This window comes from Rhinichthys klamathensis, unplaced genomic scaffold (assembly GCF_029890125.1).
Source record: "Rhinichthys klamathensis goyatoka isolate OS25496 unplaced genomic scaffold, OSU_Roscu_1.1 h1tg000147l_1, whole genome shotgun sequence".
Classification (NCBI taxonomy): Eukaryota; Metazoa; Chordata; class Actinopteri; order Cypriniformes; family Leuciscidae; genus Rhinichthys; species Rhinichthys klamathensis.
The window spans coordinates 2,609,283-2,753,461 of NW_026606682.1; the positions used below are offsets into that span (position 1 = coordinate 2,609,283).

The 144,179-nt window shown below is 39.1% G+C and overlaps 7 protein-coding genes and 1 long non-coding RNA gene across 10 annotated transcripts in view; 4 read left to right on the plus strand and 4 right to left on the minus strand.

Annotated features, from left to right (window-relative positions):
- Positions 1 to 13,554: 13,554 nt before the first annotated feature.
- Positions 13,555 to 15,547, plus strand: LOC130090587 (uracil nucleotide/cysteinyl leukotriene receptor). Of its 2 annotated transcripts, none has more exons than XM_056258028.1 (2): positions 13,555 to 13,660; positions 14,313 to 15,547. In XM_056258028.1, exon 2 carries the CDS (start codon positions 14,471 to 14,473, stop codon positions 15,383 to 15,385), a length of 915 nt encoding a protein of 304 aa, XP_056114003.1. In that variant the 5' UTR covers positions 13,555 to 13,660; positions 14,313 to 14,470; the 3' UTR covers positions 15,386 to 15,547. The 2 variants fall into 2 exon arrangements, with proteins under 2 accessions (XP_056114003.1, XP_056114004.1); XM_056258029.1 differs by having other exon boundaries at positions 13,564 to 13,655.
- A 251-nt stretch (positions 15,548 to 15,798) lies between these two features.
- On the minus strand, positions 15,799 to 26,109 carry ints11 (integrator complex subunit 11). Its single transcript, XM_056258027.1, has 17 exons — positions 25,827 to 26,109; positions 25,292 to 25,389; positions 25,126 to 25,199; positions 24,808 to 25,036; positions 24,461 to 24,559; positions 24,333 to 24,367; positions 23,291 to 23,429; positions 23,104 to 23,168; positions 22,785 to 22,974; positions 21,811 to 21,894; positions 21,605 to 21,694; positions 20,621 to 20,783; positions 18,810 to 18,920; positions 18,565 to 18,626; positions 18,306 to 18,448; positions 16,848 to 16,977; positions 15,799 to 15,885 (listed from the first exon to the last, which is right to left on the minus strand). Exons 1-17 carry the CDS (start codon positions 25,852 to 25,854, stop codon positions 15,829 to 15,831), a joined length of 1,797 nt encoding a protein of 598 aa, XP_056114002.1. The 5' UTR covers positions 25,855 to 26,109; the 3' UTR covers positions 15,799 to 15,828.
- A 648-nt stretch (positions 26,110 to 26,757) lies between these two features.
- cptp (ceramide-1-phosphate transfer protein) lies at positions 26,758 to 28,069 on the plus strand. The gene is made up of 2 exons (XM_056257879.1): positions 26,758 to 27,033; positions 27,317 to 28,069. Exons 1-2 carry the CDS (start codon positions 26,921 to 26,923, stop codon positions 27,837 to 27,839), a joined length of 636 nt encoding a protein of 211 aa, XP_056113854.1. The 5' UTR covers positions 26,758 to 26,920; the 3' UTR covers positions 27,840 to 28,069.
- A 1,586-nt stretch (positions 28,070 to 29,655) lies between these two features.
- On the plus strand, positions 29,656 to 31,414 carry ubxn10 (UBX domain protein 10). Of its 2 annotated transcripts, none has more exons than XM_056257880.1 (2): positions 29,656 to 29,796; positions 30,669 to 31,414. In XM_056257880.1, the coding sequence occupies exon 2, from the start codon at positions 30,675 to 30,677 to the stop codon at positions 31,335 to 31,337; it is 663 nt and encodes a 220-aa protein (XP_056113855.1). In that variant the 5' UTR covers positions 29,656 to 29,796; positions 30,669 to 30,674; the 3' UTR covers positions 31,338 to 31,414. The 2 variants fall into 2 exon arrangements, with proteins under 2 accessions (XP_056113855.1, XP_056113856.1); XM_056257881.1 differs by having other exon boundaries at positions 30,692 to 31,414.
- Positions 31,415 to 32,783: 1,369 nt separating this feature from the next.
- On the minus strand, positions 32,784 to 45,861 carry ddx19a (DEAD-box helicase 19a). Its single transcript, XM_056258030.1, has 12 exons — positions 45,758 to 45,861; positions 45,207 to 45,270; positions 44,395 to 44,427; positions 44,017 to 44,152; positions 43,356 to 43,448; positions 42,824 to 42,926; positions 40,064 to 40,178; positions 39,798 to 39,975; positions 38,598 to 38,835; positions 38,352 to 38,514; positions 35,210 to 35,401; positions 32,784 to 33,062 (listed from the first exon to the last, which is right to left on the minus strand). The coding sequence occupies exons 1-12, from the start codon at positions 45,812 to 45,814 to the stop codon at positions 33,001 to 33,003; spliced, it is 1,434 nt and encodes a 477-aa protein (XP_056114005.1). The 5' UTR covers positions 45,815 to 45,861; the 3' UTR covers positions 32,784 to 33,000.
- A 6,520-nt stretch (positions 45,862 to 52,381) lies between these two features.
- On the plus strand, positions 52,382 to 111,371 carry vwa5b1 (von Willebrand factor A domain containing 5B1). The gene is made up of 21 exons (XM_056258031.1): positions 52,382 to 52,537; positions 54,747 to 54,905; positions 55,077 to 55,296; positions 56,291 to 56,439; positions 57,462 to 57,593; positions 58,903 to 59,027; positions 64,396 to 64,572; positions 71,047 to 71,157; positions 71,756 to 71,958; positions 95,576 to 95,690; positions 96,008 to 96,193; positions 97,277 to 97,478; positions 97,671 to 97,870; positions 102,065 to 102,269; positions 104,372 to 104,662; positions 104,779 to 104,916; positions 105,099 to 105,230; positions 108,237 to 108,311; positions 108,555 to 108,624; positions 109,697 to 109,823; positions 110,353 to 111,371. Exons 1-21 carry the CDS (start codon positions 52,399 to 52,401, stop codon positions 111,034 to 111,036), a joined length of 3,840 nt encoding a protein of 1,279 aa, XP_056114006.1. The 5' UTR covers positions 52,382 to 52,398; the 3' UTR covers positions 111,037 to 111,371.
- Positions 91,942 to 92,788, minus strand: LOC130090605 (uncharacterized). The gene is made up of 3 exons (XR_008807715.1): positions 92,686 to 92,788; positions 92,386 to 92,541; positions 91,942 to 92,003 (listed from the first exon to the last, which is right to left on the minus strand). It is a non-coding gene; the product is annotated as an uncharacterized LOC130090605 (long non-coding RNA).
- Positions 111,372 to 143,281: 31,910 nt separating the features above from the next.
- camk2n1b (calcium/calmodulin-dependent protein kinase II inhibitor 1b) overlaps positions 143,282 to 144,179 on the minus strand; it is a 2,041-nt gene continuing 1,143 nt past the window's right edge. The window contains exon 2 of the mRNA XM_056258054.1: positions 143,282 to 143,691. Within this exon, the coding sequence (XP_056114029.1) occupies positions 143,621 to 143,691 (71 nt within the window). The 3' untranslated portion in view covers positions 143,282 to 143,620. The remainder of the gene's footprint in view (positions 143,692 to 144,179) is intronic.

Below are 144,179 nucleotides of genomic sequence, written 5' to 3' on the forward strand. Positions count from 1 at the left end.
GCCACTGCGTCTTCAGCGGTTCGGATTTAGGAACATTAAAATGACTGCTGTGTTCATTATTACACCCAAGAACAGAACACCACAATCGCTTAGACGCCATTCTGCTCATAGACAGCTCCAGCATATCAACAATGACCGCGCCGGTCCGCGCAGACTATGATTGACAGCTCCCTCACGAGCGAGGGCGGGTCTGTGTTGAAACGCTGCTGTCAATCAACAATCGTGGGAGGGGCTTCCGACCGTGTGACGTCACAAGGTCGAACGGCTTGATTTGAGGCAGGGGAAAACATATAAGGAGATTAAAACAAAAACACTGGATGGATTTTTATCATTTTATGATGGTTGTGTACAGGCACTGCCAACACACATTTCAGTATAATTAACTTGTAAAAGTGCATGTACCATTATATGACCCCTTTAAAAGAGAAAAAGACTGTTAACTGTTAATGTTATTAATGTTAACTGGCATATTTTCCATGCACTCTTCATAATTATGTCTACTGTTCTTTGTAATCCATGGTCATTCATGAGTAGACGGCCAGTATTTAGATATATGAACATGTCAATTGTTCTAATGGCATTTTTACAGCAAGAACCAAATTAGAGCATTTCAACAGCCTGCATTTCCTATTTGAAGCCAAAAATAGAGGGCATTATTAATTCACAGGAAATGGGACCGCCTGGGGGAGGGACGGGCACGCGGATTTTACTCCAGGCTTTTATTGAATGCTATTGTTCAGTCTTGTTGCACACAGGGAAAGCTGTTCCCATAAATCCGAATGATGTCATTCCTCCTTTTCGGCACTTGAGACGTCAGGACAGCCCATGGACTCTCTGTGACAGTTTGTTTCGGGTGGGCTAGGAAGTTAGGTCACATCGCTATTGCTCATACTTGGAGTTAGAGCAAATGCCTGACTCAAAGTCTTAATCTTTAGACCATAATTCATCTCTGAGTGTTTGTGCTATACAGACATAAATAATGCTTCAAATAATGCAGCTTGTTGTTGAGGAGAGGTGTGCTACTTTGATTGGACTAATGATTTTTGCCCAGAGGATGATACAACCGGTGAAAAAATTTCACAGACTTACACTGGAGGAGGAAACAGCCATAAGCAGTTAACAAACACCTAGAAATGCCCTAGCAACCAAAAAAACACCCTAGCCCTATTATGTTGTGACACCCTACAAATCAAGTTTTTTTTACAAGACAGATATTAATTCATTATAAAAGTTATTTGTAATTTCACTTTTACTTAAAAACAAACAAATAAATAAATAAAAAGGCTAATGTTAATTAAATGTATTTTATTTTATTTTTGGCACACTTGAATGTCAGGATAATATATATAAAACCAAGAAAAATGATATAAAAGCTAAACTGCATAAAGGACCTATCAAGGTTTTCTTGTTTTAAGCACGCATATCTAACACAATTTTGTAAGGTGTATCATTAAACTGATAAACAAGCAAACAAATAAATAAAGCAAGCTGCTATAGGGTAAATTTGATTGCAGCAAAATCACATAATCATCCATAGATTCACTTAATGCAACAATAAAGAAGATTAGATCATTTACTAAATCTGATTCAAATGTATAGACCTATATTCTCAAAATCATTTTCCATTAATAAAGCTTACACAAATTGCCCGGTAAGGCTATTGTGTTGTCATTTTTCCTTTATTTTTACACAAGTAGAGATGGGGAAACGACAGCAATGGAAAGAGGGGAACGTGATCGGGAAAAGCACTTCAAGCAAGTCAGGGTAACATGGCGTCATGATTTGAGTGTCACAGGCCGCCTTCAGTCAAAACCTTCATTTGACCAAACAGCAAATATTGTCTCTATTTCATAAATGCTGGATTTGTCCTCAGGACACCAGCAGTCACGGAGTCAGTGGCTGTGAGATCATGAGGACATACATGTGTCTGTATCTGCTCCAGCTGCGTCTCGCATGCGAAACCTCCTCTGCTCTGTTACGGGTGTTAAAATTAGAGCTTTTTCAAATCCAGTGAGACTTCCCATTCTCCTGTGTCTCCTCCTATGCAGAACTTTCTCCCCATCTTACACAGATCAAAGCTGCATTTTTTTTTTCTTGGTGGCTGTTGAGTCAGCAGTCTAAATTAGAAATGAAGAAAGGCGGAGAAGAAAAAAAGAGAGATTTACAGGAAATATTCCATCTTTTCAATTGAAGTTGTGCCATACTTTTAGCTGGCATTCCATTAAGAATTCTATAAAGAACGGGACCTTAAAATCTCATTAATGGAGTATGATCTGCAAGACTGCTCAGAAGGAAGGAAATGCTCAAAATTTCTTATACCTGTGCATTTGATAGATAGACAGAGAGATGGATGGATGGATGTGCGGGCAGACAGACAGACAGACAGACAGACAGACAGACAGACAGACAGACAGACAGACAGACAGACAGACAGACAGACAGACAGACAGACAGACAGACAGACAGACAGACAGACAGACAGACAGACAGACAGACAGACAGACAGACAGACAGACAGACAGACAGACAGACAGACAGACAGACAGACAGACAGACAGACAGACAGACAGACAGACAGACAGACAGACAGACAGACAGACAGACAGACAGACAGACAGACAGACAGACAGACAGACAGACAGACAGACAGACAGACAGACAGACAGACAGACAGACAGACAGACAGACAGACAGACAGACAGACAGACAGACAGACAGACAGACAGACAGACAGACAGACAGACAGACAGACAGACAGACAGACAGACAGACAGACAGATAGACAGACAGACAGACAGACAGATAGATAGATAGATAGATAGACAGACAGTGTCACGACACACACACGGGAAACAGGGGTTAGATCCAATCGCAGTATTTTAATGGGGTAATCCGTACTCACAACAGTCCAGGCAAGGGTCAAAATCCATATAAGCAATCCAAAACACAAGAAACAGGCAAGAACACAGAACTCGGAAGTGGTGTAACATAATACAAGGACTCCGTAACAAACACTAAACAAGCAGGGTATATATACACAGAACAAGACAATCATGATGATGGGGAATAGGCTGAGTGCAATGATCAGTGATAAGGAACAGCTGAGTGCAATGATGAGACAAAGGATCGTGGGGAATGTAGTTCATAATGTGAATGACACCGTGAGAACGAGGACCTCTAGTGGACACCAGGAACATAACCAGACACTGTGACATAACCTCCCCTCTACGGAGCGGCTACCAGACGCTCCAAGACCATACAAACAAACAAGAGTCCAGGTGGGAGGTGAAGCGGTGGAGGATCAGGGGGAGGGATGGGGGGCCAGGTCCATGAAGGGGAACCAGAACAGGAGGTGATGGCTCAACCGGCGGCCAAGGCAAGACAGACAGTCTATCAGGCGGCCAGGGCGGAGACGATCCCTCGGGCGGCCAGGGCGGAGACGATCCCTCGGGCGGCCAGGGCGGAGACGATCCCTCGGGCGGCCAGGGCGGAGACGATCCCTCGGGCGGCCAGGGCGGAGACGATCCCTCGGGCGGCCAGGTCGGTGAAGACCCTTCGGGCGGCCAGGGCGGTGAAGACCCCTCGGGCGGCCAGGGCGGAGACGATCCCTCGGGCGGCCAGGGCGGTGAAGACCCTTCGGGCGGCCAGGGCGGTGAAGACCCCTCGGGCGGCCAGGGCGGTGAAGACCCCTCGGGCGGCCAGGGCGGTGAAGACCCTTCGGGCGGCCAGGGCGGTGAAGACCCCTCGGGCGGCCAGGGCGGCGAAGACCCTTCGGGCGGCCAGGCCGGCGAAGACCCCTCGGGCGGCCAGGGCGGCGAAGACCCTTCGGGCGGCCGTGGCGGGGACACCGGCTCAGGAACTGCAGCAGGCACCGGCTCAAGAACTGCAGCAGGCACCGGCTCAAGAACTGCAGCAGGCACCGGCTCAAGAACTGCAGCAGGCACCGGCTCAAGAACTGCAGCAGGCACCGGCTCAAGAACTGCAGCAGGCACCGGCTCGGGAGCAGCAGCAGGCACCGGCTCGGGAGCAGCAGCAGGCACCGGCTCGGGAGCAGCAGCAGGCACCGGCTCGGGAGCAGACACCGGCTCGGGAACAGACACCGGCTCGGGAACAGACACCGGCTCGGGAACAGACACCGGCTCGGGAACAGACACCGGCTCGGGAACAGACACTAGAACAAAAACAGTCACAAACACAGACACAAACACAGACACAAAAACTGGGTCCGGAACCGACATGAACTCCGGCTCCGGAACAGTCACTGGCTCTGCCTCCGGCTCAGGAACGGGCACCGGCTCTGCCTCCGGCTCAGGAACGGGCACCGGCTCAAGAACAGGCTCCGATCCTGGAACGGCAGACCCTGGCATGTCCAGGATCCGAGCCAGACGCTCTAGGTAATCCATCATAGCCTTGGCGGCCACACAAATGGGCATATCCTGATCAATCCCTGGCTGGGCAGACGTGACGTGAACAGTCTCTGGCTGGGCAGACGTGACGTGAACAGTCTCTGGCTGGGCAGACGTGACGTGAACAGTCTCTCGCTGGGCAGACGGGACGTGAACAGTCTCTCGCTGGGCAGACGGGACGTGAACAGTCTCTCGCTGGGCAGACGGGACGTGAACAGTCTCTCGCTGGGCAGACGTGACGTGAACAGTCTCTGGCTGGGCAGACGTGACGTGAACAGTCTCTCGCTGGGCAGACGGGACGTGAACAGTCTCTCGCTGGGCAGACGGGGCGTGAACAGTCTCTCGCTGGGCAGACGGGGCGTGAACAGTCTCTCGCTGGGCAGACGGGGCGTGAACAGTCTCTCGCTGGGCAGACGGGGCGTGAACAGTCTCTCGCTGGGCAGACGGGACGTGAACAGTCTCTCGCTGGGCAGACGGGACGTGAACGGTCTCTCGCTGGGCAGACGGGAGGTGAAACATCTCTCTATCTCCTCCTCTATGACGACCTCCACGGGTCCCGCGGAACTTTACCAACCGGGTCCCCTTAAACAACTCCCTTCTCTCCCGCTCGGTGGCTGGGGAAGAGATGTTGCAAAACATACTGCTGGATCTAGTTGTGACGGAGTCCTTCTGTCACGACACACACACGGGAAACAGGGGTTAGATCCAATCGCAGTATTTTAATGGGGTAATCCGTACTCACAACAGTCCAGGCAAGGGTCAAAATCCATATAAGCAATCCAAAACACAAGAAACAGGCAAGAACACAGAACTCGGAAGTGGTGTAACATAATACAAGGACTCCGTAACAAACACTAAACAAGCAGGGTATATATACACAGAACAAGACAATCATGATGATGGGGAATAGGCTGAGTGCAATGATCAGTGATAAGGAACAGCTGAGTGCAATGATGAGACAAAGGATCGTGGGGAATGTAGTTCATAATGTGAATGACACCGTGAGAACGAGGACCTCTAGTGGACACCAGGAACATAACCAGACACTGTGACAGACAGACACAGACAGACAGACAGACACAGACACAGACAGACAGATAGACAGACAGACAGACAGACAGACAGACACAAACAGACAGACAGACAGACAGATAGATAGATAGATAGATAGATAGATAGATAGATAGATAGACAGACAGACAGACAGACACACAGACACAGACAGACAGACAGACAGACACAGACAGACAGACAGACAGACAGACAGATAGATAGATAGACAGACAGACAGACAGAGACAGACAGACAGACAGACAGACAGACAGATAGATAGATAGATAGACAGACAGACACAGACAGACAGAAAGACAGACAGATAGATAGATAGATAGATAGACAGACAGACAGACAGACAGACAGACAGATAGATAGACAGACAGACAGACAGACAGACACAGACAGACAGACACAGACAGACAGACAGACAGACAGACAGACAGACAGATAGATAGACAGACAGACAGACAGACAGACAGATAGATAGACAGACAGACACAGACAGACAGACAGATAGATAGACAGACAGACAGACACAAACAGACAGACAGATAGACAGACAGACAGACAGACAGACAGACAGATAGATAGATAGATAGATAGATAGATAGATAGATAGATAGATAGACAGACAGACAGACAGACAGACAGACAGATAGATAGACAGACAGACAGACAGACAGACAGACACAGACAGACAGACACAGACAGACAGACAGACAGACAGACAGATAGATAGACAGACAGACAGACAGATAGATAGACAGACAGACACAGACAGACAGATAGATAGACAGACAGACAGACACAAACAGACAGACAGACAGACAGACAGACAGACAGACAGACAGACAGATAGATAGATAGATAGATAGATAGATAGATAGATAGATAGATAGATAGATAGATAGATAGATAGATAGATAGATAGATAGATAGATAGATAGATAGATAGATAGATAGAAAAATGCTGGGTTGTTTTAACCCAACTTTGGGTCAAATATGGACAAACCCAAACGTTGGGTTAAAAATGTAATGTAAAGATTTAACCCAACGGCTGGGTTTGTCCATATTTGACCCAAAGTTGGGTTGAAACAACCAAGCATTTTTTATAGATAAAAGTGACCAAATGAACACCTACATGTCTTTAAATGTGAATTTACATATGCATATCTTACATTTTATTTTATTATCGGACGGACGGACAGATTGAGATGTAAAAGCAGAACAATAGAGCCGTTCTTCAGCCGCTGTGTCCTGTCAGCTCAGATCCTTCTCTCATCTCAGGCACATGTGCTGCAGCAGTGTGTGGATTGGTGTGTTTGCTGGGAGAGATGCGAGTCACAGGGAGGATGACCTACTTTTGATCCCAGCACTTCCCAATGCTCTCTCTTTCTCTAGATGGAAGAAGCAAACCCTCCACTGAACACACACTGTATGTAACAGTGTCATTTCTGACTGCAGGTGCTACAACTGAGAGCCACTGGAGTGATTCAGACTCTTTCCTGCTAGTATGCATGCTCTCTCTCTCTCTCTCTCTCTCTCTCTCTCTCTCTCTCTCTCTCTCTCTCTCTCTCTCTCTGTGCAATTTGGTCTGTTTCTGATTCATTATTCATCCTCAGCATGTTTGCTTTTTTTCAGTACATCTGGCCTTTCCTTGTACTGGGGGACGTGTTTTAGTCTCTACAGTCTAACTCTAGTTTTCTCTGCCATGAGATGAGAATTCTTCCAACCAGAAACACAAGCTGCAAACAATTCATCATCATCTCAGTAAATCGACAGATACACAGACAGACTTTCAAAACTGATTACCAGGAGTCTTGCAACACATGCTACTTAATTCTACTAAATTTCCCTTTAAGCTCCTCTAAAACAGATTCTGCATCTCAGTCCAAGTCGCCAGAACATACGCAGACAATAGCAGACCCATATGCCAACATCTTAAAATGGGTCTCAAGTGCATTTTCAAATGGCAAGTTATAAAAGTAAATAAACAACCTCATATAACTAGTTTTTAGACCATCTGGGAGCATTTAAACATTTAGTGGGTCTGAAAAAATAAAATAGCAATGAGAAACAAATGACAAATATGATGTCAGTTGGATTATTTGACCAGACTAGAGCTTGTTGGAAGGATCTGGGCAATACCAACAAGATTCAAGATGTTGCATTACTGGTTGTGTGCCTTACCCGTTGAAAATGAGCACAAAAAATCATTCAGGTTCATCCGTGCATGTTGTAAAATCAGATTTTTACAGAATATTCTGTAAAATGTTGTGTCCATGAGTGAATTATGTTGTGACACTGTAAAAAAAAAAAAAAAGGTTTCTGTCTTAAATTTTTAAGTACAATCAACTTGGATGTTTAAGTCATTTCAACTTAAATTACACTTAATTGACTTTAATAAAATGAGTTTAATGAGTTGAAATCTAACTTATTTTGATGAGTTAAAGCAATGTCATAACTTATTGATCATGTAATTTTTTTACATTTCCAAGTATTTAACTTGCCTTTTGGTTGTACCTTAGCAAAGTTCACTAAAGCTCTACTTGAAGTGATTAGAAAAACACACTGAACTGAAGAAATCTGCTCTTGCATTGCTGGGACTGCTATGATAGAATCATGCACTCTAAACAATGCTGGGTTGTTTTAACCCAAATTTGGGTCAAATATGGACAAACCCAAATGTTGGGTTAAAAATGTAATTTAAAATGTTAACCCAACTTCAACTTTCACTTTCAACTGTACATTTTTTAATTACATTTTAACCCAACATTTGGGTTTGTCCATATTTGACCCAAATTTGGGTTGAAACAACCCAGCATTTTTTAGAGTGTGGGTTTTTTTTGTCATCTTTATTATGTTCTAAGTTTTATGAGAAAAAAAAAGAATTATAAAAAAGTGCATTATAAAGGGGATAGATTTAGTTGGCAACCTGGTCTCACTGGAAAAATATGTGACTTTAATGTGGGCCTAAGCAGACTTTATAACTCACAATCTCACAAATCCGAGACAACAATTCAGAATTGTGAGTTTTTAAATCGTTATTCTAATATAAACTTGCAAGAAAAAAGTCAGAATTGTGAAAATGGTGAAAATGTAAGAATTGTTGCACACTGTCATGTGTACTGTCAATGCGAGATTTGAACTTGCAATTCTGATAGAAAAAAAAATCTGAATTGTGAGATAGACTTGCGAGAAAAAAGTCAGAACTGTGAGTTTATATCTCACAATTTCAATTCAAAATGTCAGAATTGTGGAGATAAACTTACGAAAAAAAGTCAGAATTGTGAGTTTATCTCACAATACTGAGAAAGAAATGTCAGAATTTGCGAGAATTATACTGTGTAACGCTTTATGATTGACGCTGTCTATTTCTATAAGACAAGCTCAAACAAACTACACTACACTAAAGCAATTTGTTGCTACTAGTGTTTGAATGGATCTTTACAAGCATGTTGACTCTCTACATGCCAAATAAACATCTGACCTCACATGGTTTCCATCAAACTCTAAGCTTCTCTTGAGCAGGTGGTGAGGGTGGGAAACACCATCTGCTCCTATTTAATAGGTCAGATCCCCAATCCCACATTCAATGAACTCTCCATTAAACATTCTACTCACATTCATCAAGCAGTTAGATGAGAGATCACACGTAGGGAAGGATGTTATGGAAAATGATGGCTCTGCTTACTTTCAATTTCAACTGAGTTTCCTGCGATCCAACAATTATGCTCTCCTGAATTCATTTGTCCTTGAGATGCTGAAAGAGGACAGTGGATTTGTCCAAAGGACAAGGTGAAAGGTCAAAGCATGTTGCACATCCTTACAGCACATTACAGATGAATGCATCAGAACAAAGATCATCCATGTGTTTTAGTTTTGCATGATTTTGTGCAGTTCAATGCAAACATCCTGGCTCAACATTTTCTGCTGGCAGCATGACTTTGAAAAGCTGTTATTTCCTAAATAACCCTAATAACGACTGACAAATCTCAAAAATATTATGTTTGCTACAAGGATCATTTTTTTTATTGCTAAAGTGCGTGTTGTATTTAAAACCAAGATCTGATATAATTTACATTTGGCTATTTTTTACAAAATGACATTGCATTGATGCACATGACATTTTTTTGCAACACTTTAAAAAGTAAAGTAATGTATGTTGTAATGCATTATATATTTTTATTAAAACTTAAATGCATTACAATATTTTCTGAAATTGGTTGTTTGTCATGTGCTTTAATGCATTATACTTTCTAAAGTAACAATAAATATAGATAAGTAATTTAATGTATTATAACTGTGGTTTCAATTATTTACAAGATCATACAATGCATTATAACGTGCATTACAAGGATAATGCATTAAAAATACTTTTATTATGCATTATATATAAAGGCTTCAAGTGTTACTTATATTTCTTTCCCAACTACTGTAGCCTATATTTTAACGTAAATAGTCATTTCAAACAATTCAATAATACATTTGCCAAAGTCAAAGTGAAGAAAGCCTATTCATTGGAGATAATTCCAAACCATGTTATTTCATTGTAGGTCAACAACGCATAGTTTCCTGGCTAACTTGATTCACATACTTTTTATCCTGTAATATCAAATAATCAAATGCTGAAATGCAAACCAATTCTGTGCTTTTCAGACTCCGGTTTACGTATTCCACAATGGCAAAGTCATTTTCCGAAATGAATGCCACAGGAAGTGAGGAATGTGATGGGCTTGTAGTCAGTGAATGCATCTATCACTACATAAAGGCCATCGGACACAACGCCGCCCTTCAACCAAAACACAAATCTCATTCTTGTCCTCTCTGATTCAAACTTCAGTGCAGCAAACTCAGCCAATTCAGTTCCATTCAGTCAGATGATATTTACAGAATCCTACATAAGATTTATTGTCCTCATGAGTTTGTACATGGCTACTAAATAACAATTTTTATGTTAACCCTATTAAGCCACCTGTATCATATTTCATACACATATTTCTAAGGCCTATAAATGATCAACATGATCCAAACTTTATGAAAAACCTGATCTACTACATGCCTTCTGTTGTCTGATTTATTAGGCTATACTGTTTTAGTAAAAGTAAAAGGTATTTTATTTGTAAAAACGTCCACCTTCAGGTCGTGGAAGGCTACATATGTATTTTTGCTGTAAAATCTTGACTAATTTTTATAAAGTAAATGTACTGTAAGAATAACTTTTATATTGTTATTCATATTTCAAGATGAACACTTACTGGGCTGAAGTTGAAGTTCAAGTTAAAATGATTTGTTCAACTGCAATAGTAATACTTGCCTTGGAAATAAAATATAAAATAAAAATATAAGCCTTTAACATGATAAGGGTTTATGCGCCATCTTGTGTCCAAATGCAAAATAGGACATCCGAAACTGAAACAGACAGATTTAGATTAGCGAAACTCAACTAAAGAGGAACAAAAACACAAAAGCAGTATAAATACAACCAAGCTGACTAACTACTGAGATCTGCTGGTCAAAAGGAGCTCTCACTCACTGTACATTTAGAGATAGATATGCAGTATTTCAGATAACGTAAGCTACTTAAAATAGCCCAACTTTCATGCACGTGAGCTGCAGCTGTATGACTCCATCTCTAGAATTTTCTGCATCAATAAGGAATAAGATATGCTGAGGTTGTCATGGTCGATTCTACTTGTTGATTAAGGTTAAAACGGAACATCATTCAGATTTACATTAAGTTAACATTAAAGGTAGCCTGGCATGCCAGACCTACATCAAGATGTTAAATAATTTTCGCTGCCGCTAGGGTGCGTCTAGATTTCTAGGCTACATTAAAGGTGCTCTATGTAACTTTTAGCGGCCTCTAGTGGTGATGTTTCAGATTGCAACCAAATTTTACAAGAGCGCTCGTGCTCGAACTCATAGACAATACCGTCTATTACACAAATATCTCGGCGAATACTAGACGGATTCGGCGAGCACCGAGCTCGTTGGGACCATCTAGTCGAGCTGAAAATAACCATATAAGGTCCATAGTTTTTGGTGGTGTTTTCGCGGAGATATTAGCAGAAAACCATCGGGCGCGCTGCAAAATTGCGGACGCCGGTGACGTAACGATCTCAGAAGAAAATCGCTGGTATCTCTGGAACGCAAAGACCCAGAGAGCTCAAATTCGGGGGAGGAGGTCCCAGGGGAACCCTTGCCCGAACGCTAGAGTGGCGGGCCTCGGGGATGCCCCCTACCGGATCGCCGTTCGCTGGGACCCCCGATTTCGAACGGCTATAACTCGGGGAGCCGGGCGAGTTGGACCTCGGGGGTGGGCTCGTTCGAAAGGCCCCGTCCAGCACTACGAATGATTAGAGTCTTGGGAATATTTATCAAAGATTGACTGAGATATAAGCCGAAAAACGTGCGCCTTTAACCGGACGTAACTCCCTGACCGTCTACAATAGACTGTATATAAGGAGAGAGGCTCGGGAGCGCGCATGCACGTCACATCCGTTGGATTTCGCAGTAAATCCGACCCGGAGACTTCACATAGAAATAGGAATACTGGCCTTCAGAGGTAATATCAAAACTCGACAAGTGGATCATTTTAATGTGTGATTACAACCCCTTCACACACAGGCAATAAAAAAAGGATTCATTTTAGTAGAAAAGTTACATAGAGCACCTTTAAGGAATAAAAGAGCACTGGCAAAGGGGGAAATTACCGTTGAGAAGTCAGTCTTAATAGTGAATCGGTTGTTGGATTAAATGTGTTTAAAGATAGTTCACCCAAAAATGAAAAACTAAGACCTCCGTTCATCTTCGGAACACAAATCAAGATATTGTTAATTAAAATCAGATTTTATTTTTAAAATAAAATCCCTATTGACATCTACACAACGGACCCTTTGACGCTTCAAAAAGTTCATAAAGAGATCGTAAAACTAATCCATATGAAGTCTTTTCTAAAGAGACACAATCGCGTTAAATGATGAAAAGATTGAATTTTATTCACATAAACATTCATCAACTCACACATCAATTATGGTAAACACAGGATGTTCGCTTGACGTGCGAGAACCAGAGGTCCATTCTCGTATTTTACGCAGCACTTTTGAGTTTCAACAAGAACCAACGGGATTTGTTCTTGCACGTCAAGCAGGTTTGGTTTAGCTTCTGTTAATGTTCACCGATCAAGATTAAAACAATCTACATTATATAAAGTGATCATGTCTATTCAGAAAATTTTGACTAAATTGCTCAATTCATATAGGCTAGATATAGGCCTCTTTATGAACTTTTTGAAGCATCAAAGTGGTAGTTGCGTAGCTGTCAATGGAGGGACACAAATCTCTCAATTTCATAAAAATATCTTCATTTGAGTTCCAAAGATGAATGAAAGTCTTAAAAGTTTGGAATGACATGAGGGTGAGAAATTAATGACAGATTTAACATTTTTGGGTGAACTATAAATATTACTGTTTGCTAGGACTGTATATGATATGATAAAGTGTGAATCATTAAACTTTTTCTATATCGTGTACTTGCGTTATGCAAATATATCCATGCCGCTTTTAGTGGGTATGAAGTTTTTACACTTCAGAGTGATAAAGGAACATGGAATGAGTAGCCTAATAAAGAGCGGGACATACTGTACGTGCTTGATGTTAAAATGAGTTTTTCAAAGTGCAATATGCCATGAAAAAGAACTCATATTCACTTTGCACACTGACACATTCTTCACAGCTAAACTGTCAAATAAAGAGTATTTGGTATTTTATTTTGATAAATTTGATTGTTTTTTTTTGTATTTTTATTTTAAATACATTTTCACGTATATTTCTGCTCATCTCTGTGTACATTAACTCTGTTAGACCCCCCTTCAATGTCAAAAGTGACTAATTTAATTCAACACAGGAACCTCAGAAATATCTAGACACTCAGATACAGTAGCCTACGGGTGGAACAATGAATGCATAATTTCCACATAGTAAAATGTTTGCATGTACCCCACGTCGCCCTCAAAACAGCGGGGGAAGATTGCACTTTCTGGATTTCCTGTCTGTCTATACTCATCACTGCATCAAACCACATTCAGAATAAGTTTCCACCAGCGACAGAGCAACAGCTTTCACTCTTCGCTTCATATAAAAACAATGTGCTTTTCTCTGTAATTCAAAGTCTTCTTCAAGGAAACTCCAAGTCTTGTAAGTACATGTCAAAACATATTTTTTTGTGTGTGCGTGGTATATGCCTATTTGCATTTCTGCCTAATTTAATATTTTTTAAATTAGCATACAAATTTTAGTGAAAAGTTGAATTGAGAAATGAACTTGGATTTAAGAACAGATTTTCTATTTCTAAGTTAAATATTCCATGTTTAGTGCAAGTTAAGCTCAATCAACAGCACTAGCATAATGTTTACCTCAAAATGTTAAACTCTTAAAACGTGAGTCACTTAACGTTACTGGAAATCAAAAGTATAGCCACAAAACGTGAACGATATGTGTGTTAAGATAATGAAAGTAGCACTTAAACAGAAATGAAGTAAATCTGGTTGCGTAAACTTCTTAAACTAGGCTTAAAAGTTCGTCATCTAAATTTTTCTTCAAGACTGGTCCTAACTTTTTAATGTCAGTAGTTCAGTACCATTAAAAGGTAGATCAGTCTAATTTGAAATGGAAAAGTACAACTCGTGCCCCTTGGTTTTCTGCTAGTTATTCAAACTAGCTCTTAAGACACAGTTGCTAAGTTTATGCAATGGGTCCTAATGTTCTTCTAGATGTTTCAAAGAGCTTCAACAAGTCAGATGATCAATGTCACTAATTTACTTTTTCAATGATTTCTTTTTCACAACAGAAACTCACAGACATTTACCTTCCTCCTGATGGGGAAATGAAAATCAGACCAGTTCCCAAAACAATGAGCAGTAAATCATTTATTTAAATTCTAGTAAGTCATATTAAGAGTTGATGTGAGCAAATCTCTAAATCCAACAATCCAAGGAACACGACATCATGGAAAACGACACCTTAAAGTTTTTGCCTTTCCAGCGCTACCTCTTCACGCCGGTGTACAGCCTGGTCTTGTTTTTTGGACTGATAGGAAATCTCGGAGCTTTGTACTACTTCATCTTTAAAATCAAACAGAAATCTCCATCAAACATATACATCATTAACCTGGCGGTGGCCGACACGCTTTTCCTTTTCGCCTTGCCGTTTCGCATCCACTATCATCTGACCGACAGCAACTGGATATTTGGCGTCGCCATGTGTCGCATCACCGGCACGGTCTTCTTCGCCAACATCTACATCAGCATCACCTTCATGACCTGCATCTGTGTGGACCGCTACATCGCCACCGTCCACCCTCACACCTACCTGAGGCTCCGCAACACCAGTGTCCCCGCACTGGTGAGCGCTGCCGTGTGGTTGGTCTCTGGGACGGCCATTTTGGCCTTCATGCTAACGTGCCCATTGTCATCTACAGAGAACATGTGCTTTGAGGGCTTCACTTCAGAAGACTGGGACGACTTGGCACCCTACAGCATATGCAGTCTCATTTTTGGGTCCCTTGTGCCTTCTGTGGTTATCCTGGTGTGTTACCCCATCGTGGCCCGCCGCATCGCCCGGATCAACAACTCCACCGCCCGCGGGGCACAGAGGGTCATCTACGCCATCCTGGCCATCACCGTTCTGTGTTTCCTGCCTTATCATGTCATGCATCTAGTGTACCTCCTGTCCCGCTTGAGACATGACAAACATAATGACTGCATATTCGTCCTCCGTAGGGTGACCATGGCTCTGGTCAGTCTAAACAGCCTCCTGGACCCGATATTGTACTACTTTGCAACCGGACACTACAAGTGGACGTTCAAAAGGCTGAGACTGAGGAAGAAAAAGGGCGTTTATTCCATTTCCAAGGGGTTTTAAGCTTCTGAAGGCTTCATTGTGACTGAGGCTATTTGTTTTAAGGGCAAGACAAGGTGACTAATGTGACTTGATGTAACTGGAGTCAGGTTTTGTACTGATACAATGCAAAAACAAACAATGACTGTATTTTTTTATTATATAACAGCAAAATAACTGATAAATTTGCCAGTCAGTGGTTTATGCAGTTTTGGTGTTTAGTAATATTGTGTGTAAATATCTGAGTCTCATTTCATATCATTGAACTTTTGCATTTATATCAGTAGATGTAGATATCAGTATCACCACTGGAAAAGCACATACGAATGAAAAGACTGTATTTTTGTTTCAAATTCAAGAAATAAATATATTTTTCACAAATGACAGCCTTCTGAATTTTACTCCAAAAAAAATAATGTTTTATTATTTTTTTCAAACAAAGACAAACGTCAAATCAGTATCACCAGTCAGGAAGGCAGACCTTTCTTTAACAGTGTAGACAAGAAACTGCCCAATTCTTCATCCTGAGGAAGACAAAGATAGTTTTAATATAACAAACAGGTTAAAAGGATACATTTCAAAACCTAACATGTAAAATCTTAATAACTATCAAAAAATATTTATTGTGTGAATAACAGTATATAAATTAGAATAAGAGTTAAACTAATCAATAACTTAGACAGTGGTATATTACTACTATTATGCGATAACATCTAACATAAAAGTTTGTAAATATATGCATGTGTATACTTATACACACACACACACACACACTTATGTTAGATGCGATTAATCGTGATTTATAATGATTTATCGATTTGACAGCACTAATTAATATGTGTTCAAAGGTTTGGTTTTTTAAAAAGAAGTCTTGTGTGTGCACTAAGAAAATATATTACACTTCATAGTAACCACTTCCTATTTTAAAATAGTATACAATGTAATTTATTCCTGTGATGCAAAGTTGATTTTTCAGCAGCATTACTCCTGAATAAAATCATATGAATAAAAAAAACAGGTCTATATAAGCACTAAGCGTTTGTTGCGGTTGGAGGAGTTTCTATCAGACGCGATATCGGAGAAGATGAAGTGAACCATGCGAGAAGATGACACCGCAAATTCACTTTCTCTCCAGCATTTGTAGCCGTTTCAATCACAATCCAATTGTGATGAACTGCAGCATAATAGATGGCGACATTTATTGTGATATGTTTGTGTTGTGAGCTGGCGATACCCGGCCCTGAATGCAACCCATGTTTGTTTGGAAACATTAGGGCAAACATTTTCCCTCGTGGCGGCGAGATGCTGTGAATTCCACTAGACCAACTGTGACCACACGCAGAGAAAACAACTGAAGTTTTCCACAAATGCAAACCCGAAAACATTATTATATTATTCCTCACCTTTAAAAATAAGTAGTTAAATTTGAACACAGAATATAACCCCTATTAAATTAGGAAGGGCATCAGTGGAGATGATTGTTCACCTGATAGCTCCAAGAAAGCAGAATGGCTTTGAGGTTGGGCTCCTCGGCCGAGGACGTCACTTTAATAACGATGGATTCCACTATGACGGTGCCGTCTGGGACGTGCTGGATGCTGTAACTTTTCAATACGCTGAAAGAGATTATGGAAAAATAGACTTGACTTTTAATGAAACCTTTTGGAAAGCACAAACCTCATTCAGTATCTGTCCACATGCGCTGACATTTACACTGTGGCTAGAGTGGTAACAGCCTTGTTTACTGTGGGCAAGCGTTTGGGTGCAATGGCCCACCTGTATGTGATGAACCAAGGATCAAGACTACAAATATAGTAATATAGTATAAAACTATCTATCTATCTATCTATCTATCTATCTATCTATCTATCTATCTATCTATCTATCTATCTATCTATCTATCTATCTATCTATCTATCTATCTATCTATCTATCTATCTATCTATCTATCTATCTGTCTGTCTGTCTGTCTGTCTGTCTGTCTGTCTGTCTGTCTGTCTGTCTGTCTGTCTGTCTGTCTGTCTGTCTGTCTGTCTGTCTGTCTGTCTGTCTGTCTGTCTGTCCGTCCGTCCGTCCGTCCGTCCGTCCGTCCGTCCGTCCGTCCGTCCGTCCGTCCGTCCGTCCGTCCGTCCGTCCGTCCGTCCGTCCGTCCGTCCGTCCGTCCGTCCGTCCGTCCGTCCGTCCGTCCGTCCGTCCGTCTTCTATCTATCTATCTATCTATCTATCTATCTATCTATCTATCTATCTATCTATCTATCTATCTATCTATCTATCTATCTATCTATCTATCTATCTATCTTTGGGCATAACTGAAAAAATAACTAATTGTTTTGTTGCATTTGCGACCAATTTAGCTGCAGTTTGAAGCCCCGTTTACATGAATCTCTTTTGTCTTCGTTTTTTAAATCACATCACAAATGACTCAGTGATGTCACACCGACTGCAGACTTGGAAAAACGTGACCTTCAAGACGGAATTTTTCTGAGTTTGAAAGTTTTTCATTACAGAATTTACATAGCAGTGTTATTTTAGTATTATTTATATATTATAGTCATATTAATATTTTGAAATATCATAGTCGTATTAATATTTTGAAATAGCTTTCATTTTTACATTTTCAGGTTACTTTTTAAAATTCAAATTTAGTTTAGTTTTTAGTAATTTTGTTATGCCCTTTTTAATTTTATTACATTTTTACATTACTATTTATTTAGGTTTAATTTATTTTTATTTCAATTTTACTTCAGTATTAGTTTTTATTTATTATTTATTTGATTGATTTTTGACTTATTTCACCTTATTTTTAATTTAATATTTATATTTTACTTTATTTCAATTCGCAATTAAAAAAAATAAGTTTTCGTTTTATTTAACAATAATAACCCTGTTGCATATGGGTGAGGGCAAAAGGAAAGTATGTGTGTGTGTGGTATTGTTTGCTGACCTCTTGAGGTGTGTGTAGATTCGGCTGAGTGTGTCGGTGTCACTGTGGGGGTCATGGAGCTGCACGCGGCAGGTGAAGCGCAGCTGATGTTCACTGAGGCCCAGCTCTTTGAGAGCCTGCTCTGGAGAAACCAGCCGCAGACTCTACACACACACACACACACACACACACATTCAGAAAAAAGGGAATTATTGACATCCAAAACCTCATATCGTCAAATAAATGATTGAAACCAACCTAAAAAGCTATGTTGACTTACATTGTCCTTCATTATTAATGTCCCGTGCATGGTGCGAGGTCTTTTAGGATCAGGCAATGGACCTGTGAGAAAGTTTCATATATACTGTATATATATATATATATATATATATATATTTATATTTATATCTATAGATAGAAAAGCAGAAACTACAAGACCCCCTAACCACAGGACAGAAAAGTCATGATGGCGTGTCTGTACACAGGTCAAATAAAGCATTCAGTGGTGTACGTGTCAAAGATCACCTCCGAGAGCCATTTCTCTCTTCAGCAGGTTGAGCGAGATGTCCACGGGGACGCTGGGGTTCGTCACTATGGTCGTCGTCTCTCCATTGGCCGGCATATAGCAACTAACACCTGCATTGGGTAAAACAAAAGCGGTTTATTTCAGAAGAGAATATATATCAAACACTGAAAAGTAAACTATTTTACTGATCGTATGCTACAATATTGCGTTACTCCCTAAAAAAGTAACAGGTTGTGTTACTTACTATAGTTACTTTTTATGGAAAGTTTTATTTAAATTCCTTTTTTGTTACTTTTTCTCACCTGGGCTGGGCTTGCTTTTTTTAATAATAAAAAAAAAAAAAGTTATATTATTGGCAAATGTAAAGGCCCTTTCTCACCATAAGTAAAATGAATAAACCATAGGCTGAAGGAAATGCAAATTCATGCCTGTTCACTAGAGGGCGAATTAAAGTTATTTTTGCTTATTTGTATGGTTGAATTGGATCATCGAAGGTCAGCAGCAAAAAAAATTGGTTCATAAAGTGAGATTAAGTACATAAAGTATATTTTTGTGTTTTTAACATTTAATTATTGCAGGTTTGTGTAATATTTTGAGTTGGCATTTCACTATTTATTCATTTTGAGGGAACACTGAATCTGTTTTTGTGCAAGTGAGTAAATGAATGTTGACGATCCAGATCCAACTCCTCCCACCATACATATACCTAAACCTACCCATCTCCGCCCCCTGATCCCTAACCCCACCCCTAAACCTACCCATCTCCGCCCCTGATCCCTAACCCCACCCCTAATCCTACCCATCTCCGCCCCCTGATCCCTAACCCCACCCCTAATCCTACCCATCTCCGCCCCCTGATCCCTAACCCCACCCCTAAACCTACCCATCTCCGCCCCTGATCCCTAACCCCACCCCTAATCCTACCCATCTCCGCCCCCGGATCCCTAACCCCACCCCTAATCCTACCCATCTCCGCCCCCTGATCCCTAACCCCACCCCTAATCCTACCCATCTCCGCCCCCTGATCCCTAACCCCACCCCTAATCCTACCCATCTCCGCCCCCTGATCCCTAACCCCACCCCTAATCCTACCCATCTCCGCCCCCTGATCTCTAACCCCACCCCTAATCCTACCCATCTCCACCCCTTAGATCTGGATCCAACTCCGCCCCCTGGATCTCATGTACTGCAACTTACAGCAGAAAAAAAAAAAAACGTTTACAGCCTGGTACAAAAAGTGTACCACTTGAGTGACAGGTGGATTGCCCCCGTTGTCACTACTAGCCGTTTGTCTGCTGTCTGTTAGCGGTCACGTCACCTCAGCTAATCCCGCTTCTCTGCCCATTTTCGGTTGATCACAACACCATAAAATGACACACGGTGTTGAGGTGCTGCCAAGATGGCGACGACTGGTTCCGCACACTTTGGGCTTCAAAAATGCTCTTCAGAAACCTTCGGGTGACGTCACGGACACAACATCCATATTTTTTTTTACAGTCTCTATGGTTTAAACTTTACACACAGCACTTACTCCTGATTTCTCTCAAAATGGGGACAGGAGAGCTGTCAGTCAATTAATGGGAAAACATTTTACTTATTTGAAAAAGTAACTCAGATATTTTGTTGTAAGTTTTAAAGTAATGAGTTACTTTGCTAGTTACATGGAAAAAGTAATCTGATTCCTCACGTTACTTGTAATGCATTACCCCCAAAACTGCCCATGAATAAATCACAGAACTGGAAATAAGTGATAGTAAAGCAGTCTGCAGTTAAAAACAATGCAATACATTTTGAGAAGTTGTAGACGTACTGAACTCCTGTTCGATCTTGTCTTTGAGGAACTCCATTTTCTTGGCCTCTCCGTGCACCAGCAGTATGTTCCTGGGTTCTGCCATGCGGATCAACTGCATGATGCCTTTGGCGTCGGCGTGAGCACTGAAGGACATGTACTCCACCTGCAGCTTCACCTCCAACTAAACACACACACACACCACATATGAGACTAGGGCTTGCATAGACTAGCTGGGTAGTCGAATACTTCAACCACTATGCACTGATAGATTGATAGACAGATAGATAGCGCTGTCAGAAGCCATTAAGTACTCGAGCGTGCAATGTCGACGCACTCGTTTTGTTTTTTTAACCCAAACTAGCAAGCCATGACTGAGCAAAGAAGAGTATGTCTTATTCTATATAATAAACTATTTTGAAACGGTTGAGTGAAGATCCAAGTGATCCAGATCCATTATTGTTTTTTTTGAAGATCTCTGAAATGTTAAAAGAGGAGGCTAATGTTGTACAATACCCCTAGCCTAACTGTTCAAATGAATTTTATCACATATTTCGTGACGTCAAAGATATGGATATTAAGGTTTTAATATTGCGTGTCAATTAACATGTTAAATATAAAATGAAACCCGTTACTTTAATGTTTTTACAATACAAGTAAGAGACTTGTTTGCTAACACTGGGCTGACAATTAATAAAGACTTGTTGACACAAACTATTCTTTTCAATGCCTTTTTTTACACTTACATAAACCACGAGTACTTGAGTTACTTGGGTATTGTTTTGACAAGTAACCGAACAGAGATTCAGACGTGAAATACAGAGGTTTGACATAAGAATAAACTTTTGGTTTGGTCAAGGAAGGTAAAAATGGCTGATTTTTAAGAAATTAAGGGAAACGGTGGACAATATAGAGACTACAGTTCTACAGTTAGAGTACTACTAAAGTTCTCTGATGCCATCTAGTGAAGGTCAATTAAAATCTGTGTTTGCTGCTAGTAATTACCGTTTGTCTTCCCTCTATCTCCAGTTTCTTCTGTCCATTCAGGATCTTGTGTCCCACAGTGCCTTGCACACAGTATCCTGGCATGATGACCTAAGAAACAAATACATTAAACTCATATATTAAGCTGGAACAGGGATTGAATGAGCTGAAGTGGTACGTAAGTGTTTAGCAGTTAACATCTTCTGCTGTTTCATAAGGTTTCTTACCATGTTCTTTTCATTCCCGGCCCATTTCTTGAATATCTGTAAAGACTGCCCAGCATGCAACATTCCAGGGGTGGCGAACACAACCTGATGGAACAGATATCAAAGTCTCTGGCTGCTTTCTATAATATCATGCACTCATTTGATTCATTTCACAACAATCTATCAAGTCTTTTTGACTGCTATAACAACAGAAATGGTCTTAATGTCTTCGTAAAAAGAATCAGTTCTTGGGAATCGAGAATCGAATCGAATCTCAAATCTTTTGATTCTGATCACCAAAAAGACTCGAGTTCAGATTTGTTCACTGATTTTTTTCTGTGATAGATGTGGAAAATATTTTAAAATATTCCACAGTTATACAAACATATTTAATATTACTTTTAAAATGTAATTATTGTATTAAATAAAGGAAAATAGGATTTAAAGAAATAAGATTTAAAATTTTCATGTTAAATATTCTCAAAGGTTTCTGCATGTATCAGTTTATAATTATAACAATAATAATGCAAAAAGCAGAAGTCATAATAATAATAGTATATAAATTATCAAAGTATATCAATGATCAGATAAAAAAAAACCTTTTGATTATTATTAATTTAAGAATATTAACTAATTAATTAATATCCTAAAAGGTTTCTACATGTGTCATTTAATAATAAGAAATAATAATAGATAACAAAATATGTTGCATAATATAATAATATTATTATTAATTTAACAATAAAGAAACCCAAGAATATGCCACATAAAATTGCAATTATATTTTCAGATTTAAAGAAATATGATTTAAAAATGTAATGATATTATTTTTAGAACACTCATTAATATTCTAAAAGGTTTCTATATGTATAATTAAATAATTGATGTGATATATATTTTGCACAATAATAATAATTATAAAAAATGCATACCTGCAAGTCCTTATAGACTTGCAGATTATATGAATGACTTCATTGTTTTTGTAGCGGCCTCACCATTGGTCCAGGGTTATCAGCATATGAGCGATCAAAGGCTTTGATGTGCTTGAACTCAAACATGTTTCTCTGTACAAAGGTCTTGCGGATCTTCTGATTGGTCCAGGTGATGAAGAGTTTGTAGTAGTGATTGGCTTTCTCCGTCAGCCCGGTGGAGAAATAAATGGGTGCTTTCAGATTCATTCTCTCCCTGTTAAAGTGAACAACCACCAATTAGACACTGTTCTGTGCCAATATACAGTTTCCATTAGCATCCTTACAGAATATATCATGCTTATCAAGGTGATCAAGGTGAGCAGCAGCAATTTTACAAGCTCACCAGAATGTTTCCAACAAAATACAGAGTTCCTGTGCTCTTCCCAGAGCAAACACTGGAATCAAGACCTAAAACATAGAGACACCAAAATTAACAGGACATAAACACACGTCTGAGAACGTATGATTGAACTGACATTAAAAAATGGATAGTTAGCGCTCTAAAATCTGATTGGATGAGTCTCGTCTACCTTGCCTCCTCTTTCCACTGTTTCGTGAACCTTCTTCAGGAAATCTCTTTCCCTGCAGCGTTTGGAGTCTCTGATCGTAGTGGCATACGTGGATTCTGATATCAAAATATCTGGCCGGCATTTGTCAATCCAAGCAGCTCTGAGTATATAAAGTCAGAGAATTTAATGGGTTAGTTCAGCAAGAAATTAAAATTTAAAACACGTTTGAGCTTCAGCAATGTACGGAACAAGCGAATGTCTTTTATTTATTCCACACGTTTTGACGCGTATCTTCTTGTCTTGTATTCACACTCGAAGTCCATAAAGTTCCTTTATCACCGTTTATTCTTCCAAGTCAATAAAGATTCACATTTCTTACATACAGCATAATCCTCTTGCGCAGCGATGTCTTCTCAACAACTTATTTGTAGAGATACTATACTTGTGAGGCAATTTATGCTATATTATAATAAACGGTCAAAAGCTTTGTGTTCTCCCACAAAATAGGTCTTGCAACAAAATAGACGTCACTGAACATGCGCGGTAAGAACAAATATAAACCAAAGAAATATATTCAACAGTAAATGACTAATTAACTAAAATAATTATATCAAATTTACGCAATAAAAATATGAAAATATACATTTTTAAATATGAAATGTGGCTCTTACAAGCAAGAACCAATGAGGTTTGTTCTTGTGCGTCAAGCATGTTCGGTTGAGCTTCTGTTTATGTTCGCTGATCAATGTTTAAATGTGAATAAAAGTCTAAATTCAATCTGCTCATCATATAAAGCGATTGAGTCTCCTCAGAAAATTTGGACTAAACCGCTCAATTCATATGGATTAGTTTTACCATCTCTTTATGAACTTTTTGAAGCGTCAAAGTGGTAGTAGCGTAGCTGTCAATGGAGGGACAGAACTAGCTCAGGTTTTATTAGAAATATCTTAATTTGTGTTCAGAAGATGACAGAATTTACATTTTTGAGTGAACTATCCCTTTAAACATGACGTATACTTGAAGAGTTACATAAAATATGTGACAAAAAAGAGATTTCACTCACCCCAAATGTCTGTCTGGTGTCATGTTGTAATCACCCTACACAAATTGATTTAGATATAATTAGCAAATTAAGTCAATAGCTGGAACATTATACATTTGAGAGTATGCGATAGGTAATGTGACACTCACCGTGTAGACAACAGACTCCGAGCCAACTTTGATTTGAACCATGGCGGCTCCCAGCACATGACCTGCATAGTACGCCTTGATCTCAAGCTCTTCATCTACCTTGATGGGGCAAAAAAACAACAACAACAACAAATAAATAAGTCAGATAAAATTATCCAAAACATAAACGCATATATTTTAAGCTTAAATTACATTTTATTTAAAACATTTCCAATAGGGAAAAATGTACAATAAAAAAATACATTAAATTACTAAAATTGTTTATATCAATTAGTTTACTAAACCAGTTTAAATGAATGAATTAACTAAAATCATTTTAATGAATTAATTTAGACAATGAATTTTACCTGAACTGTTTGGTGGAGGTTGAGTGGCACAACTTTCTTCATACAGTCTTTGATCATCTGCGAAGTGAAGAAGTTGGTCTCTCCCTTTTTGTCGACTGTGATCTTTCTGAAGTCCTCCAGCAGGATGGGACAGATGGCTTTGGTGGGATGGGTCATGTAGATGGGCCCGTCGTAACCCACCATCTCGCTCATGTAGGGAAGAGCACCGCAGTGATCCAGATGGAAATGACTGAGAGGAACATAAAGGAGGAAAAATCACAATGAAGAAGAGGAAAACTCACACAACCGTCACATGATACAAATCAAGTATAAACTAACCTTATAATGACACAGTCCAAGAACTCAGTGAGGCGACCGTTCTGGGTAATGTAACTAAAATCTGGGAAACGTCTCTGAAATGAAACACAGAAAGTTAAGGGACTAGTAGATTACATAATTATACCTCAAAATACACGTGAACGTAGCAAGAACTGTTGAAACGCACATCATCGTTGTAGCCCATGTGCATCCCGCAGTCAAGCATAATGTTTTTGCCTCCGATGGAGACCAGAATACAGCTGCGGCCGACGTCCTGACCAGCCCCTGCCAGAAAACACATTCAGAAGAACTTGCTTTAGAACTACACCGATTCATATTATCAAATTATAAAGTCAAAATAATATATCATCACTTATATATATATAGTTATTTTAATGTAGTTCTAATGTAGTTATTCATAATAATATTAAACGTGACCTCATATATATATATATGTGTGTGTGTGTATACAATATATAGGCCTATGCACGCAATATGGTATTATTATATGGTATATATGAAGTATAATACACAATACATATGTTAAATAAATTTTTTAAGGTATAATAAGCACATTAACAAACACTTGAACACATAAACACGCTGATTAATATATAATAATATTTATATTACCGGATTTGTTAAGTATCACATGTTTGACAATGGCTTATTTATACAAGTTTTTCAGAAATGTTACCTACAAAATTAAGCAAACGTCTTACCTAAAGGCGTGATTTTGATTTCAGGCATCCTGACAGCTTTAAAAAGATCAGAAATCAATGTTATATGTTTAACGTTACAGACTGACAGTCAAACTCTAAGTTAACTGTAGATTAGCTGGATATGAACACTTGGTGGGTGCATGTTAGTCAGCTTGCACACTTTCATGGGATGTAAACCAACGGTGAAGATTGTATAAGCGTGTGGATATGTTCAAATAGTAAAACAGGTTAGCACACCAGCTAAACAACTTTAGCCATGACGCCACAGCATAGAACAACAAATGAGAAGCATATCGTGTGTGGGCGTGGCTTAGTGGCCCATTCGTTGTCTATAATTCTAAATAATAATTCTCTTATTTTAACTATTCACTGTGTATTTTCATTTTAATGGTTATTAAAGTCATTTACGGTAATTATTCAGGAGTAAATTAATATCTATACCGCTACTAAGAAGCGAAGCAAAGACAGACAGTTCACAGTGGTAACTGTTACTTTTCACAGCGCTGGTGAGGTTGGACCAATCATGTTCGTTTGTGATTTCTAGACAGGACTTTTTAAAAGTAATTTTCATTCAGATTTCAGGGGCGTATTTATGTTTTGTTATCAGGTAAAGATCTGTGGAGTTCATAAATTGAAAGCTTATAGTGTTCAGTGCATAAATGTCTCCAATAAGACCAACAACCTACAGATATTTGAATGCGGCTCAATGAGACTATTGTGCATCATAAAAAAAGCTAGAAAGAATTGACGTCAAATGTCACGTCGTTGCGTGAATGCGTCATCAAATTCCCCCAAACAACCGTAGACGGCCAAGAACCAACGTCCAATCACATGGCCATTGTATACCATGTGACATAAAAAATGTGATTTGATTGGCCTAATGTTGCCTACGTTGCTTAAAGAATGCAGGAAATCGCAGAAGAGAGGATCAAAGGGAGAGCAAAGCCTTTTAATGATATGATCCCAAAGAAGAGCATATACGATACTTTTTACTTGCTAATTAATAAATAAGGACTTTTATTCCCTGTTATAAGGATTAGTCAACAAAAAAATCTTTCGTTTATTTCGTGGTAGTTGAATAAGAAATTACAAAAATGGCAGATACATTCAGTCTTCAGAGGGTTTTAGAAACATTCAGATCAAGCCTAACTGAGAATAAGGAGGTTTACATTAAATATTATATTGCAGGATGGAAAGAGCTGGTCAGGTGGGTGCATGTTTTATTATTGTTTTACATAATGGTCTTATAGGGATACTTTGAAAAGGTTTGCCACGACTCTTGAAATATGAAATGATTTCAAGACCTGTACAATTTATCTCAATTCAAAAGTCATATTGCCCATTTAAAAGTGTCTAATGCTCAGACATAGAAATATCTAATAGCAAATGTCTGGAAAAGTAATGAAAGAATTAATTAGTACAAAAATGTATAAATACTGTCTAAATATGGATTGCCTGATAATGGAGTGCCTGCTCTTTTTCCATACCAGCTTCATGAACAGTTTAGGGAATGTGTTTTCCTTCATCTCCAAGGATGTGATCTGCAAAATCCAGATCCTAGAGAACTTCCTTTCAGGAGAAAATGGATCCCACTATGTCACCATCCAGTCCATGGTGAAGTATGAGCTGGAAAATGAGCTGGTGGACCTCACCAAAAGAGGCAGCCACCCAGAATCCGGTTGCCGGACTCTTCTGAGGCTCCATCGTGCTCTGCGCTGGCTGGAGCTCTTCCTCGAGAGACTGCGGACCAGCGCCGAGGACGGCAAGACCTCCGTCATGTGTTCGGATGCCTATAACGAGTCTCTGGCTCAGCACCACCCCTGGCTCATCCGGAAAGCTGTCGGCGTGGCCTTCTGTGCACTTCCAGGGCGAGACACCTTCTTTAATGTGATGAATGCGGGAGATCAGGTGCAGGTGGTTGCTCTGTTAGGAGAGTCTTTGCCCCTCATCTCTGAAGTATACCAGATCACAGAAGACTTATATGCCAAGAACAACCTCCTGGAGTTACCATAGATTCCTTCCACTAATTAATACATAGTTCTAGTGGCACATACTCACTTATTCACTATAAACATGGACTTATTTTACTGTCTGGCTGTAAAAAGTTCATTCATTTGGTTTGCCGAAGGCACATGCAATATGCAGATTTAATGCACATTTTAAGCAGGGATCTGCTCGTTTTACACTACTTTGTTGGCCGAGTGGACATTAAACGCTGGGTATATTTGAATATATTTGAGCATAGGGAACAATATAAATGTTTATTTAAAGCTACAAGATGTTTATGATATATATTTTAATTTAAATTTAAAGTGCTGTATATTTGAATATAGCCTATAGGTCATTTACCTTTTCCTCGAATGTTAATTATCTTATTGGTGATAATGTTATTTCACTTGAATTCATGTTGAATGTGTGTCTTTGCTGAAACTACAAGATTTGGTTGATATAATATGCAATGCATGCAATAATTAAATATAATAAAATCTGTGTTTTTGTCATGGTTATTCTTATATTATATCTTGCATTTAGAGGAATACAAACATTGTGTTTTAAACTTAAGCAACTTTAAAAAAAAACTTTCCAGAAGATGAAATGCAATACTTTTTACATTTACAATTTCATTTACAGTTTGACAAACAGCACACCTCTTAATAAGCCATTTATGAAGTGCATTTTTGGATATTATTCATATTTAGCACAAAGCTTCCATCCAAAATACATTTGAGATTTGCAAACTTTAGTTTACCAGCATAGATACTTAATCATTCTGACACATTAATGCCAACATCCGGCTGCAATATGTTAACTTTAGAGGTAATCATTGTTGAACTTTTGTTCACACCTTTTAAACTGCAATTATTAATGCCTCTATAGTAAAATTTGCACCAAGATGCACAATTATCTGGTCAAAAAGTCCCACATAATTTCATGAGTAATGATATGAATAGAGCAGACTTTTCCACAGCAGCACCAGTGGACTCAAATGAGAAGCATATTGAAAAGAAAACTAAAAAACAAATAAATTAATTCTTGAAACAGCACTGCATTGAAATACAAAAAAAGGTAACACTTTACAATAAGGTTCATTAGTTAACATTAGTGAACTACCTTAGTTAACATGAACTAAGAATGAACAATACTTCTTTAGCGGTTTTTAATCTTAGTTAATGTTAATTTCAACATTTACTAAAACGTTATTACAATCAAAAGTTGTATTTGTTAACATTAGTTAATGCACTGTGAACTAACATGAACAAACAATGAACAGCTGGATTTTTATTAACTAACATTGAACAAATATTAATAAATACTGTAACAAATGTTTTGCTCATGGTTAGTTCATGTTAGTTAACTAATGTTAACTAATGAACCTTATTGTAAAGTGTTACCAAAAAAACAAAAACAATAGAAGAAAGGAAAGGGGGAAATTAAACAGGTAATGGATGCCCAATAAGAAAGGTAAGAACATAATTCTTAAGAAATTCGTTAGTCTTATTATTTATGTATGAAAAATCTGAACAAGAAAGACTTATCTAGGCAGTATTAAGAAATTTGTTCTTGTGAATAATAATACAAAAAGTTTAACGGCATGGTTACTGCCAGAGAAATAAATAAATATATTTCAGAAAAAAGTAAATCGCATTTTTAGAAGGAGATAAGTTAGATAACAACCTGAAGGAGATGTATCTGACTGCAGTGGTAAAATGAATGTTTACAGAATACATATAAGTTGGAAAAATCTGCAAACGTGACCGTTTGGGACCTAGTTGGATATTGTTTCTTTCCAGTGAATACTGTCAAAAACGTTGTGCCAGTAGGTAATTGTTTACAAAAAAGCTCGCACTTCCGCTTCAGACGCGTTGCCACGGAGACGCCAGCGCGTCGCAACACTAGCGCCTGAGGAGAAAATGCCTCCTCGCTTGATCTCTTCAACAACGACTGAAAGAAGCAAAACAACAATATAAAGGTACGACATATCTAAGATTTTACAATATAACGATTATTTATTGAATATTTGACCAACTTTAACCTATAAACAGAACCCTATTGAAGTTATTTGCATTGCATAAGGTAACGTTAGTTGGTCTGTCTGTCTGACTAGCAGCTATCTATTTATCTAACGTTATCTGTCTGTCTATCTATCTATCTATCTATCTATCTATCTATCTATCTATCTATCTATCTATCTATCTATCTATCTATCTATCTATCTATCTATCTATCTATCTTGTCTTATCTGTCTATCTATCTGTCTGTCTGTCTGTCTGATCTATCTGTCTATCTATATATCTATCTATCTATCTATCTATCTGTCTGTCTATCTATCTATCTATGTCTGTCATCTATCTATCTATCTATCTATCTATCTATCTATCTATCTATCTATCTATCTATCTATCTATCTATCTATCTATCTATCTCTGTCTTCTATCTATCTATCTATCTATCTATCTATCTATCTATCTATCTATCTATCTATCTATCTATCTATACATATGTCTGTCATCTATCTATCTATCTATCTATCTATCTATCTATCTATCTATCTATCTATCTATCTATCTATCTATTTATACATATGTCTGTCATCTATCTATCTATCTGTCTGTTTGTCTTCTATCTATCTATCTATCTATCTATCTATCTATCTATCTATCTATCTATCTATCGATCTGTCTGTTTGTCTTCTATCTACCTATCTATGTCTATCTATCTATCTATGTCTATCTATCTATCTATCTATCTATCTATCTATCTATCTATCTATCTATCTATCTATCTATCTATCTATCTATCTATCTGTCTGTCTGTCTGTCTTCTATCTATCTATCTGATCAGAATTCAATGTCCTCTGGAGACAGGATGCATGTGACCAGACCCAAGTCTTCTAAGGGGCGCAGCAGACCCATGATGGCTCAAACTTTGAGTGTGGATCCACCTTCTCAGCCCTCGTCTCTTTCACCCCAACCTCCAGCTGCCAAGTCCAATGACAGGTCAAACCAGAGCCTTCGATCCCGAGCCATTCTGAGATGCGGCAGTCAAACAAGTACAGACGTACTCACTGACAGACTCCCGGATGAGCCTGTCTCACTCAACAAATACAGAGTTCTGCCATCCATAGAGAAAAAAACAGCTACTGACCGGAAGTTCAGTCAAGGTGACAGCAGCCACACGATATGTCAACACACGTCACATGTCCACACAAAGGCCCGGCAGGATGTGATGTCAGAGGGGACAGGAAGTGAGACAGAGGACTCAGGTCTGCTGCTTGCTATCAGAACTCCATGCGGTCAGAGATTCAAGTGCAATTTCCGGCCAACAGACCAGCTCCGGGGGGTCCTATCAGCCGCAGAGGAGGAATTCGGGGAGAGGTTTGACAACTGTGTGATTGAGACTATGGATGTACCACGCAGGACTTTTACAAACCTTACAATGAGCTTGGCTCAATGTGGTGTCCTAAACAAATCAGTTTTATGCATTTCCCAAGAAGACACAGATTTAACTTGAAACATTAATGTAGGGCAACTTTCTATGGACACTCGAATAAAACACAAAAATACAGATTTGCTGTCCGATAAACATTTCAAATTATGAATTACATACCTCATGATTAAATATGTGATTGTAAAATTTGTATATATCTAATCAGTTTAAGTTAAAAGAGTTAGAGAATGACATTACAAATAACATTAGATTGAACTGAAGGCAAAACAAATTTTTTTTGGGGTCATATTCATGCCAAAGTCAACTGGGAAAAATGAGTTATTACAGTTATCTAGATAAAAGTTTATATATTATAGATAAAAAGTTGTTTAGAGAAAATTAAACTTATTTCTGAGACCATTAAGACTTTTTGAACTGATATTATTTTCTTGATGATTAAAAACATTTCCCCAATATGAAAGTTGTTTTCTTTATGCAAAATAATGACAATGAATAATTCTGACACAAACTGCACGCCGGATGCATGTTCAAACATCTGCAAACTTGTTAAAAGTGCTCAAAGTGTTTCTCACAATAAATGCAAGGAGTTGGAAAGACCAAAAAAAAGCAACAACAACATAATAAAGTATGAATTCACGCTAAGATTATGACACGTGTTGGGCATTTAATGCTTGCAAAGAAGTGAAAATGATTGATAACAGCACACAGAAATGAGCCATCTGGTAGTTTTATTAATATAAGAATATAGAGGAAACAACTATAAAACCCTAAATGCAGCAAAAGTACAAAAAAAACTGAAACGCTAAATGCAATCGCAAATGGGTTTCAGTCAAACAAAGTGCATTACTTTGAGCCGCAAAAATGTAAACAAACTAAAATAATTTTGCTTTTCGCAAACAAGAGTAGAGCAGCCATTCCTAACAATATAGCTACAAAACAACAATCACTCTTCAGTAGCTCTTTGTAAAAGTGCTGCATTTCCTGCAACGGAACAGAACATGCTAGCAAATGTTCCAACAATTCAGTGCAACTTAAAACTCAAACTAATATTTGGTCTTTCTGAACAGAACAAAACAAACTCTTTCTTCCTCCACAAGGTTTTTGCAGTTCAAGTATAATGGCATCTTTATCACAATAATACTCTTAATAAGTCTCATTACAAAATGTCTATTTATTCTGAAGTGCTCTTGAGGAATGTTAGTTTTTTGAGTTGGTCTTAAGGGACCGTGTCATTTGTGCGCTTTATAATTTGGTGCGAATTAGTAGGCAAGCTGAAGTCTATGAAATCCCAATGGTTAATTATATGTACCCGCGATTCTCTTCCTCGCTGACTTTTCTCTTCTCAGATACTGTGATAGAATAAATACTGAAGTCTGTTATGATTCTATTCACACGTAAGACCAAAAGGTATTGCAACACTGCAAGATATGCTTCATTAGTCAAGTAGATAACAGACAAAATGCCTGCGTTAAACTGTCTTCAGTAAACAAGATTAAATGTAGGAATTAGTATTGCAATTCACTTCTAAATCAAAACACACTCTGTCAAATGCAAACTGACTCAAAAGGTCCTGTAATAACTAGAAGGTTAGAATCAAAACTATTTGGCATTAAGCTTTAGTCGAAGCGCATTCTTTTGATTATGCACCGATAATCGATGTAAACATCATAAGGTAACAGCAGAACTGATTTTTATGCAAATTATGTGGATTTCGCTCTTCATCACTTCAGTTGGCGATTCTTTCAATTTCGTCGAGATCATCCGTGTCCAGCCTCACAATTTTCTTATCTGTTGGGAAAAACAAACAAATAAATAAAACAATCCAATATTCATTTGATAATTATTCATTATATTGTCATTTATATACATTAATATCCATTAATTAATTATTCAATAAAAATGTGCATTATATATGTAAGGGATAATCCACGGCTAGCCATGCATTAAAGGATTTTAATGCACGACGTAGAGGCGCGCGTCGGGTGGTTGCCTCTACGTCGTGCATTAAAATCCTTTAATGCATGGCTAGCCGTGGATTATCCCGCTTATACCTCGATTGTTTGCCAAGTTAAAAAGAAGTTAAAGCAGTAACTGATGTTTACAATGTAATTTTTTTAACAGACGTGTAAAAATGACAGTTATTTTCTTAAGTTACGGCTCGTTAGTTCTAGCACTCCGTCCGCTTTAAATAAAGTGGAGCCATCGGATTGCTTTTATTTGAATGAATTATCACATTTATTTAAATTCATTATTAAAAGAGAGAGACAGAGAACTGAAAGAGAAGGAAGAGAGAGAGAGAGAGAGAGATATGCGTGCGCGAGTTACCTGTGAGCGTCTCTTCTTTAAAGTCTACAGTCCCCTCGTTGCTTAAGCATAGCTAACTTAATGATTCATGGATTTATTAAAATTATTTATGAATGACAGGCAACACTGACAGTGACAAGGCAATCTTTATTTGAACTAATAATGTCATTTATTTAAATGAATTAGCTGTATGTCAAACCAAACTTTTACACGGATGATGAACACTGGTGTCTTTTCCATTTTTCCTGTAGCGCTTTAAAACTGATTTAAAGACGGCATTGCTTGACTTGAAGTATTGAAGCCCATATGATGTTGTATTTTGTAATGTTACGGTTTATACCTGCTCTGAGACGCATCAAACTTGCAACACTGTATTCGCGTCCAGCGGTAGACTGAACAGAGGCATAAAACCCCCAGCAATGTCCCATTTAAAAGAGGCGCAGAGTAGGTCTCGAAATCACAATTGTTCTGTCTTTGACGCAAAAAGTCACTGAAAGTGTTAACTGCCCATTTAGTTGTCTTTTTCGTATTGACCTCATCTTTGTCGTCTTCGATCTTATCTAGCTCTGTCTTTTCCCTCAAAAAAAGCCTAAAACTTAAGTAGCCTAATATACAGTATTTCGTTGTCACCCTGCCTCTCCAAATGCAAAACTGACATTAACAAACTGCAATAATGCAGTAACAGCTGAAAAAGTACTTGGGTGTGTGTTTTATTTTATATTTACCGGTCAATAATGCAATCGCTGCTGTCTGTCCCATAGAAGAACAATGACAGCCAGGGTATGTTTTGGAACTATTTGGGCTTACATGAACCACGTGACAGCCGTCGCGGCGACATCAAAGAGCGTCGTAACTCTTTCTCTCTATGGCTCTGAGCCTACCTAAATAAACGTTTTCATATGTCTCGCTCTCTCACTCTTTTGCAAGTGTAACTCTGTTACTACGGTTACCAATGTTTATAGTAGCGGAATAATTTCGAACTGTAATCGAACTGACTGGAACTACCTGTGCATTAAACGGTTTTACTGCACACCTTCCAGCCAATCAGAATCGAGTATTTAAACACCCCGTGGTATAAATATATATATATATACACACATACACACTATATTATAATTAATAATAACATGTGTAACAATTATGTATATAACTCAGGGTTATTATAGTTCACTAAAACTAGAACAGAAACCATAAGCAGGTTTGTTTCTTGAAATAAAATAAACATTACAAATAAAATATACAAATAAACAGAGCAATTCCAAGAGGGTCCTCACACCATCGGTGCTTGGGCCCTAAAAAGGCAACATTTCTAATTTTCATTTAGTTTAAAACAGTTGAAAATAAAAATGAATAAACTAAAATCAACCAAAAACTATTAAAAATGACAAAAACACAACAAAATGACTAAAACTTAAAATGAAAAATATAAAAATAAACACGGATTCAAATTATTAATAAACACAATAATAGTATTTCAATGATACAACAATAACACTGATATAAATTATATAAAAAAAAGAATAATTATAAAAATTAATTACAATTTATAATTACTCACTATTTCTGTAATTCATTAAAAATAACAATTATTGGGTGAACTATTCTTTTAAGAGATAAACTAATAGACTTACTAAAATGCCTCTCGTATGTCTTGAGAATCTCCATGTTGCGCTGACTGTCCACCATGTTGACAGCGAGTCCTCTCTTGCCAAAGCGTCCGGTCCTACCGATCCGGTGGAGGTACGTTTCGTTGTCTGGATTGCCATCTTTGTCCAGTGGAAGGTCAAAGTTGATCACCACTGACACTTGCTCAACATCAATACCTGTGGATGGACCGCTTGATTATTTGAAGATGGCAGAATTTACACAGTAGCCCTGTTTACACCTGGTATTAAGATAAGTTGTGGCCGATCGGATCACAAGTGGATGACGCTAAATACAGGTAAACGGGGTCTAAACCGGTTTGATCTTGTCCACTTTTGACCACTTCCAGAGGTAGTTGAAAACTCATTCGACCAGATGGATTGCTTTCGTAGTGTGCAACAGCACATGTGGTCATACAGCCACTAAAGACGCCAACTCTCCGCCTACTGGGCTAATGGGTAAACATTATGGGAAGTGCGCTAGTCAGACAGGATTTAATCTTTGTCGGCTGAAGACCCAAGTTTGGTTTGAAGATGAAAAACGTACCAAGTACAATGTCTCACCATTCCTGATTTCTGACACTCACTCACAGCGTTCAGCTGGTCTTGTGGCTGTCAGAGCAGAAATTAAAGCTGATGCTCTCTGTATGTTCATATGCGCGCTCATATGTAAATTGCGAGAGCTTATTTTGTTGATTTAGATTGAAAGAGCTGGAAAAAAAACCCTATACATTTACCCGCCCGTAGACCCTTCCCTCGAAGAAATCAGGACAGAAGTGGTTGAAAGTGGTCAAAAGAGGCAGATCAAAACACCAGGGCCCGTATTCATAAAGATTCTAAGAATCCTCTCAGAAAACTCTTAATTTAGCTTAAAAACTTTTACCTAGGAGTCTTAACTTAAGAGCGATTCGGGAACGATCTGAGAGCAACTCTGAGTAAGGAAAAGACAAAAACTTTCATCTTAGTGAGGAGGCGGGGCTGACCCCGTTGCTATGTATGACACAATCTTTTGAAGACTGTGATTGGTTGGTTGTCCAAGAAGGGAAAAAAAAAGAGCCATTTTACTCACACACACACACGCACATTATATTTATGTATATAAATCCTTTTTTTTACCTTGCTGTTAATTTCCTAAGGTATTTGATTGGCTTAGAATGATAAAAATTGTCCCACTCTTTCCAATTACACTGATTGCTGTCTATTTAAGTGGTGGTTTAAATGTTTGTTTTAATATAGCAAACATGAATTAAAAAACAAGAAAGACGAGAAAGCCCGTTTGGTCAGAAGAACCGTGTTTACTGTTAGCCCAGTTAGTGGATGAACACTAGGCCACCATTAAAGGAAAATTCGGGCCGGGTGTCACAGCATGGAGCGAGAAGCGGACGTGGGAGCTTATAGCGCAAATTATTAACGGTTCATTGCCCTGCTTGTGCGCACCAGGGAAGCCTGCTATTCATAACTGCAGTTTTTTGAGCCTGCAAGGTGGGAATGAATGTCCAGAGGAAACTAAATGAAATACGACACAATAAGAGGTTCTGAAAGTGCTGTAATGTTTGTGATCACTGCTTACAGAAGGTTGTGACAGACCCAAATCACTGCTGCTTTATTGCATTTTCCCATTTGCCAAATATCTTAATGTAGTGATTACTTTCATTTCTGGCGTTATGGCATTCCTGCGCTGTGTCGGAGATATTAGCGTGTCTCTAATAAGATCAGTAACAAACATGATCCCTGCACGATCTCATCTATAGCGTCTTATTAACTCACTGTCATCCATTGTCTGCATCACATTTCTTCTCCCTCTTCATCGTTCTGCCATCTCGCCTCTGCTAAAGAAACTCTTAAAAGTCCTCATCCGTGCTCCTAACAATTTTGACCTTAAGACCTCTTTTAACCCTCTAGGCGCCACGGTCGAGTTTACTCGACAAGATGCGACACTGAATAAAACGGCCGATTTTGTCAAATTGGGTGTCAAATTTCGTTCGACCTCCCCTCCACTGGATGGCAGACATGTCATACTTCATCCCCGAATCAAAAAAACGTCATGTTTCTATACAAAATGTTCGAGTTAGAGCGCATTGAATCAGTGCGATCAAAAGCGGAGCTAGTGTGCGAGTGAGCCATTTTATCAGAGCCTCTCCGCGATCGCGGCGACAGTATTGTGGTGGAGACTTTGTCTAATACCACTGGGTATGTTAGACGAGGTCGAAGTATTCATAGGACAGTTAGGAGACAACGTGGAGGCAGGGTGAGGAGTCGCAATGACAATGACAGTAGTTCGAGCTGTGCACACTCGGCGCGCGCGCGAGGCAGATCTGGCCGCGCTGCTCGTATCATCTCACTCATGATCTGTGCGAGTGAGCGTTTGAACTAAACAGGTCTTGTCTACTTGTGTTTGTATGTCATATGAATAATATATATGTGCCCCATACATGGAATCAGAGTGCCTACTGTATTTAGTAAATGGAAAATCTCTACAGCAAAAGGCCAACCACTACATGCATTCGGTTTGTTTCTAACATTTATTAGTAATGATTTACACAGTTTGTTTACTACTTACTATATACCTGAGCATTCAGCATTGTGCAATATAGCATACAGAAGGTGATGGACATTTTTTGGGGAAAGAAGTGCTGCATTTTATAATTTAAACATTTGACTTTTTAATGAAAATTCTATAATCCAAGATTGCCACCACCATATGACGTCATAATATGCCAATTAGATGGGAAAATGTAATCCCTACATAAACTTTGGGTCATCCTTAATATTTCTCTAATTTACAGAAAGTCTCTATCTTTTATCACTTTTAAGATATAGCCTTTTGAAATCAAGATGTCGAAATCGAGCGTTTTAGGAAAAAACCTCTGGCGCCTAAAGGGTTAAGGGTTAAGATGCTTTCTGAATTACTTTTTTCTTTACTTGGGATTTTTTCTATAATTTTAAGAGTAAACGCCCACAGTTCTAAGAATTTTGTCACTAGGAGCTACTCTTTGCATTAAGATTCTTTATGAATACGGGCCCTGGTGTAAATGGGGCCATAGAGTAGTTATATTACAAATAATTAGAATAGCATATTCTATCAAGGATGTAAAAATCTGATTATATGTATATGAGGTAGTGTACTTGCCTCTTGCACAGACATTAGTAGTGATGAGAACTTTCTCCTTGCCATCTCTGAAACGTTCAATAACCGCTGCTCTCTGCTCAACCACCATTTCCCCGCTGAGGAGCGCCACCTGGTGGCCCTCTTTAGACAGCTGGCCGGAAAGCCAGTTGGCCATTTTTCGAGTCTGAGAAAAGACGATAACATAAGATGATTGAGTGAAAGAAACAAATAAACACAGAAATATCAACCAGAGGCAAACAGGCTCACATGACAGAAGATCATAGCTTGTGCGATAGTGATGGCTCCATAGATGTTGCAGAGCGCGCTGAACTTGTCCTCCTTGCAATTGCAGAGCACATAATACTGCTTGATAGTGTCCAGCGTCTCCTCTTCACGTTTTAGCTTGATGATGTTGGGATCCGGCACGACCCGCTCGGCAAACTTCCACACAGAGTCCTCAAAGGTAGCAGAGAAAAGTAACATCTGACAGCCTTTGGATAGCATTCTGTAAGAGACAGGAAATAAAAACCGTTTATACTCAATCTAATGCTAAACCATGTTGCCAATTTTTACATTTTAAGTTAGTTTTAAAAGTCTTGAACCAAAAAGCCAGAGAAGCTTAAGGATAAATGTGTTGTTATTTTTGTGGAAAATATGCAAAACGATTAGTGGGAAATAAGAATGTCAAGAAATGTTATCTTTGTCTTCATATAAAAAAAAAAAAAAAAAAGCTCAGATTTAATGACTAATTTAATTTAAAACAAAAATAAAAGTTGTGTAAGAAGGAAAATATTTTCCTAGCACCTCGAAAACAAGTGTCCACGGAATCAATTAAAAATTTTAAAATAATTTAAGACTATAAAAAAGTATTTATTTTACAAATATAATTTTAATCATGACTATTGTGATGTTTTCTTGGGGTTTGACCTAAAAACTTTAAATGTAAAAAAAGGTCAAATGATGGGACATTTTTTAAGATACATAATTTTGATACTTGAGGGTCATGAGGGGTCTACACATGAACTTGCAGTCATAATATCAATTCCTGCTTTGTCATTTTTATGTTACAACAACAAAATGGCATCCTTTCATGTTGGATATAAACAATTCTCAAATACTAACAGTTTTTTAAAAGAAAAATGCCTCTCTGCCAAAGTAAAAAGAAAAAAATTATAATTATTATTTTTAAACTTTAAGCAAAGTTCTTTCAAGAATTTCAGCATTGTAAAAAAGAAAATACACATTTTCAAACAAATATCAGATCAGAAAATCATGCACATATTTAAAAAGGTGTTATCAAGTCATTATATGAAATGCATTTTTAATGTTTTAAATAATAATAATAAATTAATTATTAGATCCAGACACACACAAAAAAAGTTCATTATAGATCATGTAATCAGCAGTCTGTCTGTATGCATTTGCCTGGTTTGAAAGCCAATTCTCCAAACACTAGGGAGAGTTCACCTCTGAATGCGGATGCTCTGGTCTTGGTGTCCCTGTGTGGCGATCATGACATCAGCCTCGTCCAGAACAAACACTTTGATCTTTTTCGGGTCGATGAGCTTCAGCTTGACGCACCAGTCCAGAACTGTCCCAGGTGTGCCGATGACGATCTGCTCCTTGATCTTAACGCCACGCTCCACTGACAGAGGGCACAGCAGCAATCATGCATTTAGATCTGGTTTCCATATGTTTACGCAATATTCTGAGGCTTAATTTAAGCCACTTACTTTTATGTCCTCGAACAGCAAATGCCAGTTTAACTTCAGGGTAAAACTGGCCCATTTGCGCGATGACTTTACCCGTCTGCAGAGCGAGCTCATATGTAGGAGAAATGCACAAACACTGGAAGAAAGACACAGATTGGACACCAAAGTATTATCAACATTTACTTATGACTTCATGCAAGAAGATATTTTGCAGATTTGGTTTTCTTTTCTTCCTTTTTTGAAAAACAAAAACCCTTTTTTGTAACTTTGCTTTTCATTTATTACTCATTATTATAGACAAGTGAACAGTCAGTAAACTAATAAGAATACACTAATTACAAGGCTAGATAAATACAATATAACAGTTAAAAATAAAGTAAGGTCTAACAGTAGTATTCAGGTACAGAAATGTAATAATTAAATGTAAAATGACTATATTGTGTTCACTGTATAAATTACATATAGATTAATCTTTGTTAAAGCTGTGTTTTTCACAGTGCATAGTGGGACTTTTTTAGAGAGGGAAGTGAATGTTTCAGTACACTGGTAGGATTTTGCGATTGAGCCCTTAAAATGGCCGACTCCCTGATCAGTGATCTGACTACTGATCTAGGGAGCTGATTCGAGATGCAGACACCCATAGACAGCAGCAGGTATTTTTAGGCTGCTGTCACTTTAAGACTATGCATGGATCCAATATAATGATACACATCCGATATATTTCTCAACTGTTTACGTTCACTTAAAGGGTTAGTTCACCCAAAAATGAAAATTATGTCATTAATGACTCTCCCTCATGTCGTTCCAAGCCCGTAAGACCTCCGTTCATCTTCGGAACACAGTTTAAGATATTTTAGATTTAGTCTGAGAGTTTTCTGTCCCTCCATTGAAAATGTATGTACGGTATACTGTCCTTGTCCAGAAAGGAAATAGAGACATCATCAAAGCAGTCCATGTGACATCAGTGGGTTAGTTAGAATTTTTGAAGCATCAAAAATACATTTTGGTCCAAAAATAACAAAAACTAAGACATAACCGAGATGAGACTTCCTGAGACAGGTATTTTGACATAATTTTGTGTGTCTGTATCCATTGCAAGGAGACATGAAAGAGGATCAATTTGGTGTTGCGCTCAATCCGATACTGTAACAGCGCGCAAGTACCGAATTGAGTTCTCTTTAGCCTTTTATTGCGCTGGAATGGTTTAAAATAGTTTGAATGTGTGAATTGGCAAGACAAAACGCAGGCAAATGATAAACTTTCACTCTAGGATAGTTAAAGTTTGCAATTAATCCTCAAATCACAAGCGTGCCGAACCGTGGGGCCAGGTCTGTATGGATCACAGATTAACTATGATCACCCAGTTTAGAAAGACAAGAGGCCAGGCCTGGCGCCAGGACACATGAATTGGGGGGCATTTATATTTCTCGGGGGCTGGCGATCGGGAGATGAAGCATTATCTAATAAAAATATGCACTAATTTGCATAAAAGTCCAGAACAGAAATCGGAACATTGGATCAAGTCAGGTTCAAAAATCTTGTTTCATTTTGTTGACATATTAGAGTTTAAAGATGGGATTTTGTATATCTATTTGTATCAATCCATAAATCAGAAAATACTGTCTACAGCCAGGAAAGAAAATTCACCATATTTTTTTTAGGATTAAAATGTTAGAAAAATCAGGCAATTTATATACAGGAAAAAAACTGGAAAGTTTGGTGTATGAGAAAACGGCCTTAAAAAATATTTATCGTAATTGAAATCTACAGATGCAGACTAAATGTAATAAAATAAACACTTAGGGTGCTTTCACACCTGCCTCATTTAGTTCGGTTGAATGGCACTAGAGTTCCTTTTCCCCCTTGGTGCGGTTCGTTTGGGCAGGTGTGAATGCAGCAATCGCACTCGGGTGCGCACCAAACAAGCGTACCGAGACCTCCTCAAAGATGTGGTCTCGGTATGCTTTCAAACGAACTCTGGAGCGGTTCGTTTCTGGTGAGAACGTGATCCGACCTCGAACTGACCCAACTGCCAAAGAACTGCACATTTTTGGACTAAACCAGCTGCCGTAGTCAAACAAAATGATTATTTAGATTGTCAATAGCGCTCCCTTTATATTAAGCCATGACTGACTTACCGCGTTCTGCACTCTCATCATAAACACTGAAGTTGTCCGCACTGCACAGTGAATATCTTATTTATATTGCGTCTAGACTGTGTTGTTTATGAGGGGATTTGCGAAAGGATAAAGCTCGTGCGGATTCTGAACATACATTGTGAGCGAATTATTCGCATGTCTGCCGGATTTTCCTCCTCTTTGTTTACTTCCAGGAGTTCTGTTGGAATTTTCTCGCACGTTAATTCTGACCAATCGAAGCGCAGTTATGGAAATATGTTCGAGACACATCTGGCCAACGAGTGATGTGGATGTTGTCACGTGACTGCATTTTGGTTCGTTTCATCAACTCATCAACTGATTCGGACCAGAGCAATCAGTGTGGTGTGAAAAGGAACCAAAACGCCTGAAAATGATACAAAGTATAATTTTTCACCCTTAGTCCGGACCAAATGAACGAACTACAGATGTGAAAGCACTCTTAAATGTGCATTTTGGATGTTTTTCTTCCCAGTTGTCTAAAATAAGGCAAGTTATGTAAACAAAATGGCCTAAAATCTCAAAATTGATCAAAGCCTAAAGAAACAATGGTTTTGCCTGTAGTATCTTGCCTTAGGTCAGAATGAAAGGGAACATTACAGTGAATCTCAGTTTTCAAACTCACCTGAGGCCATTTTAAGCCTGGGTCCACATGACTGAGCATGGCCAGCACGAAGGCGGCTGTTTTACCAGTACCAGACTGAGACTGAGCGATCAGATTCTGAGGTCTGCGAATGAAGGAAGGAAACAGTCCGTTCATATGAGTGTTATATGAAACTTACTTCACACTTATACTCTCAGAGATTTCACATAAACTTTATAATGGTCCAATATTGTGCATCAAATATCCAATCTGTGTCAATTACTGTACGTTTATCCAGAACGCCCCACTAATCTCAGTGAGATAAACCACATACGTCTCTCTGCACACGCTCTTTCTGCTCTCTAATGACAAACCACACTTTTAGTAAAACAAAACGAAAGAAATTAACTCCAATTGTGTGAGTATTAATACACACACTCACACAGTGTTATCAGCACCTTTTACATCAAAACATTGTTATGTGGCTAAAATGCAATTCACTTTTCGCCTCAAAACCTCAATATGACATCTGTATTCAACTAAAATTGAATGTATAAAATATATGTGGACTTACGGTTCGGCGAGCATCATGGGAAGGGCATTCTCTTGGATTTTAGAAGGTCTGTTGAAGCCCATTTCATAGACGCCTTTGAGCAACTGAGGTTTCCTGAGTTACAAAAATTGAAACTAATCAAAACATGCGAACCACCCAAGAAGTGTCGAAGCGTCCAAATATAGCGCATTGTCTCATTTCATAATTTTAAATATTCATTGTTCTGAATGCTAGCAATACAAACTCCCATTCAAAAGATAGGGGTTTGGCTCTAATATTCATCACAGCAAAAATACAAAAATACAGTAAAAACAGTATATAAAATATTATTACAATTTAAAATACCAGTTACATGATCCTTCAGAAATCATTCTAATGCGCTGATTTGCTGCTCAAGAAACATTTCTTCTTATTATTATTATTATCATCAATGTTGAAAACAGTTGTGCTGCTGAATATTTTGTGAAAAAGTTATAGTTTTTCAGGATTATTTGATGAATAGAAAGTTAAAAAGAACAGCATTTATTTGAAATAGATTTTTTGTAACAATTTAAAAAGTCTTTCACTTTTGATAAATATAATGCATGCTTTCTGAATAAATAAAAAAAGACCTCAAACAGCAGTGTAAATTCAGTTCTTTTCACTCAGATGTCATTACTTTAACACCATATGAAGTACTCACAGCCTCAGCTCCTCAAACGTCTTGACTGAATACAGTGGTGAGTTTGGGTCTCTCTGAAGAACCTCCACTTGGTTTGTGTTGTTGACCACATTGCTTCTGATTAATTTATTCAGGAGAGACTGTGTGGCTTTGTCCTCTGAAATAGCATATTTGCAAAGAAGCAGGCTTACAATGACGTTTCTTTTTACTGTCAATCAATAAAGCTTCAGTGTCATTTGAATAAATACCATAAGATGCAACCACACACACCTTTTAGACTACTTAAATAGCTCAACAGTGTTAAAGTCAGAATTATTCACAATAGCACTAAATGTGTATTAAGCAAATTAATTGGCTCAATTTTGATTTTATGTTGACTGTAACGGTTTAAAAATGAACCTTTTTCCTCTTCTTCGGGTTTGTCAACATCATCTACATGAGGGGAAAATAAATGACACATAAGAAAATGCAAAGAAGTCTTTTAATGCAATTTTTGCTACCAGTTGTCTTTTGTAGCAACACATCTCTATACATCTTTAATAGTTCACACACAAAAATAATGTAGGCCTACTCACTTTCCAAACCTGTATGTCTTTGTTGCTTAGAGGAACAAAAAAGGACATTTTGAGAGAAAGACTGATTGTTTCTTCTACCAAGAACCAGTTCATTTTAATTCAATGGAAAAAATATGATTCAATCAAAATAGTGCACCAAGGAATGCCGAGGTTATTAGTGATCATAGCATAATTTTGGTCAGTTTCTCATAAAAAGCTGCTATACAGTAAGTGCTGGAGAAGACTTGAAATATACCGCACAAGTCATATGGATATATAGCCTATATTTACTACTCAGCTATTTGTTTATTACTGTAAGTTAGATGTATATTTTTCAATTGCAATTTTGTCTATTTGCACACAATGCTACTATTTGCACTTTTAGCAGATGCTAAACTGCATTTCGTTGCTGAGTATTTGTACTGTGCAATGACAATACAATTCTATCTATCTATCTTTTGACACTTCATAGTGCTTTTGGATACTTTTTGAAGCTTGAAACCTCCAGTTCCCATTCAGTGCAAAAAAAAAAAAAAAATATATATATATATATCTTTGTGTTCCGCAGAAGTCATACAGGTTTGGAACTAACTTACATTTATATTAATTTCTGGGTGAACTATTGTTTTAATGCAATATAATAATGTTAAACGTTACTACCATTAGTCCCATGTAACGTTAAAGCTCCATCTCCCGCTTCCAAAACCCGTGAGTTCTTAATCTGTTCAAACAACATAATTTGCAGTTATAGAAAATATAAATGAGTCAATATTCACTAAAGAACATTCACAAATTAAGCATTTGTCAATAGAAACAACGGTCAATGATTTAACAGTTAAATCAAGTAACGTTAGACATATTTGAAGCTAGTTTAAGTGCTAGCTAGCAAAGACACGTAACGTTAAATTAACTTACACTCACTAGCTTTCAAACAGCACAGACAGAAATCACATAGATGATGAAAGTAATGTCCACTAACTTCATAGTTAAGTGGTTCAAAGTTAAACTGTAGTCCCTAAAATTTACACAGATTTAAAATCTCATACAGGCCGTATCTCAAAACCTAGTTAGAAAGCATTTTGATGGTCAAAACCGTGTTTGGTTCTAGGTAGGAAGCTCATGTGGATTAGAGACGCAGCCCATCCCTGACTCACCGCTGCTAGTGCGCTAATCCGTTACAACACAATTAAAATCACATTTTCACTCACAGACTTGGGTGTAGACTCTTGTTTGTCCACAGCTAAAGCCCACGAATCGGTTGACATGGCTTCTGTCGGAGATATATGAACTATTAAACGGTCTTGATAAGTCTTCAAAATGTGCTGTCCACTTCACCTGACTCAGCTCCACGAGGACGCGCAAACCAAACTGACAGTCGGCGCGCGCACTGAACGTTGTCCGGCCGGAAGTCAGCACATGTTACCCAGTTCCAGTTTACTATCACTGCAAACAATTTCATGTGTAAGTATCCGTGTTGTAGTCTAAACCAGTCTTAAATATTAAACTACTTTAGTCTGTTTTTCTAAAAAGCAATTTGTGCAGAGACAATTATCACGACATTTTCCACTGACTTCACTGTCTGGCGTCTCAGAGGCCTGGTAGACCAACCACATTTCCTTTATTATAATTATTATGTATTTTTTATGCATTAGGTTTAGTCCTCCAAAGTGTACACACAATAAATAAATCAATATTAAACTTTGAAACACATACACACATATCCACTATTTTATGTTATTTAACATCTAGTTAAAAATAAATAAATTGTGTTGTGTGTGTGTTTGAATTCTGTCTGCCAAATTACAATTCCAGCATATTCATATGGAAATTGATTTTCTAAAAAAGCATTAAAACTTGCCAAATCTCCCCTGAATAATCACTTTTTATTTATTTTAAAATGATGTAAAAATTCCTATTTTAACACTGTGCAACACCTGTAGTAACTGGTATTTTGGAAGAAATAATAGATCTACACTATAAAGGGATATAATACATATACACAATGTGTTTTGGCTACACATTTCTTGACTAATACCTTTGCTACCATCATATAGGAAGCCATAGTTGATGTAACCATGGTAATAAGGAGCAATGCAGGTTTTTGTCAGCGGTTACTATGGTCTTATGAGAAATTCCACAGTTAAATCATGGCTACTGTGGAAGTGATTTCCATTAAAATATTTAAAATCTTCTTCTGACCTAATTAAAACCCAGTATACAGATACTGTCAAATCTATCAAAATCCCCATATTTTGTACTATTAAGGAGCCACGTACTTCACATTTTTTAATTTAGCAGATGCCCCCCCCAAAGAAATGTTATCAGGTAGAAATCTTGTATATTGTCAGTTCTCATAAACCTAAGAAAAGCCATGAAGCTTCAACCTGATACCTCAGTTTTAGAAATGATTTATTAATTAACTAAGGTGCTTTGTCTCAAATACATTTTTGCATCATTCACAGCCAATATGGTTTTGTTTATTTGTGCTTGCTTATTCATGAGGAAATTCATCATAATTGAGAATCGAATGCATGCGTTCAAAGTATCTTTATTATTTAAAAAGATCATCATGTAGCTGATGTTTCTGACTTATATCCATAGCGTTCTGTATTTTTAGCCCGTTGGGTTTGACATATTTTCTTCTTTATTGCAGATGAAATGATCAACAACCGCTGCAGCCTGTTGTCTGTCCCGGCAGATGAGATAAGGGACATTCAGAGAGCGAGCAAGAGAGAGAAAGAGAGACAGTAAATAGCACATGTTAATTGAATTGTGAAACAGAAGCTGAGATTTAAGCCATGGCAGCACACATCACTAAACACACACACACTTTCTCCAAACAACCTGTTGTCTTTTAAGAAGCCCTGGAGGCTCCATATTGATTGTCATGGTTACATCCTCTGCAAAAGCAGATTAATCACACATATGCCACAGTCATATTGAAATCAAGATAGTGAGCTTAGTAGTCACTGGAGGGAAAACATGCATGATGGAAGGACGGACAAAGACAGAGAGGGAAATATGCATGATCTTTCGCCCTCCCCTCGTTTCCCCCATGCATGATGTTCATTTCAGCCTGTGGTACCCCGGCCATCAAATGGGATACATGAATGGGCTCTCGTCACTGATTACGGAGAGACCGAGAGGTGGAGGAGTGGGTAGGTGGGTGGTACAGATGCTGAGGGGAGAATTGAGCGTTGGCGGGGGGTGTGCTGGGGTTCCTGTTAATCTGTTGCACAGGACAGCTTCCAACGCCTGTGTTTCTGCCACAGCTCCTCTGAGCTTCATAACCACATGTTGCTGTGCTGATTGACTGCGTTAACGTTCCTCCAGCTGCTTCTATATCTGTCGGTCTCTCTACCTCCCTCCCATCTTCGTTCTGCTCAGTTGTTGTGTTCATCTCCAAGAGGCAGAGAGCTTTCCGGAGTTGCAGCCGATTATTTTGGACATCACCAATGCAGGCATCGAGAGAGGATTGTGACCAGATGTGAGGTAAGAGTCCTGCTTTGCAAAAAAGTGCACGAGGAACTGAACTCTGAAATCTTATGGTGTAGTAGGAGGCATTTTGTTTTAGGTTTAAGGTGAATTTGGGAAGTGTTTCGAAAACCTCTAAAAGAGATTGCACGACCTTGCAAAGTGATGCATCTGTAGTCAGCTGATGGAGATGCAGGATCAACAGGTGGTTGTTTCTGTGCCGCGTCTCCCGCGGTGTGTGTGGTGGCAGCCGTGGAGTGCGTGTAGTGGGGGATTGGGCTCTTTTTCGTTGGGAGTGATTCACACTCCATTGAGGATGGATGGGAGGCGGGGGTTGATCATTGTCTGTCACTTTGGGTTCTCCTCATTTGGGTCCCCTTGAATAGAATATGGAAGAAGACCAGAAAGAAATTTTTTTTCATGCATTTTCAAACAAAATCAACCTCGTCATTGAGGATGAAATTGATTTTGTCCTTTACCTGGCCTTTTCGGTCTGCTAGGGTTATTAAAAAAGCTTAAATGATTATTTTGTGGTTTTAATATCAACGTTTTACTGAAAGGTTTCCAAAGGGATTTTTTTTCTCCGCAAAGATCAGTTCGCTTAAAAGAACCATTTGTTTTCTTAGTGTGAAGAACATTTTAATAATCTAATCTTTGTTTTCAACTCAACAATGAGGAACCTTGTTGCAGTGGAAAGTTTCCAAAGGTTCTCCATGGAACCATAGAAGAACCTTTATTTTAAATGCATGATTTATATCATTTTTTCAGATGATATTGACACCTTTGCTTTGTGCAGAAATGCCCACTCCTCTCAGGACACATGATGGCAGTGTTTGACCGGTTTGCTGTGTGTGATGGCAGTCAGGGGTGAGGGGGAAATCTATTGTCCTCTCATCTTGTCACGAGGCACTGTGCCAAAACCTAATCCATTAGAGAGGGGGTGGCGTTCCTCTGTCTCTGAGTTATGGCCATGTGGACACCTCGATGAAAGCGCCTGTTTCTTTTCTGTAATATCGGGAAGCTGTTTAATCTCAGACATTTATGTCCTCTGAGAAAAATTGCTCATAAATCTGGAAACTGGCCAAAAAACAAGTGAAATTTCCAAAACACTGACCCTCTGTGGAAGTTAGATGGAAATTATAGGATTGATATAAAGTTAAATCATACTGCAGTTTGCTTTTAAAATACTGTGGGATATTGTTGTTTGCTCAGACCTCAGGAGACTTAACGAAGTAGAGAGTTTGGGAAACCTGTTTGGAAACCATCATCATTTTCTTATAATTCTGTTAGATGACTTGAGCTTTGAATATAAGCTTTATCACAGATGTTTCTGTGATAAAGCTTATATTCAAAGCAAAAGTCATCAAACAGAATTATAAGAAAATGATGATGGTTTCAAATAAACAGAGACACAAATGTTGATATTTAGTAGGACTATAACATTATAGCATTAATAGTTGTCGATATTGGCTTTTTAATGCCTGATGCAATTGCTGTCACAAATGGCTGGACCAAATCGCAACAGTTGATTTTAATTAACACAAAATCAAATTAACACTCAGAACTCTTGAAAAAAGCAAACAGAACAACCACTATACACTGACGAAATATGGATTAAGGACACTTCAAACTCAGGGAAATATATACAAAGGATAACCAAAGGGAGGAAACAAGAAACAGGTGTGGCAACTTAATCAAACAATGAGTAACCATAGCAACAAATACAAACAAAGGAAACAGAACTTGGAAACAATGAAAAACCAACTCAAAGTCCATCTCAAACACAACAAACATGATCTACCATGACAATTGCAAGGTGTCTGACAAATAATATAATGTTTATGTCTTATAATGAATTCAAAAGAGATGGCAAATTAATATTAAATATATTAATGTTAAAAATACTGATATGAACACAATTTATACAATATCTACCGTTCAAAAGTTTGGGGTCAGGTAGAATTAGTTTTTAAAGAAAGAAATTAATATTTAGAAATATTAATATATTAATATTAATATAAAGAAACTTTTATTAACTCTTAATCAACATGCACCAATGCTTAATTTTCTATAGATTGTAATCATTATGTTTACAACTTGTAATAATTACTTCAATGAGCTCATTGTTTCTGCCTTATTAAATTCATACATTGTTAGATAACTGTGTGATATGTATATGTACATTTCTGAAATACATTACTTGCACACAGACACTCTAAATTGTAGATGCATGCATTTTCTGTATTGTGAAAAACGCTATATAAATAAAAGTAAATCGAATTGAATTCCGAAAGGATGCATTAAATTGATCAAAAGTGCAGTAAAGACAATTATAATGTTGCGAAAGATTTCTATTTCTATTTCAAATGCTGTTCTTTTGAACTTAATTCATCAAAGAATCTAAGAAAAAATGTATGACTTTCAAAAAAAAAAAAAAAAAAACGAAGCAGTACAACTGTTTTCAACATTCATAATAGCCAGAAATGCAAATTATCATATTAGAATGATTTCTGAAGGATCATGTGACACTGAAGACTGGAGTAATGATGCTGAAAATTCAGATTTGCATCACAGGAATAAATTACATTTAAAAAAAAAATCAAATTGTTTTTAATTGTAACTGTTTTTACTGTATTTTTCATCAAATAAATGCAGCCTTGGTGAGCATAAGAGAGTTATTTCAAAAATATAAAAAAAATAATCTTACTGAGCCCAAACATTTTTACGTAGTATAATATAAAAAAATGGCCAAATATTGTCTATTACTCGACAGTATAACTCGGTTGTGGAAAGATTTAAGCTCATATTGAATCTGATTTTGCACCTGAGCACAATGTGAGGCATTTTTGCAGTATTTTCTGAAACTCTATTGTGGTCTTCAGACAAATCTGAGAAGCATGTTCAACAAAAGACTTTTATTCTCATTGCTGTGTAGAAGAATTAATTGAGATATTTATGTACGGTCTAATATAAGAGATCTCATTTGTGAAATTGTTATTGCTTGGAGATTTCAGTTTTAGTCAAGATCTCAGATATGTCTAGGAGAAAAAAAGCAGACACAAATAAAACAATTGATGACATGAGTACAGAGAAATAAATGAATGCGGATAACAGCTCAGATAGATTGATCTTGGAAGAGGGTTTGAGTTCATATTGAGACCTTTGATTGCAGACTTTGTATTTCTGCAAATCTGAGCACAGTTTGAGACATTTTTCAGAGAGATCTGTTCTGAGAATATTGATGTCCTTTTCCAAGGAGAAAAATCTGTGACGCATTTGCTTTCAATTTCAGTCCCATTACTGTCTAGGAGAATCAACTGAAAAGTTAAAGAGATCATTAAAGAGGTTTACATCATGTTAATCGCTTTTTTCTGGAACAATCATTAAGAGGACTGAGACACAGACGGTGATCTGTATCGTATAACTCTTCTGGTTTTGTATTCCCATAGTCTGAAGTTCTCTGCGCTGACCTCAGGTAAAAACTGACGAGTCATGACATCAGCTCTGCATCTGTAACAGTGCCAGTGGCTTTTTGATGTGCCAGAGGTTTCTGTTCCCTTTGATGGTGCTGAACCAGACCTGAGCTGTGTGTGCCTCGAATCCATCCGTGGGACGGGGGGGGGTGGGGTGGACCTGTCAGAGGACTTCATTTAGACTCCAGAGAGGCATCCAGAGCGATACGGATAATGATGTTATCCTCTCATCTTCATCAGTGCTGTAGGACAATGATGAGTTATGATGTGTGACGTCTGTGAATATGAATGACTTGTTTTTTTACAATGGCCACAGAAACACTGGACACTTAAGCCACACATAAATTGTATAAATGTCACTGCATTAGATACGAAATATCCAACCATCTGGTATTTATTAGAAGGGGCAGATTTGCACAAACACACCTTTCAAACAGAGTTTGTATGTAGGATATAACAGTAGATGTTCCGGTCAAAATGTATTTTTAGTCATTTTCTGGTGAGCAAATGTTTGTCGAACATGTCCTGTTAGTATTTTTTCTTTTTTTCAGGTAATATATTTTGAACTAAGTTATATTTATATTTTCCATTTTTGACCTTAAACCTCACAAAACTCTATTAGATTCATGCTTAAAACAAAACACAATGCAGTACATTTTTTTTATTATTATTCAGGTCTTTCAAGTAAATTTAACTTTGTTTTAAGGATTAAAAGACGTTCATACAATGTCCAAAAGCATAAATAAATATACACAGGTCCCAAGGAGGGAGGAAGGGAGGGATTGGTTGGTTCATTTATTCATTCATTCTGCAAGACATATTGTAAAATATGGTTTCAATCTTATCTAGCCTTTTTAGGGAAACATCACCTATCGCCTCCTCTACTGGACAGAACCACCATCATGCCAGGCCTGATCAACAAGAGCAAACGGAGCGCTCTGCCTCTCAGCGTCTCTGACATCACTTCCTGTGTCAGGGGTTACACCCTGGCAATGACGGCCTCTTTGACCTATGAAAACATTGAAGATCACCCTGTCGAGGGTGAGTATGCTGTCTAATGGATGCATTACTACTTCTGATATGATATCCATCATTAGTGGCTCTTCCTAAGGCATTAGTATTACACTCAAAAAATTAATTAGGCCTAAATTTAAGATTTATCTATTGCGTATACAATTTGGATGACACAGTTTTATGTAATCTGATTGTCAGACATAAATAAATGAAACGGGTACGATTTCTCAGTACTAATAAACTGAATGTGTTTTAAATGCACAATAACCAGGTTTATATATTTATCATCAATAAATCCAATTTGTTTCTATTTCATAAATTTTTATCTAATTGAATATTGCTTGGTCCACAGCTAGCCACATTTGATCCATGTTTTTACTTTTTACTTAATAAATGTAATGTTTCACAATGAACAGATTTATTCTGATTTGAATAAATGCATTTAGAAAATATGATGATTAAAATCAAATAGATGCAAATAGTTAATAGCCATGATTTTTTTTGAGTGCAGAAACAGAAACATCTCATTAAGTTTATGACTTGTTAAAACTGTGTAATCCAAATGGATGGAAATTTTATTTGCAGGTCAATTACATACAGGTAAATCTTAAATTTAGGCCTAACTATTTTTTGAGTGTATATTGCTCATACTTAAGGGATTTGAACCTAAATTTTAGTTTTAAATTTGCCATGTTACTCTTCATAACTTGTTCCAGTTGATCCAACTTCGATGACTAAATATAATCTCAAAAGATGCATAATCAGGTCCTGAACATTGTGTGTTGGCTCAACAAAACAAATTAATGCAACAATTTGTTTTGTTATGACAACTTCGAGTGAAATTACGTTCAACCAGCAAGCTACATTGAGTTAGAAGAGCTTACATTTTTTTTAGCATAAACGGAATACTTTTTTTTTTTTTAAGTACTAAAAAAATGAAGTTGCTCCAACTACTTGAGTTGTATTCCTGGAATCAATTAATCTTATCTATTTCAGTTCAAATCCACAGCTATAGCACATGCTTAATGTAACTTATTTGGCATTTAATGAACAAGTAAGATATTACTTTTCACTGGCTTTAGCTCAGTCATTGCTTATAGAGTCAGTGTAGTGTTTGCATTGCATTCATGTCGTCTACTCTTCAGCACAATGGTAACCACAAAAACTTCAACATTACAGAAACTCCTTTAAATGTCAAACATAATATTATTAAACACTAACAGGTCTTTTCTTTCATTAAAAAAACCTAATAAAATAACACTTAATTTCAACATTTATTCTACTTATCCACTCCTACGCAAAGGATGCTGGGAACTACAAATCCACTGCCTAATTTCTGAAGTTATCAAGACGAATTCATTAAGTTACTACAACTGTATTTTTTTTAAAAATCAACTAATGCAGAAATTTTTCTTTACATTACACACAATATTAAGTTGATTCAATGATCAAAATTATTGTGTCAATAGAAGTCTTGAGTGAATAATGTTTGCAATTTTAAAAGGTTTCATTAAACAATAAATTAGAATTTTTGCAACCATGCATTTATTCAAAGATAAATGAAAGGTCACCCAAAAATTAAACTTTTTGTCATCATTTACTCACCCTCAAGTTGTTCCAAACCTGTATAAATTTCTTGCATGAACCGTGAAGGAAGACATTTTGAAGAATGTTTGTAACCAATCAGTTACTGACACCATTGACTTCCATAGTATTTCTTTTTTTTATTTTTATATTTGGGCGAACTCTCCCTTTAAGTTATGGTAACAGGTCCCCTGAATTACTTTTTAGAGAATATTTTATGACAAATCTATTAAAAAATACAGCACTTCACTTTATCCATTTGATCAATGATAAGAATCAAGAACTAATTTGTCATTTCTCAAAAGCAATTTGGGACGAAATGCATCAAACTCTTTATAATCACAGTAATACTTTCTCAAAATTCCCTGAAGGGAAAAGAAACACTTGTCTTTCCCTCCCAGCCTCATCAGCTATATTTGTGTGAAGTCTAGAAATGTCACTGGCACACTGCTGCTCTGCGGTCTCCAGTGTCGTATTGACTCCAACAGATTGGATTTTGCATTGGTCAATGCTGAAAGCACTAAAACGAAGGATTTAATTTCTGTCAAGTGCAAAATTAGCTTTGTGGAAAGATGGCCTTTTGCTATTGTGTAATAAACAATGCATTCTCCTGAATCACTTTTTTCTAATCCTCTTCCTGTGATTCATGCAGGAATCTTTATATATCCTCTGGACGACTGCAGCGTGGTGGTCGGGTTCGAAGCGATGATTGGCAGCCAGATAATAACCGTGCAGGTCAAAGACAAAGCGAAAATCGATGACTGTTACTTTGATTGCTGCAATGCCAATGGAACCCCACAAAGCGGAGGTGGTAAGATTGCATGCTCATCAAAGATCTGAGTTAATCCCCAATTCACAGCTTAAACGGAAGGCCTGTCACGGTGTCTGTTGAATCCAGTTAACATGCAAAATCCTATTAAGCTCTTTCATTGACGTTGACTGTACCTTTCAGAGGCTTTACTGATGAATCATCTTGCTGCAGGACATATCGTTTTGGACGAGGATCAGGAGAGGACCGTGCTGGTGGTTAGTCTGGGGGTCATTCCCCCTCTGGAGACCATTAATATACTGGTCAGCACGTCCTCGGAGCTCAGCACACTCACCAACGGTGGAATCCGGGTAACCTCGCCGCCCGTCTGCTCTCCAAGAGTCCAACGTTCTGTCAAAGAGGAGCAGGCGTTTTCGCCCAGCACTGCTAGGAGGTTCGGATTCATTAGTGTTTCATTTTGTGATAATTATAGTATTTGAATGGCAATCCTGTATTCATAATCCTCAAACATTCTGGCTTCTGTTCTAAACTCCAAACACTAGTAGAAGTATTAAACTTTGCAATTCATTCAGCTTGAACTGCTTCACATACTCCAATTTAAAGTCTCAAATTGTGTCTGGTAAATCATTTCAGCTTTATCTATGCTGTCTATTTTCGGGTTTTCTAAAACGTTAAAGTTTTTAGGAAATTTAGGATTAAAGTCTAAAAAATCTACCATTTTCAGTGTAATTTCTGCATACTGAATTGTGATTGGTGTTCTTTCTTGCATGTATTTGCATACAGATATTTTTTCCTTGTATATATATTTAATCTCTATGTAGCTGCATTTAATTTATGCAGAATCACAACACCACCTCAAATGAAAATTCTGTCATTTACTAACACTGTGTTACTCACACAAAATGTTGTTTCTAATCTGTATGACTTTGTGTGGAACACAAAAGAAAATAATTTGAAGAACTTTGGGAACCAAACATATTTGGACCCCATTGACTTACATTGCATGAAAAAAAGGCAATACAAAAAATATTTTTATATGTTCTACAGTATAAAGAAAGTTTGGAAGGACAATTTTGGGATGACATGGGTAAAGCAAGAATTTTAAATCTAATTGAGATGAAAAAACAAAAAACAAACTCATATAATACAGATATTCCTCAAAATCTCTTCAAAATACAGATACTCCTCAAAATATTTTATTTTATGTTATACAGAAGAAAGAAAGTTTTGTACAAGTTTGGAATGGCATGAGTAAATGATGACAGACTTTTCAGTTCTGAATGAACCATTCCTTTAAACCATCACCACTGGTCTTTTACTGCCTTGTAAGCACTGCTTTTTCATTTGAGCTCATTATACAGAGTCATATTATTACCTCCTCATAACTGAAAATGAAGCTTGAATGTGTATCTGCTGATTTGTCTCAGGAGGGATCAGCATCATTGTGCACAGGGAGCACACGAGCAGACGGCCTCAGGTGTGTGTTTGGCTGCTCTGATGGAGGAAGAGACCATCAACTCCATTGACTATGAGTTCAACTTCCATCTTGAGATCAGAGGACCGTATTTACTGGCAGGTCAGTTCCTCCATCCTCAAGCATGAGTCTGGAATTAAACAACCCTGATACCCAGGATCATGGGCTTGATTTCCAGAGAACACAAATACATATGTAACAAAAATACATGTGAAATGTTAAAAATCATGAATGCACTTCAACTTTATTTGGATTAAATTGCCTGGCAAATGCATGGAAGCTAGTTCCACCATGGAATAAAATAAAATAAAAAGGTAATTGCGAATTTCTTATATTTCAGACTTTTTTCTCACAGTGTGCAAAATTGGCAGCATATATTTTACACTTATGTATTTATGTGCAAGCTTATTTCTGCCATGGAATTAAAAAATGCGACTATAACTTCCAAATTTATTTTATTTTTAAGTCTTTCTCGCAATTCTTAAAAAGAAAAGTCAGAATTGTGAGATTTAAACTCGCAATTGTGAGTAAAAAAGTAAGAATTGTGCGATTAAATGTTGCAATTACCTTTTTTTATTTTTTTTTATTCTGTGGAGGAAACAAAAAATAAAACAGAATTGTGAGATGTAAACTTGCAATTACAAGTTTATAACTGCAATATATAAACTCGCAATTGTGAGATATAAAGTCAGAATTGCAAGAAAAAAAGGGAGAATTGTGAAATTAAGTCACCATTTTTATTTATTTTTTTATTCTGTGACGGAAATAAGCTTCCATATAAATGCATCATTTTTATAAACATATGCTGCCAGTTTTCTAGCCCAATTGATGTTTGATGTGTGGATAGTTTTAAGAGTTGACTTTTCACACTGATAACATGTATATCTTGAATACACATCCAGTTGCGTTGGATAAAAGCTCCTGCCAAATTCATAAATGTAAAGTGCAGCAGATGCTTGTCATTTCAGCTGGGACTCAAGCCCAAATGATGTTTAATGTGTTGATTGTCTAGCTGTAATACATGCATCTTCCTGCTGGAGTTGCGGAACGGTTTAGTCCTCGCATGTGGCCTAACGTCTGTTGCTCCTGCTTATTTTAGATGCTTTAGAAGTTTCTCTGTGCAGGTGTGGAAAGCCCCTCGCATGCCATCCGTGCGGACGCGGACCCTTCGGCTCGCTCTGCCACCAGTATTGTGGTCACACTGGCAGACAAGTACACCTACGACTGCCCTGTAGAGATACTGATCTACCCCAGTGGTGTGTAACACACATCAATACAGTAATTGTATATCATGATCTCAATCTACAGTATGAAACAGATAATGCTGAGCTAGTTCTTTTTAGTGAATCAAAATACAGTGCAACTAAATAAACTATTCAGACAAACTGATGCATTCAGATTTTTAGGTTCTCTCAACTATTGTCTTAATAATTGTCCTAGTTTGTTTTGTCCATTTGAATTTGATCATTCACTAAATGCAAAGTGCCTTGTTCAGACAATAAATTTCTCAAGGCAACTACAGTTAGTAACACAATAAATTGATCTGTCATTTCGAGAGTTTTGTCAGAAGTATTTTATAAAAATAAATAAATTGTATGATTATTGTTTATTATATAGTGAACACCAGTTTTTGGATTGCATTTATGCCACATAAAAAGACTGTGAAAAGTCATTAAAATATTTGCGTAACACATTTTGCAAGAATTGTTTTAAATGCATTTATTATTACTGAAATGATCTCATCATTTTGCAATGCAATTGCATTTCTTATTTCCAGTCCTAAAAGAATCATTAAGAAATTCTATTCTTTATGACTCCTAGAAATTCTTAAACAACACTAAAAACCACTCAGAGAACACCTTTGTAACCATATCTCCCTAGCAAACACCTACACCACACTCATTTTGAGTCCCTTTATGAAGCCGTTTTCTTTCTGGAACTTCCCAGCAATGTCGTTTTCTGTCAGGGCATTTGGTCCCCATGGACAGACAAACAAGATCACAGTCACTCTGACCTGTGTTAACTGGACAATAGAGCCTGCCTTTTGAGAACAAGCCAGTGCTAATCTCTCCATGGGCCTGAAAGCTTGTCCAAACGAGAGGCTGTTTATTAAATCAGAGGATATTGAAACATCATTCCCAGGCCCACAACCATATCACATCATTTCTTGCTCTATAAGCACTGTTTAGTTGAGCTCTATATTTCTTCTGCCACCCCATCATGCATCTCAACCTCCATTGGTGTCTGGGAGGCATAAATGGATCTCATGATGCCTCATAAGATTGCCTCACTCCGCGGGTGACCCGAGGCCATTATTGTGCAATTGAATTCATTAGAAAGCCGAGTCAAGGGGGCAAACGTTCAGCTGTATTGATGGCCCACTAGGAGCCAACGCACTCTGTTCCCAGTACAGCTGCTGTTTTTAAGAAATACTGCCACCTTGGGAGTCCTTCATGTCTGGTAGTAATGTAACTCATCGTCTGCTGTCATAATTTACTGTTGTGCGTCCACACTGAGAGGTTTTTATGCTGTACAAAGAGAGTAATTCTTCCTTTCTTTGCGTAGAGCCCCATCTGCCACACGTTCTCATCGAGGACGGAGACATGACGCCGGAGGAATACGATGAGCATCTGAAAGGACGGAGCGACTACATAAAGGCCACGAAGAAGGACTGCAGCAATGAAAAGACAGTGAGTGAAAGACTGAGACGGGGAAAAAGGAAGAAATATGTAAGAATGAGGGTTGTAGAAAACAGTTTGAGTGTGTTTTACAAGGATGAAAGGTAGCAAAACAAGCTTGAGACTCTGAAGAAGTACAACACCGTGGTCCGTGACAACTAGTTTTTTATACTACATATAATTGGTAAAGAAATCTAGAAAAGACTATTGTTTCGTTTTGGCAGCCAGGATCATAAACTAAATAGGATGTGGTACTTATTTAAAAGAATGCTCTCAAGTCGTGGTTTGGGGCAGAGGGGTCTATTAGCAAATTAGCATGTAATATAACAGATTAAAATACTTTTAAGGAATGATTTTGGTCACTGAAAAGAAGTAGCTACCTAAAAGTATCATGGTAGTTTTTTTGACATGGAAACCACAGCTTTAAAATAGATATGTAAGCCTGAAGAGAAACATAAAACTGTTAATAGAGTAAAATAATTCTATTTTAAATAATTATTTCCAACCATGCGAATTCAGAAAATGTTAACTTATTTATTAAATGTTAATATTGATAAATGGAATAATTAATATATATATATATATACAGGTCCTTCTCAAAAAAATAGCACATTGTGATAAAGTTCATTATTTTCCATAATGTAATGATAAAAATTAAACTTTCATACATTTTAGATTCATTGCACACCAACTGAAATATTTCAGGTTTTTTATTGTTTTAAAACTGATGATTTTGGCATACAGCTCATGAAAACCCAAAATTCCTGTCTCAAAAAATTAGCATATCATGAAAAGGGTCTCTAAACAAGCTATTAACCTAATCATCTGAATCAACTAATTAATTCTAAACACCTGCAAACGATTCCTGAGGCTTTTAAAAACTCCCAGCCTGTTTCATTACTCAAAACCGCAATCATGGGTAAGACTGCCGACCTGACTGCTGTCCAGAAGGCCATCATTGACACCCTCAAGCAAGAGGGTAAGACAGAAAGAAATTTCTGAACAAATAGGCTGTTCCCAGAGTGCTGTATCAAGGCAAAAACGCTGCAAAACGAGAAGAGGTGACCGGACCCTGAGGAAGATTATGGAGAAGGACCGATTCCAGACCTTGGGAGACCTGCGGAAGCAGTGGACTGAGTCTGGAGTAGAAACATCCAGAGCCACCGTGCACAGGCGTGTGCAGGAAATGGGCTACAGGTGCCGCATTCCCTAGGTCAAGCCACTTTTGAACCAGAAACAGCGGCAGAAGCGCCTGACCTGGGCTACAGAGAAGCAGCACTGGACTGTTGCTCAGTTTTGCATGTCATTCGGAAATCAAGGTGCCAGAGTCTGGAGGAAGACTGGGGAGAAGGAAATGCCAAAATGCCTGAAGTCCAGTGTCAAGTACCCACAGTCAGTGATGGTCTGGGGTGCCATGTCAGCTGCTGGTGTTGGTGCACTGTGTTTTATCAAGGGCAGGGTCAATGCAGCTAGCTATCAGGAGATTTTGGAGCACTTCATGCTTCCATCTTCTGAAAAGCTTTATGGAGATGAAGATTTCATTTTTCAGCACGACCTGGCACCTGCTCACAGTGCCAAAACCACTGGTAAATGGTTTACTGACCATGGTATTACTGTGCTCAATTGGCCTGCCAACTCTCCTGACCTGAACCCCATAGAGAATCTGTGGGATATTGTGAAGAGAAAGTTGAGAGACGCAAGACCCAACACTCTGGATGAGCTTAAGGCCGCTATCGAAGCATCCTGGGCCTCCATAACACCTCAGCAGTGCCACAGGCTGATTGCCTCCATGCCACGCCGCATTGAAGCAGTCATTTCTGCAAAAGGATTCCCGACCATGTATTGACTATTGAGTGCATAACTGAACATAATTATTTGAAGGTTGACTTTTTTTTTTTGTATTAAAAACACTTCTTTTATTGGTTGGATGAAATATGCTAATTTTTTTAGAGGAATTTTGGGTTTTCATGAGCTGTATGCCAAAATCATCAGTATTAAAACAATGAAAGACCTGAAATATTTCAGTTGGTGTGCAATGAATCTAAAATATATGAAAGTTTAATTTTTATCATTACATTATGGAAAATAATGAACTTTATCACAATATGCTAATTTTTTGAGAAGGACCTGTATATATATCAGTATATATTACATTGTGGCTTCATAAAGGGACAATATACACTCTTTCTATCGCTACTTTATTAGGTACGTCTTGCAAGCACCATCATGCTTGGACCCTGTTTTGCCTTCAGAACTGCCCTAATTTGTCTTGGCAGAGATTCAACAAGATGCTAGAAACATTTCTCTGAGATTTTGGTCCATGTTGGCATGGTAGCATCGCGTAATTGCTGCAGATTTGTCGGCTGCACATTCATGATGCGAATCTCCCATTCCAGCACATCCCAAATCTGCTCTACTGGATCTGTGGAAAGCCGTTTGAGTTTACTGGACTCTTTGTCATGTTCAAGAAACCAGTTTGAGATGACTTTAGCTTTGTGACATCATGGTGCGTTGTCCTTCTGGAAATAGCCATCAGTAAATGATACATTGTGGTCATAAAGGGATGGACATGATCAGCAACAAAACTCAGGTGTTGAAGCGATTGTCAATTGGTACCAAGGGTCCCAAAGTGTGCCAAGAAAATATTCCACACACACACACCATCATTACACCACCAGCAGCCTGAACCTTTGATACAAGGCAGGATGGATTCATGCTGTTGTTTACACCAAATTCTGACCCTAGCATCTGAAGGTTGCAGAATCATCAGAATATTGTACTTATTTGTACTTAATTACTACTTAAGTACAATAAATACTTAAATACTACTTAAGTACAATATTGAATATTGTACTTAAATAGTAGGTCATCCGGGTATTTTTTGCCTACTTTTAGAATATTATGTATTCAGACATACTACTCTTGGCGTACTGTTTTTCGCATACTGGTTTTTAGGGAAGTATTCGATTTCGGACACATGTCTTCCACCTAAAAGCATTGAGTTGCTGCCATGTGATTGGCTGATTAGATACAGTATTTGCGTTGAACAGGTCAGGTGTACCTAATAAAGTAGCCGGTGAGTGTGCTCTGTGTGTGTATATATTCATTTTATTAATGTATGTGTGTAAAATTTGATTAATTATTAAATGTATCAATATTAATGTTAAAAAGTAAAAAAGTATCATTACTCCAGTCTTCAGTGTCACATGATCCTTCAGAAATTATTTTAATATGCTGATTTGCTGCTCAAGAAACATATCTTATTATTATTACCAATATTCAGTTTTTTTTTGTGGAAACCATGATAAAAAAAAAAATCAGGATTCATCGATAAAAAATGTAAATGATCAGCATTTATTTAAAATATAAATCAATTTTCTAATTATGAATACCTTTAGTATCACTTTGGATCAGTTTAATGCATCCTTGCAGAATAAAAGTCTTTAAAAAAAAAAAAAAAAAAAAAAAAAAAATTGCTGATCCCAAACTTTTGTAGGTTCCAGTCATTTTCTAAAATATTCAGGGTTTTTTAACGTCAAGCTAGATTTAGCCTAATGACAATCATACTCAAAATCCAGTATGAAATCAAATTTAGTTAGGTTATCCAATTAATGTAAAATCTCTTGCTGATTCTTGCTAATCATCACTTCAGGAAGTAGTTACATTAAGTGGAAATGCTGGCACATATCCATGTTTCTCAGCAGCGCAAAGCTTCATTTGCTTCCTTAAGTGAGTGCTGTTCCTCAACAGGAGGGAGAGAACATTCAGCCCTAAAATGATCAGCAATGAATAGAGGTTTCTATGGAAACTGTCAAAGGTCTTCAGCTGAGTCCATAGTGTTTCTACCTATTGCATAGCGACATAAGAGTTAACTTCACCACCTTTGGGATGTATTAAATCTTTAAAGCATGAGAGGGGAATCCAAGACCTGTAAAAGATTTTCAAAATTCTGATCTTGGATAACAGCTTCAGTATCTGTCTCTATCAATCCTTTACTGAAGTGAGCTGAATAACATTGAATATCCTCAAAAAGATTATTCACCCAAAAATGAAAATTCTGTTATCATTTATTCCCCCACGTTGTTCCAAACCTGAATGACATTTTCTCTGAAATTGTACTTGAATCTGAATTTTTCAAAATAGTCAGGTGATTAGCAGCTAAAAAGCATGGAAATGAACATCTTTGTGCACATCCAAGCAAGCTCTTTTATACAGGACACGTTTATGTATGTAAAAGAAAGCTATTTCCTCCAAAGGTTATTTTTTTAATTGAGCAGAGAAATGGCAGATTTCCAAGAAGAAATTTAATGTACAATGGAACAACCAATTGAAACGATGTAAAGTGGTTGAAATACATCGCTAATCTGAAGTACTTTCTTCAGAGAAGTGCACAATAGGCTCATTACCATCCTCAAAATGATCTTGAGCTCTGACAAGTGCACAGAAGGCTACATTTCTTTTTATACTTATATAAAAAAATGTTTTTAAAAATATATGTATATCCAGACAGTGCTTGAACAGTAAAAATCTGAACCGGTCTGACTGGGCCAATTCAAAGTTGTTATATATTTTAAAGCTTAATAAATGTTAAAATTGATAGTGTACTGTAATGCTGAATGTCTATAATTAATGGGTAAATTTGAGAAAAAATCTATTTCATAGAGACAGTATTGGTTTCGGTGATACTGGCCTTCTTTCAAAGAAAGATGCCATTCAACAAATACTTAAAATATAGGCTATACTGTCTTTGTTGTTTCTACATTTATTTGGAGATTAAATGTAAAATGATATTAAAATATATAAAAAACTTGAATGTTAGGCGCTATATTTTTTTAATCGATTGACAGCACTAATGTGTATGTTTGTGTATTTATTTATTTATTTATTTATAATTTATAGACCCTAAACTTTTGAACGGAACTGTATGTATTTACTCTATAATTCAAAATGTTTGATGCAAATGTTCAAAATTCTAAATAAAATGTTAAAATGTGTTTCTCACACTTGTCCGTTAAATAAATGCAAGGCAGAATTATATTTGTTCATATTTATCTATATAGACCGTACAAAAAGCCACATGGGGACTTGAGTGAACATTAAGAGATACTATATTCAGTTTAAAAAAATTATTTGCATATTATTTATGTATTTTTCTCATATAATGAAGCACATTTTTCTACAAAATATTGCATGAGAATATCCATCAATAATATGCAAACATTAATATCTCTTAATATTCCTAAAAATCGGCTTTATGAAAAGAAATAACTTTGTTTTAGTTCTGTCGTGTAATGTGTGACATGTTTTCATGAGATTCACAAGTTTTACCCATTATCGCCTTCAGTAATGGCTTTGTCACTGGCTGGTGTGTGTTGTGTAGGTGGACATCATTCGGAAGAGGCTTCATAAAGACATCCTCCACAACCCTGTAGTCATGCTCAACTTCTGCCCAGATCTCCGCTCGACGACCTCTGACCTGCGGAACGTCCAGGGGGAATTCATCTTCCTCATTGACCGCAGTGGAAGCATGAGCGGGGTCAACATCAATCGAGTTAAGGTAGGACGCTTCTGCTTCTGCGTTAAGCTAACTGTGCCCCTCATTCCCAACACTCATTAACTTTTGAAGACATCCTAATTTATTCAATGGTTTAAAACCCCAAAGTGCTTCAGTCGTGTTAATGACCATTAATGGAAAAGGGTATTTATATACACACAGCGGTGCTTATTTACCGATGAGACTCTTCTTCATAAGCCTCAGCCTCAGACGGATCGCCCACTTGCGTTCATAAGCTTCTATCTGATTGGATGGTTTTATGTAGATTACGGGAGTAAACAGATTTATAAATTATTATTAAAGAAGTAATAAAGTTGTTTACTGTTACATTTTGCAAAGTTTAGCATGGGTGTTTATCATGAGGTTCATAGTACCAAGTAGGGCTGGGCAATATATAATATATTTAAAATATATTCATAATGATTTTGCTGAAGAACTTAAAGGGTTAGTTCACCCAAAAATGAAAATTATGTCATTAATGACTCTCCCTCATGTCGTTCCAAGCCCATAAGACCTCCGTTCATCTTCGGAACGCAGTTTAAGATATTTTAGATTTAGTCCGAGATCTTTCTGTCCCTCCATTGAACATGTATGTACGGTATACTGTCCTTGTCCAGAAAGGAAATAAAGACATCATCAAAGTAGTCCATGTGACATCAGTGGGTTAGTTAGAATGTTTTGAAGCATCGAAAATACATTTTGGTCCAAAAATAACAAAAACTACGACTTTATACAGCATTGTATTGTCTTCCGGTTCTGTTGTGGATCCGCGTTCAGTGACGCTGCTGACGTAAGACGCTGCTGATTTGTGTCTGGTGTGTGTGTGTGTGTATTCCGGTTCTGTTGTGGATCCGCGTTCAGTGACGCTGGTGACGTAAGACGCTGCTGACGTGTATGTGGTGCGTCCGTGTATTCGGGTTCAAATAAATATGGCTGGGCAAAAAAATGCAAGTCTTCCTCTGTGTCGAAATCCTGTTTGCGAAGATTGTTTTGTTTACAGCGTGCGTCTCCCTCAGACTGTAAACGAAGCTCAGGCGCACAGATAACACGTCAGCAGCGTCTTACGTCAGCAGCGGCACTGAACGCGGATCCACAACAGAACCGGAATACACACACACACACACCAGACACAAATCAGCAGCGTCTTACGTCAGCAGCGGCACTGAAGCAGATTGACAACAGAACCGGAAGACAATACAATGCTGAATAAAGTCGTAGTTTTTGTTATTTTTGGACCAAAATGTATTTTCGATGCTTCAAAAAATTCTAACTAACCCACTGATGTCACATGGACTACTTTGATGATGTCTTTATTTCCTTTCTGGACAAGGACAGTATACCGTACATACATGTTCAATGGAGGGACAGAAAGCTCTCGGACTAAATTTAAAATATCTTAAACTGTGTTCTGAAGATGAACGGAGGTCTTACGGGCTTGGGACGACATGAGGGTGAGTCATTAATGACATCATTTTCATTTTTGGGTGAACTAACCCTTTAAATAAAAAAAAACATTTTTGTAGTTACTATAACGATTGGCGGAAGTACCTGCTTTTTGGCGTGTTCACACCACAGGAACTGGGAACGATTTAAGTTATATCATACAAAAAGCCATGTGGGGACTTTATTAAACATTTTAGAATGAGATTAGTTAGCTTTTTAGTTTTACTGTTTTTGCTACATTGAAATAAAGAGATATTTTACTGAACATCATGTGGCTCTGTGGTTCTGAACAAAATCACACCATTTGAGCAGCCTGTTGAAGGGGCTCTGTAATAAAATAGCCAGCTTGTTGCATTGAATAGCTCAAGCAGCTACGATAATTGAACTTGGTAAGTCTCCATGCTGAGATTGGATATGTGTGAATGAGTGTGTGCTCGTGGACGGGGCTGTGCAGCGTGACGCACGAGGCAGAGATGACTCACTGTGGTTTTGATTGAGGATGCTCCCCTTCTGACCACAGACACCAAATGTCTCTAATGTAAAGGCTCAGGTCATTCTAGCGATAATATCATCCCAGAATATCCTTGACCCTGAGGAAGACTTGCTCCATGCTGAAATGTCATATTTCCATTGTGGTGGGGTGCAAGAGGACAGCAGCAGATGTATCCAGTTACACTGAAAGGAAGATACATTTATTACAAGGAATAGTTCACCCAAATGAACATTTTGCCATTGTTTACTCACCCTTATGTGACTATATCCTCCGTGTATCACAAAAGCAGAAATGTTGAAAAAATTGTGCTTGTCATCTTTGCTGTGAATTGAGTGAATGGCTTTCAAAATTCCAATAAAGATGCAAAAGCACCATCAAAGTATCATAAAAGTATGTTAATACGAAGATCTGGTATATTCAAAGTCTTCTGAATTCATTCAATAGCTTTGTGTGAGGAACAAACTGAAATTTAAGTCGAAATTTAGTGAGTTGAACTGGAGAAATGAATCTGTGAATGAATCATCCAATCTGGTTTTGTGAACTGGATCATCTGATTAAATGAAAATAGACATTCTCTCATTTACTCTGGTGAAAACATTTAAAGTGATTAACAGTTTCTCATACAAAGCTGTCGTTGGACTTCAGAAGATTTAAAATATTATGTATGGTGGTTCTTCTGAGCCTTTGAAGCTTGAAAGCTACTCTTTTGTAATTGCTTGGGGTTCCACAGTAAATTACTATATTTTAATTTTCAAGTGAACTATCCCTTTAAGAACTAAAATCTTTTATAATTGTGTTTCAAGTTCAGTTTGAATGTGTAAGGAAGTGCTCTGAAAAGATGGACTTGTTTTATTATGCAAATAATAAAAAAATTGGTGATTCGTTTTTTTAATCATTCAAAACAGTGAAAGACCACATTATTGTAAAAACTGCAAAAAATGCTAAAACTCTTCTTTAATAATCACATTCATATTTACAAACTTAATTCTAACCTCATACTCACTGCTGTACTCGCTGTCAGTCTGTCGAAAAGCAGCGCTATAAATTATACCACTACTTTAGACGAGACACAATGGAGGCCTGGATCCTTGTGTTCAATATGCAGTGCTGTCTATTGGCATCAGGTCTGGATGACAAAGATTGCTGGTTCAAGCCAAGCAAGGGTGACAGTTGAAAAGCCATTAGCGATCGACCACTAGTCTAAACATTTGTGGGAACATGCCGCCCTCAGTGTCTATGATGGGTACAGTCCTACCATCGAGCATGGCACTTAACCCTGCAATTAGTTTAATGTGAGTTGCTTTAAATATGCAAATGTTACATGGCAAATTACTAGAATGTCTGGCAATGGCTGTAATGTATTATTAAAGCAATATTAGCATGTCAAATGAAAAGTGGAAACTCAGTGTGAACCTGATATTTTATATATATATATATATATATATATATATATATATATATATCACTATAAAACAAAAAAAGTTCAGTTGCTGCCTTAAAGGGTTAGTTCACCCAAAAATGAAAATTAAGTCATTAATTACTCACCCCCATGCTGTACCAACCCCGTAAGACCTTCGTTCATCTTCGGAACACAAATGAAGATATTTTTGATTAAATCTGAGAGCTGGATCACTGCTACATAGGCTTCCTAAGGTAATGACACTTGACGGCCCAGAAAGTCATTAAAGAAAATGTTTAAATATTCCATGTGCCTACAGTGGCTCAACTATAAGTTTATCAAGCGACGAGAATACTTTTTGTGCGAAAAAACAATGGACTATTCCATTGCTTCCTTGTGGGCCTGAGACGAGAGTTCAAGAGATTTCCAGGACGCATGCGCGAGAACTGACCTTCTTCTTCTACTACACAGCGCGCGTCTTACAAGCAGAGAAAGACGCGTGCTGTACATAGTAGTAGAAGAAGAAGAAGAAGGTCAGTTCTCGCGCATGCGTCCTGGAAATCTCTTGAACTCTCGTCTCAGGCCCACAAGGAAGCAATGGAATAGTCGAATAAAGTCGTTATTTTTGTTTGTTTTTTCGCACAAAAAGTATTCTCGTCGCTTGATAAACTTATAGTTGAGCCACTGTAGGCACATGGAATATTTAAACATTTTCTTTAATGACTTTCTGGGCCGTCAAGTGTCATTCCCTTAGGAAGCCTATGTAGCAGTGATCCAGCTCTCAGATTTAATCAAAAATATCTTCATTTGTGTTCCGAAGATGAACGAAGGTCTTACGGGGTTGGTACAGCATGGGGGTGAGTAATTAATGACTTAATTTTCATTTTTGGGTGAACTAACCCTTTACATTTTTAAGTATAATCAAATTGGCTGTACAAGTCATTTCAGCTCATTTGTTTTTGAATCTTGCCTAGTTGAATCTTGTCTAACTTAAAAAATGGGCAAAACACACACACACACACACACACACACACACACACACACACACACATATATACTGTATATACACTCACCTAAAGGATTATTAGGAACACCTGTTCAATTTCTCATTAATGCAATTATCTAATCAACCAATCCCCCATTTGAATGAGAACATGGATCCATCATGCCTTGTTACCACTGTGCAGGCTGGTGGTGGTGGTGTAATGGTGTGAAGGATGTTTTCTTGGCTCACTTTAGGCCCCTTAGTGCCAATTGGGCATCGTTTAAATTAGGGGTGCACGATTCAGAAAATGTCACGATTCGATTCGATACCGATTTTTTTGTCTCAAGATTCGATTCAAAATCGATTTTCGATTCAAAAACGATTCTCGATTCAAAAAACGATTCACAGTATATAAATGTAGTTTACTTTTTCCTATGTGATTGATTGCAGTAGACACAATTTAAAAGAAGAAAAAAACACAACAAATTAAATGTAGTTTGATATTACTTTATGTCTTCATACAAAAATAAAAACTTTTGCAACTAAAAAGTGCAAAGTGCCAAGCTTTGGCCAGCTTTCAAATACATTTAATTCAAGTTTAAAATAAAACTTAAATAAAAAGCTTTTACATTTAGCTTTAAAGTGCTGTAGTCAGATCAAACAAACAATTATGCTAAATGTGGTTTAAGGACTAACGTTACTTCAGCTACCAGGCTGACTGTTGAAATGTGAACTCGACTGGGCACATTGAACTTCCTAAAAATATACTAATGTCATAGAACCCTTGCGAAATAATTTTAAATAGATTTTAAAAAGCCACCGCTACTGGTAACATCTATGGTTAGATTGATTTGTTTAGATCCAGTGAAGTCGTTCATAGGCGTAATTTGCGGGTATCTCCAGTTAACTAGCAGAGCATTCATTTAGTTCGCTATTAAGTAAGAGATCTGTTGTTTTTGAAATCAAGCTGAGCGCTCGTTGCCGCTGCTATCAGTGTCATGGATACAGTGTTCTCTGTGGCTCGCGCAGTCTTCACTCGGACGCGCTCTTCAATCTATCGCCGTTGTGGAGACTCCGGTAAAATCTCAAAAATAAAATGCACACAAACGTGATGAACATATTCGGTTTTGATGAGAGAGAGAAAAAACTATACGAGTGCGGTTTAGAACCCGTAATCTCTGACACGCTTGGCAAAAGATCTACAGACCATTAAGAACTCAAACATAAGATCTGCGGATCGATGCATTTATTCACGGGTTGAGGAGAGAGGCTGCACAGTTTGACCAGCGGGCGGCAAGAACTTGCAATGTATCTATTTATCAGACCGGCCCTCGCAGCCTCGAAACACTACCGTGCACCGGTAAAAGTCCCGACTCACCCGATTGCCACTCCGCCCGTGCACGCCATAAAAAAAAAAAATGAATCGATTTTTGGAATTCTATGAATCGATTCTGAATCGGTAAAGATTGAATCGCGATTCAAATGTGAATCGATTTTTTTGCACACCCCTAGTTTAAATGCCACGGCCTACCTGAGCATTGTTTCTGACCATGTCCATCCCTTTATGGCCCCCATGTACCAATCCTCTGATGGCTACTTCCAGCAGGATAATGCACCATGTCACAAAGCTCGAATCATTTCAAATTGGTTTCTTGAACATGACAATGAGTTCACTGTACTAAAATGGCCCCACAGTCACCAGATCTCAACCCAATAAAGCATCTTTGGGATGTGGTGGAACGGGAGCTTCGTGCCCTGGATGTGCATTCCACAAATCTCCATCAACTGCAAGATGCTATCCTATCAATATGGGCCAACATTTCTAAAGAATGCTTTCAGCACCTTGTTGAATCAATGCCACGTAGAATTAAGGCAGTTCTGAAGGCGAAAGGGGGTCAAACACAGTATTAGTATGGTGTTCTGTTCCTAATAATCCTTTAGGTGAGTGTATATATACATACCTAATTACAATTTTTTTTATTTTTTTTTATAAGTAATGCAAAATACAGAATTATAGAACCCCCTTACCTCTTCTTTTCATTCCCATCTGATCCTCGTCCTCCCTCATCTGATCTTCATTATCTAACATTATCTAGATAAGATAACCTGCTTCTCTGCCACCATTCACGTTGACCTTTAAGTTTTGTGTGTTCACAGGACGCAATGGTCGTGATTCTGAAAAGTCTTTTTCCAGCATGCTTATTCAACATAGTGGGCTTCGGATCCAAGTTCAAAACGCTGTTTGCCACCAGTCAGAGCTACGATGAGGTAGGTCACCCACAGGGACCCACAGTCAGCGTCCTCAATCATTGCCCTCATTAGATCGCCAGTTACACTGAGACGCTCAAGACGCTCGATGTTTGTGTTTTTCTGCTGGGTTCCACTGGCAAAGGTCTGGGTTTACATGATGAATTTCTATTAAAGTTTCTTACTGATTTCATCAGGCATACAAACACTGCTTATTCAGAAGTCTCTGTGGCAAATAGTTTTTTTTTCTTCTTTTAAGCATAAATCTCATAAAGATTCACTGTGGATATAATAGCAAACAATGTCAGTGTTGGTCAGAAGGTGCTCCCCATTCCTCTTCTTTCAAACGCAACAAGACAAGTTCACACATTGTTACTAAAAGTTTGCTAAGTAGTATTTCCTACTCAAGCAAGGTAATATTTGACTGGTCAAGCCTATGCAATAGGAGCAGACTGGGAGTGGCCTTGGACGACAACATGCCCAGTGCATTATGGGTGTTGAAAGAGTTTTCACTAGTCAGGTAGCAGGTAGCAGTCTGGTACGTTGTACCACATGTTTTATTGTAAGCCCATTTTGCCAGTACTAAATTACCCTTTGACAAATCTCATTTATTTCACAGGAGAGTTTGGTGTTGGCTTACGAACACGTGAAGAAGATCCGGGCGGACATGGGCGGCACAAACATACTGGCTCCTCTCAACTGGATCCTACGGCAGCCCATGCAGAAAGGTCATCCTCGCCTGCTCTTCCTCCTGACCGACGGAGCCGTCAGTAACACAGGGAAGGTCATTGAGTTGCTCCGCAGCCACGCCAAGTTCACCAGGTCAATGTTTGCACATTTACATTTATGCATTTTGCAGACACTTTTATCTAAAGTTACATTGCATTTAAGAACCATCTCATGTAGCACTCGCTAATGAGTTTGGAAGCCATCTCTTGGCTAATTTTAGTTTAAGTTGTAGCTTTTTATTAAGCTTTTATATATTTTTATTTCAAATTTTGCCTTGATAAAATAAAATAAAGTTTAAGTTTTTCATCTAATATTTATATTTTCTTTTAGCTTTTTTTTTTCCAATTTATGAAAACAATTTTTACTCATTTAATTTTAGTTAACAATAATAACACTGATTGTGAATGCTGAAATTGAGTCATGATTCCACTTAAATATTTAAAATAAAGTAAAGGCTTTACATTGACATTAAAAAAAAAATGTGGATAAGAAATTTTTGTGCATTAACTATTGATCCAATAAAGAAGGATAATATGTTGGCAAACTAATGCAAACAGACGTTAAAGGGACAATAAATGAACATTCTGTTATTATTAACTCAACCTCATAAAATATATTTTTAAGAGTTGAGTAGTTGAATAGATCACATTTAATAGCATACAGTATCATTACTTGGAATATAGTGCTCAAGTCATACAGACATTAACTGACATGTCTTTTTTGTGTTAATCACCCCCTGATCACAATATGTTTTTATTTATATGGAAAAGAGCAACTCGGACAGTCTTCAGTTCAAAATATCCCATTTTATTTCCCACAGAGGAAAGCAATACGCATTTGGAATGATTTGCTGATTAAATGACTGATGATTAAAATCTTTCATTTTCGGATGAACAAATCCTTTCATATCACAGGTTCAAGGATACAGAGCTGCAGAGCTATTCAGGTAATAAGATCATAATCAGATCAGCACAGACGCTAGCGACAGTAAATTGATGTCTCTCTCTCTCAAATCCGCACTAGCCATAACGCTGCTGGTATTCACAGGCTTTGTTTCTGCAGTCCGTTGCTTCCTAGAGGCTTCCGTCTCCCACCTCCAGTCAATTTGTCACATGCCGAGATGTTCACCTGAGAGGAACACTTCTTTTCTTCCTCGTCCTCCTAGAGCAGATGCAACAATAGCTTTCTTTCAAAAGAATGGAAGAAACCGTAGGTTTTAACAGCCGTTCCTGCAGTACAATAGACACAAGCTGAGGTCAGACACAAAGATGATGGCTGGGAAATGACACTGCAGTGTAATTTACTGCCTTAAACAACTCTTGCCCTCCCCAGACGATCGAGAATAATCACAATTGTGTCTTACTGCACTTCATTTCGTGCTGTGGGGACACGACTCGGCTTTCTTTGCTTGTTAGGGAAGAATGTTTCCCAGTAAACTGATCAGATGCAGAGATCGCCAGTCCACATTTTAGAAAAATGGACAGATGTTTTCCCTGTTAGTGCAGTGAGCAAGCAGTGCACCTTGTATCTCATACGCAGTGAGCCACAGATGTTGCTGCCTATGCTGAACGTCACTCAATTACTACTGCCTTCAGATACTGTGCATTAGATCTGGTGTTTTCCACCCCAGTTAGGCCAAAATCTAGAGATTGTCGTGAAATTTCTAAAATAATATATCTTCAAAATATTAGCTTGCTTACAAAACCTAGTGCGCTGCCTAGACAGCATCATTGGCACTGTAGAAGAACACAGCATATCTTCATGCCTGAAAGTAGTATCAACACTGACATGACGGTATGCACATTTCAGACCACAATGACATGTAATATTAAGTTTGCTTAATTAGAAGCATTTGACCAAATTGTAAGGTAATCACAAAATGCATTGGGACAAGCTCACTGAAAAAATACAAGATGATGGATGGGTATTTATTTTATTTAAATTATGAATATTCATTATATAGTTACTTTTATACTTAGACATTTAAATTGATTTAAATAGATTTATAAAAAAAAGGGTCTAATGAAAAATGGACTGTTGTTATTTTTATCGTATATATGTACAGGTCCTTCTAAAAAAATTAGCATATTGTGATAAAGTTCATTATTTTCCATAATGTAATGATAAAAATTAAACTTTCATATATTTTAGATTCATTGCACACCAACTGAGATATGTCAGGTCTTTTATTGTTTTAATACTGATGATTTTGGCATACAGCTCATGAAAACCCAAAATTCCTGTCTCAAAAAATTAGCATATCATGAAAAGGGTCTCTAAACGAGCTATTAACCTAATCATCTGAATCAACTAATTAACTCTAAACGCCTGCAAAAGATTCCTGAGGCTTTTAAAAACTCCCAGCCTCTTTCATTACTCAAAACCGCAATCATGGGTAAGACTGCCGACCTGACTGCTGTCCAGAAGGCCATCATTGACACCCTCAAGCAAGAGGGTAAGACAGAAAGAAAATAGGCTGTTCCCAGAGTGCTGTATCAAGGCACCTCAGTGGGAAGTCTGTGGAAAGGAAAAAGTGTGGCAAGAAACGCTGCACAACGAGAAGAGGTGACCGGACCCTGAGGAAGATTGTGGAGAAGGACCGATTCCAGACCTTGGGGGACCTGCGGAAGCAGTTGACTGAGTCTGGAGTAGAAACATCCAGAGCCACCGTGCACAGGCGTGTGCAGGAAATGGGCTACAGGTGCCGCATTCCCCAGGTCAAGCCACTTTTGAACCAGAAACAGCGGCAGAAGCGCCTGACCTGGGCTACAGAGAAGCAGCACTGGACTTTTTTTTTTTGCATGTCATTCGGAAATCAAGGTGCCAGAGTCTGGAGGAAGACTGGGGAGAAGGAAATGCCAAAATGCCAAAATGCCTCAAGTCCAGTGTCAAGTACCCACAGTCAGTGATGGTCTGGGGTGCCATGTCAGCTGCTGGTGTTGGTACACTGTGTTTTATCAAGGGCAGGGTCAATGCAGCTAGCTATCAGGAGATTTTGGAGCACTTCATGCTTCCATCTGCTGAAAAGCTTTATGGAGATGAAGATTTCATTTTTCAGCACGACCTGGCACCTGCTCACAGTGCCAAAACCACTGGTAAATGGTTTACTGACCATGGTATTACTGAGCTCAATTGGCCTGCCAACTCTCCTGACCTGAACCCCATAGAGAATCTGTGGGATATTGTGAAGAGAAAGTTGAGAGACGCAAGACCCAACACTCTGGATGAGCTTAAGGCCGCTATCGAAGCATCCTGGGCCTCCATAACACCTCAGCAGTGCCACAGGCTGATTGCCTCCATGCCACGCCGCATTGAAGCAGTCATTTCTGCAAAAGGATTCCCGACCAAGTATTGACTATTGAGTGCATAACTGAAGATAATTATTTGAAGGTTGACTTTTTTTTTTGTATTAAAAACGTCTCGGTTACTGATGTAACCCTCGTTCCCCGAAGGAGGGAACGGGAGACGTGACGACGTTAGGGGATCACTTCAGGGAGCCCTATCAACTTCGAGTGTCTAAGAACAAGCCAATGAACGTTGGCGTGCGTGAACGCGTCACGCGCCCCCGCCCCGCAGCGCGGGTATAAAGCAGGAAGCGGGCGCGCGCACCCCCTGTTTTTACTGAGGAGCCAAGATAATGACGACCGTACAGCGATGATCAGCAACTGTGGCGGCGGGACGTCACGTCTCCCGTTCCCTCCTTCGGGGAACGAGGGTTACATCAGTAACCGAGACGTTCCCCTTCAGTCGCTCACGTTCGACGTGACGTCGACGTGACGACGTTAGGGGATCCCATGGAAAACGCCATCGGTTGCTGCCACATCCAGTGCCCTACGCAAGACTCTCAGACCCCCAACTGCTGGGGCGGAAGACCTGCGTAGAGGAAGAACAACTGCTGTTCCACATACCCATACAGTGAACTCTTGAATAACACTGGGAAGCGTGCCTCTCCAGGGGAGAGGGACGCTGCGGAGCCACATCCTGCCCAAAGGGAGGTACCATGTGGAGAATACACATATGGACTGGCCGGTTGGGGCAGTGCAACATATGGAATGTCACTGCGGTGGCTCCACCTAAGAAGGGGGAGGCTACACCAGACAGTGACAGCAGAGCGAGCTCTGCCAAGGGAAAGACACGGGCTTACCGCAGGGAGCTGATCGTGGAAGAATACTCATATGGGATCGCCGCAGGGATCACACATACGGAACCCAGCGTAGCACAAGTTACACAAGCATACGAGCACTAGGCCTAGCGTCGGACGCTCCGCAACGTCCGACTGCCGAAGGGGTGTGGAGGAACTCACAGGGTTCGCCTGGGTGGGGAACTCGACTGGAGCAAAAGCGCACGTATCCGCTCCGTGGAGGGGAGTGGCGCAGCAAGCCGACACTAGAGCGGGAACTTCGGTGTTACCGGCTGGTTGAAGCGAGCACACAGGAAGAAACCGGCTCAACACGTAGGCTATAAAACCTAGCGAACGTGTTAGGTGTCGCCCAGCTCGCAGCTCTACAGATATCTGTCAGCGAGGCGCCGTGTGCCAGCGCCCAAGAAGAAGCGACACTCATAGTGGAATGGGCTCTCAACCCGGGCGGGCAAGGCACTCCTTGGGCTTCGTAAGCCAAGGCGATGGCATCCACTATCCAGTGGGCCATCCTCTGCTTGGAGACAGCCTTTCCCTTCTGCTGGCCTCCGTAACAGACGAAGAGCTGATCTGAGGTCCTGAGGCTTTGTGTTCTGTCCACGTTTAAGCGTAGAGCGCCGACGGGACAGAGAAAAGCCAGGGCTGGGTCTGCCTCCTCCGAAGGCAGCGCTTGCAGGTTCACCACCTGGTCCCGGAAGGGAGTGGTAGGAACCTTGGGAACGTATCCGGGTTGGGGTCTCAGGATCACGTGAGAGTTATCCGGGCCGAATTCCAGGCACGATTCGTCGACCGAAAATGCATTCAGGTCCCCTACCCTCTTGATAGAGGCCAATGCAACCAGGAGAACTGTCTTACAGGACAAGATTTTTAACTCAGCTGATTGCAGAGGCTCAAAGAGTGGTCTCTGAAGTGCCGAAAGGACCAGAGACAAATCCCAAGAGGGTATAGAGAGTGGGCGAGGAGGATTCAGTCTCCTCGCTCCCCTCAGGAACCTGACGATCAGGTCGTGCTTCCCCAAAGACTTACCATCAACAGCGTCGTGATGTGCGGCAATAGCGGCAACATACAATTTAAGGGTGGAGGGAGACAGCCTTCGCTCCAACCCCTCTTGCAGGAAGGAAAGAACGGCTCTGATCGAGCAAGATCGGGGGTTCTCCTCATGAGAAGAACACCAATCAACGAATAGGTTCCACTTTAATGCATAGAGGCGCCTCGTAGAGCAGAAGTGATGGTGTCAACTACCGCTGGGGGTAGGTCACCTAGAACCTCCACGTCCCGTCCAGGGACCAGACATGGAGCTTCCAGAGGTCTGGACGCGGGTGCCACAGGGTGCCCCGTCTCTGAGAGAGCAGGTCCTCTCTCAGAGGGATGGGCCAGGGAGGGGCTGTCGCGAGGAGCACTAGTTCTACCATAAAGACTCAGAAGAGTTCTCAAATAAATATAATTTATTTTGTGAAAGGAGTTTACAGACGAAAATAAAGGTAGATGCTCGACAAGCTCCGTCTCTGAGTTCTTTGGCGTAGGCCTCGTCCTCCGTCAGGGTCTGAATGTTAGCTTGTAGGTCCTGCCTGATGTTAGAGGCAGGGGCGGAGCCTACCCCCCGACGAGTGGACGGGAGCCATCCTGGTGGTGGTGGGGAGGATGGGGGAAAACTTTGCTGCGACACCTGCGGGCAACAACATGGAACGGTAGGATCAGTCTTTTATATTCAATGTCGAGCTGTGATTGGTTGCGTGGAATTATAAATTAGTGACGTGCAATGGAGTCTTTCTGGTAGAACTTACGCTTACGCTTTCATTTCTACCATAAAGACTCAGAAGAGTTCTCAAATAAATAGAATTTATTTTGTGAAAGGAGTTTACAGACGAAAATAAAGGTAGATGCTCGACAAGCTCCGTCTCTGAGTTCTTTGGCGTAGGCCTCGTCCTCCGTCAGGGTCTGAATGTTAGCTTGTAGGTCCTGCCTGATGTTAGAGGCAGGGGCGGAGCCTACCCCCAAAAAGTAAGGAAAATGTGATGAATTCCATACATACCTATGAGGATTCTGAAAGGCATACAGTAGGATTAATAAATAGGGAAGACAATAAGACGACTTTTAATGCTTATCTTAAAAGTCAGGTACTGAGTGTAAAAGATTAAAACTACGATATGTTCTGAGATAAGATAACTTATAAGAGACTTCAGCAAGATCGAGAGTAGGAATGTCACTCTAAATGGGCAGAGCTTATTTTTAAACGTGAACGAAGCCGCGCCTGGCCGCAAAACTTGAAATGGGAATTTTAACGAAGCCTTGATAGGCTGAGTTATTAAGATACATACATACGAAAGCCTCGACTGCCCATGATAGTAGGCTTTAAGTAATCATTAAAACTGTTCATTAAGCCTCGATAGGCTGATGGCTCGATAGGCTTAGTTCATGCGACAGAACCGAGATTTAAATGTAATATGTGTTTATGAAATAAGACACGGTTGTCTGAGGCCACAGTAGGCTAATGCCTCGATAGGCTGATGCCTCGATAGGCTTAGTTCATACGTCAGAACCGAGATTAAATGTAATATGTGTTTATGAAATGAGCCACGATTGGCTAATGCCTCGATAGGCTGATGCCTCGATAGGCTGATACCTCAATGGGCTGATGCCTAGATAGGCTGGTGCCTCGATAGGCTGGTGCCTCGATAGGCTTAGTTCATGCTGATGCCTCGATAGGCTTAGTTCATGCGTCGGAACCGTATGTGAAAGATTTAACCTATGAGATATACTGAGATAAAGATAATTGATTAGAAGCTTTAAAAGATCGAAATTGGGAATGTCACTATATGTGAGCTGAACTTCTCATCTTCTGAATATGAACAGAAGCCACGTCTCCCCCCAAAACTTGAGATGGAGATTTTAAATGAAGCCTCGATAGGCTGAGATTTTAAGATGCATACATCCTGGGTATGAATATAGGGAGAAAATAAATAAAAGCAAAGTTAAATAGCATATGCACCAGCCCTCGTCTTTCTTTAAAAATAGGTCCCTAATTGACCTTACATTTATAAATAATGAGGCTGTCGCCAGGCAACTTCCCGAGGAGTCACGAAAGGCAGAGATGACACATTGGCATAACTGCTATCAGGGAAGCTACGATACGCGCAAAATATTTGCTTTAGCGTACAGTCATAAAAGCTTGGTCAATTGTAATGTCTCGGTAGGCTGAGTTCATGTATCGGAACCGAGATTAGTTGAAAGCTCGATAGCATAAATGTAATAGGCTACGTATAGCCATGAAACGATCACAGTGATTGTAAAATAGGTCCGTGATTAACCATATATTTATAAATGATAAGGGCAGTTGCCAGGTCGACTTTCCAAGGAGGCACGAGAGGCAGAGATAAGACATTGAGATGATTACAATCGGGAAAGCTACGATTTGAGTTTATGAACGAAGGCTGCGATCGGCCATGAAAAAAGTTGGCTTAGAGTACAATCATGAAAGATTGTTCAATAGTGATGCCTCGATAGGCTGATGCCTCGATAGGCTGAGTTCATGCATCAGATCGAGATAAGTCGAAAGCTTCGATAGCATTACTGTAATAGGCTACGTTTAGCCATGACGCAATACCAGTAATCGAAAAATAGGTCCATGATTGACTTTATATTTATAATGATAAAGGCTGAAGCCAGGGAGACTTTACCGAGGAGCCATGATAGGCATAGATATCACATTAAGATGATTACAACCAGGAAGCTACGATATGCATTTATGAACAAAGGCCGCGATCAGCCAAGAAATAATTGTCTTTAGGGTTCCAATCCTTAAAGCTTGTTCGATAGCGATGCCTCGATAGGCCGATGCCTCGATAGGCCGATGCCACGATAGGCCGATGCCACGATAGGCCGATGCCACGATAGGCCGATGCCACGATAGGCCGATGCCACGATATGGCCGAGTTCATGCATCGGAACTGAGATTAATCGAAGGCTTCGATAGCATTATTGTAATAGGCTTCGTTTAGCAATGGAACATTACCAGTGATCGTAAAATAGGTCCATAAATGACCTTATATATATATAATGATAAAAAGCTGAAGCCAGGGCGACTTTTCAGAGGAGCCACGAAAGGCATAGATATGACATTAAGATGATTACAACCAGGAAAGCTACGATATGCATTTATGAACGAAGGCCGCGATCGGCCGTGAAATATTTGTCTTTAGGGTTCCAATCATGAAAGCTTGTTCGATAGGCCGATGCCTTGATAGGCCGATGCCTCGATATGGCCGAGTTCATGCATCAGAACTGAGATTAGTCGAAAGCTTCGATAGCATTAATGTAATAGGCTACGTTTAGCCATGTAACGATACCAGTATTCGTAAAATAGGTCCATGATTGACCTTATATTTATTATGATAAAGGCTGAAGCCAGGGACACTTTTCCGAGGAGCCACAATAGGCAGAGATATAACGTTAAGATGATTCAACCAGGAAAGCTACGATATGCATTTATGAACAAAGGCCGCGATCGGCCATGAAATAATTGTCTTTAGGGTTCCAATCATGAAAGCTTATTCGATAGTGATGCCTCGATAGACCGATGCCTCGATAGGCCGATGCCTCGATAGGCCGATGCCCCGATATGGCCGATGCCCCGATATGGCCGATGCCTCGATATGGCCGAGTTCATGCATCAGAACTGAGATTTGTCGAAGGCTTCGATAGCATTAATGTAATAGGCTTTGTTTAGCAATGAAACATTACCAGTGATCGTAAAATAGGTCCATGATTGACCTTACATATATGATGATAAAAAGCTGAAGCCAAGGCGACTTTTCAGAGGAGCCATGATAGGCATAGATATGACATTAAGATAATTACAATCAGGAAAGCTACGATATGCGTTTATGAACGAAGGCCGCGATCGACCATGAAATATTTGGCTTAGAGTACGATCATGAAAGCTTGTTTAATAGTGAAGCCTAGATAGGCTGATGCCTCGATTGGCTGAGTTCATGCATCAGAACTGAGATTAGTCGAAAGCTTCGATAGCATTAATATAATAGGCTATGTTTAGCCAAGAAACAATACCAGTATTCGTAAAATAGGTCCATGATTGACCTTATTTTTATTATGATAAAGGCTGAAGCCAGGAAGACTTTTCCGAGGAGCCACAATAGGCAGAGATATAACGTTAAGATGATTCAACCAGGAAAGCTACGATATGCATTTATGAACGAAGCCCACGAACAGCCATGAAATATTTGGCTTTGTATTACGATCGTGAAAGCTCACGCAAGTTATGCCTCGATAGGCAGAATTCGTGCGTCGAGAACGAAATCAAGTCGAAAGCTTCGATAACATAATGAAATAGCCCGAGATTGGTCATAAAATGGCAGTAATCGTAGAATTTCAGAAGCTGTGATAGGCTTAAAAATATTGCAGCAATCAGAACCGAAAGTTACGATAGACATAAGCAAGCAAGGATACGAATAGCCTGTGAGCGTTGTTATTATGGTATTTTCAAAGCTATTCTTCATTAATCAATTATGGGATGAGTTGATGGTAAAGAACGAAATAAAGAAAGCCACGATTGACTGCGTGTAACTAAACAGATTAGCAGTGAAAAGCGGACGTATGATAGATGTATGGATTGTTAACCACCACCAGTAGCTAGCGAAGAAATTTACCTCGAATGTCGGTTGAGAGGGCTTGTTGAGCATTTAGTCAGGGTTCTCAAGTCTCACGCATTGGCCGTGAGACACACGCAATTCAACCAGTTCACACGCTCACACGCCACACCGTGTATATCTCACGCTGAAAAGGCAATGCCAACCAAGTTGTCCTGCAAGCTTTATATATAACGTTGTATACGAGGCGCATGCACACAAAGACAAGTTTCCTGCCGCCAGCGCGTCCGCATCTCGGCCAGATTGCGTTCGTTACTAGGCAACATATAGACGCGCGAAGTCCGCGAACACACACGGAAGTTCGGCCACCGCGACATCGCGCGAACACACGTCGTGATGGAGAAAGTAAGTTGAAAGAAAGCTCGCCTAACATTTTTAGACTAGAACATTTAATATATAGCCCATCGTATACATTATTGATGCAGTCAAAAACTCTACAACTGCTTTGCAACCAGGCCAAAAGCTTTGGCTTGGTTTGGCTAAGGAAATGTTATTGGGTATGGGAAGGAATGAAGATGTATTTCTTCAGTTTATTTTAAATTCTATATTATACTGTATTAATAGTATTTCTAGTTACATTAAGGCTAAAGCAGAGTGCTCTTGGTAATATTGTATATCCTGTCAAAACATACATTAGCCTAATCATTGCCATTACATTTGTATTTTTCAAAGATGTCAGGGAAAAATGCAAAAATATAGTTTTTCCAAACATTTTGGAGCAATTTGTTATATATTTGTAGCCTAATTTTGAAATATAACATTAAAGAGTAGGCCTATATTTGATGTGATGAATTGCTCTGTCATTTATCAGATTTACCAATTGTTATAATTTCAATTTTTGCTGGTTAATTATGAACAATGGGTAAAATTGGGGGCGGGGCTCCGTTTAGGCTCCTCCCCTAACCGCATGTGATCTCACTCCAAGCTTTTGATAAAACTTGAGAACCCTGATTTAGTAGAACATACGTGTCGGATCAGATGTAGGTCTTGTATGCTGTGGACGACCATCTGCCAAGCATTTTTAGTATAGGGGAGTCGGGAACGCTGCATTCGGCTACTGTTGTTGTGGCTCCGATACGAAAGGAATACCCAGTGTATATATGTGGAGAAAGACCGGAGAATTAAGGAGGAAGCTACATGAGTTCAAAACCAATGCTTTGTCATTGGAAGACCGTTCGCTTATATGAAAAAAAGGGAGTATTGAAGTGTGGTCATGCTTTGAGATATGACCAAAGAAGTATAGGGGCAATAGGAATTATAGACTTTAGATATAACAACGCCAGAGACTCCAGAAGAATCTGTTTTCGAAAACTTAAATACATTTAAAAGGTGGGAGAAAGACGTAAATCGGAAATAGACAAGCCACGAGCCAAATTAAAATGTTTTGAAACAGATGCGAATTCCCCTGATCAAATAACCTGTAAAACACGGTTAGAAACGCTTTTTCTTGGATGCATGAGCCATGCACGCTGTTAAAACATGGCTATATGTATTATTATTTTTGTAATATTTTTATTTTTTTATTTTATATATATATATATATATATATTTGAACTATTAATTGCTGTTGATTTATGATCGAATAAGAGATAGTTTATTTACAGAAAACGAGCTGAGATTAAATAGTGTGCCCCCTTTTATTAGTTGAAGTCTGCAATCATCAAGGTATAAGTCGAGATCTTTCCGGCGCTCGGGAAGTGATTGAAAAAACATCTCCATAAATGCATTACCGGAACAATAACAAATTCAGAGAAGGGCGTAAAACAAGTTGAATAGCCTTAATAGGTACTGCTCCTTTAAGATGGAAAGCAATTCGTCTCGTCTCTCACAATGGTGAGTGAGCAGATGAGGAGCGCGAGGTGTAATATATGGCATATACATATGCGATTTAATAACAAAGTTACTCTTAAGCTTGATTAAATTCTATTCAGCAACCCAGTTGATAGTATTTTGCGACTGGCCGTGAGTGCGTGACGATGTAGTTAACGTTACGTGAATCTTTGCATACATTTCAATGAGCTATTCGGCCCACTGTTTACTGTTTAAAGCGTTGCAGTATGTTGCGTTGCAGACTGCAGTATCGGCAGTTATTTTAAAGCTACCACATCACCACATTTGAACTTCACGTCTTGAAGGGAACAGAAGAGTAGCAAGTTAATATACTTACCTGAATGAAGTTTAATCGTAGTAAAAGGGGAACTTTTTGAAAAACACTGAGTGGAGATCGACTCTCATGAGATTTAAAGCTGCCACACGTTTGTTTCTTACACAAGTGTGTCGCACTCGCGCATCGCGAAAGTTGCTGAGATCAAAATCAACGATGTGACTTGTGTTGTTATGTTTGGTATCGAAACGCGAGTAAGTGAACGCGAGCGGCTGTTTCTGCGAACTGAATGGAAACGTAATTGGCATCGAAAACTTTGCTACGACACCTGCGGGCAACAACATGGAACGGTAGGATCAGTCTTTTATATTCAATGTCGAGCTGTGATTGGTTGCGTGGAATTATAAATTAGTGACGTGCAATGGAGTCTTCCTGGTAGAACTTACGCTTACGCTTTCATTTCCGGGAACCAGGTCCGGTTGGGCCAATACGGCGCAACTAACAAGACCTGCTCCTCGTCCTCCCTGACTTTGCACAAGGTCTGTGCCAGAAGGCTCACTGGGGGAAACGCATACTTGCGAAGACCCCGGGGCCAGCTGTGTGCCAGAGCATCCGTGCCGAGGGTCCCCTCGGTCAGGGAATAGAACAACTGGCAGTGAGACGTGTCCGGGGCGGCGAACAGATCTATCTGTGCGGTCCCGAAGCGCCTGAAAATCAGCTGGACCACCTGGGGATGGAGTCGCCATTCTCCCGTTAGCACCTGCTGCCGTGAGAGCTCGTCGGCCTCACGGTTGAGCAGGCCCGGAATGTAAACGGCACGAAGCGACCTCAGATGCTTCTGACTCCAAAGGAGGAGATGGCGGGCGAGTTGTGACATGCGGCGGGAGCGTAGACCACCCTGACGGTTGATGTACGCAACGGTCGCAGTGTTGTCCGTACGGACCAGTACATGCTTGCCTTGTAGCGACGTTTTGAAGCGGCCCAACGCAAGATGTACTGCTAACAACTCGAGGCAGTTGATGTGCCAATGCAGTTGAGGCCCCGTCCACAGACCTGAAGCTGCATGCCCGTTGTACGTGGCCCCCCAGCCGGTGATAGAGGCATCCGTGGAGACCACAGAGTGCCTGGACACTTGTTCTAGGGGACCACCTGCCCGCAGGAACGAAGGGTCCGACCACAAGCTGAGAGTTTGGCGACAGTGCGGGGTCACTGGAACCCGGCACGAGCCGCTCTGCCACGCCCATCTCGGGACTCGATCGTGAAGCCAGTGTTGGAGCGGTCTCATATGAAGCAATCCGAGCGGCGTTACCGCGGCTGCAGATGCCATATGCCCCTGGAGCCTCTGAAATAGTTTCAGTGGTGCCGCTGTTCTGCGTCTGAGCGTACTCACGCAGTTCAACACTGACTGGACGCGGGCCTCGGTAAGAAGCGCTGTCATGTTGATCGAGTCCAACTCCATACCGAGAAAAGAGATCCTCTGCCCGGGGGTGAGTTTGCTCTTCTCCCAGTTGACCCGAAGCCCTAGGTGGCTGAGGTGACTGAGCACCATATCCCTGTGTTCACACAACTGCTCTCTCGACTGGGCGAGAATAAGCCAGTCGTCGAGGTAGTTGAGAATGCGAACACCACGCTCGCACATGGGAGCAATGGCCGCCTCCGCGACTTTCGTGAAGACGCGGGGCGACAGGGCCAGCCCGAAGGGTAAGACTTTGTACTGATATGCCCGTCCCTCGAACGCAAAGCGAAGAAACGGTCTGTGTCGAGGGAGAATCGAGACATGAAAGTACGCGTCCTTCAGGTCGATCACTGCAAACCAATCTTGGGGACGGATGCATTTGAAAATGCGTTTCTGCGTAAGCATCTTGAATGGCAGCCTGTGAAGGGACCGATTCAGGACGCGCAGGTCCAAGATTGGCCGTAACCCACCTCCTTTCTTGGGTACAATGAAGTACGGGCTGTGGAAGCCGGTCTTCATATCGGCTGGAGGGACCGGCTCGATTGCGTCCTTCGCCAGTAGGACTGCAATCTCCGCCCTGAGAACAGGGGCACTGTCCGCCAGAACACGGGTGAACAGGATGCCCCTGAAAACAGGGGGGCCCCGGGCGAACTGAATCGCATAGCCGAGTCTGACAGTACGGATGAGCCAGCGAGACGGGCTGGGAAGCGTTAGCCAAGCTCCCAGAGACCGAGCAAGCGGGACCAACGGCACCACAGATGTACCCGGAGTGGGGCAGCGTGACGGAATGCAGGGACCCGACTCGGGCAGCATAGCGGCCCGGAGTGGGGTCTGAACGTGTGGTGCAAAACGTACCTGCTTCCGTCGGAGGGCAGAGTGAGTGTGCGGAGGCGATACTGACGCCTCCTCAGCGATACTGAGCCCGACCTCGGCGACGAGTAGACGGAGGAGCTGCGTCCAGGACACAGCCACTGCTGCCCGCTGGCGATGGAAGAGGGGCTCGGGAGTGACAAGGCATAGCGTCGTTGACTGCCAAGCGCGCCCTCTTGGGGCCCAGAGGTTTCAGAAATTGCTCTTTCTTTGAAAAGGTGGGTACGAACAAAAAGAAAAGGAAACAAAGGATTCTCCACCCGGCCCTCCACCGGGGGAAGGAGTGGCACGTCCGCCATCTCCTGAAGAGCAACTTGATCCACCTCTGGGCCGCCCGTCTCAGGGATGTTTGCACCGACGCTTGCCTCCTGGCTTGGCAGCGGCCTGGACGGGCGGGGTCGACTTCCTGCGGCTTGCTCCACGCTGAGGCCTGGATGATGGCTGCTGCTGGGGCTTAGCGGGAGCGGAGGACGCCGCAGGAGGCCGACCTCGGCGACGAGTAGACGGAGGAGCTGCGGCCGGCGGGCGGGTAGGAGCAGCAGCGGTCCGCCGGGGCAGGATGTGTCGGATGGCCTCCGTCTGCTTCTGTGCGGCCGAGAACTGCTGGGCAAAGCTCTCGACCGCGTCGCCGAACAACCCAACCTGGGAGAGAGGGGCATCCAGGAACCGGTACTTATCGGTGTCCCTCATGTCTGCCAGGTTGAGCCAAAGGTGGCGCTCCTGGACCACCAAGGTGGACATCGCCTGACCGACTGAACGTGCGGTTTCCTTCGTCGCCCGGAGGGCGAGGTCAGTTGCCACACGGAGCTCCCGGAGGAGCTCTGGGTCAGAACCACCCTCGTTCATGTCCATGAGCGCTTGGGCCTGGTGGACCTGCAAAAGCGCCATGGCATGAAGGGCGGAAGCAGCCTGTCCACAGGCCTTGTAAACCCTCGCCGTTAGACCGGACGAGAACTTACAGGCCTTGGACGGGAGGCGCGGATTACCCCGCCAGGAGGAGGCGGACGCCGGACACAACTGCATCGCGACAGCCCGCTCCACTGGGGGGATCTCCACATACCCCTTAGCTGCCCCGCCGGCGAGGGGAGAGGAGCCACTAGGACGGCTTCGGGCACTATACGGTGCCTTCCACGTCCTAGAGAGCTCCTCATGCACCTCCGGAAAGAAAGGTACCGGGGCGGCGCACTGAGAACCAGCACGGCCCGCCCCGAGAAACCAATCGTCCAACCGAGAAGGTTCGGGACGTGGTGGAGGATTCCACGCAAGCCGGACCTTCTCGGCGGCCCGGGAGAGCATAGCGGCCCATTCTGGATCAGGCTCGGACAACGGTACACACCCCGAAGGGGGCAACGCAGCCGAGTCGTCATCTCCAGATGACCGCTCCCCCTCCGACGCTGCGATCGACATCTGATCGTCAGCTGGTGCCCCAAAGGAAACGACTGGTCGTTCCGGAGAAGGACCGAGCCGTTCGCAAAGGAGCGCCGATGGCAACAGCACATGAGAGGCGCGAGGGGCCCGCGGAGATTGCCTCGGCGGGAAGCCCTCACGGTAATCCTCAGATCACCCTGGTCATGCGCCGAAGTAGGCGTATTCTGCGGGGCAGAATAATTACTAGATCAGGGCATAGGCGAGGGGACTGCACCTCCCTTGAGGTAAGCGAGTCTCGATCTAAGTGCTGCGAAAGTCATATTCCCGCAATGGGAACATGAACTATCCACAAAAGCTGCCTCAGCGTGCCGAATGCCCAAACACGAGATGCAGCTATTGTGGCCATCTGCTGGCGCCAGGGAACGACGGCATCCAGAAACGCACAAGCGGAATGACATCTTGAAAAAGACGCAGGGTCCGCTTGTGTTGCTCTTTTAGTAAAATAAAAAAAGGAAATTGCTCTCACAGTGCTGAGGCGCCCAGGGGTAGCCACTGTGTGGACACACACACACACACACACACAAACAATAGTGCTGTGAGAACAGCAGTTTGAGAGCTGCACTGCTCGCGGCCACCGCTGATCGCGCCGTCACACCAACACTGGAACAGAGAGATCTTCCTTGAAGTCTTCAAAAGCGTTGAATCTCAGACAGAAGTCACAGGAAACTCGGCTCCGAAATGAAAGACAGTGGGTGGGCGCGCCCGCTTCCTGCTTTATACCCGCGCTGCGGGGCGGGGGCGCGTGACGCGTTCACGCACGCCAACATTAATTGGCTTGTTCTTAGACACTCGAAGTTGATAGGGCTCCCTGAAGTGATCCCCTAACGTCGTCACGTCGAACGTGAGCGACTGAAGGGGAACACTTCTTTTATTGGTCGGATGAAATATGCTAATTTTTTGAGACAGGAATTTTGGGTTTTCATGAGCTGTATGCCAAAATCATCAGTATTAAAACAATAAAAGACCTGAAATATTTCAGTTGGTGTGCAATGAATCTAAAATATATGAAAGTTTAATTTTTATCATTACATTATGGAAAATAATGAACTTTATCACAATATGCTAATTTTTTGAGAAGGACCTGTATATATATACAGTGGGTATAGAAAAGAATCACCCCCCTTTAAAATAATCATATTTTGTTGTTTTGCAGCCTGAAATTAAGATGAACACAGTTTTTGTTTTATCCAGATTTAGTTTTATTCTGTTTTAAAAAACAGAATGGAAAAAATACCCCCCCCTCCTAAAAATGACTTGTAAACTCAATGAGGTGTAGCTAATCACCTTCTCGATGGCACACAACGCCATTTGACTTTCAGCTGTGGTCATTTAGCTCAGCATGAGAAGAGCTTTCCTGGAGCATTTCAGTCCTTGGTAGTGCAACTGAAGCAAACAATCAACTATGGGTGTCAAGGCACTGTCAAAAGATCTCCGGGATATACTTGTGGACAGGCACAAGTCATTGTGTGCATGGGACAAAAATATCACAAATTCTACACAAATGTGGCTTGTATGGGAGGGTTGCAAGAAAAGACACTCCGCAAGAAAGGCCACATGCAGCCACGACTGAGCTTTGCCAAAACGCACATTGAAGATTCTGAGGCCACATGGAAAATAAAATTGAATTATTTGACCTCAACACCAAACGATTTGTCTGGTTGGAAATCCAATACAGCTCACCATCCAAAGAACACCAATCCTACAGTAAAGCATGGCGTTGGTAATTTCCTGTTATGGACTGGAGCGCTTGTCAGGATACACTGTAAAATCCAATTAGTTCAACTTACTTGAAAAAAGCATGCAAACCGATTGCACTCAAAAAACTGAGTAAAGTGAAATAGGAATAATATGTAGTACTAACAAGTGCATGTCTAGTAGTGTACACTTACAAGAGAGTTCCAGTAACTTAAAATAATTTGTATACTATACTTGATCTTTTACTTTAGATGTACTCATTTATGCTAGTTGTGTTAACTCTGATGTAAAATCCAATTAGTACACCTTACTTGAAAAAAGCATGCAAACCGATTGCACTCTAAAAACTGAGTAAAGTGAAATAGGAAAAATATGTAGAACTAACAAGTGCATGTCTAGTAGTGTACACTTACACGTGTACACATCTATTATAAATCATTGAGAATAGTTTCACAATTTTACAAAGATAACATTTACAACTGGACAAATAAATGTAAGGCAATGATACAGTTCAAAGGTAAATTTATTGTATTTTTTTCTTAAAAACTGCACAGGGGTGGTCCACACAAGTTTGCATTGGGGTATACAATTTATGTAAATCACTAGGTTTAAAAAAAAAAAAAAAACTGTAAAACAAAAAAAACGGAAACACTTAATAATAAGGTTCATTAGTTAACATTAGTTAGTGTATTAACTAACATGAACTAACAATGGCAATAGATTTGCTATTGTATTAATTAATCTTTGTTAATGTTAGTTAATAAAAATACAGCTGTTCATTGTTTGTTCATGTTAGTTCACAGTGCATTAACTAATGTTAACCAATACAAACTTTGATTTTAATAATGTTTTAGTAAATGTTGAAATTAATATTAACTAAGATTAATAAATGCTGTAGAAGTATTGTTAATTCTTAGTTCATGTTAACTAATTAACCTTATTGTTAAGTTGTTTCCCAAAAACCTTTTACAGTACAACAATATAATTTTTTTTTATATAAAATCTGAATAAAAATAAATAAATTTGAGACCATACCCTGACTCTAACACATCCTCAACAAACAGCTTTAACAATTCAATAAATAACAATTACTCACTTTAATCAATAACACTTCGGAGACCAAACTTGGTATATAGAAGTGCAAAAAAAGTGGCTACATTCATTATCCTAAACAATGAAAAAGCAATGTCTCTGACACACATGTACATTAGAAATGAATACGCTGACAGCATCTTAAAGGGTTAGTTCACCCAAAAATGAAATTTCTGTCAGTAATTACTCACCCTTATGCCGTTCCAAACCCGTAAGACCTTTATTAATCTTCGCAACACAAAGGAAGATCTTTTTGATGAAATATGAGAGCTTTCTGTCCCTCCAAAGATTAACGTCATTGTGACTTTTAAGGCCCAGAAAGGTAGTAAAGACACTGTTAAAATAGTCCATGTGACTACAGTAGTTCAACCTTAATGTTATGAAGCGACGAGAATAGTATTTGTGTGAAAAAACCCCGCCAAATAACGACATTATTCAACAATCTCTTTCTCTTCAACGTCATTCTCCTACGCTGTTGATCTAGTGTAAACAGCGCAGCGCTTCTGGGTTCTACATCAGAACGTAGGCTTATTATTGGCCGACGCTGGTCATGTGTGATGCTGGCCAATAATAAGCCTACATTCTGACATAGAACCTAGAAGCACTGTGCTGTTTACACTATCGTCAACAGTGTAGGAGAATGACGTGGAAGAGAAGAGATTGTTGAATGTAGTTTGTAGCGAGCAGGACGAGGCAGAGGGCCGTGAGAGAGCGGCGCTAGGCCGCTGGCGTGATTGCTGATGAGCGACACCTGTGAGACGCACCGGTCTCGTATCTCTCACGGAGGAGCAGAGGCATAAAGGAGGAGCGACGACAGTAGAGATCGAGAGAGGCCAGGCCTGGATTTTATGTTGTTATGTGTGGCCAGCAGTCATCCTCGAGGGGCAGCTGGCTTATACTTTCGTTTTGTATTTGTTTTATTTTAGGTTATTAAACTTGTTGAATGTTCGGCGGTTCACGCCTCCTTCTTCCCATAACAACTGAACCTCGTTACATCGTTATTTGGGGGTTTTTTTGCACATAAAAAGTATTCTCGTCGCTTCATAATATTAAGGTTGAAATACTGTAATCACATGGATAACAATGTTTTTACTAGTTTTCTGGGCCTGGAAAGTTTCAATGACGTTGCGTTCAATGGAGGGAGAGAAAGCTGTCTGATTTTATCAAAAATATCTTTATTTGTGTTCCAAAGATGAACGAAGGTCTTACGGGTTTAAAACGGCATGAGGGAGAGTAAATACTAACAGAATTATCATTTTTGGGTGAACTAACCCTTTAACTTGCTCATGAACTAATGGGCTGATAATTTTAAACAAGTGGCTTAGTTTCCCTTTTATTTGTCTATCAACTAATCTAATTCCACTGTCATAAACAAATTTAATCTAATGCCAAACATCGTTAATCTTGCACATTTCATTACTCAAGAGATTTTTCAGAGATTGCCGTTTTGGTGGGAGTTTGTTCTGTCCCAAACCAAGTGTTTTTCATGTCTTTTGTGTAATCCAAATTTAAAGCATAAGACAGACCTAAATAGATGCAAATTGCATGATTCTGCAGATTATTACAATACCTCTCTCAACAATGATGGCAGTAGACACTGGGCAAAGGTAGAGAGAGAGATGCTTCTTCATCAATGACAGTCAGCACCCCAACAGATACTTGTGCCCAGGCTTCATCAACATCACAAACCTGAATGAAACCAAACAATAAAAATATTACAACAGGGAAAAGTGAAAAGGCATGATTAATTGTCAGTTATCTGTCCTGCATACATGTGTGTATTGCTCATGCATGAGCAGCCAGTTGTTATCCTTTGAACAAATCGATAAGATTTAGTAAATACAAAATATTATTTTTATATTATTATATATAAATATTATTACAAAAAGCGCTCATGTTGCTTCATGAAATGAGCTTAAACCACTGGAGACACATGAGCTAATGATTTCTTTCATTGCTGCCTATTGAGGAACAGAAAGGACTTGGATTTTATTAAAAGTATCATAATTTTTTATCTGAAGATGGAAAAAAGTGTCATAATAATAAAAAATTAAGGCTGCAGGAAACTGACCCCTGTATTAATTTGCTGCATAAGATCATCAAATTTCTCTCCAATGCTTCTTGAAGACTTGTGACAAAACGTGGTGTGTAGCGATCCACAGCACCATAAAAGTTACTCTGCAGTCTGCAGATCTGTGGTGACTATCCTGTCAAACTCTGCAAACACCTACAACACAGGCACACAAAAAAAGGCATGGGACAGTGTGGAAATTTTTTAATGCATGGTCATTAAAAAGGGTCAATCCTAAAGCCAAACCTAAACAGAATGTGGTTTCTCATGGTGGAAAAAGGGATATGAATAAGTTCTTACTGGTCTCTCTGTAAAAAGAGCTGGCCACTGCTCCATCTGCATCCACAATCTCACGTCTTCGCATTGAGAAGGTCTGGTCCATCTTTGATGCAATCAGAGGTTCCACTAGTCTAGGATAACATCACTTAACATTACTAAGTTTCTCATCTTGTTAAAAGATGGCTAATTTTATCAGCAGTGATAAAGCAGTTGAGTTTGAGTAAAGAAAATCACTTTTACCAGTGCTTGCATTCCATTCTTAATGTACTCAATTTAAAAAATAAAAGTATAATGCTATTGTGAATTCATAAATACTGTCACAAATCATCACAAACTTAATCTCTGCATAAACTGCAGGTTAACGTTACATTTAACTGTAAATGTGCGCCATTTCACACGATTTGTAACCTTAATCATTTATAAACCAATGCCAACAGAGGAGAATGCATCAGTGAAAATGCATCGGTTTTAAATTTGGGAACAATAAATAGCTTTTCAGGCATTCCAGGAACTGTTATGCCTAACCATATTCTTCAAGCTCCGAATATCACAATTATTTGGCACACATTAAGGAGATCAGTAAAGATTAGCGACAGACAGTAAAAAAAAAACATTCACACAAAAGTCGCATGCTTTATTACTCACCTTATTATCATCTCATATTATTATTCCAAAAATGTAGCGAGGCTCCAGATAAAAATGTAGGCAGTCTCCAGTCTGTCAACGTCTTTCCACATCTTCAAAATTGGCGCTGAAATACACAGAATCTATCGCGCATGCTCTCACAAGTGCAGCTTCTTCTTCTTTGTTTTTTCGGCACATTAGGCACGCTTTAATGCACTGCTGCCTCTCACTGGTTTAGTAACGCCATTGCATCATTTGTTGCTACTTGCTTGTATCAAGTAAGCGTCACTCAAATTATTGAGTAACTTGTTATTTTCACCCTGCAATTGACCGTAACTCAACAAAACCTAGTAAGAAGTATGTATTTTATATAACGGAGTAAAGTTAACTAATATATGTGAGTCAGGAACGCTATTGGATTTTACAGTGTAGAAGGAAAAATGGATAGGGCAAAATACCGTCAAAGTTGTCAATGGGAAGAAGGTTTACCTTCCAACATGACAACCCTGAGCACACAACAAAAGGTAAATGTCCTTGCATGGCCTAGTCAGAGCCCAGACTTAAACCCCATTGAAAATCTGTGGAATGACTTGAAGACTGCAGTCCACAAACGGTCACCATCATATTTAACTGAACTTGAGCAGTTCTGCAAAGAAGAGTGGGCTGGGAAAATATTGCAAAGTTAGTGAGAGATATATCCGAACAGACTAAAGGCTGTAATTAAACCAGAGGTGGTTCAACAAAATACTTACACAAGGGGTTAATCCTTTTTTCTTCTTCTTTTTTTCTGACATGTTGGTGCTATATCTTTCACTGAAAAATGTGCTGTTGTACCCAATACTGGTATGCAGTATTTTATTTTTAGTTATTTTATACTCATTCAAATATTGTGTTGTTAGCTTAGCATTATGCTAACATGAAACTGTATTGGAATTAGTTCTTTTAATCAGCCTAAGCTCATTCGAATAGTGTGTTGTTAGCTTAGCAATATGCTAACATGAAACTGTATTGGAATTAGCTCTTTTAATCAGCCTAAGCTCTTTTGAATAGTGTGTTGTTAGCTTAGCAATATGCTAACATGAAACTGTATTGGAATTAGCTCTTTTAATCAGCCTAAGCTGGTCTTAGCATACTATCATCTGAAAAATATTGCAAGAATTAGATGCTTTGTTTCCAATCAAGACTTAGAGAAACTTGTGCATGCTTTTATCACCAGCAGGGTGGATTATTGTAATGGACTCCTCACTGGCCTTCCTAAAAAGACCATAAGACAGTTGCAGCTCATACAGAACGCTGCTGCCAGGATCCTGAGCAGAACCAGAAAATATGAACACATCACACCAGTCCTCAGGTCTCTACACTGGCTCCCAGTTACATTTAGGATTGACTTTAAAGTATTATTACTGGTATATAAATCTTTTAATGGGCTAGGACCTCAATATATTGCAGATATGCTCACTGAATATAAACCTAACAGATCTCTCAGATCATTAGGATCACATCAGCTAGAAATACCAAGGGTTCACTCTAAGCAAGGAGAGTCTGCTTTTAGCTAGTATGCCAGCCGCAGCTGGAACCAGCTTCCAGAAGAGATCAGATGTGCTCCTACAGTAGTCACTTTCAAATCCAGACTCAAAACACATCTGTTTAGCTATGAATGAGCACTGTGCCACTGTTGTCCGACTGTTTTTACTGTACTTTATTTTTTATTCTAAACTGTTTTAATTATTCTTATTTGTTTTGATTATTTTAATTTCTTCTATGTAAAGCACTTTGAATTACCGTTGTGTATGAAATGTGCTATATAAATAAACTTGCCTTGCCTTGCCTTGCCTTAGCTGGGCTGTTTGCAGGATTTAAGACCATGAAACCTTGTAAGATCAGTTCAGGCTGGTTAAAACAGTTTTACAGCAGTAGTAAGCCTCTGTGTCTACTTGAATGCTATTATGCAGTTGCTGCCTAGAGCATTCCTAGTCAGTTTCAGTTTGGATGCTCCCTTTGAAGGCACCTGCCTTTGTTTGGAGACAGAGTTGCTGAAGAAGATTTGATGCTTACTATTCTAATAAACAATATGAATAAGTTGCTTCCTGGCTTTCTGGCAGCACGCTCGCCAGTCTCAGAATTAGCAAAGCAATACATTTTAGATAATTAAATGTATTTTATCTGGAAGAGCGACACCGATTTGAAATGCAGTTTCTTCATTATGTGATGCCCTCCTGATGTTTTCATAGACTCACCGCACCTGTCCTGTCTCTGTGTGTGTGTGTGTGTGTTTGCATCATGGCAGGTGTTACACGTTCGGCATAGGTCAGGGTGCGTGCAGGAGGCTGGTTTTAGGACTGTCTGCTGTTTCCAGAGGCACAGCTGAGTTTCTGGCAGAAGGGGAACGACTGCAGCCCAAGGTCCTCGTTTCCTCTGACGTGTTTATCTTCCACCACAACAGCCTGTTATTTTGAATGTCACCGCAAAGCAATTACAGCATGTGGAGTGCCCAAATGTATTAGCAATTAACAATTTGTTTTGTTTAATCAAACCTAAATTAGGATAATAATCAAAGCTGACAGCACATTTCACGTTTGTTCCTTCTCTCCCTGCTGTTTAAGACTAGCATCTATATATTTTCCTGTTTTATTTATATAGAGTATATTTACAGACCGTGCTCCCTTGATTAAGTTCACTAGGTGGTATTTGAGCTGGCTGTTATTTGTGTCATTGGCAGATGATTAAGTCGCTGAAGAAGTCCATGACATCCGTTCTGACTGACATCTCCATTGAGTGGCTGTATCCAGAGACGAAAGAGATCCTGCTCTCTCCAGTGGGAGCGACCTGTCTGTTCCCCGGTGACCGGCTGATTGGGTACAGTGTGGTGTGTGATACCTCCCGATATCACTCCAACCCTAAATCAGTAGGTTATCCGTCCATAATTAGTCAATTAGATTTTGATATTATCATTTAGATAATATTGATATTTTAAAATATACTGTATTTTGACCATAATACAATATATTTTGATTATTACAGACACAAACCACAACAAATCTAAAACATCAATAATAATAATATTTTTATTATTATTATTATTATTTTTTATTATTATTATGATTTAGATAGATCATTTGTATTATTTTGAAACATACTCTATTTTGATATGTTATAATAACAAATATACACTAAAAAACACAGCAACGGTTAAAATGTAATTATTATACTATATTTTTATACTACGATTAATAATAATAATTATTATTATTTTGATAATATTGTTATTATGTTAAATTACTATATAATATGAAATATACAATCTGTGATTTAAAAAACAAATTATACCACTATTAATAACAATAATTATTATTATTATTTTCATTATTTTGATAATCTTATTTTAAAATATAATCTATTTTGATATAATATTGAATATACACAAAACAGATTATTATTATTATTAAGATAGATAATATTAATAATTTAAAATATACTGTATTTTGTTTGGTTTATATTCAATATTGTATTAAAATACAGTATATTTTAAATTATTAATATTACCTATCTAAATAATAGTTTTGTGTACATTTAATATTATATCAAAATACAGTATATTTTAGTATTTAGTGTATTAATTAATTAGATTAACCGTTGCTGTTTTAATTGTATATTTGATATTAAAATATCACAATTTTATATATTTTAATACTAATAACAATATTGTCTATTTAAATAATAGTAATAATCTGTTTTGTGTATATTCAATATTTAGATAGATGATATTGATATTATTTTAAAATATATTAAACATTTTGATATATTAATATCAAATTCACCAAAACAACAACAGTTTTGTTAATAATAATACAAAAATATCTATCTATATATATAAATATAAATATAATTGTTATAGTTTTTAGCATATAATGTTTGTTCATGTAAATATAGATTTTAGGCCGAAATAAAAATCTCCCACCTTCTAAACATCTTTTCTCTGTTGTCACAGGACAAACGGAGACGGTACAGCATGATGCGTTCCAACGAGTCCACCAGTTCTGTGTTCTATCACTCTCAAGAGGAGGATGCTGGGAAGGTTTACTGTGACGCTCAGGGGCCACACAGGGACAATCAAGTCGGCTCGCTGTTTGACGGTTGCCAAGAGACCATGTCTGAGAGCAGTCCTATTGCCACGGAGCAAGACGTTATGGGTAAAGTACAGCACTATATGCAGTAAAATGGTTCCATACGGTTTCATACGACTTGAGTGTTACAGAATTTTCATTTTTGGATGAACTATTCTTTAAAGTCTCCTGATGAAAGAGAATAAATGAATATAGTCAGCAAAGAGAAAATGAAAGAGAAAATGTGTTAAATTAGTTTTTTCTTCTTCTTTTGTACAGGAACTGACACGAGCACCTCTCCGAGAAGACGTGCTTATAGCACCAATCAGATCATAGATTACAACCCCATGAAGAAGGCCTACACCCCCAGTGACCCCAGCTCCGTGGTGGGGAAAAACCCTCTTAGACGAGCAAAAGTCCAGGAGCTCATCGGTCAGACTCATCCTGACTACGGAGCTCAGTGGAAAATGGACTACCAGGTAGGTCAATGCTACAGCATAAGTCCTGAAGCATGTGCTATGCAAATATATGAACGCAAAGCTTCTTGCTATGCGAGTTTGATTTTGTGTGCCATTGCATTGAAACATGTGTCTATAGCATTAGCATTGGGGAAGCTACTGTGAAAAGTAATTTTAACAATTTAAAGTAGTCAAACTACAGTACACTACAAACAATTTGCTATGTACAAAGTATTTGCTAAAAAATTTGCTAAGTACACTCAAGTTTCATAGGTTACTTAAAAATATAGTCCAATTTAATCAGATCTGATTTTTTAAATGAGGGGGTTTGTATTAATGAACACACAATTAGGAACTTGAACAGGCAAATTTATACTAAGTACAACCAAAACACCCTGATCGTTTGAATTTTAGCGATTTCTATTCTGCTTATCGATTCAAATTCTTATCAATTGCCAGTTTCGATTCCAATAAGGTAGAATCATTTATATCAAACATGTTTATTCTGTGTCTTTTGACAAAAAAAAAAATCAGCAGCCTAAAGAACACTAACATTTTCCTATGGTTTCAACAAAAATACCACAGAAAAAACAACTGGACTAACTAATATAAAATTCAAACTTTATTGAAGACAAGTAAACAGTGATAAATGTAAAGGCCCTTTTACGCCAGATGTGGAATGAATAAGCCATAGGTTGAAGGAAATGCAAATTTACACTTGTACAGTAAGGGGACGCAACTCAAACAAACCTTTCAACTAATGCAGGAAAAGAAACTCTTACTTTAGTAATAAAAATAAAAACAAATGAAAAACAAATGTGATGTTTATGTAAAGTCATATTTGTTTATTAAAATGGTTGAATTGGATCCTCAAAGGTCAGCTCCAAAGACATTGGTCAATAAAGTGAGATTAAATACATAAAGTATTTGCATCTTCTCCCGATTTTCTCTCAATATGGGGACAGGTGAGGTGCATTCAATAAACGGGAAAACAAAGTAACTTGAGTTACTTATTATTTGAAAAAGTAACTTGTAAATTCAAAAGTAATGCGTTACTTTACTGGTTACTTGAAAAAAGTAATCTGATTACATACTGTAACTCGCGTTAACCGTACCCCCAACACTGCTTATAATAGACATCCTGAGTATGCTATAAACATTATTCTTGGAAATCATCTGTAATCTCCTTTGTGCATGTGTGTTTTGACACAAAGCAGACGGTTTATTGTTTTCTTTAGAAGAAATATCTGTAGGCAGCCGTCTTCATGCCATCTGCTATAGCCGAAGCATCTGCTATGATATAAAAAGAGCCCCATGGATTCATTTGTTCATTCTGAAGGGTTATTTGAACTCATTTCTGAGCTCGGTGATGAGAATGTAATTCATAATTCAATGTTCTTACCGCCACATCCACACAAATAGAATTTAGATGGAACAGCCAGTGGAAGATGAATTACAGTTTCCCGGACATTTAAGCAGCGGAAGAATGTGGAAAAAAGGAAAAATGCTTTCTTAGAAATGAGGTGGACACTTTGGTAATGTGCACCCACACACTGAAATAGAAATGCACCTTTGAAGTGCAGTGGGAGAATAAAAGGTTGTGGCCCATCACCAAAGACGTGCCAGTGTTTGAACAGGGCTGAAATAATGAGGCCAAAAATATCCCTGACCTAGAGACAGATTAGTATGTAATCAATACCACAACGGAGAGGTGTGCATCCTTTGTGTCTCATAATGATGGCCGTACTCATTTCATGCATGACAATTGAGCTGAACGGCCAAGGAAAACCCTTTCTATTCACAGCAGGCCTTCTGATGAGACTTAAAGATGCTTGTATGATCCTGATATGTCGGCTATCCTAATAGACTACAGTACTTTTATTGCTCTTCGTTTATTCATTTAAGCATTGCACAACATTTTGGGTACCCTGTAACATTTTTGTGAGGTACCTAAAATGTGTACTTTAAGTTAAACTGGTTTTATTCAAGTCAAAAATATTATTTATTATTTATTTAATATTATTGACATTTAAATAATATAAATAATTCAATATTTTTTAAATACCATTTAACAAGCAACATTTTTTCATGTTGGTAATCGTATTCCTCAAGCCAGTAATAATAGTATTTATTATTTAAATATGAACATATATTTGAATTATATAAACATATTTAACTATTATTTAATAAGCATTATGTTTCAATGTTAGTAATTGCATTCCTCAACATTTTGGGTACCCTGTAACATTTTTGTCAGGTTTCCTAAAAATGTGCTTCATGTGGTAACACAAGTTTAACTGGGTTTATTAAAGTCATAAATATCACTATTTAATGTTTAATTAAATACCACTACTGATTTGTTTTCTGAGAGTGTTGCTGGCAACTTTTTACTGCTTCTATTTCATGACTTGGGATTCAGTGAGTTCAGTGATACTCCCGCATTGCCGACACCCTGCCAAGAGACATATCGAACACCCAGCCACTTATGTTCATCTTCCAGGGTACAATTAGTTCTGACAACTGTGACAAAACCCTTGATGGCCATGATAAAATTTCCAATGTCACACTCTCTGAATGTGGAGAAGATATCAATAATCCAGGCGACACTTTGCACTGCAAGCAATTGGCCATGGAAGTTTGATCAAAAAGGGAGGGAGTTATATTACAGATGGGCAATAAGAGTCCTTGATTTCCCCTCAATGGATGCAATAATGACTTTAATGATGCTTATTACTGTTGCTCTTAACAGGCATACATTTCTCATTATCCAAATTGCCTTTAGACCCAGGTAAACAGAGAGCCATGGCTATAGGAGCTGGCATGGTTAAGGCGTCTCAAAGAATCATTGTGTTCATAAACTCCCTCTACACAAGGTGAAATAAATTGGATTTCCTTTTGCTATGCGCTGCATTCATGCTGGAAATTACCGGGGGAAACTGGATGCTCAATGTGAGCATAGAAACACAATCAGACTTGTCAGCATTGGCGTCAACATTAGCACCACTACTTTGGCATTGTGATATTTTTCATAAGCTCAAGAAACATACAAAACAGCTGTTTTCATTGACCACTGGACCTGAAGCTGTCCTAATGCCAAGTAGGTAATTTTTTTTTATTTAAAACTGGTAAAATAATAATATTAATTTTATATATTTATTGTTATTAATTTAAATATTTAATTTGAAACAGTTATTCAAGTCAAAATATAATTATTTAATATTTCAATATTATTATTTAAATGTTGACATATTTAAATAATATTTATTTATTATACATTTTTATTTTAATATTTTTGACAATCTTTATTTAAATATGGTAATATTTAAATAGATTTAAATGTTACCATATTTAAATAATAGTATTTACATTTTAATATTGTGTATATTCTTTTTTTTTTAATATGCCTATTTTTATTATCATTTAATATACCTATATTTATAATTAAGTTATGACTGATAAATGTTTGATATTATAAATGTATATTATATTTGTGTGTGTGGTCTGAAGATTTCAAAGTAAAAAGTCAAATGAATAAAGATTGTTGTACTTTTCCCAATAAATTTACGGTAAAACTTTACTTAAAGCCTTTACATATAATGCATTCTAAAAGTATTTTTAAAGCATTAATTATGCCTTGTAATGCACCTTATAATGTATTATATGATCTCATGAATAATTGTAACCACAGTTATAATACATTATAATGCTTATCTTTTTATTAAATACACCTTTAGAAAGTATAATGCATTAAAACACATGACAAACAACCAATTTCAGATGCAACAAGGAATCTGCTAATATTATAATGCGTTTTAGCTTTAGTTAAAATTATGAAAAGATATAATGCATTATAATGTAGATTATAAATACCTTTTTTAATGCATTATACATAAAGACTTTAAGTAAAGTGTTACATTACCAAATTAACATTTGTGCATAAATGCACACAGCTCTGCTCTTAAAGGGAAAGCACTCTTTAAGAGAAATCTGAATTTCCCATAATCTTACACTGTCTGTGACTTGGAGATATTACTAGCTAGATGATCTAAATATTAAAAAACAATAAATACAGATAAACGTAGGTAACAGTGGATGGCCGTCTTGCACTTGTAATAGTTTTGGAAATTTGAGTTCCATTCAAGTAGAGTGGCTTGCCAAGAAGCAGAGTGAGAGTGAACAAAACGACTAATGAACTGTTGCTCATTTCTCCAAAAGCCACAGTTGGCCAGCCTGTGTGCCACATCCTCAAGAGGACGTCCCATCCCTGCTCACAAACCTCCAGTGCAGCAACACGAGGGTCTCCAGGGGGAGTCTAAGGTGGATCAGACCCACCCGGGCCCCTCTGCACAGGGTCCCGTGGTGGAAGACGGCTCCAGGTCTTCAACGGACAGCCCTTCTCTAGGCAGCACCGGCGAGGCAGGTTAGTCCTTCACTGCAGTGCTTAAGTGCAAGGACAAAGACATCAATTTCTGATGCATGTTAATCTTAGCGCTGCTGGGGCTCAGAGTTGAGCTGACTTTTAACACTGTAATTTAAATACCATAATCAGCTGCACAGTGTGGGGGCTTAGAGACACTTAACATATACTGTGAGCGCCGACTTATTAGCTGATTCATGAGTAGATTATAAGTTGAAGTTGTAAAAAGAAAAATTATAAAGTGATTTTTTCCGCTTTTGCACTGCTTTAACATTTTTCATCAGCTAGATATCACTCCTTGTGAGTCTTTGTGATGAGTAAAAACTCGCCCATAAGCCAGTGGTGATAATATCAGTCTGTCCATTGAAGGTCATACTGTGGATGACTGTAAACACTTAAACTCCAAGGATTCAAACCTGGTACATTCATGGAATTTCCCAGAAAACTATAAAATGATTTTTTAGAAATTATGACTGGAAAGGCCATGGAAAAATCATAGAAATTCAATGGTCAAAAAGTGTGGAAACCCTGGGGTTAAAAATAATTTGATGCATATTTTTAGAATAGCTTCCTTCGGCAATGGTGATATTGCAGGGATATATATGCTAGAGTTTTCTATGTAATTTATTATAATTAAAATGTAATTTTGTAATTTTTTAATAAAATGTGATGGCAAAGCTGAATTGCCACATGACCCTTCAGAAATAATTCTAATATGCTGATTTTGTGCTCAAGAAGCATTTCTCATAGTTATCACTGTTGAAAACAGTTGTGCTGCTTCATTTTTCTTTTTTTTTAGAAACCATGATATATTTTTTCATGATTCTTTAATGAATATAAAGTTCAATTGAACAACATTTGTTCTTTTTCAGCACCATGAGAATTGCGTTTCAAGCTTTTGCGCCCCAGCTGTTTTTTTTAAAGCATAAACATATGCTAAAAATGGCGTCTGAAGTATTCAATTCAATTCAATTCAAATGTATTTGTATAGCGCTTTTCACAATACATATTGTTTCAAAGCAGCTTTACAGAAAGTGCATTTCAGAAATGTACATAGAAAAATACAGTTAGTTAATCATGTATTAATTTAGGGCATAACATATCGCCGGCGTTGAGTCGTCTCTTTACAGGCGTCGAAGTACCTTAATTATGTTTTGACATAGTCAACTAGACTCCGGGGTGTCCAATCCTGTTCCTGGAAATCACCTTCCTGCAAAGTTCAGCTTTAATGCCTGCTACACATTGTATGATTTTGGGCTTTCCTAGACAAAAGATGACCAATCGTGGCGATTTCTGTGGTCATGGCTCCTAAATGGTGGTCCTGCGTCGTACAGTGAGAGAGGTTCAAAGATGGCCATTGTCATGGTCTTACAACCAAAGATAATCCGTGATCCTTTTCTTAGCATGATCATCTCACAGTGTGTTTGCTGCTACGACCTACATCTACTGACTAGTCAATAAAAATGCAACTAGAAATTGCATATTGTTCAAACTTACTTCCCTCAAGCTCCATTTGCAAAGTTGGCGTCTATTCTCTAGCCTTGACCGCATCAATATTGGCTTCCACCTCTTTTTCTTTTTTCAATGCTCATGAAAAAAACACAATTGCCAAAGTGTGATTGATCTTGCTCTATTTGTTTTCCACTAGCGCATGCTGATGACGTGTATTTTGCCTACGATTTAATAGGTGTCATCATCGTACAGTCTGCATACTTGTTGTACCCAAGTTTAATAGATCCATGTCGTACAGTGTGATTAGTAATGATCTTATAGGATTGCCAAAACTGCACAGTCTGAAGCGGGCATAGCCCTGATCAAACACAACTGAACTAGCTAATTACTGAACTCTGCAAGTAGATCTACAGGAAAAGGATTGGGCAAGGATTTAGACAAACCATTAACTAGTCGATTTTGAGAATATCCATCCAAAACATCCTCTAGCCAGACCTAGCACTGTAAAGCACAACAACCAATGCTTTATCTTTTACAGTTTGAACGTAAACTCATTTAAGTCATTGAAGATGACTTAACCAACTGGTTTCTGATGTTTTTCATCGGGGAATGCATCTGTTAATACTCTGAATATTATGTTTAATATCGAACAGATGGCTACACGCATCAGCTTTGCGAAGTCGAAACGCCCCAAGATCCTCACGCACCAGAATTCAGGGCCAGTCATGGAAAGGGAGATTGCAAAGCGGTCGTGTCAGGACTGCTGTGCGGGAAACCCATGAAATGGGAGGTGATCTTTGACATTCAACCCTACCTAAAAGGTCGAGAGCGGGAGGAAAAAGTTCACGAGGACCTGTGGAACGAAACCTTCCATCACCTGGCGGGACGTTCCATTATTCAAGACTTTGAACATATGGTGGACAAAGAGTGTGAGATTGAGCATGGTGAGGAACTTGACTCAGTTATTTAGCTGATGAACTCTTATCATTTGTGGGATGTGAATGTTCAAAACATTACTTGCATATCTGACAAAATACCTCAACTATGCCGTTTCTTGTAGGTTCTGGGAGAAGGTACCAGCTTTATGCTATCCACACGAGTAAAGCCTGCAACATCTTGAGCAAATACACAGCGTTTGTACCTATTGACCTGGACAGCAATGAATATTTACCCACCTGCGTTGAGTATAGCCACCCTGGTAAGTCATTCTTCTAATTCATCTGAGATTACAAGGCCTGGTAGTTGCAATCATTACGTCAAAGATACTGTTCTCAGGAAGAAGAAAACAAAGGAGAGCGCAGGGAAATGAAGCAGTCGCTCCTGGCTTAAACACACAATTAGATTATGGTAATGACTCTTTGTATATCTGTTTATCTCCAGGGGAGGATCATAAACGAAGTTCGCACTGCAGTTCTCGTTCCGGCAGCAGGAAGACCCGTGGCTACTCTGTAGGTCTGGGTCGGTCACAGTCAGGAGGTTTGTCTGAGCAAGATGACGCAGCACTATCCCACAGTAAGACTGAAGACAAAATACTGAATGTTGGGCTCATTTACAAGTGAGAAATTATAGGAACATTATCTGATGTATAAATTGCATGGTTTGATCCTCTGGGATCAAACCATGGAATAGAAAATGTGGTAAAAAGTTATGAAATTTGGCACACTTATTGAATAGTCTCAACTTTTATCATACCCAATTTAGGGACTCTATTTTAAACTCTCTAGTGCAACTAACAGGTCAAAGTTCACATAGATTTTGTTTTATAACTTAAACAGTCATTAGACTTCAGGTCAGATAATCTTGAAAATACACTCACCTAAAGGATTATTAGGAACACCATACTAATACTGTGTTTGACCCCCTTTCGCCTTCAGAACTGCCTTAATTCTACGTGGCATTGATTCAACAAGGTGCTGAAAGCATTCTTTAGAAATGTTGGCCCATATTGATAGGATAGCATCTTGCAGTTGATGGAGATTTGTGGGATGCACATCCAGGGCACGAAGCTCCCATTCCACCACATCCCAAAGATGCTCTATTGGGTTGAGATCTGGTGACTGTGGGGGCCATTTTAGTACAGTGAACTCATTGTCATGTTCAAGAAACCAATTTGAAATGATTCGAGCTTTGTGGCATGGTGCATTATCCTGCTGGAAGTAGCCATCAGAGGATGGGTACATGGTGGCCATAAAGGGATGGACATGGTCAGAAACAATGCTCAGGTAGGCCGTGGCATTTAAACGATGCCCAAGGGGCCTAAAGTGTGCCAAGAAAACATCCCCCACACCATTACACCACCACCACCAGCCGGCACAGTGGTAACAAGGCATGATGGATCCATGTTCTCATTCTGTTTACGCCAAATTCTGACTCTACCATCTGAATGTCTCAACAGAAATCGAGACTCATCAGATCAGGCAACATTTTTCCAGTCTTCAACTGTCCAATTTTGGTGAGCTCTTGCAAATTGTAGCCTCTTTTTCCTATTTGTAGTGGAGATGAGTGGTACCCGGTGGGGTCTTCTGCTGTTGTAGCCCATCCGCCTCAAGGTTGTGCATGTTGTGGCTTCACAAATGCTTTGCTGCATACCTCGGTTGTAACGAGTGGTTATTTCAGTCAAAGTTGCTCTTCTATCAGCTTGAATCAGTCGGCCCATTCTCCTCTGACCTCTGGCATCAACAAGGCCTTTTCGCCCACAGGACTGCCGCATACTGGATGTTTTTCCCTTTTCACACCATTCTTTGTAAACCCTAGAAATGGTTGTGCGTGAAAATCCCAGTAACTGAGCAGATTGTGAAATACTCAGACCGGCCCGTCTGGCACCAACAACCATGCCACGCTCAAAATTGCTTAAATCCCCTTACTTTCCCATTCTGACATTCAGTTTGGAGTTCAGGAGATTGTCTTGACCAGGACCACACCCCTAAATGCATTGAAGCAACTGCCATGTGATTGGTTGATTAGATAATTGCATTAATGAGAAATTGAACAGGTGTTTCTAATATTCCTTTAGGTGAGTCTATATTGGCATTGTGATGAAAAGACTTTTGATATATCAAACTGCTTAATGCATTAACAAATTTGATGTTGAGGATGTAGTTTTCCATTGCTTTGTTCGATTGAAATTAAATTGAATTATTGTCATTGCCACCATGCTGAGGTACCCAAGCAGTTTGTTGACAGGTCAGAAATGTTTAAAAATACTTTGGGATAACTTGGCCTAAAGTCATATATGTCATATCTTGATTGTCTACCATATGCTTTTGGGGATTTTGCACAGATTCACATACTATGTTTTTTTGTACAGTCCTCACTGACACCCTGCCCAATCTTCAGTCATAAAACTGACCAAAAACACCCACAAAGTTGTTGTATGTAGGCAACACTTTTGCATAATGACATGTGTATGTTTGTATGTATGTGTCATGGTTCTGATAAAGTTTGGTCAAAATATACACTATACATTTCAAAAGTAAATAAAAATAAAAAAGTCTGGGGCCAACAAGAAGAAATAATAATGATCAAGGAACCAAAAGTGACTGTAAAGACATTTATAATGTTACACAAGATTTATTTTTCAAATAATAATAATAATGTATGTCTATTCATCAAGAACAAAAATATTACGTGGCACAATGTTTCATGAGCAGCAACTCAACATATTAGAATGATTCCTGAAGGACACTGAAGACTGGAGTAATGATGCTTAAAATTCAACTTTGTATTAAATTACATTTAAGAAAAAATATTCAAATAGAAAAGTTATTTTAAATGATTTTTTAGTTGAACCAGAATTTTGTTTTATATAACCGATCATTACCTGTTAACCAACAAAATGATGTTAAATAAGTTAGAATGGACAAGTGTCCCATTACAAATATCAACATTTGTTTTGTTCAGTTTGTTCGAGGAATAAATATAGTTGTATATTATCAACACAAGATATATATTTCACTTGAATACAGATTAACAAAACGAATGAAAAAACTGTGTGACAAGTAGTAGCCTATACGCCGAGTGTCGATAAATTTTTCTGACGCGCTCCACAAAAGTAAAAGTAAGAAAGTAAACCGAGACTGCAGAAAGCGGCATCCTGTTTGTTTTCTTTATTTTACAAAAGCACAATGTTTTGTTTTCAGTTGTGACTGTACACATATCAAAATAGACCCTTTACAGTTTCAAAAGATGTCTTACTCTGTATGACCATAAATGATGGAGTCTTTTAAGTTGTTTCCGCTGTTATAATGAGACAAAATCATTTGGGATTGTGTTGTGGAAGTCTCACTACAGTCCAGTAATGAAATATTCGTGTCCTACTGCGTTGAACTGCTTGTCCTAAAACTTACAAAGTGCATGTTATTGATATGCATGGCACTGTAGTTGTAAACTGTACTAAAGTCCACATCTTTAGCTCAGACCCATTTACAAATGCACTTAGATTCCTTGGGTCTTTTCAGTCTAAACTCTGACGTCAAAAGGACTCATGTCTGCACCCTAAAACTCTTCTTTGATCTACAGATGTTGACGATGGATCCCGATCCCTCTGCAAAACTCCCTCCGCCTCCAGTTGGGAACGATGTAGCTCTTCTGAAGGTACTTTTTTTCTATCTGGCTGTATTCATGTGGTTATTTCAGTTATTACAGACTTGCAGGTGTCCAAACAAACACAGCAGCATTAATCACTCAAGCTATTAGCTGCTGAATTCATTAATTAGATTTGACCTAGACGAGCATGGGTGAGTTTGAGTGCTCTTTGCCTTGGAGTGCAGTGTAATGTGTTTGTGTGTGTGTTGGGCAATAGAAATTATCAGAATACCAACCTGTTCTCTCTTTTAGCCTCTCAAAGGAGTCCGTCGGTGACCTCCGACCACTCGCAGAGATCAGTCGAGAGCCTTTTCTCTGCCAGGTGGGTGTCGATAGAGGGAACGAATTGGGGAAAAGAGCAAACCACGTCCACAAATCAAGTTTTACAATTACAAACACTGTAATTCACAGAACGCAAATGAATAATTCAGCAGTTTCCATCACTCATGCGTCATTGTTTTAAATCATGAGTCGAATTTGCATTTTGATTGCTTTTGGTATTCTGTTGGGTGCATGTAATGAGTTCAACTCTCACCGAAGACAGACATTCATTAGTCATTAAAAAAATTACAGACAGGAGATGTGTAGACTGACAACACAACACAGTTCTGTCCAGGTATTTAGCCTCTTTTACAAATCATTTCACCATTACAGTTTGATGTGAAGTGCTTTCTTACAATTAAATAAGTCAGTATGAAAATGTATCTTTAGGCAATGAGTGTTTGTTTTATTGACTTCGCTATTCGCAATTTCCTTTTAAAAAATTAGGCTGCTTGAGTTTAAGTGAATGTATGAAGTAAAGTGTGAAAATTAGAGGATATTAGTCACACAAACTCATTTTCAGTTTTAATAAGTTTAAAACGTTGACATCATAGGCAGAGGGTGAATAACCTGCAGGGTGGGGCTCTGGTTGTGATGTCACAATACTGTAGGCTTAGCTCATGAATATTAATTAGGATATGTAAGAAATGGATTTACCTGATCTTTGATAAATAAATAGTTTATGTAATGCACTAATCTTTGATAACTTAATTTGATTTTGACTGGTTCCGCCCTGGATCTTATCTTAATCCAATTCAAATTCCCATGTGTTAAGCAAATAAAACTAATATTTAAGACAAAAGAGGGATGGAACTCCAGACACCAAAATAAACACTTCCCTTTCGTGTCTGGAATCTCTATCCCAGTTTTACCTCTCGCTGTCACTTGAAATGTCAGCCGAAGTAATGACCAAAACGTGAGGAGCGGCGCTATCAGGGATGTGTACATGCTTTGCAAATTAATGAATGTGAAGGGGCACATTTCACCAAGAAAAAGCACTTTAGACGTGCCTGTGCATTTAATGATGATAGTGAGGCACCGGAGTAAAAGGTGTTGTTTCTTTTTGCCTCTAGCAAGCTGAGCCTGAGCAGGACGCGTCTGCTGACGAAGGCGGCCCGGGGCTTCATGAGCCGGTCACACAGCAAATTCAGCAACTCCGTGGGAGAGAGCGAAAATGACAACAAGGACTACATCCCTCTGGTTTCTGTCGACATATTCTGCTTTCAGGATGTTAATCCTCTGTGGCTTCAGTAGAACTTATTTACAGTCAACATGGAATTGAAATTGCCCCCATTTACCTTTTTAATGGATGGTATTATAATATATAACAATTCAACATTAACAAACAATTTATGTTGAAAGGTCAGCATAAACTTATTCCAAAAATGCCTGATGTCATTGAGGGTATTGCATCCACTTGCCTCTATAAATAGCCGGTCAATACTCACCTTGCAAGCAAAGGCAGGAGTTTTTAAGTATAGTGAGTAATAGATCTGGTGACATTTAACAAACACCGATCAATATCTCATGATTGCTAGGTCTGGTTAAATGAGATGTTCTATTTGAGGAGAACATATATGGGTCACGGGAATTACTCAAAGTAAATGGTGATGAGGCGTGACAAAATCAGTAGAGCGTATTTTTGAGGCATAATTAACAAAGACCTTAAACTGCTCCTTGAAGTTCAATCTCTGAGTTTGTTTAACTGATTAAATACTTCCTGTTGCAGGTGTCATTGCAGCTGTCCTGTGGGGCGTTCATGTTGGACAGTGCCTTGTGTGACGCCATCAATGTGCCCATAGACAAGCTAAAGTGGACGTCACCCTTCACCAGCCACAGAATCAGCCTTACCCACGTGTCCTACTCCGGGTCCCGGCGCTCTGAGAGCCTGGAGGTCCACCGCGGCTCCTCGCCTCCTCCAAAAGACTCAGACTTGAACTCTGAATGTGAGGAGCTCGCTTCCCGCACGTCCTCGTCCTCTTTCCAGGCCCGAAGCCCTCGGATGGAGGGCGAGCCCTCGCTGCTGGCCGGCTTCTCGTCTATGTCGACCGAAGCCCCACCGTCGCCCATCAACTCATTGTGCGACAGCGGGCGAGGGTCTGAGTCTGAAATGATAGGGACGCCCCTGTCTGGCTCGCCCGGGAGCCTGCGAAGGGCTGTGCAAGACACCGAGGGGATGGTGTGGGCCACTGCTGTAGCTCTGGCCTGGCTGGAACACAGTTCAGCCAGTTATTTCATCGAGTGGGAGCTGATCGCGGCCAAAGCAAGCATGTGGCTAAATGAACAGATCATCCCAGAGGGCCGAGACCTGGCATCGGTCAAAGCCGCAGCCAATCAACTCTTCATCATCCTCAGACACTGGGATGAAAACCTGCAGCTCAACATGCTCTGCTACAACCCCAACAGCATGTGAGTCCTTATGGGGTAGGGACTAAACTTCAAACTATGCCAAACGAGGATTTTACTCCCCTTGATTTGTTTAAATGTTTATCGTGTGGGTTTTGTTTTAGTTTTATGAATAGAAATCGTATTTCATTACCATCCATCCAGAGGCCAGAAACATACTTTGCACAGATATGTAGGCGACAATTAATGTAACTTGCGTTCTTGCGTTACTGTGGCAGCAACAAACCTGTAGAAGACTGTATCCACCTAAGAGAAAAGCCCAGTTCACAGCGACAAAGCAACATGATCCCATTCATTTCAATGGAGAGCTGGCAGTTTCCGGCGACACCGTTGGCGACAGGATGTATGCGTGTCCAGCGACAAGACATAGTTGAGATATGTTTAACTTAATGCCAATTAAGAGCGACTTTCAAGAGCGACGACCAATAGGAGTGAAGCCAGTGGAGTAGGGCTGCTCGAAAATCATAATCACAACTATTTTGGTCAATTTTGAAATCAGGATTATTGGTGGGTGATATGATCAAAGTCTTATTTCATGACTTACAGTCATTTTAAAGGGATAGTTCACTTTGAAATTAATTTTTGATATGTTTTAGCTTACCTCAAGGGCATCCAAGATGTAGGTGTCTTTGTTTCCGCAGAAGTTTCAATTTTGATATTTTTAGGTCAGACCGTTCTTGTCTGTCAGTCATATAATGCAGGTCTATGGTCACCACCTCAAAGAGCATGCACAGAGAAGTCCAAGTTAAACATGATTTTAATGACTCGTAAATGTAAGTACACATTGATGGCCTAAGACACGAAATGAGCGGTTTGTGTGAGAAAACGAACAGGATTTATATCGTTTTTACCTCTTGTAACCACAGCCACGTCCAAGTGATCTGAGGGCGCGGGCGCTTCGGTCTGTGCGTTACAAGAGGTAAAAACGTTACAAAGTGAACTATCCCTTTAAATATCAGTGAAATTTCACAATTATCGATACTTCAGCTAAAACTAATACTAGGTTAACTATAATGTAAGTAAAAGGTCCTCAAAACAGTTAAAGACAAGTAAACAGTCAGCAACACAATAAAAACAAAGAAACTGATCCCCCCAAAAAACTGACAAAAAATGCAAATTAAATCAACTTTGCTTTAGGTGTTTTAGGAAGATGTACTAACAGTTGAATTCAAATAAGTAATGGCCTACAAAAGAAACTGAATAAAGTAATCAAATGCTACACTGCTGTGTTATGTCTCTGTGTACATTCCCAAATAACTGTGTGAACTCAGATAGACCGGTGCTTGTGCTTTCACAGAGTACTTGCTGTTTCTCGTTCATCTTTATTATTAAGCATTTTGTGTACTGATTCCTACGGAGCCCCCCCTAGTCCCACTTTGTCAAAAAAATGTATTATAACTATCTCGTGGCCTCAAGATAAGTAACTCATGGCCTCAAGATAGTAACTCGTGGCCTCAAGATAGTAACTCGTGGCCTCAAGATAGTAACTCGTGGCCTCAAGATAGTAACTCGTGGCCTCAAGATAGTAACTCGTGGCCTCAAGATAGTATCTCAAGATTTGAGGCCACGAGAGAGTTACTATCTTGAGGCCACGAGTTACTATCTTGAGGCCACGAGTTACTATCTTGAGGCCACGAGTTACTATCTTGAGGCCACGAGTTACTATCTTGAGGCCACGAGTTACTATCTTGAGGCCACGAGATACTATCTTGAGGCCACGAGTTACTATCTTGAGGCCACGAGTTACTATCTTGAGGCCACGAGTTACTATCTTGAGGCCACGAGATACTATCTTGAGGCCACGAGTTACTATCTTGAGGCCACGAGATACTATCTTGAGGCCACGAGTTACTATCTTGAGGCCACGAGTTACTATCTTGAGGCCACTAGTTACTTATCTTGAGGCCACGAGATAGTTATAATAATTTTTTTTGACAAAGTGGGACTAGGGGGGCTCCGTAGATTCCATTTATATTAAGTCCTTTCCCTCCAAAATATTTGTGTTTTTAGTGCCAACTGATTTTTTGTCTACAACATGGAATAACATCCGATTAATCCGTAATTCAATCGCAGCACTATCGAAAAGAAGTTAAGGGAGTAGTAAATAGCTGTTATGGCAATGTTGGCAATGCAACCCATTCTTGTTGAATTCTGAATTGACACATTTCAAAACTGTGAAACCGAGTTTGCATGCTGTAGCTAAAAGTGTTTGCGGTCACATATTTGCGTAGAGTATATTCCGGGCCGTCACCAACCCAAAATATTTGCATGTCTCCGCATTTCTTGTCCGTAAAATGGAGAGATTGGTTGTATTTTTAAGCTTGTCTCTGAAATAATAATGTGCATTTGGTTTAATGAACTGTCTGGTTGCTGCTTTGGAAGATTTTGTACCATAAACATTTAATCGTACAAAGCCTTATAGTGACTTTGGTTCATTAGTTGATGTGGTTGAGTCTGTACATGTGGCATTCCAGGCTGTTTTTGCTATCTGAGGATCCAGTCACTTGATAAGATGCAGTGTATAACAACATACAATGTACATTAGTTTGCCTTTACGATCATTAAAGATGTCAAACCGTGGCTGGAACGACACTTTCTATTGCTGTAAGCGCTCTCCAGTCTTAAGTGCCTAACCCTGGACTGTTTCTGGACTGTTGACATGAACGTTGTACTTTGCTGATTATATTTATGGCTGTGTATGTATTATTATAGTATTTTTTGACGTCAGTTGAAAAATTTTACAGAATAAGTATAATAGAGTGACTGTAAATATAGCCTATGTTAGAAAAAGTAGCCAATAAGAAAATACAAAAGCTAACATTCTCTTGTTATATGGTAGCGGTTTATTTTATTATTATATGTATTACTCCTCCTCAGGTATTGCTCTTGAGTACTGTTGTCGATGTAGACGCATGAGTGGTTTGTGGAAAGATCTTTCATCTCAAGGTTCTTTACTGATTTAAACCTCTCCCATGCGCTTGTGACGGTGGCAGCTGCTTTGTGAAAAGTGCATTGCGTCAATCAAGTGTACTTTGTACTTAAGTGTGGAGTTCTGTTTAAGTTGTGCGTGAATTCTAGTGCAAGTCTGGACTGTGTAACTGCATGCAATAAAGTTTATTGGATGAAAAAAGGGGTCTCATTTTGCCATCACTATTTCCACTAAAATGCAAAATATTCAAAACATAACATTGCAGGATTTCTGGCTGCGTTCACACGACAGTACGAAGGCCCATTTCCGTCACGTATGGGGGAAAAAACATGCTTTTGTAAATCATAATTACCGATAATTATGACTTATTGTCATCATTGAAACTTTCTCATGAGTCTAACCTTTTATGTCATAATTATAACTTAATGCATTTTGACTTTTTATGTCACAATTATGAGTTGTTAGGTCATAATTATAACTTTTTAAGTCATAATTTTGTCAATTATGCCTTTCTAGTTCAGAATTTCAACTTTAATGTCATTTTTATTACTTTAATTTCAACTTTTTCTCGAGTATATGACTTAGTATATCATAATTTCAACTTTTTTGGTCATAATTTTTAAAAAAAATGTATTATTTTGACTGTCAATTTCAATGAAATTACTTAATTATGGCCTTTTCTGAAGTCCTAATTATGTCTTTTTAATATAAACTTTTCACCTCATAATTGACTTAGTATGTCATAATTCTGACATCACAATTATGACTTTTTAGGTCATATATTTTACTTTTTAATGTTATAATTTCGACTTATGTCATGGATGTGACTTTGTATGTCATAATTATGACTTTTTATGTCAATTTCCCAAAGCAGGATTTTTTTCTTAAGTGGCAGAAATGGGCTTCCATAGTATGTATTGTCCATTCACAGAGAGCTTTTTTTCCTTTTTTTGTTGTGCCTCTAACCTCACCAAAGGCAATACATTTAGCAGCCAGTAGATGTTGCACCACACTTTCAAAATCAAGAAAGAAAGGGTGCCGTTTTTGTCAGAATGCCACATTTACAAACCGTACGACAGCTTGTTTCTACTCTGTCTCTCTCTCTCTCTCTCTCAAAAATGCCTTGTATAGTTTAAGCTTATTAGTCAGGCATTCATCAGGGAATTAAACTGCAGTCATCATATTTGTGTAACTCAAAACAATGAAATCTAGCGTCTCTTTGTTCCTCGTGAAATCTCTCTCTTTTATGAGTCATGCTAATGTCTGTCCTGCAGCAGACGCCACGCTTTCATTATATCAGTTGCCACTCAGTGGGGTAACAATGGCTTCAGGCACAAAGTCAGCATCAAAAAGAGGACAATGATAGTATGCTTTTGATGATGCTATAATGCACGATTACAAGAAAGAAAGACGGTGCAAAAGTTGAGAGGGCTGCTAATTAGGGTTATTTAAAAAAAATACCAGAACCAAATGGTTTTCATGACATTACCGATAAGAGTTCTTGAACGTCTGCATGTTTGCACTGTGCTAAAATACTCTGCCAGTGTTTCTTGGAATCAGCAGTACAGTGAATCTATGGTGACGCAGCACAAGAAATTGTTTTATGCCCAACAATATGTCTAAGATTATATTTTAAATGCTTAGTTTTAAGATTAAACCTCTGTAGTTTTTTATTTGTGGGGGACAAAACATAATTTGATACTTGTATTTTAACATGATTTTTTCTAAAAAATGATCTATGAATATAATCAACTAAACCGAAGTTGCTTCAGTCCAGTAAATGTTTATCTTGAAATATTAACAATAATTTAAAAGTTATTCTTATGTTGACTTAACATTTCACAGCAAAAACATGCCACATGTTCCACGACCTTTTTAGTTACTAAAAGGCCTTGCTTAAAAAGTATGAACTGTCAATCAAATGACAGAAGGCATGAAGGCATGTAGTAGATTGTGTATAAAAGGTTAAACTAATTTGCACAAAAGGTTCTTAATAGTGGGAAAAGGTTCTTCAGATTATTAAAATGTTCTTCACACTTCTAAGAAATGATCAGTGAAAGGATGGAGAACCAAAAATGGTTCTTGTGGCATCAGTGTGAAAACTCCTTTTTGGAACCTTAAGGAATTTTATGAGATATATTCATAAATGAGAAATGACATACCAATGCACAATTCTTTGTGGTCAAGGCTGTTTGTTTCTTGCAGCGTTTATGGTTTTCTCTCAGCCTTGCATTCACAATCATAATGGGTTTTCATTAGCGTGTATTCTAGAATAGTCTACAGACATTAGCATAATTAAATTTCCTCGGTCCTCACGCACAACCAACTACAGGTCTCATTACATGACGCAGCAGGTTTGAGACGCTGCGAAAATACCCTGTAGGGGGACAACATACTGAGAAAAGGGGAATATACCGGTACTCATTTTGAAGGGAAAAAAGCTCATTTTGAAGGGCTTTTTACACTGATGCCACAGAAGAACTATTCTGTGAACAGTTCTCAAAAGAACCACTTTTTCTTAAAGGGATTGTTCACCCAAAAAATTATTCTTTCATAATTTACTCACCTTCAAGTTGTTCCAAACCTTTATGATTTTCTTTCTTCTGTTGAACAGAAGATATTTTGAAGGATGTTGGCAACAAACAGTTGATGGATGGAGTTTCAATGCATCTTCACAGTAATAAACAAGAAAATAACAGTATAAATGTTGCAATGCAATTAATTATGAAGCAAATACAATTCTGTCTGTAGCAGCAAAAGACAAATGTGTTATTATTTAGCTCAATTTAGTTCAATAACAGTGTGAATGTTGCAAAGTTCGTTTAGTTATGAAGTGAACTGTCTCTACAGTTCAACAATAGCGAGATGGTCCTCACTGCAGAACACCCATCTCCGCCCCTGATCCCTAAACCTACCCATCTCCACCCCCTGATCCCTAACCCCACCCCTAAACCTACCCATCTCCGCCCCCTGATCCCTAACCCCACCCCTAAACCTACCCATCTCCACCCCCTGATCCCTAACCCCACCCCTAAACCTACACATCTCCGCCCCTGATCCCTAAACCTACCCATCTCCACCCCCTGATCCCTAACCACACCCCTAAACCTACCCATCTCTGCCCCCTGATCCCTAACCCCACCCCTAAACCTACCCATCTCCGCCCCCTGATCCCTAACCCCACCCCTAAACCTACCCATCTCCGCCCCCTGATCCCTAACCCCACCCCTAAACCTACCCATCTCCGCCCCCTGATCCCTAACCCCACCTCTAACTTACCCATCTCTGCCCCTGATCCCTAACCCCACCTCTTAACCTACCCATCTCCGCCCCTGATCCCTAACCCCACCTCTAAACCTACCCATCTCCGCCCCTGATCCCTAACCCCACCTCTAAACCTACCCATCTCCACCCCCTGATCCCTAACCCCACCCCTAAACCTACCCATCTCTGCCCCCTGATCCCTAACCCCACCCCTAAACCTACCCATCTCCGCCCCCTGATCCCTAACCCCACCCCTAAACCTACCCATCTCCGCCCCCTGATCCCTAACCCCACCTCTAACTTACCCATCTCTGCCCCTGATCCCTAACCCCACCTCTAAACCTACCCATCTCCGCCCCTGATCCCTAACCCCACCTCTAAACCTACCCATCTCCGCCCCTGATCCCTAACTCCACCTCTAAACCTACCCATCTCCACCCCCTGATCCCTAACCCCACCCCTAAACCTACCCATCTCTGCCTCCTGATCCCTAACCCACCCCTAAACCTACCCATCTCCGCCCCTTGATCCCTAACCCACCCCTAAACCTACCCATCTCCGCCCCCTGATCCCTAAACCCACCTCTAACTTACCCATCTCCGCCCCCTGATCCCTAACCCCACCCCTAATCCTACCCATCTCCGCCACCTGATCCCTAACTCCACCCCTAATCCTACCCATCTCCGCCCCCTGATCCCTAACCCCACCCCTAATTCATACCCATCTCCGCCCCCTGATCCCTAACCCCACCCCTAATCCAACCCATCTCCGCCCCCTGATCCTAACCCCACCCCTAATCCTACCCATCTACGCCCCCTGATCCCTAACCCCACCCCTAATCCTACCCATCTCCACCCCTTAGATCTGGATCCAAGTCCGCCCCCTGGATCTCGTGTACTTCAATGAGGTGCTACTGACAATAGCGCAAAGTGCCACAAATTATGAAACCAGCTTAATTCAGCAAAGCACAGAAGACAATGGAGAAATGATTCAGCTCAAGTCAGTTCAGTGTTGATTCAGTTTCAGTTCACGATGTTACAGAGTTCACCAATTCTGAAACGAATTTGATTTAGCTAAACAAAATGATCATTATCCAGATATCCAAAAAGTTTAAAAAGAGATCCCAGTAATGCTTTAAACTGGGATCAGATTTCCAATCAAAAGTCAGAAACATTTCCCATCCAATTTCTCAAATGATCTGCTCTACGCATTTAGCAGCTCAATAATTGTCTCATTTGATTTATTCAATGATATTACCATCTGATATCCTAACTGGTGATGTAACATGTCATCTCATTTGCATATAGGAAGTTAGGTTTACTGTTGAGAATTCCACAGTCATCAAACATTCATGGCCTGTGCAGATATCATCTATAAACCCCTGATCAGTAGGAGGATGTCACCGACGGGACCTTCTGATGTGTTGTACTGATAATCCCTGATGTATTACCCAACACTTGCACACGAGGAACGGATTCGCCCTTGTGCTCCATTGCTTATATTCTTCTCTTATGTAAAGACTCTTATTTAGAAAGTATTAATTGTGTGGAACGGGCGCACACCTTTTACATGACATCTTTCACACTTTTGCACACAGCGGCGAGGTGTTATTTGATGTTTTGATAATGACTGCCGAGCATAAGGGGCAAAGCACGCGCAAGAACAACTGAAGCAGAATCCTGATGACAGGTCTGTAGTTAGCGCATACGACATTAGAGACAACGCACAAAAACAAGAGATATTTCATGCTGTACTTAGCTTGTTTCTATGGCAACTGTAAGCATTGTTAAGCAGGCCTTGAATAATGTACACAAGAGCTAAAATAAATGAAAAGAAACTAAAGTTTTGGTAATCTGATCAAGTCATGCTCGAACTTATTAGTGGTGCATCACAGCTACTTTGGTGTAAGAGAGAATAAATACTTTTATTTAGTTTATAAGACCTGGTGGACAATTTTCATTTTGTAACTGTTTTTCATATGACAATATTTTTTTATTTTAGTACGGCATGATCTGGCTAAGCTTGCTTTGTTTTATTTCTCATTGACAGAGCTAAGTTCCCTTCAATGGTCAGTCAGCGGTGAACTGTGATGGATCACTTTGAAAACCCAAAACTGATTATGCACAGTATTTTGGGCATTGCTGTCATGGCTGGTGATAAAATCAATGGCTGACGAGTTCTGACCTACATCACTGCGTCGCTGTGCATCTCGTCTCTATAGAGATTCCCAGAACAGTCGTCTTATCTTCCAAACATTGCCTTGGAACATTATTTCATTCAAAATTGAGCTAATTAAACCACCATTAGCATCACTATATAACAGTTCCGTCCTGAAATAGCAGCCTGTTTGTGCTTTCCAACAATTTATGTCATTGAAACCGTAAATTAGCTTGCGCATGATGTTCGGTTTTTCCGAAAAAGCACTGAAAAATGTCATCCGTCCCATTAGGTGAAGCTCAATTAGGGGAAATTTTCTCTGCAGGTTCCTCATCATGACAATACGGGTAATCTCAAACAGTTTTCTTTTTGTTTTCTTGTCCTCGTCGGGGGATCAGAGAGAAGCTTATGGCTTTTAATTAGCTGCGGTTCTTTTAGTGCGGCTTTAACTGAGGGACATACAAAGAGCTTTAATGATGTCCGACAAGTTTGTTTCCACTGGGGTCCAGGGCTGATTAGCTGCGTACCAGCGCTTCATTAAAACACTGAGGTGTGATTAAAAGCAAAGCCACAGAGAAAACATGCTTGCCCTAAATGACTCTCAATTAGCCCACCTTCACACCTGTAAATAACAGTAATGATAGAGTTCACTTACTTTTCTTTGCCATTACCTCCAACGCAACCTCTGAAGCTTTGCCTGATTTGCTGAATATTGCTGAATAAGTAGGCTAGTGCTTAAAAGTTCTATAGAAGTTAAGTTTTAAAATCTATGGCATAATGTCAGTTCACAAAGAAAATAATTTGGACTCGTTTATATGTTGTTATTGTTAAAGGTACAATACGGAACTTTTGGTTCTCTTGAAGTAAAAAAAAAAACTGCATGCATTTTGCAGAAAAACATTGTTTTGGTTGTGCTTGCGGATAAATATGACCCTTCACCATAGATAATGCTTTGCAATGAACTCTGTTAGAGAGCTACATATGGCAATTTATCTGTTCAATAAAATAGTCGCCTGTTGAGTAATAAAAACGCCATCTCTGCGTCGCTTTTACAACATTTAAAATCCCTAAGTTCTCGCCATCTCAGAAAAGCCAAACCAATGTTGATTCTTGTTTTATTACAAGCTCTGTCACGTTCTCTTTTTGCCAGCAGACTCTCCTCTGTTCGGCGTTTTGTTTTTTTTAAACGGGTGATTCTCTAGCTGATCCATGTCAACCTTTCTCAACCTTTGTGACAACTAACCTCTGCCACTCACACACCATACACACGTCAAAGGAGCCGGAGCAACTTTACTCTATTTACGGATATGACGAGACACGGACGTATGTGCGCAATTCCCCACGAAAAACATCCCGACAGGTCTAAAATATATACACTTAAAATAGCCTTTCCATAGTGAAGACGAATTGATGTATTGACTGATAAACCTATAAAATAATTTCATTATTGAAATAAAGCTAGATTAAAATAAAATATATAATAGCCTATCCGATACTATTTATACTTTATAAGATAAAAAATAAAATACAGATGAAAACTATATATATGAAAATATATAATTTACCTGGCTCATGTAATTCTTAGTTGAATGTGACGAGACAAGAATTTTTTTTTTGCATATTAGGCATATGGTTAAGAGTGAATGTGTGCATATTTTAAAATAAAATATTATTTTCAAACAATTGTAAATGTATTACAAAAATTCTATTTAGCAATTTTATTTTTCTTTCTTCCCATAAATCCATCTAAATGCTTTATTTTGTTTAAAAACAAATGAACAAAAACATTCTGAATGTTGGGTTATAGTGCCAATTAAAAAATTTCATTCTCAAAACTGTCAACTGATGACTACTCAAAAGTAATAGTTTGCAAGCAACATATACAATAGATCTAAAAAAAAGTATTATCTTGTAGTATATTTCACCAGCAGTTTTTTTAGAGGGCTCTTGGCAGCTGGAAATAGTTGACGAATTGGGAATGCTTTCACCAGATATTATAGACCTGCTTGATTTAAATATACATGACTGACAGCGTTTCAAACTTAAAAACACATTGGTGATTGCAATGTGATGTTCTTTATTCATAATTAAAGAAACCCTTTTCGTTTCACAGTTGGGATCTTGCTGTTTATAACGATTGCCATGGCTGAATTTGTTAGTGGTTTGCGAAAAAACTTTTGCTCTTCACTGATTTATGGAAGATCTGACCTGCTTATAAACAGCTCATTAATATTTTGACCGAAGAGTTATTCAGTCTGATAAGAGAGCTAAGAGGCTGTGCTGTGCGCAGTGCACTGGCCAATGTCAGTTTTTTGAGCTCCATGTATCGTTTAGTAAAAATATACTAGCAAACAGCTTTATCTGTAAATGGATATGCTACTGAAATTTTTATCTTGTTTCTAGGCAACCATTTTATGTGGAAGAGCTAAAGCCTTTTTTGACAGAACACTTTGAAGAGCCCTTTCCTTTTAAGCGAGTTCTCTCAATAGCCTCTATGTATCATGTCTTTGAGGAAACATTCACATGGGTTATGACACTTAGATATTTCATTTGTCCCATTGATCCAAAGGGCATTTTTGGTCAAGCAGTCATCTAATAGTGATGTAATGTCAGGTCAGGGGGAAAGTTGTGGTGAACCACAGATGAAGCGCGATTTGGCTTGCAAGGATAAAAAAAGATTTAAATGTTTCAGAAGGACCATTTTCTAGCCAGCCTTCATTCTGATTCTTCATTCTGGAGTTTTATGTTCCAGTACTAATTCACTTTTATTATATTAAGAAGATCGTCTTCATGAAAACCACATGAAGGAAAATAAATCTGCACTTTGTAATAAACCCCTTAGGTTAAGAAAACCATTACAATTATAACTAAAAGTGAAGGTTTTATTAACTTTATAGGGTTTGCTGCGAAGTGCAAATTTATTCACCTTCATGTGATTTTCAAGTGGTTTAAGCACTATACTTCAAGTCTTCTGAAATAATATGATAGCTTTCTATGAAGAATTGAACAAAATTCAAATTTTTAACCACAGAAAACTGCCCTAGATCTCCTTGATGAAAATGTGATGTCTGAACCATTTTGTTGGATTGAATCTTTTGAACATCTGGTACTTTGCACTGTTTTGAATCATTTGGACTGATTTGGTTCTTGTGTTTATGATCAAGTCACAATGGTTAACAGCCCACTGGATTGGAAGAAAAAAAAAATCTGTTCAGCTATCGTATACTTTAGAAGACTTGAAATATAACACACGTCGAGACAACTTTGATCAAAACTTTTGATTAAGCATTTTATCGAAGTTTGAAGGCCTCACTCCCTATTGTAACTGCACTGAAAAGTATTTCCAACGAAATGTTTCCTTTTGTGTTCCACGGAAGAAGCTTAAAGCTTGACGTTTTGAGAAAGCTCTTTCCATGTTCCGTGTGCAACATGTTCAGATGGTTCAGGAATGGTTTGTGGGCGGTACGTGGGCATGTCGCCTGAGGCTGAGACTGGCTCCAGGTCTGCTAAGAAACTGTAAAACTAAATTTCTTGAACCATACTGAAAAATAATTAGGGCATATTCAAGGCTGTAGTTAATTTGAGGTAACACATATTATAATGCTTTATTCCATTCGCTTCATATTTAAACAACAGCTTATCGGTATCCGTGAAGCATGTTTATCAAGTGTCTCCCATGAGCCAGAGCCGTGTCAGTGCATTAACACTGAGTGTCTGACTGATTAGATGCGCCACAGGAAGGCTCTAAATGAATTATGTTGGACTCATGAATGAATACATTGGGCTTTATTACTGCAATGGCTGAGGATCAAGTGTCCGTACGATGCTTTTTAAGAATGCTTCATGTTATTGTAGTGCTCGCACTACTTCTGACACAAAGTTCAATAGATTTGCAACAGACTCTTTGTTGCGTCCAGTGTGGACAACCTCAAGCTGTTGCGACGTGACAAAAGCATATAAAACCCATTATAATCAATGATGCTGTCTACACTGGATGTGGCGCGACACAACAAATTCCCATCTATAAACTGACTTTCGTTCTATTTGTGATGTACTTCAAGTGCACATGCTACTTCTGATACGAAGGGAAAAATATGCAATGGTTGCTTTGTCATGTCCAGCCTCTAGCTGTTGAAGCACAGTGTGATGCGACAACTGTCGCATCCAGTGTAGACGGTGTAATCATTTGAATAATTTAGAATTCTTTCAGTTTAATTTAAAAAAGAATCATCCTGATTCGTTTAGTGGACGTTTGCAACATTTTTGCAACGTTTGCCAATAGGTGGCGACAATTGAGTGAGTTTAGGGATATTATGAGTCATTCACACAACCGATTCTAATAAGAACTGATTATTTTACGACCTAAACAAATCTCATTATGCTTCATTAAAATGTACTAATCTACCTAGACTCAAAAAGAGTTTGAACATTGTAGTAGTTTAACCACCAACTGACAATAATGCATATCTGTCAACTACTCGGCATGACAATGACGACTTTTATCAAGCTATAGAAAAAGACAATAAAGTTAACCTATTATTATTTCCATTAATGTTGTTTTGTCAATGTACTTGCGTGTGGCATCTGCGATGTTTATGCATTCATAATTCTTCTGTGTTCTTTCTCTTGTGTGCATGAGATTGATTCATTTGAGAAACTGAACGAACGATGCTTCACGAAGTGAGCTCATTCACCAACGAGATCATTGAATTTGTGAAGACTCAAATCTCTGACTCGTTCAGTGAAGCGGGCGTGATTCACAACACACAGAGGTCAGCACCCGATCCGATTTTAGTGGGATTTTGCGGGATCGGTCGGGTCGGGAAGAAAATCCTTCTAAAGCTGGGGCCACACCAAAAGATATTTAAAATCTTATAAGATTTTCTAAATGTGAGAGACCACAAACATGAGGACAAAAAATCTATGATTTAACAGTTTTGCTCCTATAGTGTGTGGTGTGCCGCGATGTGAAGAAGTTTGGGTGAAGTCGTGAAGACTGTGACTGGGAGCATGGACTTTACATGTTGGTATGCTTCCATCTTCTGTCAGCTCGCTTTCTGATTGGGTATCGTTTCGTTCCACCTGACAATCAACAGAGTACGTGCGCGTTTATCCTCGGGGTTCCCCCCACACATCAGGATTTCTGATCGTAAATATTCAACATGTTCATTATTTACGATTCGCGATAAGGGCGACTCCGACGTTCTTCCGAGCAGGTTCGTCACTCTTAACACACCCCACACCACAGGAGAATCTGATAAAATAATCTGTAGTTCCATCAAGATAATCGGGACTTCACTTAGGATTGTCGGAAGGGGAGAAATTGGTCCGGTGCAGAATAGAACCTTTAGGGCCCTATCTTGCACTCGGCGCAAATGACTTTGTACACTGACACATGTATCATTCCTATTTTGCACCCGCGCAAAGCGGGCTTTTCCCTCCACAGACACACGTCGGTTAACTAAGAAATACACTTGCGCTCCCCGGGGCGGTTCAGCGCAAAGAGGAGGCGTGGTCCAGCGCAAACTTTCCCTCATGCTATTTTGCTGTTCTATAAAACAAATGCGCCACTGACCAGAAAAAAACTAGTCTAAAGTCAGTGGCGCGTTGCGCGTTGTTCATTATGCTATTTTAAGGGCGCATGCTTGGCCATAATCAATGTAGCGTGTGCACAACGCGCATACACTTTGATTCTCTCATCTAAGCAGCAGTTTTCATTTTTGCAAATCATACAATATTACGATAGATCAGGGATGGGCAACTTCGGTCCTGGAGGGCCACTGTCCTACAGAGTTTAGCTTCAACCCTAATCAAACACACCTGAACAAGCTAATCAAGGTCTTCAGGATTACTAGAAAGTTACAGGCAGGTGATTTTTTCAGGGTTGGAGCTAAACTCTGTAGGACAGTGGCCCTCCAGGACCTAAGTTGCCCATCCCTGCGATAGATAGATAGATAGATAGATAGATAGATAGATAGATAGATAGATAGATAGATAGATAGATAGATAGATAGATAGATAGATAGATAGATAGATAGATAGATAGATAGATAGATAGATAGATAGATAATAGATAGATAGATAGATAGATAGATAGATAGATAGATAGATAGATAGATAGATAGATAGATAGATAGATAGACAATTTATTATAAAAGCATACATGTAGCTTACACATTTACCCAAATTATCATACGCCTGTTTAACAGAAGTTAATTTGGGTGGGTTTCTCCATCCCCAATGTTCTCTGTGTTTTACGGCCCTGACGAGAACGTTGCTCTCCTCGGCTGTGAACCGCTCCTGGCGCGCGCCTGGCAAACCCGCCGTTATAATAGGAATCCGCTTTAGAACAAGCGCGCCTGCTCTTAAAGGGAATGTGAGATGACGCTCTGATTGGTTTATTTCACGTTACGCCCAAACCACACCTATGAATAATGAAGCTACTTCAGACCAACCCCTTTTAGATTTGCGCCAGGCTCAAGAGGCATTTATCCCGCCGGGAAAATAGCAACAGCGCCGGGATCCGCCCACAAAGTTACTTGCGCTTTGCGCTTTGACACTTGCGTTTCAGATCGTTAAAATAGGGCCCATAGTGTTCATTTGGGTCTAAGTCTAACCAATGAAATGCTCCTCCTTGACAGTCTGCACTCTTATGCTATTGGTTTTGCTACTGTCAATATTTGACAAGTGACAAATTACAGTAAAATACAGATTTTTTCACGAATGAAAAAACATTATAATCTAACATCTATAACCTCAGTGGCAATAAATAAATATTAATGCTCAAAAACTAAATACAATTAGACTTTTATTCATTTTAATTCACAGTTTTAGAAAGGTTTTTAAGGATTATTCTTGATAATCTTCACAGTGGGCAGTAAATACCTCACTGTGGGCTGTAATTGGGATAGTGAGAACAGGACTTACCTGATGTCGATCTGCAATAGCTGAGTGTATGTGGAAAAGAAACGTGGTGAGTACCATGGCAACCAACAAGGTCACAGAGGGCAAAACATAAGAGGGAATTGGTATCACTTCAGGCGTTCACAGTAGGTGGAGGAACAGAAATAAGAATCAAAAGCAGTAGGGACCAATGGGTCTACAGGAGGGAGGAACAATACAGAAGGTGCAATGGTGGAACCCAAACTTGCGGAGGTTTGAGCAGTGGCACGGTGACCTGAGCAGCAACTGCAAGTCAATTTGGAGCAGCAATTTTCTTTCTACACTACAGAAGACGGGATAGAAAGGGAGCAATATTTCAGACAGGAAGGTTAAAGCGTCCCGCTGAGAGCTGCATTGGTTTGGAATGAGAGGAACAAAAGCTAGAGATGTCAGAGTCTCAAGTAGTGTGGCAAACCGCAGCTCCATGTGATTCTCATCTTAGCTCAGCGAATTGGTGGAGCTCCAAAGTGGCAAAGAGGTTTACGGCATGCAGACCTATGGGTGGGCGGCTGGAGTTTGCAAAAAGCCATGTGAGCTAATTCAAAAGTTGAGCTCTTTGATCTGAAAATGAAAAGTATTATGTACCATATGTAGTCAACAGTTAGGTAATACTCTCCAAAATACCAAGCAAAGCAGAGGCAGCATTATTTTAAAGGTCCATTTTTAAGAGGGGTATTCAGAAGTTTGCATCTAACTCTTAAAGTAACACCAAGTAACTTTTCCTCAGCGGTCGCCCTACAGGTTGGAAGCAGAATTGTCCATTACTGCTGTCGTAAATAATTTAGCCTTCCGCAGCCTACTGTCGAACGCACACGCTCGCTGTTTATCCAGCACCGGCTTTGGAATCAACAATGGCAGACATCCCAACCTGCAAGAAGTCATTTCAGTGAGGTATATCTTGGTGACTGGATTGTTGACGGGGGGGTGGCGGGTTGACTAGCTTTCGTGAGGCACACTCGCAAGGTCTCTCGCTCTCTCCCTCTCTGCATGCTCTCGCTATGTATGTTATGCGCGCAGTATGTTCTGTCTCGCATGCGCGCTCTAGATTCCGGCAGATTTTAACTAATTTTCGGGCATCAGGGAGACGCTATCAATATGCGGGAGACTCCCGGGAGACTTGGGATGTCTGCAATGGCCACAGACAATTTGAGGAAGTGGTGGGGGAAGTGACGTATGCCGTAAAGCAGTCGAATTTTGTAGTTCTTTTTGTGCACGGGTTCCTACCCGAAACCCGAAGTTACATAGTGCCAGTAAAAGCGATACAGACCACGTCAGGCTATGGCAGACGTGTCATTTAACTTATTTTAAGTCGATGTACCATCACAAGGGTCTTGGAAATATATTATGAAGGTTGAACAACTACATAGTGTTACTTTAAAAGTAGAACCAGTATCAGTTGTCCACTGGTGAATGTCCACTTTCTAGTAGATCAATGACCTGAAGCACAAAGCAAAATCATATAAGAATGGCTTGGGAAAAGTAAGCACAGAAAGAGCTCTGAATGTAAATCCAAAGTATCTGTCCACTGGCTCGACTGGAACTGTAAAAGGTGGCTGCTGTTTGTTTGTGGCTCTCAGTGACTGACGTCTGTCTAAGGGACGGGGAGTGGAATGGGGAAAAGAACGCAAGGTCTCGAGATGCGGTTTTAAAAAGTTGAACTACCGCTAACTTGAGCGCCGTGTTTTTAAAACGCAGTGTAATGCACGAAACTGCACATATCCGTCTAGCGCGTGTTTACATTGAAAAACAGTGGAATGGAAAAACACGTTCTGTGTGAACGGTCCCCAACTCTGCATAGCATGAAACGCATTCATATGAATTGCATTCATTGCATTCGGTCCGAATGCAATGATTGGAAGAACATTTTATGCCTTCCACATACGATATATATACAGTGCCCTCCACAATTATTGGCACCCCTGTTTAAGATGTGGTCGAGGACTTCTAAAAATTCTCCTTTTTTTTAAACAACATAGAACCCAAATGCAAAAAAAGAGAAAAATCCAACCTTTTATTCAAGTATATTACTTTGATGGTAAAAAAAAAATCACACATTTAGAAAAAAAAAAACTTGAAATCATGTGTCCCACAATTATTGGCACCCCTGATGTTAATAGTTTGTACAACCCCCTTTTGCCAACAAGACAGCACTTAATCTCCTCCTATAACATTTCACAAGATTGGAGAACACAGAGAGAGGGATCTTTGACCATTCTTCTTTGCACAATCTTTCTAGATCATCCAGTGTCCTGGGTCCTCTCTTATGCACTCTCCTCTTTAGCTCGCCCCACAAGGTTTTCGATTGGGTTGAGGTCTGGGGACTGAGATGGCCATGGGAGGACCTTGAGTTTGTGACTGCTGAACCATTTTTGTGTAGATTTTGCCACATGTTTTGGATCATTATCCTGCTGAAAGGCCCAATGACGACCCATCTTCAGTTTTCTGGCAGAGGCCATCAGGTTTTTATTTAAAATGTCCTGGTAGTTCAAAGCGTTCATAATGCCACGCACCCTAACAAGGTTCCCAGGGCCTTTGGAAGAGAAACAGGCCCACAGCATCACAGATCCTCCACCATACTTCACGGTGGGCACGAGGTGCTTTTCGGCATACTCATCTTTTGTTTTACGCCAGACCCACTTAGAGTTTTTGTTGCTAAAAAGCTCAATCTTAGTCTCATCTGACCAAAGCACACAATCCCAGTTGAAGTCCCAGTGACGCTTAGCAAACTCCAGACATTTACGTTTGTGAGTGTTAGTGAGAAAAGGCTTTTTCCTTGCAGCCATTAAGAAAATAGTGGCTATTTTCTTGTAGCCATTGCCTGACTTATGAAGGTCGACACACATCTGCCTTACTTGAATGGTGTGTTCTCCTGTCTTTGCCATGTTGACAAATGGGTAAGAGAATTAGGCCTCTGTGTCACGTCATATTTATACCAAGGGAAACAGGAAGTCATGAATTACTAATTAAAAGTTCATACCCTGACCAACTTTAGCAACTACAGAAAAATATATTTAAAAAAAAAAAACAATTAAATTTTTCAGCGGAATTGTTAGGGGTGCCAATAATTGTGGGACACATGATTTCAAGTTTTTTTTTTTTTTGTGTGTGATTTTTTTTTTTTTTTTGGGTTCTATGTTGTTTTTAAAAAAAAGGAGAATTTTTAGAAGTCCTCGACCACATCTTAAACAGGGGTGCCAATAATTGTGGAGGGCACTGTATATATACACATATAAATACATTTAGACCATTTACCCTAGTGATTGCTATTAAGAAGTGAAGAGACTTTCAACCAGCAACAAAAAAACATTTCTGGAAGAAATCGCCTACCCTGCCTTTAAGTTGCCTACTTTTTGCAACAAGCTACGAGTCACGAGTGCACCTATGCTTTCGTAAAATACTGCCTCCGTAGGCAGCACACTAGGTTTCGTAACAGCTTATATCGCCCATATACACCGCTAGTGTTCAGATTTGAAAATAGCTGCTCCACAGTGAAGACTTGCATGACCTTTTTCATGACAAACTCTGAGCTGTAAACTTTATTGTTGGTGCAAAATGATGTAACAGAAGACAGCAGGACGATCTTTAGATAATACGTGAACGCGAACGGAAGCAGTCTAATCTGGCTCTTGCATGACTACATTACACTATCTGTCATGGTAAGTCAAAATAAAGACAAGGAGGGTGAAAAAAGAAATCACAGATTACATGTCTGCGAGACACATGCTTCATGCTTTGTGTGGGAGACTCACTGAGCCAATAAAAAAACAAACACGGCCTCATCTTCCCGGCACAGGCTGTTGCTGAAGCGTGAGAGGCTGTGGGGTTACTATGGCAACAGTGCTGGCAATCCATGTTTTGTTACCCTGTTTTACAGCTATCATGCCAAGAGTATGTCACCATGTGTTATCCGATCTTCCTATAGGGACAGAGTCACAAACACAGATTCTGTAGAAAATGCACATGAGGGATCATCAAGCAGTGGTAAGCTTGGATGAAAAGTCTTTTATGGTTGAATGAACAGATGTTATGTAGTAATTATAAATATTTGGAAAAACTGTAGGTACTCCCACGTATAATTTTGTGCTCATTTTCACTGTCAGCGGGGTTAGCTAACCATGCTTAAGACAGGAGAACCGTGCTGGTGGACTTTAGTGACATGGTGACGGGTGTTTCTAAATTAGTTCATATTTAGTTAAAATTAATAAAAATATCCCATAGCTGGTCATCAGTTTGTTTGTTTCTTTTAACCAATGAATACATTTTTGAGCCTTGCATCACCTTGGTTTTCAAGGTCGGTCGTTATACTATTATACTATTTTAATATTTTGGTCACACTTTAGAATAGGGTCCGATTCTCATATTAACTATGACTTTTGTCTCAATAAACTGCTTATTAATAATAAGGTAGTACTTAATTTTAGGTATTGGTAGGATAAAGGCATGTATAATATGATCATCCAGAATAAGACATTAATATGTGCTTTTTAAGTATAATAAACAGCCAATACCCTAGTAATATGCATACTAATGAGCAACTAGTTAAAAGTGAGAATTGGACCCTAAACTAAAGTGTTACCAATATTTGTAATTAACGTTTATTTTTATATTTTCAGTTTTTGTTTTAATTTTAGTTTAGATTTAAGGAATTTTTGTCTTGTGCTTTATGCAACCCCAATAATCTGTGATTTGTTAATTTACTCTAACCTTTATTTAACTGATAAAAGAATAAATGTTTTCAATTTAGTTTTTGATGGCTGCAACACACTCGAAAAAAGTTGGAACATTCAGTCGAATAAGTGCGTGTTGTGAAATAGTGAGACATTACAATCGTAGTGATTAAATATGCGCTTAGTTATCACCGAATCTGTCTCTATTTTGCTGTAGATCATTAAACAGTTACACTGCATCGGAAGTCTGTCCAAAAACTGTGAGGTACCTTCATGCGCAGGCAACAAATCAGCGGCCTACGTTCTCGAACACACTCCCTGACTTGATCTGAAAGGGAAGCTTGACACAGGTTCTCCTAATGATTGGTAATTGAGTTGTAAAACAGATCTAATTATGTCACAACATGTGCTGAAGGGGGTGACTCACCTTTTTACTGCCTTTAAAAAATACTTCTTGAATTGAATCAGGGATCCATGAAGCCACTGGACATAATGAATTAAATTCCACCTTCATTCTCTGCCTGCACTGTTGCTAAAACACGTCTCCCAGAGCCAATTACAGTCACATTCAAACCTAAAGCCTGTTTTATCCTAATGAAGACGAGCAGAGGGTCTTACAGGTAAACTACTTTTGACATATTATCTGTAATTCGTAGATTCTCAGTGTCTCAGAAATCTCACTTGTGTCTAAATAAATATTTATAGTCATAAATACTACTTTTAAATGCTGTAATGTTTAATTATTCCAGCTATAAATCTTTTCTGTATTTAAATAAAATGTCACTGTGCAAAACAACTCAATTATATACAGTGCATTTTAAACTTAAGAATAAATAAACGAAACAATTAATATATAATTTAGCACTCTAAAAATGCTGGGTTGTTTCAACCCATGTTTGGGACAAACCCAACCTTTGGTTTGAAATTTTAAATTACATTTTCAAACCAATGGTTGGGTTTGTCCATATTTGACCCAAACATGGGTTGAAAGAACCCAGCATTTTTAGAGTACATATTTATTTTTAAATTATATATTGGAACAATTTATATAGTAAATGAATATTGGAAAATATTTAAAATACTTTTGAATGCTATATTTTTGACAATGAGTTTAGCCTGTTTGTTTAGACAAGAAAAACTTCCTCCAAATTCTTTAACAGGACATCATCAAAGCAAACGGGGTCATGATGTCACATTTCAATCAAGCACACAGAGAAAGCATGAGTGTGAATCAAATTAATCTTCTGTTTGATCAAATCCAATTAAAAACTCTTACGCTGATAACTCGCTCAACCTCTGACATCTGTATAATGATGTACTGTATGTTCAGCTTAGACTTTCAAAGAGTTTTTGTTTTGGCTTCATAGTGTGATTTGTACCCTTACAAAAAGCACTATGATGGTATCTGATTACCATGGTATTTTGATATATTGAGTGACTTCAGGTTGATTGGGACATTTTTCCCAGTCATCTCTTTGGCAAAGAAGTATGCTAATAAACCTGAATGCACCCAGTATACCATGATATTTACAGTATATGGTACCGTAAAGTATTTCAAAGTACTTCATGATAGTGTAAAAAATTGCATGTCGGTGCTTTTTCCAGTGTACATTTCTGATACCATGGCACTTTATATTAAGGTAAAAAAAAAAGATTTAGCTCATTGTAATATCTTGTACTGTACCTGCAGAAACTAATCATTTAAGTCAGTCTTTATGTTGATGTGTCTGCTGTAGTAGAATAGATGGGTTTAAATGACTTTAGTTGCTCAAAGAACCAAACAAAATGTATAAACCCTGAATTTATATTGTGAAATTATATTGTAAAAATTATTCTTGCATCACACGCACATATTGAACGTTACATTTTGAGTGTAACTCATCCCACAACGGTTTGCTACAGACATGGTGTGCTGTTAGGGTGTTTACACGACAAAGATGTCCTTGCATTCACACGGATCCGCAAAAACCATTAAAAAAGCTGTATTATTAATGCCAGGCCAGTAGTTGGCGATGTCACTTTGTAAAGAAACACTACGGGCTTATAGACTGAACATATGATACGCATGCGCATGACGTCACTGTTTCCACAAATTTGCGTTTTTGTAGTTTACACAGAGATGATAATGGTATAGTTTTCAAAAACTTGCACTTGTTTTCAAAAGGTTGAATTTTCAGGCCCCTAAAACGCCGTTGACGTGTAAAATTTGTTCTGTTTTTAGTAGAAAACGGTGTCGTGAAAGCACATCTAAGCACAAAAATATCATAGACACATCATTACCTCAGTCAAATTCTAGGAGGTGATTAGAAGTTAAGATATACTAATGTGAATGTGTTTCAAGAAACCAATTAAATGTGATGCTACTTTGAGTCTCCATTCAGTTTTATTGCCATAAGGCAATGACACATGAAATCTAATAGGGTGTAATACAGCGTGATCAATTTGCCTTTAGTGCACTACAGCAACCAGAGAAATCAACTCATCTCAAAACCAGAGTTTTATCTGTTTTTTATGTATATTGGTGAAAATGCCAATTCTGAGATGGGTTTTCCGGTTGGGCAAACGGTTCAAGATGCTGTAACCAGGCACACGTAGTCTGCTGTCACGTAATGCCTGGTTAGATCAAACAGGCTCATTTGCAAATATCTGACATGACTTTAAAATCATTGACATTTTTACCTTTTTAAAAGAGGCAGAGAGGTGAGCGAACAATCTGTAGAGTGGGTGGAGAGTGTTTAACTGTGCAACCCTCTCAGAAGCAAATGGGAAAATAATGATTTTTTCCACAATAGCACTTTGGTTATTGTGTGATGACCTGTGCGGTTGTTGGAAATGCATCAAGGAGAATTAATGATATGACAGGAGCATCATTCTGATACCTCCTACGGATCGCTGCCAACACAAACGGTGCACTAACTAGGACAACTTCCCTTCTCAACACACATTTCCATAGCAACCATTTTTGGAACTTTCAGATAAACATGGTCCCAAAGCGAAAATCAGTCTTTTACTGCAATTAGTGGCATGATGCCTTGCAACAAAGCTTAATTTAACCTTTTCATCAGTATTTGAAAGAGAAAGATATATAAGTAAATAGCAAGTGTATTATAGTTTCTCCAGGGAGCAAAATTAAGTTGTTCAAGTCAATAAACAATTTACACACCCTCATGTTGTTCTAATCTAAACCCATATGATTTTCTCTCTTTTGTAGAAGGTGAATTTAAAGAACATCATGGCCACTATTTTTCATTTCATGAAAGTGAATGAGGACTGTGGGGCTGCTAAGATCCAAAATAAAAATAAAAGTAGCCAACATTAAAAAGCACCATAAAAGACGTCCATACGAGTTGAATGCAATATTCCAAGTCTTTTGACTTGGCTCTAAAACGCTCTAGAATAGACTACAAAAGTCATATTAACTACAAAAATAGCTGCCGACTGTAATGTAAAAGGTTTTCAACATAGTGAACGCTGTGGCCATCTAGAGGTCAAAACTAATCACAAAGCTTCTGTGGCCTGTCACAGCCACTGGTTTCACGTCTGGTTCTTGATTAAACTAATGATTCATTTTATTTAAGAAAAGTCATTTTCGAAATCGTTTGGATATATTGACACTAAAATACATAAAATAAGTAAACGGAGACCAGCTAGCAAGAGCTGTGCGAGTAAGACCTCACTCCCCTGGCCTCACTTTAGCGTCCTTGTTAGCGCCCACCTCGCATGCAGTGAACACCCGTTCGAATCCCACTCAAAGCAGTGTGAGTTGAACCGGAGGAGTTCCGCTGGTGCCGTGACCCGAACGGGAGGCGGTTGACCCGGACGGCAGTGAGGTTTAGGGAAGTGAGTGTAACGGAGGCCAGCTAGTAAAGAACTCTGCAGGTAAACCTCACTCCCCTGGCCTCAAGATTCGCATTATCGATTGGTGTTAGTGGCTTGTGACCAGCTGAGCCTCAAAAGGTGATGATACACAGGGCAACTTTTTGAGCAATGTTGCTGGGCAATCTTGCCGAGCGATTGTTGCTTGGGCACTTTCCCATTGAAAATAGGCAATACATTTCTATCTGGATAATTTAGATCGGTCGTGGGCCCCGTGTCTCATCTGGTTGCCCGTTGATGCCAACATTGCCCAGCAACATTGCTCAAAAAGTTGCACTGTGTATCATCACCTAAAGACGATCTCAGCATAGCCTGAATGGTTAGTGATCATGCCGAGATAGTTCATGGCAGTATAGAACTGCCCTGGGAGGACTAGGCGGTGCTTGTATTTCCCCGGGAACTTCCAGACAAGTGGCACAGTCTTCATGCACATGCCCAGATTGAAGGTGTTGATGGTTTACTTCTGACCGACCTCAGCTCTAGCCTCCTCAAACTGTCCTGATGTCCTGTAGTCCTCAAAAGTCCTGTTTGCTAGCATGAGTCAAAGGAGCCAACCGCCATGTCTCTGTTCTGATGCAGAGATATAGGTCTTGCTAAACGGTTGCTAATGTACTGTTTGGTTGCTAGGGAGTGGCTTGATAGCTTCATGGTGATCCTGAGAGACCACTCCCTTGTCTCTATGACACTGTGATCCAGAGTTTTGTTGAATACAAAATTCCTATGCAAGTTTCCATAGTAAATACGTATGCGCAATCCGTCACCATATTATGCCTATGGGGCAACTTTGGGAAGCTCTTGCCCCCCAGGGGTACAACTTACACCCCATTGTGAGGTATGTTCTTACAGAGCATGCCAGCTTCTTCAAATGTTGTAACCCATATGTTTCTACGAAATCCTCGCTCAGAGATATGACTCGCCAAAGTTTGTTGCAATGTTAAGTCTATGGGATTTTTTACCCAATTCTTTGCTCGCCGGGTGAACATCGTATGCCCGATCGCTCATAAAAGATATAGCACACCTCTCCTCAATAACCCGCACGATTCATGGGTCTATGACAAACAGGACTAATGCAGGAAACTATTGCGAAACAAAATAGCAAAAGTTACATCGTTATGAGCCTAAAATTTGTTATTTGCCTGTTTTTCACCAATAAAGAGTGGTTGTACCATGTCAATGACCTTTCCATTTGATTCCTGGTGTCATAATTATATGAAAAAGTGGGTTCATTTGTCTTTGTATGTTGTGTGGTACAGGATATATGAAAATCTGTATTTTTCGCCACTAGCGTTGACATCACTTCAAGATGGCCGCCAAACGAACCCCATGGGAAATTAGTTGACCTCTGCAACATCAATAAATCTTAACTAGACACCATCAGGGTCCCAAAAAACTGCCAAGCGGGTACATGGGAACCTATTTCTCCTGATAGACTAATATAAATACCAGAATATAAATGAAATTAAAACAGGTTTGGAACATACAAAAAAGGGTGAGTAAATGATTTTACATTTCTGGTGAAATATTCCTTTAAAGATGCATTCCTGTTGTCCTTTATCCAATAGTGACATGCAGTTAGCAAAAAACAACAACAAAAGGTTTCATCTGAACCACGTGGCTCTTGAGAGCAAGATAATTCAGAGCTGAGGCTCGTGAGGCTGTCAGCTTAAGTGGAGAATAATTAAAACACATGGCTTTGATGCAAAGCTGAATTATTTGCATAGAGAAAAGGCACCAATTGGGGCTTTTGCTCACATCTCTGCCCCAAGATAACACTGAGCGCATCTGTTGCCATGGCAGCCAACTGTACCGTTAGCACTTTTATGTCTACAGAGTGGCCAAAATAATGAAGGAGAAGTGGATGCCCGGCCACCACACACGCCGTTCACACTTCAGAGCCACTGAGCAGCTAAACATCATCTGCTTGTGCTCTAATGAGATGCCAACACACAATAACACTTTTGTTTTCTTGTTTTTTGTCCCCCAATGTGTTAATTTTCTGTAGTGCTTGAGGCCTGGGAGATGCACTGCATTGTTATAATGGACTCTTTTCAGATTTGTCATCGTTGTCATCGTTGGGTAAACGTCTAAAGCGGTGAACGGGAGATGACACCAAATATAATTTTTGTATTTCCATTTGCTCCAATATCAAAAAAAAAAATCTAAAAAAAATCTGTGATTGTGTTTTGACGCCTTTTTTCCAAAAGAGGGGGAAAATATCGAGAGATTGATTACGGCAGTCAGAAGAGAGAAAAATGTAAATTTTCCGTCACTCCCTCAGCCATTGTATAGACCTTGTAGCCCCGCCTCTTTTCAGCACTGCTCGTTGTGTTCGGTCTTCCGGGTTTGTATGTCCACAGCATGAAGGAAAGATCTTACGGATTTATGAATGAACCGCTGTTTTAAAATCTTCCCGGTCTACTAACATTTGTTATGACATCTGCTTCAAACATTACAAAGCTCATAATAACTTTCGTTAACTCAACAATAAGTAAATCCACTTCACCAGCTAATCACTCTTTTTGACAGCGATGCCATAGAAATATACAGAAGCATTTTTTCCATTCATTTCTCCCATAGGGATTTTTTAAAAGTCTTTGTTAAAGAGTTATAAGCCATGAACCAAACCAATCATTAAAAGTTATCATTGTAGTAAATTAGCTCTATGAAATTTTAATAATCAATCATAACTTGTTATAATTGATTATGAATATTTGGAACAGTTAATCGGGTTAACTTGATTTAGTTAGCTACATTAACATTACAACCAATTTCTCGGTTCATCCCGTGAACACTCAATATTGGTTAATTGATTCATAGAAATGTGCATTTCCGGGGCATGGGAAATGTCTTTCTTACTAAGTACTACTAAGAGCAAGTAGTCAAGATCTATGATTAGTGACTCCAGATATGAGCTTGAGACACGGACAACTTTACGTGTGACATGAACAAGATTTTATTAACTAGACTAAAACATTTAAACTACACTAACATACACACACCTAAAGGATTATTAGGAACACCTGTTCAATTTCTCATTAATGCAATTTTCTAATCAACCAATCACATGGCAGTTGCTTCAATGCATTTAGTGGTGTGGTCCTGGTCAAGACAATCTCCTGAACTCCAAACTGAATGTCAGAATGGGAAAGAAAGGTGATTTAAGCAATTTTGAGCGTGGCATGGTTGTTGGTGCCAGACGGGCCGGTCTGAGTATTTCACAATCTGCTCAGTTACTGGGATTTTCACGCACAACCATTTCTAGGGTTTACAAAGAATGGTGTGAAAAGGGAAAAACATCCAGTATGCAGCGGTCCTGTGGGTGAAAATGCCTTGTTGATGCTAGAGGTCAGAGGAGAATGGGCCGACTGATTCAAGCTGATAGAAGAGCAACTTTGACTGAAATAACCACTCGTTACAACCGAGGTATGCAGCAAAGTATTTGTGAAGCCACAACACACACAACCTTGAGGCGGATGGGCTACAACAGCAGAAGACCCCACCGGGTACCACTCATCTCCACTACAAATAGGAAAGAGAGGCTACAATTTGCAAGAGCTCACCAAAATTGGACAGTTGAAGACTGGAAAAATGTTGCCTGGTCTGATGAGTCTCGATTTCTGTTGAGACATTCAGATGGTAGAGTCAGAATTTGGCGTTAACAGAATGAGAACATGGATCCATCATGCCTTGTCACCACTGTGCAGGCTGGTGGTGGTGGTGTAATGGTGTGGGGGATGTTTTCTTGGCACACTTTAGGCCCCTTGGGCATCGTTTAAATGCCACGGCCTACCTGAGCATTGTTTCTGACCATGTCCATCCCTTTATGGCCACCATGTACCCATCCTCTGATGCCTACTTCCAGCAGGATACTGCACCATGTCACAAAGCTCGAATCATTTCAAATTGGTTTCTTGAACATGACAATGAGTTCACTGTACTAAAATGGCCCCCACAGTCACCAGATCTCAACCCAATAGAGCATCTTTGGGATGTGGTGGAACGGGAGCTTCGTGCCCTGGATGTGCATCCCACAAATCTCCATCAACTGCAAGATGCTATCCTATCAATATGGGCCAACATTTCTAAAGAATGCTTTCAGCACCTTGTTGAATCAATGCCACGAAGAATTAAGGCAGTTCTGAAGGCGAAAGGGGGTCAAACACAGTATTAGTATGGTGTTCCTAATAATCCTTCAGGTGAGTGTACACATATATACATGCATACAGTTTTCCCAAGAGAAAGAGAGCTGAAGCAGAATACAGGAAAGCAAGTTATAGCACTGTTTGAAGTTCAGCAGATCAACAGCCTGAGCAAACCATCAGTTTAGTTCTAACACGCCCTTCTTAAAAAGGGGTAAGGATACTTAATGTATCAAATAATGAGACTAAGTTTGATACTTGCATATCTCGCCCATTTGAATTAAACTGTCCTGATGCAATTTGTTGAGGCTCCAGTTGATCTTTGCTGATGTGGTCTTGATGAGATAGAACCAGAGGGAGTCAGAGGATCTTTGGTGAATGGAAAGACAAGGCCGCAGCTTGGCGCAAACTTGGGGGTCCTTGAGGGACTTCTATAGTTCAGCCTCATCTTCACATTAGGACTTCTCAGGAAGGACCAAGAGAGTAAGAGAGCCAGAGGCTAAGAGAGCAAGAGAGCTAATCTTGTGATCAGTGATTTTTAAAGCGTGAAGATGTCACACCCTCTGGAGGTGCGTGAGCCAATACGAAGCGGTCCCTTTGGAGGGAGTTTTTTACGACCCTTTGTGTTCTAGCAGGGCATTTGAATGTGTAATTTCATTGGGTGTTTACGAAAACAATCTACAAGATTCTTACAATACTAATGCGTCATAAAGTTAGCAAAATGTAATGTAAATGAACAAATGGAGGACGAAGATTGGAGTTTATAGAGACTAAACATGCTACATATATGATTTTGGTTAACCATAGTATGCAAGTCATGTTTCAGACCAAAATAGTTTAGAAGAGAGAATGAAGACATAGGCCAAACCACATAAAAGGAAAATCATGAGATGGAAAATTAGATACATGTTAATACATTTATCACATGGTTATACATATATAGAATATATAGGATTAAAAGGGTTAATTTCTCCTTCTCAGCAAGAATTAAGTCACAATTCCCTGCACATTCTTTTGGGTCGTAACAGGACTGTAACAGGACACCGAGTTCTGCCAGTGTGTTAGCTTGATTTGGGGGAAGTTTCACAGACCTTTGTTGGGAGAGTGAGTTTGCTGGATTATTCATTAAATATAATAAATAATTTGTGTGTCTGATTGGTCCAGACGCTACATCATTCAAAATCAATTTCTCTATGAAAATGAATGGAGTTTTTACTTCCGGAACCAGACCGTTATCAGTTACCCCTGGGTAACTGTTTTGTTTAGACACCATATTAGGAGAGAATGCTGCCTTTTTGCTATAGTGAGTTAAGGCAGTGCATGGATTTTCTGTTATGATTGTGAAAAATGTCGCCATTGCAAGTCAGTCCTGCTGCATCAAGAATTATTCAGGGAGGAAACTGGACAATGTAATATATGTTTTTTCACCTTTTCCGTGTGTACAAACACTAAGGGAAGCAGGTTGAGGAGGGTGATGAGAAGACGCGGGATAGCAAATAATAATGTCACTAATTAAACCACTGCCTATCACTCAATAAAAAATGTTTGGTTTAATGACTAAAATGACCTTTGCAAGGTAAGTTTGTCGGCTTGTGAACTAGCAGAACTTGCACACAGCCACTACAAAACTGTTCACAAGCTTTTAGGGATTTGTTGCGAGTAGAACATACAGTATATATATATATATATATATTTTTTTTTTAATTGTGTGTTGGTGCTTTCTGCTGATTGTGACCCACAATCTCTGATTCCTTTCTGTGGGAATAAAACTTTCTCAACAAAGAAATAGATCAAGATGTTTATGAGGGATGTTCAGAGAAAGAACAGCACATTCCTGCTCCTAATGCACTGCAGTTTAAAATAAAAATGAAAGTAAACAAAACCTGAACTCAGTTTGCAAAGTCATTCCAGTGCTTTCTAAATGCATTCAGCTCACTTCTGACTGTAGAGAGAGTTCAGTAATGTGGGAGAGCAAATAGTATACTGCCTTTCAAAGCAACACAAAGACACTGAGTACTTTACTTTCTTCATAGATTTCTTCGCGATTTCCCCTGCAGCCTCATGTTTTCTATATAAACCGCTCATTTGAGCAGCTCTGCTTCATTTCCTTTGACAAAATAGGGTGGAAATGTTATAGTTTCTCTCACCTGATTACCTGCTCATCCAGGGGGTCCTAATGAGCTGGAGGGGGAATTCCCAAAGTTTCATCCTGCATGACAGGTTGCTTTCAGCAGAATCTGGACATTGTGATGAGGATACATTTGAATGTTCAATCTGAACACATTTACAATGGAAGTCTGTATTTGGGCAAGGTATTCCAGAGGTTTAAAAACAAAAATGTGAAGCTTAAATTTTTTTAACGTTTTTGAAAGAAATCTCTTATGCTCACCAAGGCTGCGTTTATTTGATCAAAAATATAGTGAAATATTAATACAATTTAAAATAATATTTCCTGTGATGGCAATAGGGCATTACTCCAGTCTTCAGTGTGACATGATCCTTCAGAAATCATTCTAATATTCTGATTTGCTGCTCAAGAAACATTATTAGCAATCTTGAAAATGTTTTTTTCTGCTTAATTTTTGTTGTTGTTGTTGTTGTGGAAACCGTGATACTTTTTTCAGGATTCTTTGATGATTAGAAAGTTCAAAAGAACAGCATTTATTTAAAATCGAAATATTTCATAACAATATAAAAATCGTTGTCAATTTTGATCAGTTTAATGCTTCCTTGCTGAACAATAGCTGTTCCAAAAAAAAAAAGCCGTAAAGTTTAGCATCATGACTATTACTTCCGGTTGCAATATTAACGTAATTCCCGTAGGTCGCGCTTGCTCCGTGCATACCAGGTTTACTTGCTTTATATGGTCGTGATAATAGTTGAAAGACGAGATGTAACTTTGCCAAGACAAGTCTTGTCACTAATCTCATTCTAATGTTTAAATCTTGATGATATATATTTAGAAAAAGTGTTTTAACATCTACTTAAGAGCAGTTCCTTGCTTCATATAGCCTACTTTTGCTGAAAAAGCATTCATTGTAAAAAAAAAAACCTTGTTAAAGGGATAGTTCAGCCAAAAATGAAAATTCTGTCATTAATTGCTCACCCTCATGTCGTTCCAAACCCGTAAGACTTTCATTGATCTTCTGAACACAAATTAAGATCTTTTTAATGAAAACTGAGAGCTCTCTGTCCCTCTATTGACAGCTAGGCCTATACACAACTGACACTTTGATGCTTCAAAAGTTCATAGAGATTGTAAAACTAATCCATATGAATTGAGCGGTTTAGTTCAAAACTTCTGAAGAGACACAATCGCTTTATAAGATGAACAGATTGAATTTAGCCTTTTATTCACATATAAACATTCATCAACTCACACATCAGTTGTGGTAAACGGAAGCTCAAGCATGTTCGTTCGACATATGAGATTTGGTAAAACAACTGAAATGCATTCCTCATTATTGACCAGACAGCTCTTGTGATCAAGAACAACTGATTGTTGTATCCGAACATGCCTGTTTTAATGGGAAAGCATTTGTTTTAGAAAAGTGCCACCTTACAATTGATAAAACAACCAAGAGAAGAAGTTTCACATAACGTACAGTAAGGGTGGTAGAGTTCTGTTATGTAATGACATTTTATTGGTCATACATTTCGTTGCAAATATAGCCCTGTTTAACAGTATAGAGAAGTGCAACATACACGATATTCAAGAGTCTGAGGTTCGTCATTCAAAGTAACATTACAGTAAATATATTAGTAATTCACTGCCACAGAATGAGGCATTTGTGCCATTCTCATGCAAAAAAGCCATTAGAAAAGCCCTGAAACATATATGAGAGGCAGGCCTGGAAAACTTCACATTACTCGGGTGAACGGAAACACAAGTCGACTGGCATATTTTTGCAAAATTTGAGCACAAAAGTGATCAAAATCCATTTAGCTGACAACCACGTTTGAAAGTGCTACGACTATTACCCAAATAAGCATTTTTTTCCTCTTCAGAAATAGCTCCTTGATATAAAAATAAGCTTTTGAACTCAGGCTAAGCAGGCAGTTTGCAGCCACATCAACAAAAAGGAATTACAATATTCAACATGAAAAAAATTGCTTTAAAAAAAGTATTCTTTCCGTTCTCATCCTATAAAAAAACATTTGCTCTGTCCATCATCTCTGCAAAAGAAGACAAAATGTATCCAGGAGATCATAATACGGATATTTAAAGTGAAAAACACTCTCATTGTGCACAAAAAGAAACGAAGAGTGCTCAATAATGAACAAAAGTTGCCAGATTTGTGCTTGTGATTTATATCAATGCATTCCTCTCACAATATAAACTGAATCTGGACCACTACAGACCAACTCCACATGTATTTTAAACAACATGTCCAGTGTAAGATGTCACTTTATAAGAAGGGATATGAAACATGCCCTTAAAGAGAGAAAGCAGACAGAGCCCAGCTTCCTCGGTTCGGATGCCCGCAGCAGGGACTCTCTCCTCGCCTGCTGCCGCACAGTGAAATTCAACCCATACTAAGAGGGACTGCAAAGTGCTTTTGATGCAGAATGCACGTAACCCACGATTTCCTGCCGCTTTGACGTCGTCCTTGAGCGTTACACTCCCGCCGATGACTTCTCTGCTGTGTTGTTCAGAACTTCATCAATTCTGTCATCTTCTATGACAACTGAAAGAGAAATCACACGAGGCACACGGGGTCAAACATGCTGCCCTTGGAGAAATGACAAGACTTTAGTTTTATTGACAGGACAGTAAGGCTATGCAGACTGCAGAAAAAAGAAAGAAAAACTGACTAATGTAAATAAATACGATAGAACGACATGCTAAAATTCCTTTAAAACTATTTACAAAATAATTCTAGTTCTGGTATAATAATTATGCATGCCGTTTTGCATGACCTGATAATACTGGATAGATGCACAATAAAAATAATATTTGTACTTAAAAAAAATTGTCACACTCCTGGACTAATTAATTGAACTGCAAAAAGTTAAATGGTGATTAAAATTTTTGAAAAACCCACATCTTTTTTTATCTGTGGATTAAAATAGAAATGAATTAAAATAAAGAAAAATAAAATAAAATATCTGAAAAATGTTCATGCTGCTGTCAGGCTAAAAAACAAAAACAAACAAACACAGCAAGCCAAATGTT

Coding starts and splice junctions, on each gene's coding strand:
- vwa5b1 (XM_056258031.1), top strand. CDS start 52,399: ATGCCAGGCCTGATCAACAAGAGCAAACGGAGCGCTCTGCCTCTCAGC. Junction 102,270..104,371: donor AGGCAGCACCGGCGAGGCAG/GTTAGTCCTTCA, acceptor AATATCGAACAG/ATGGCTACACGCATCAGCTT. Junction 104,917..105,098: donor CGTTGAGTATAGCCACCCTG/GTAAGTCATTCT, acceptor GTTTATCTCCAG/GGGAGGATCATAAACGAAGT.
- LOC130090587 (XM_056258028.1), top strand. CDS start 14,471: ATGGAAAACGACACCTTAAAGTTTTTGCCTTTCCAGCGCTACCTCTTC.
- cptp (XM_056257879.1), top strand. CDS start 26,921: ATGGCAGATACATTCAGTCTTCAGAGGGTTTTAGAAACATTCAGATCA. Junction 27,034..27,316: donor GGATGGAAAGAGCTGGTCAG/GTGGGTGCATGT, acceptor TTTCCATACCAG/CTTCATGAACAGTTTAGGGA.
- ints11 (XM_056258027.1), bottom strand. CDS start 25,854: ATGCCTGAAATCAAAATCACGCCTTTAG. Junction 25,200..25,291: donor ACATGGGCTACAACGATGAT/GTGCGTTTCAAC, acceptor GTTTCATTTCAG/AGACGTTTCCCAGATTTTAG. Junction 22,975..23,103: donor ATTTTGTTGGAAACATTCTG/GTGAGCTTGTAA, acceptor TCACTTTAACAG/GGAGAGAATGAATCTGAAAG.
- ubxn10 (XM_056257880.1), top strand. CDS start 30,675: ATGTCCTCTGGAGACAGGATGCATGTGACCAGACCCAAGTCTTCTAAG.
- ddx19a (XM_056258030.1), bottom strand. CDS start 45,814: ATGTCAACCGATTCGTGGGCTTTAGCTGTGGACAAACAAGAGTCTACA. Junction 44,153..44,394: donor ACCCGAAGAAGAGGAAAAAG/GTTCATTTTTAA, acceptor ATGCTATTTCAG/AGGACAAAGCCACACAGTCT. Junction 38,836..39,797: donor CAGAGCATCCGCATTCAGAG/GTGAACTCTCCC, acceptor TGTCTCTTACAG/AATGCTATCCAAAGGCTGTC.